The sequence below is a fragment of the Marmota monax genome, unplaced genomic scaffold, assembly GCF_021218885.2.
Source record: "Marmota monax isolate L192 unplaced genomic scaffold, Marmota_monax_Labrador192_F-V1.1 WCK01_AAM20220418_F8-fsc00106, whole genome shotgun sequence".
NCBI classification, from domain to species: Eukaryota; Metazoa; Chordata; class Mammalia; order Rodentia; family Sciuridae; genus Marmota; species Marmota monax.
In genome coordinates, this window is record NW_026695218.1 from 5,514,658 (window position 1) to 5,658,836 (window position 144,179).

At 43.1% G+C, this 144,179-nt stretch overlaps 1 protein-coding gene across 2 annotated transcripts; it reads right to left on the reverse strand.

Annotated features, from left to right (window-relative positions):
- Positions 1 to 17,201: 17,201 nt before the first annotated feature.
- Positions 17,202 to 77,632, reverse strand: Hk2 (hexokinase 2). 2 transcript variants are annotated; one of them, XM_046432327.2, is made up of 18 exons: positions 77,132 to 77,632; positions 57,633 to 57,795; positions 42,853 to 43,001; positions 38,391 to 38,510; positions 37,448 to 37,543; positions 36,631 to 36,730; positions 36,151 to 36,334; positions 33,784 to 33,939; positions 31,413 to 31,646; positions 29,898 to 30,202; positions 28,459 to 28,607; positions 28,097 to 28,216; positions 25,478 to 25,573; positions 24,897 to 24,996; positions 24,614 to 24,797; positions 23,881 to 24,036; positions 22,468 to 22,701; positions 17,202 to 19,767 (listed from the first exon to the last, which is right to left on the reverse strand). In XM_046432327.2, exons 1-18 carry the CDS (start codon positions 77,192 to 77,194, stop codon positions 19,623 to 19,625), a joined length of 2,754 nt encoding a protein of 917 aa, XP_046288283.1. In that variant the 5' UTR covers positions 77,195 to 77,632; the 3' UTR covers positions 17,202 to 19,622. The 2 variants fall into 2 exon arrangements, with proteins under 2 accessions (XP_046288283.1, XP_046288284.1); XM_046432328.2 differs by lacking the exon at positions 77,132 to 77,632 and adding an exon at positions 73,709 to 74,470.
- Positions 77,633 to 144,179: the final 66,547 nt, after the last annotated feature.

Below are 144,179 nucleotides of genomic sequence, written 5' to 3' on the forward strand. Positions count from 1 at the left end.
TCATGCTTGTATAATCATGTCCAATGATGCCCAATATTATGTATAACTATAATGCACTAGTAGTGGCAGGAGGAAGCCAGGTTGGCTGCCTGGGAAGACAGAGAAAAGGCTGGCACCTCCTTTTCTGGCTCCTTCCCAGGCACTTGCCACTCTGCCCATCATTCCCACTGGCCACATCACTCTCCCAACATTTTGGTCTCCCCTATCAGTCTGAATGTTCCAGGAGGGGACACTTGTTTACCTGCTGATACTCAATGCAAAGCAAGCCACTTGGAACATAGTAGGCCTTTAAAATTGTTTTCTGGCTATCTGGGTCCTAGCTGGCAAGACAGCTCAGTGGTCCCTCGGCAGGTGGCTGTGGATAGCTGGGAGCCTGCTGAACACTCAGGTACAAACTGCCGGGGTTCTAACTTTGCCTCTGCTATTGCTAAGCGAGGGACATCTTGTGAGGAATTCAATCCCACTGCATCTAATTTTTCTAACAAGATGGGAATTTATACTTTTTTATCTTATTATGCGCCTTTCAGTTGATGTATAAAGAACATAGGATAGTGCTAGACATGCCTCGCACTTGCTGTTATCATCTGATGACAGATAAAGAACATTTTGTATGTGCGCATATTGTAGCTGTCACAGCCAGCAGCAGAGGCTTAGCATCTCCCAAGGAGCACCGGAAGATGGCAGCCTCCCACAACCCACCCTCAATTAACGTTCCTTAAACGTTGGCACCGAGGCCCAGAAGAACAGAAAGGAGATGCATCCCTGACGCAAGTTGCGCGTCCGTGGGGGAAGCGGCGCATCAATCGTGCCGTCCCCATCTCTTTGCTCAGGGCTGTAACTAACCCATTCGCCTGCCAGGAAGGGGCGCCTGCCGTTCCCAGCACCTCCGAGAGGAGGGCGCCTCCTGGAGGCCACCGCTAGATCTGCAGGGATGCCCACCTGCATTTGGGGTGGTGGCGGGGTGAGGGAGACTGTAGCGCGGGAGGAGGGTCCATTCATTCTATTTTATGCATAAACATTTATAGACACTGCTGTGTGTTAGGATCTTTATTTCTGGGAGAAAAATAAAACGAACGTCTCGTCTCCCCGTGCATTCATGGCATGATGGAGAAGATAGATTATCAACAGATAATTCAATGTGCATCACAAAGAGCTGGGAAAGAGGTGGATATCAAGGAGGAAATAACTAACCCCTTCATTCCTCCGAGCTTTGATTTGTCCTGGTACTAGTTCAAGGCACCAAAAAATAAAGACAGGAACTAAACAGTCATCCTGCTCCCGAGGAGCATATAGTCAGTCCCATGGGAGTACAGACAGGCAAACTTAGAAATAAGGGGCAAGGCAAAAGGGACCAGCCAGGCATGGGAAGAAAGGTCAGGGGAAATATTGCAGTATTTTGCAATGAAGCCTAGAGAATGTGCAGGATTTCTCCAGGTTGAGATGTGAGAAGCAGTATCTTCGGCAAATTTGTAAAAGCAACTGGAACTATATGGGTTGGTGAATGGTGGGTTTGTTCTGAATCTGAAATACAAGGAAGGGCAAGGACGCCAAGCAGGAGAGTTGGGGCCCACAGGATGCATCAGAGATTCTAGAGCAGAAATTCGCACTATGCGAGTTCAACCTGAAATGCAGAGTGAGGGCAGATAAAAATATAGACCGCTCAAACTTGATGCCCACCAAGTGCGGAGCACTGGGCACCGTTATTTATTTTAATCTTTTTAATGGGCTGAGGGGGTAAGTACCGTTATTATCCCGAGTTTACCCGAGTTTAGGAGGGAAACAGATTACATCACTTGCTCACAAGCTCTCCAAACAGGCATCAAGTACCTGCTAGATCAGGTCTGCCAGATGCTGAGCAGGAGCCCTTCCATGCTACTGAGCTAAGGGAAGCCAGGGGCACTACAGACAAGACCCCTGGGGCAAGTGGAATCACATCACCTGATGACTTATCTGGATCTGGAAGATGAAGAATAGGGAAGAGTCAAAGATACAATTATAATGACATTTGTTTTTGAGATAGTACATTTTCAGACCTGAGAAAAATCTTCTGGGCCTTTGAGAACAACACGCCTAGTTTTAAAACCACACTTTCAGCCAGGTTCAGTGGCACACTCCTGTAAGCCCAGTGGCTGAGGCAGGAAGATCAGGAGCTCAAAGTCAGCCTCAGCAACTTAGTGAGGCCCTAAGCAACTCAGAGAGACCCAGCCTCTAAATAAAATATTAAAAAGGGCTCGAGATGTGGCTCAGTGGTTAAGGGCTTTGGAGTTCAATTCCTGATACAAAAAAAAAAAAAACTTCAAGGATCACTGTAACCGTGTGCAACTGTATCATACCCCTGTTCCTCCTAGTAGGAAGGATGAGTGGGGTGTGCTCCTAGATGTAGCCCCCATCACACATCCTGGATCCTGTCCTGTACCTACTCAACCACATCACTTCATCAATTTGTCTCTGTCTCTCCTTCAGGAACAATTTTTTGTCTTTTCACTGAATCATCCCCCATAATAATCATATATGTGTACTAAAATCTCCCCCATAAAAAAATAAAAACCTTCTTGACCCCAAACCTCAAGCCTCCTCTCATCACCATATTATATCCATCCTCTTCAAAGCACTTATTCATACTCAGACTCCACTTCTTTTCCTCTCATTCTTTCTCAAACCCACTTCAATCAGCTTCATTCTCACGACTCTGCCACAACTGCTTCTATGGAGTTCATTAAATGACTCCACATTGCAAATCCCAGGGGCCATTGAGAGTCCTCCCCTGAGGTGACCTGCCAGCAGTATTTCACAAATGTGAGTCTCCTCACTCAAGTGCCTTGCAGCTGCCTACCCTCTTCTCTACCTGCCTTCCCCTCCTCCCTGTGCTCACTACTTGGCCGTGATCTAACAATTCCCCACTGCCTGTTTCCAGCCTGATCTTCCCTCTGAACTTCAGGCCCATCTGTCCAACTGTCCACTCCACATCTCGCCTAGACGCTCAAACCAGTGTGTGGTCTGTGTGGAATGACCTCACCTCTCCACTCTGTTCTCAGTGTGGACAGCTATGGAGGAGCATAGCAAGAGCATGGCCTGAGCCATGAGGACACTGCTAGGACAGTGGGCACACACTCCTGTTGGCACCGAAGTCATCAATTGCTTCTCGGTGCCACCAGTGAGTGGAGGTGAGGAATTTGCTAAGAACTTGTGCAAGGGACCCAAGAAAGTGTCTTCAGATGACCCCAGCCTGGGCTGGCATGGGCTTTAACAGTGCCCTGTGCTGATCTGTGAGCCCTGCACCCATGGGGCCTCAACCCCATTGCCTCACTGTGGATGCAGCTTCCAGAATGACCACGAGGCTATCCAACCTACATCTCCCTAGGGAGACCACAGGGGCAATATTCAGGCTTCTGACAGTGAAATATGTGGGTCATGACACCAAATGCAATGGAGTTGACTGCATTGTGACCTGCTTCAGGACGTTCTGGATGAACAGGGAAATCCACTCAGTAGTTGCCCTCTCTCCCACATCGTTTCTCTCTGCCCCACACTCCACCATTCCCATAAGAATAATTTCTCCCACTTAAAATAAAACGACTCCATTGACCTCACATGGCTCTCACACGCTGCTTCTGTCTCATTTCTGCTCTGTATTGAAAAATCTCCCCTAAACACTCAACTGCCTCTCATCTCCTCTGTCTTCTAGAATCCATGCCACTTGGGTTTCTCTTCCCACACACACACACCACAAACTTTTTTAACCCAGGTGGATGAAGGCTGCCAAAGGTAACAGCCCCTCTTCATCCAGCGTGCACTTGACCCTGTGCAGCACTTGGCACTTGAGCATGCCCATCCTTCATAGCATGCTCTCCCACTTGGTTGGTCTCCAGGGTGACCCTCCCACTTCTCTCTCTCCCTTCTTGGTCACATCTGCATAGCTCCTTTTATGACCTCTCAATTTTGGTGGTGCATGCCTGTAATCCCAGAGACTCGGAAGACTGAGACAAGAGGCTTACCAGTTCAAAGCCAGCCTCAGCAAACTAGTAAGGGCCTAAGCAAGATAGTGAGATCCTGTCTCAAAATAAAATCAATAAAATTGAAGTGGCTGAGGATTAGAGAGAACCACACAGGGTCTTGCTAGGTTGCCAGGGTCTTGCTAAGTTGGCTGGCCCTGAACTAGTGATCTTCCTGCCTCAGCCTCCTGAATCACTGAATTTACAGACATGGGCCACCCCTGGCTCTTCATTTATAAATTTATAAAAATTTAAGATTCCTTAATTTTTGTCTCTAGCCTTAACACTCCTGAACTTCCTTCCCACAGACTCAACTACCTATGCAACACCTCCACCTGGATAGCAAACTCACCTCACTGTAAGGTGCCCAAAACAAAATTCCCCTTCCTTCCCTTTCTGCCTCCCTCCCTTTCTCCTTGCTTCCTTTTCTTCTTTCCTTCCTTCCTCCTTTTCTTTCCTATCTTTTATCTTTGACTTACTCCTTATAATAAGGGATTTCAAACATCCACAAAAGTCCATAGACAGACTGGTGTACCAACTCCCCCACCCATCCCACAGGCTCGGTGACTATTCACTCAGGGCCAATCTCCACCCCGTATTATCTTTCCCAGACATTCATGTTGCATTATTCCATATATATCTTTTTTTTTTCAGTTTGCATCTCTAAAAGACAAGTCCTCATTTTTAAACATCATCATGCCCTCATTGTCCTCATAGAAAAAAAAAAGGATGATTTCTTAACATCATCTAATAGCCAGTCAATGTTCCATTATCCATCTGCCTCATAATTTTTTGGGAGCTTGAATCAGAATTCAAAAAAGGTCTGCACAGTGTGATTCATATATCTGTAAGTCTTTTAATCTCTAGATTCTCCCTCCCATTCCCTTTTCTTGGCAATTTATTTGTTGAAAACAGGTCACTTGTCTTATGGTGTTATCCTCTCTTTGGATCTTGCTGAATGCACCCCCACAGTATTGTTTGGCATGTCACATCCTCCTCTGAATTATCGGCAAATTGGTATTTGGATTCTAGAGGTGGTGGCAGATCCTTCTATCGGGAAGCAAATAATGTTCCCCTGTCTCTCTTTTTATCATTTTCAGAGCAGTTTATGCTCATTGCCTGGACCCATTACCTCATTAAGATGGCCAAATGGTGTCATATTCAAATTCTATCGTTCTTCTTCATTCATTAGCTGGAAGATTATTAAAGAAAAATGCCCCCTCAAGTGCTATTTGATTATCCTAGGTATAGTTTGCACAGAAAACGCAGAATAAATGCTTATTCCTTCCCTTTACTATCAATCATTTTTCTCAATAATGAGTTGGTTCGACATAATTCTCCAACAGGCACCAATTAAAAGATCAATTTTAGCCTCATCATAAACTCATGGATTTAAACACATTTGATGACATTGCAATTCACTGCAGTTTTATCCTTATTAATGCTCACATACTCTTCTTTCTTTCTTCTCTCTTTCTTTCTTTTCCTTTTTTACTGGACCCAGGGCCTTCTACATGCTAAGCAAGTGCTCCACCACTGAGCTCCATTCCCAGATCATTATCCCATCCTTAGCAAGTGAGGGCCCCTTCTAACTGGCATTAGTCCTTGGGACCAGACCCTAATCGTCTTTGAGAGCTTCCTTGTTAGCTAGTATTTCCAAATACCCCAGGATCCTACGGTCCATTTCCTGCCCCATACTTCTGGTCAGCAAACGTGGGAAAGAGTACTGCAAGATCACGGTATGAATGCTGGCATGACTGTTGTGGCATTCGTTTGAAATAGATCTCTTGATTCTCTCCTCAAAGCCTGCTCCTCCCTCATCTTCCCCATGCCCATGGGTGGCAACTCCCTTCGTCTAGTTACTCAGGCCAGACACCTTGGAGTCAGCATTGAGTCTCTTTCCTTCACACCCATGTCTGCTCTATCAGCAAATCTGCTGACTTTGGCTTCATATAATGTACCCGGCTCTGCCACGGCCACCTCCCTGCACTGTGGTCTCACCTGCTGCAATGTAGGAGCCTCATAACTGGTTTTTCTGTCTGTTCTCTACATGGTAGCTAATAGGCTCTTTTGAATAACATGACCGAGACCTTGGTACTCCTTTGCTCAATATCATTTGCTTCTCCTTGTGCTTGGAGAAGAATCCAGACACGTTACGACAGGCTGTAAGGCCTGCATGATCTGGCCTCGAACCCCTCCCTCGACCTCCCTGTGCTCACTGCCTAGCTGCTTCTGTTCTCTTCCTCAACAGTTCTTGCCTTTCCCTTTGCCTGGAGAGCTCTTTCACACACACACACACACATACACACACACACACACACAAATACACACACACACACAGCTCTTCCTCATCTCCTCATTTCTGCTGTCTTCACTTTATCAGAAAGGCCTTTCTTCACTCCTGTATAAAATAGGCCCCACACGGCCCCACACCAACATCTTCTGTCCTTTTACCCTGCTCTTTTTTGTCTTGAGAGCACTAAGCACAGGGGACAGGTGGTAGGTGTTCATTCTCTCACTACTAGGATACAAGGCAGGAATTTGTCCATTTTGTTCACTGCTGTACCCCGAGAACTAAAACAGCAGTCCTGGAAATTGTTCAACTGATGTTGACCGACTCAATGAATGAGTGAATTAAGGCAAAGGAGAGAGGGAACATGTGGAGAAGAGACAGACGTGTTAGCCAAGTTTCCATCCCTATGACAAAATACCTGAGAGACTCAAAGAATTTGGGCTCAGGGTTTCAGAGGTTTGGGTCCATGGTTGCTTAGCCCTGTTGCTTTGGAACCAGGGCAAGGTAGTCCATCGTGGCTGAAATTTGGGGCAGAGCAAAGCTGTTTGCCTCATTGGTAAGGAGGCAAAAAGACAGAGGAAGGGGCATGGGTCCCAATATCTCCTTCAAGGACAGACTCCCAATGACCTTTTGCAAGGCTCTGCCTCATAAAGCTTTCGCCCCCTCCCAACAGCATCACAGGCTGGTGGCCAAGCCTTTGACACATGGGGGGACAGTAGGAGACTTGGAGACCTCTCATTTAGCCTTTGGGGCAGTGGTGGTATTGACCCTTGACCTCACTCTCCCTGATGAGATGTTGCCAGTGGGAAAGACGATAGAGCTCTCTCCTGTTCCGGACTTACCTTCCTGGTCTTCAACAGAGAGGCCTCATCCGGATTCAGCACTGAACCATAAATGAAACCATTTATTACACAGAGTTGCGGGAACATGATATAAAGATGAACAAACAATGTAGAGGAGAGAAATGAGCCCTCTTGAGTTTCTGTAAATATCAGAGAACAAGAGAACCCAGAAGTCTCTCTATTCAGCTAGTCAAACAAAGTTTAGCAAGGCCTTTGGAAGCACCCCAGCAGAAGGCAGGGTGTCCAGGTACATATTTCAGGGAGCACGTCACAGTCAGCCCATCTCTGCTTTCATGAGTATTCAGGTGAGGAGTTTAAATCACTGGTTTACAATAAACCTAAACAAAAGTGTCATTTTCTTTTAGACCGGCCACTTGTCTGTGGAAATCTGGTCATTTATTTAAGACCATCAGCTCTCTCTAGTGGTAGACTGGATCTTTTGAAGGCAATCTATGCAGGATGGGGATGCAGAGGCACTAGAGGGGACAGGGGAGTTTGGTGGATGTGGACAGTGCCCTGAACATGCTGGCCAAAGCTCTCTGCCTGTTCTTCCTTCCCCTCACTCCTGGTTCCCCCGCCCTTTCTTTAGAGGAGACAAACCTTCTTAGCAACTTCTTTCTTTTCCCTCTCTCCCTCCTCCCTTTATCCCCATTCCCCTCCTCCTTTCATTCTTTCTCTCTACCTCTCCATCTCTACTCACCTCCTCCCTTGAAATATTTACGGCTAAAAAAAACAATGGAAATTCATAATTTTAAATTAATCTGCTTGTTTGGGAAATCTAAATGAAAAAGATACATAGCAATGTCCTGTCTTCCAGGTGCATCAGAGGCCATATTGAAGTTTAGGATCAGGTTTAAAAACAGAGACGGCTCCGGCTGAGGAAGCAGTTCCGAAATACAGCCACACGAGGGCGCCTCTGAGGCGGAGCCGCCGATAAGGAATAGGCCTTAGTCAATTGCAGTGCCCAATTCCGCCTCCAGGGGCACCATCTCTCTGCATCTCTGGGCAAGTGTAAACTACATTACTACCCGTGCTTCTGGCGCGCCGCCACCACCCACCTCCTGGCCCCGGGAGATCTCCAACAGGTCATCAGGATTCAAAAAGCAGTGATAGCTCAATGGGCTGAAGATGGGAGGCCTTCTCTCAAGTGGCTCTGAAGTGTGTCATCTCTCAGGGACTCCCACTCCATCCTGGGAAATACCTAAAATTGGACAGCTCATCTCCCTAGTGAGGGAGAGCTTAGAACTAGATTTAATTTAATTTCAGTACAGTGACATTTCTTCCATCCCAGTACTTGTGCAGCAACTCCATAGTCACCTTATGCATAATGTATTTGAACTGAATAATACACGTGCACAAACATCTTTTCCCCTATATTTTCATTCTGTGGAGCATGGGTAAATGGCCTTAGGGCGATACCTGAGGCTTAGAAATACAAAGAATGTGGCCAAGGAAGGGGTGTCCAGTCCTGCAAGGCAGAGCCTGTCTCCTGAGGCAACTCCAGTACCCCAAGGCGAGGACTTTCCTAGCCCTCCTGAGCAATGGGAAAATGGCAATGCTCAGAAGCCCTGTGCTGCACCCTCTTCAGTCCCCAGGATCAGCAGCAGCTGCAGATGGTTCTGGCATTTCCCACTGCTTATTAAGATGGAAAACATTCAATAAAACAGAGCACACGTTTGTCCCCCGGAGGACCTGAGGACCTAAAGCTGCCAAGGATACTAATTCCTGTTTATTTCTACACTCTTTTTGGCATGTTTCTTGTCTGCTTTCCCTGGAAATGGGCTTGAAGCCTGGAAAGCAGACAGCATGATTCACGAAAGAACTGTTTTTCTTGCTAAATAAAAGCAGGGAAAAGGCCACATCATCTTCTGAGCACGAAGTGAGAAAGGCCTTGTTCCCCATAGCCCACTATAGTGGGTGGGATGGTGTACCTTCAGGGCCAGGTTTGTGAGGTTTCCTGTGCTGGCATCTGAGAGTCTGGATCACAATTATAGTCCCGAGTTTTCAGGTAACACCAGCTGCAAGGAGGAGCTTACAAAAGCAGAATATAAAAGTTCAAGCTAAATGGGAGCTTACAACCCCTCGTTTCATAGGGTTGGGACGGAAGGTCCGGAAGTGTAGGTGCTATGATTGAATACGGTTTGTCCCCCTAAAGGTTCATGTGCTGGAAGTTTGGTCCCTGATGTAATGGTATTGAGAGGTGGTGGATCTTCCTTAGTGGAAGGTGATTAGGTTTGGAGGAATCACCCTTGGAAGAGATTAATGCCTTCTGGAGGAAGTGGACTAGTTCCCAGGTGAATGGATTGTTGTAAGAAGTAACCGTGGTTATATCTTGCTTCCTCTCTCTTCACTCCATCTTTTGCACATATTCCACTATGTGATGCCATCTGCCACACTGTGACACAGTAGAGGCCCTTACCAGATGCACTCAGCCAACCTAGCTGCCAGAACTGTGAGCTAAATAAACCTCTTGCCTTTAAAAAGTTCACCTCCACATGAACTAGGTGATTAACCCAGATGGTCTGCAATGGCAAACATTACTCCCTCGACTGTTTGGCTCGCCCAAGGAAGTGAGTGGCATGTGAAATCTCTGACATTGTTTTCAAGACTGTCTGAAATCATAGACAAGTGAAGACTACCACTACCTAAGAAGAAGAAACTAAAAATCTCCTGTAATTTCACCATCAAGGAACTCAGAAAAAAAAATCTGGAATATATCCACAGTCACTTTGCCTCTACTTACTTTCTCTCTCTCTCCCTCCCTCCCTCCCTCTCTCTCCCTCCCTCTCTCTCCTTCTCCTTCTCCCTCTCCCTCTAATTCTTTACTCAACACCACAGAAAAACTGTTGTTAAGCACAGATATAGGGTTATGACATTGACCATGTGCCAGGCCACAAAGGATTACTTGATAAATACCATAGAATCAAAAATAACAAACATATCATTTTCTCAGACCCTAATGCCAAAAAATTAGAAATGCATAACAAAAGGATAGTTTGCAAAATATATTGCTGGGAAATAAATAAGATTAAATTTTCAAATGTGAAAAAAGAAAATATATAGCAAATTAGTATGCACTCAGAATGTCAATGAAATGGTAATCAATTAAAATTCCTGGGACTTAAAACAGCAGATGGAGGGAAATTCATAACTTCAAACAGAAACTGGAATAAAAGTAAAAGGGCAAATTTATTAAACAAGAAAGAAAAATTAGGACAAAAAATCAATGAAGTAGAGGAAGAAAAGACAAAAGCAAAAGCAAATTCTTTGAAAACTTCAATAAAGTAAAATTCTGCCAAGACCAATCAAGAAAAGAGGAGATGAAAGCCAAGCACAGTGGTGCACACCTGCAATCCCAGCAACTCGGGAGGCTGAGGCAGGAAAATTGCAAGTTCAAGGGCAGCCTCAGCACTTTAGCAAGGCCTTAAGCCATTTCACAGATCCTGTCTCAAAATTCAAAAATTTTTAAGGGCTGGGGATGTGGATCAGTGGTAAAGCACTCCTGGGTTCAATAAAAAAAAAAAAGGAAAGAAATTGCAAATAGATAAGATTAATTGAAAGGGGAGAAACAATTATAGATATGACAAAGACGAAAGAATGACGTAATAACAATAGTCCCTTTGAAGTAGCTTTGTTAGACTATCAAACCTAAATCTGATTGAGGGTCAACATTTAAGAATCAATTTGCAGAAATACAGAGGACAGGAGAACATGTCAAACTGGAGATGCAATCATGGACAATTCTAGGCCGTGACCCAATTTCTTCAAAGGAAGGAAAATAGCTGGAAGGGACCGGAGATATTAGAAGACACATCAGCTAAGTGCAATGGATAGACTTCCTCAGATTCAGATTCAAACAGACAAGCTTTAAAAAAAAAAAAAAAAAAAAAGACATTTGTGAGATAATTGGAAGCTCAAACACTAATTGGGGTTTCTTTTTTTTTAAATTTTTTATTGTTGGTTGTTCAAAACATTACATAGTTCTTGATATATCATATTTCACACTTTGATTCAAGTGGGTTATGAACTCCCATTTTTACCCCATATACAGATTGCAGAATCACATCAGTTACACATCCATTGATTTACATATTGCCATACTAGTGTCTGTTGTGTTCTGCTGCCTTTCCTATCCTCTACTATCCCCCCTCCCCTCCCCTCCCCTCCCCTCCCCTCCCCTCTTCTCTCTCTGCCCCCTCTACTGACATTCATTTGTCCCCCTTGTATTATTTTTCCCTTTCCCCTCACTTCCTCTTGTATGTACTTTTGTATAACTCTGAGGGTCTCCTTCCATTTCCATGCAATTTCCCTTCTCTCTCCCTTTCCCTCCCACCTCTCATCCCTGTTTAATGTTAATCTTCTTCTCATGCTCTTCGACCCTACTCTGTTCTTAGTTACTCTCCTTATATCAAAGAAGACATTTGGCATTTGTTTTTTAGGGATTGGCTAGCTTCACTTAGCATAATCTGCTCTAATGCCATCCATTTCCCTGTAAATTCTATGATTTTGACATTTTTTAATGCAGAGTAATACTCCATTGTGTATAAATGCCACATTTTTTTTATCCATTCATCTATTGAAGGGCATCTAGGTTGGTTCCACAGTCTTGCTATTGTGAATTGTGCTGCTATGAACATCGATGTAGCAGTGTCCCTGTAGCATGCTCTTTTTAGGTCTTTGGGGAATAGACCGAGAAGGGGAATAGCTGGGTCAAATGGTGGCTCCATTCCCAGCTTTCCAAGAAATCTCCATACTGCTTTCCAAATCGGGTGGACCAATGGTACAGAATAGAGGACACAGAAACCAATCCACAAAACTACAATTATCTTATATTTGATAAAGGGGCTAAAAGCATGCAATGGAGGAAGGATAGCATCTTCAACAAATGGTGCTGGGAAAACTGGAAATTCATATGCAACAAAATGAAACTGAATCCCTTTCTCTCGCCATGCACAAAAGTTAATTCAAAATGGATCAAGGAGCTTGATATCAAATCAGAGACACGCCGTCTGATAGAAGAAAAAGTTGGCTACGATCTACATACTGTGGGGTCGGGCTCCAAATTCCTCAATAGGACACCCATAGCACAAAAGTTAATAACTAGAATCAACAAATGGGACTTACTCAAACTAAAAAGTTTTTTCTCAGCAAAAGATACAATAAGAGAGGTAAATAGAGAGCCTACATCCTGGGAACAAATCTTTACTCCTCACACTTCAGATAGAGCCCTAATATCCAGAGTATACAAAGAACTCAAAAAATTAGACAATAAGAGAACAAACAACCCAATCAACAAATGGGCCAAGGACCTGAACAGACACTTCTCAGAGGAGGACATACAATCAATCAACAAGTACATGAAAAAATGCTCACCATCTCTAGCAGTCAGAGAAATGCAAATCAAAACCACCCTAAGATACCATCTCACTCCAGTTAGATTGGCAGCCATTATGAAGTCAAACAACAACAAGTGCTGGCGAGGATGTGGTGAAAAGGGTACACTTGTACATATAAATCACTAGTAACATGGGAAAAGAAAAACTAGATCCCTATTTAATATTATATAGAAAAACAAACTTCTTAGGGGATTCATTTATCCTTTAAGGCAAAAATTACCAATAAATAAAATTAACAGAAGACCATTTTAGTGACTTAAGGGTGAGAAAATTCAGAAGAACCAACTATACAAACCGTAAGCAGGAGTGGTGGCACATACCTGTAATCCCAGCAACTCGGGAGGCCAAGTTAGGAGTGTCAAAAGTTCAAGACAAGCCTCAGCAACTTAGCAAGGTCCTAAACAACTTAGTGAGACCTTGTCTCAAACTAAAAAATGAAAAGAGCTGGGAACATGGATCAGTGGTTAAGAGGCCTTGGGTTCAGTTGCCAGTACCAAAAGAAACCCCCAAAACTGTAAACTGTAAACAAAAATGATAGGTGGATTTGATTACTCCAAATGAAAGGCTTTCTAGTCCACAAAGCACACCATAGACACAATGAACAGGTTAGAAGATACCTGCAATATCTAAAGCCCCCAAAGAATTGATACCTGCATTAAATAAGGAGTTCTAGTACATCAGAAAGGAAAAAGAACACTGGTTGAATACGAATATTAAAAGGGAGTCAACTAAGGGAAATCCAAAAGCAAACACATATAAATAAATGCTGAAACCCACAGTAACCAGAGAAATGTAGATTCAAGCAACCATAAGATTCAACTTTACACTCATAAGATTAATAATGAATAGATGTCTAGACAATGCCAAATGTTAGTGGAGCTTTGTGCAGGTGATTGACGGCAGGGACAGCTTTTCAGGAGGGTAAGCTGGTAGTGTGGGGGTCAAAGGTGCATTCGCCAAATGCACATCCTATGATCCAGCTGTCCTGCTCTAGGGTAGATGCCCAGAGATGATCACAAGGACATGTGCAAAGAAACTCATTGCAGTGACACTCATTGCCATGTTTGTGTAGCCAGAGTTGAGTCAATGCACATGACCACTTCTAAGAAGATGGATGGGAACACGGGGTGAGTCCATGCACACAATGGGATATTTGTGGCAATGGGAAATAATGCATTAGCTGAGCACATGACACCCATGGGCCTTTGAAAACATGGTGCTTTGTGAGGTAGGGGAAAGAGACTTTTAGCCAATAGAATTAGTAATTTTTTTAAAAAAATACACACAGAGGCTGGGGATGTATTTCAGTGATAGAGCATTTGCATAGCATTTGCAAGGCCCTGGGTGCCATCCCCAGCATCATAAACAAACACACACAAAATTAAAAAGCATCAAAGTAATATATGCTTCATCAAAATAAGTTTCACATGGAGCACAATGGTTGGCATTTGGAAGTGGAGAATATGAATGAAAAAAGAGAGTGAGGACAAAAGGAAATAAGAAAATAAAAAAGCAAGAAAAGTTTGTGCAGTGATGAGAAATTACCCTGAAAGGATAAAGCAGTGGTCTTCTGCTCCTGGGGCCCAAGCTATAAAGAAAACAAAGCAACCAAGAAAGAAAAAGTTGGATGGTCTTGACTGAACCTAGAAAAGATATTTCTAAGCTGTGAGTAGGTGGTGTATGGGACCTTCTACTTGTTTGAAAGGAACAATTTCCCCATGGTGAGGGATGGAGCATGAGCATGGAGAATCCAGGGCTCTGAGACCCTCCCATGCAGGAATTCATCTTAAGAAACTTAGAAAATTATATGCTGAACATCTTGTCTAGTACTAGGACCTGGGGAGAATTAAGGGTTTATGCCACCCCAAACCTCCACCCCACAAGGGAAATGACAGAGAAGCTCTTCTGAGTCTTCAAGGGAACCCACAGAGACCCAAGGACAGGTACCAACATTGCACTGAGTAGCCAGGCTAGGAATGGCAGATAAGGCCAAGCCTCCCAGATGCCCAGAGGGGTGGGAAACCTGTGGGGAGCTGTTGAGGAGGGGGCTGCCTGCCTTTACCACAACAGATCATTGAGGCAGAGGGGACATTCAGGGAAGTCCACTACACCTGCTGTCATATAGCATTGTTTTGTTTTTTTTTTTTAACAATAGGATCATAATACAGACATATCCCTTGGAATCATGGAGGATTGATTTCAGGACTCACCAAGGATACTAAAATTCACGAATGCTTAAATCCATTATATAAAATGGTATAGTATTTGCATATAACCTCCACATATCTTCCCATACAGGAGAACGTAGATGTCTAGACAAGTTGTAATACCTAATGTAAATAGTTGTTATACTGTATTGTTCCAGGAATGATAAGAAAAGAGCTTACATGTGCAAACATCAAGGCCTAACTACATTTTCAATTCTCAATCCGTTGGATCCCAGGATGCAGCTCCCTCAGAGGGCAACTGTTCAGGTTCTAACACACTGGGGGCATGAAGCAGCATCCTCTGAACATTGTCCTTGTTATTAAATATTCTTCTATAATGCCTATAATATTCTTTGATAACACCATATAATGATCTTATCAAAGACCATAATGTAGGGCACATGCCAGTTACTTTGCTAATTGCTGAGGTCCAAATCATCCCCCCTCCCTGCTCTTTATTCTATTTCCCAGGCTCCCTTTACCAACTAGGTTCAGCCATCAGGAAACACTGCAGAACACTAAAAGGTGGGAGGGAGAGAAACCCTGGTACCTCTACATCCCCCACCCAGTTTTGTGGTTCCAGTTACTGCCTCTTCACTCCCCCGCCCCCAGCTTTTGCACTCTGATCTAGGCAGCAGTCTAGAAGCACCTTTTCCCCTTTTTTTTGGTATCAGGGATTACATCCAGGGGTGCTTAACCACTGAACCACATCTGCAGTCCTTTTTGTATTTTATTTAGAGACAGGGTCTCACTGAGTTATTCAGGGACTTGCTAAATTGTTGAGGCTGGCTTTGAACTCGCAGTCCTGCAGAGGCAGCTTTTTTGTTTGTTTGTTTTTAAAGTTGTCAATGGACCTTTATTTTTTATTTATTTCTATGCAGTGCTGAGAATCAAACCCTGTGCCTCACACATGCTAGCTAAGCAAGCGCTTTACCACTGAGCTACAACTCCAGCCCCAGAAGAAGCTTTTCTTGATGTCATAATTTCTGGGTTGCGTCTCTGTACTATTTGGCTTCTCCACTTTCCATCACCTGTATAATCACATCACTAAATTAGAATGTTTGGAAAAACTGGAGACAATTGTTTTTACTATCTGGACCCTGAAACAGGGTAAGCCAAACAGTTTCTTTTTAGCTATTATAAACCATATAATAGTCAAAAACTTAGTTCCCAATGTGTATTTCCTTAGCACAAATTTCTGGAAAATTATGCAAAACATATATATATATATTATATATATATATATATATATATATATAATATATATATATATATATATATATAATATATATATATATATATAATATATATATATATCTCCTATTTCCCCTACTGAACAGGTTTTACCAATTTATACTTTGACCAATTTACCAACTTATACTCCCATGATCTCACCACTTTGTTGAAAACAATAGGAACTAATTTTAGTTTTTCCTTCACCATTGGCTCTATTATGCTCTTAGCCTTGATCATTTTCCTTTCTCAGTTATTGTCAAGCAATGTTGTCAGTGTCAATGGGCATCACTAGGGAATCTGTTCCCCAGATTTGTGTTTTACTTCTTGGGGGCCTGGTAGGGAAAGACAGGCAAGTGCTTATTGGTTCACATCAGCACTATCATGCTCAAAGTAAACCATATCTGCCTATTGAGGACAGCTAGGACCCCTGGTAGTGAGGCTACATCCCAGCCCAATTGTCTGAGCAGGAAAAGCTGGACTAGCCAGGGTTCTCTGTGAAATTTGGCATCCAGGGGTCAGGGGTAACCCAGGAAAAGTTGCCTTTCAGTTCCATTAGGACTGGGTTTTGGAGAAGGGAAATCTATGGGATAACTCTTGACCCCATGCCTGTCAAGTTCAGTCACTCTCCATAGTTGGAGAGTCCACATCCAAGGATTCAACCAACCAACCTTGGATCAAAAATATTCAGGAAAGCTGGGCATGGTAGCATACACCTGTAACCCTAATGATTTGGAGGCTGAGGTAGGAGATTGCAAGTTTGAGGTCAGCCTCAGCAACTTAGCAAGTCCTTGTCTCAAAAAATAAAAAGGACCAGAAATGTAGCTCAGTCCAATTCCCATCTTTAAAAAAAGAAGAAGGATGGGGGAGCATTTGCATCTATATTAAACATGTACATTATTCCCTAAACAATACAGCATGACAACTATTTACATAGCATTTACATTATATTAGGTATAAGTAATCTAGAGATGATTTAAAGTATGTGGAGGATATATCATAAAATCTATGCAAATACTACACTACTTTTTCTTTCTATAAGGGACTTGGGCCTCCAGATTTTGGTATCTTGAGGGGATCCTGGAACCTGTCCCCCATGGGTACTGAAAAATGAGCACACTCTCAAAATCAAGATACCATCAATGATTCATAGACTGGCCAGGAGGTAGTACAGTGCCGAGAGATGACTGCCTTCTTAAAAATGCATTTGGAAGATTTTGCTCAGATCACACTTTGAATAATTTGAAAAATGTTAAAATTTATTAATAATAGTTAACATCACATAGTTAATTCAACTACTTCTCTACTGTACATAGTGACAACAGTCAACATCTTCACAAGACTGCATGCTCAAGGATTTGAGATGATCCATATTCAGTGCATCCCAGTCGAAGATTGAGATCCACTGTATTTACGCCAAGCAAAGCAACATCATTGAGGGGGCTGCCAGCCCAATGCCAGGAACACAGACAGTCCATGTGTATGGTCCATTGCTCTCGTTTGGAAACCAAAAACACATCTTTAATAGCCATACACACATCTCTACCTTAGGGGGAAAAAAGTGTAATTTCATAGACAGTGCCTAAGTTTTAAAATTTACAAAGTCACAATTCAAAAATAAAATTCAGTTGTATTTCACAGGCATCCCCCTTTAGGGACCCACAAATCTAAAGCTGGCCTTCAGTTTTCATTGCAGTTGGAGGCACCCATATTTTGGATCAATAACTGCAGATGGAGGCAGCAGAGGAGTAACCTCAGACAGGCACAGTAAGAATGGAACAATCAAGGACCTGTCCCCTTTCCTCTGTGCTTCCCAGAAGGAGCTGGGCAGTTTTTACTAATTTCTACTCCATCTTATTCAAAAATGATAACCGGGCACTGTTATCAGCACAAGTTTGAAAAATGCGCAAAAACTGGGTGTGATCGAGCCGTGGATTTCCTCTCCATCTTTCTATTTTTGTCCTTGTGTCCTACTTAATAGTGGTACAAGGCCATTTCCTCTCTGTTATGTTGTATCCAGGTTTAACATCTGTGCTGATTCATATTTTAGGGCAGAGTGGGCTTTCAGGTTCAGAATTAACTGCACTCTTGGAAAGAGTATGGCAGCTACGATACCACGGTCCATCCCTGCCAACAGTTTGAAATAAATACTGTGTATAAAAAACAAACAAGGGTCAGCAGACCAATGCCAGCTCAGCCCAAGGAAGCACATAGACAACATTTCTTATAAAACATTTACAAAACAAACCCAAGGTGAAATTTGCCAAGAAGGCACAAAATACACCAAAAATGTTGTCCCTGAGGTTTTGTTTGTTTGGTTGTTTAATATCTTGGTTTTGGTTTGATGTTGACGATTAGATACAATTTAAAAAAAAAAATTTTGGTGGCTTCCTTTATCTTGCCAGACAGCTTCAAAATAGTACTGACTTTCCTAAGAATAAAAATTTCTAAACAGTGAGTCTATTTGAAATGCTTCCTTTGGTTTCCTTTGGTTAGCATCCCATGGAATATTGCCCCAGGAAAGTCTCTTGACAGATTAGCCAGTTGCTGTGGTTTCTCCAATCCATGGGCTCAGCCTTGGTCTCCATCCCTGCCTTCCAGGCATTTCCAAATCTGTAGGGTCAGGAGGAGCCAGAAAGCGGATGCTTTTCCATTCACTCACCCCGGAGAGGCTTTCCTTCTCTTCCCACAGGCGAATGAGGTATTTCTAGTAGCTAGTCAATGTCTTCACTTTCTGTCCTTAACTGTACTGATCTACCAATGAGTCTAAGGAGACCTTGCATATCTATATACAGAACAAATTAACATATAAATACATTACATACAATCCACCGTTACATGATGAAGGAGCAGACCTACTTCATGAACTAAATAAATTTCAAACATAAATTAAAATGAAAATACAGTGTCTCCACTTTTGCAGGTAAATCTTTAAAAACAAACCAGAAGGCTCCCCCCACTCCCCCAAAGGTCCACTGCTCATGAGTGATCCAAGCACCCACAAGGAGATGCAGCGATAAATCCATATTGCAGGATGCATCTGGCTTTGGTGTCATCGCCCAGATGCGGGATTCCTCAACTCCAGTTTCAGTAAATGCTGGAATCCACGGGGCAATGGCAGGTTGAGAAAGGGCTGCCACACGGATTTCCATGGGATCTCCCTCCACTGCCGTGCTTCCTCCCTCCCCACATCTGCCTGCATGAGGATCAGGCTGAGTGACTAGCAGAGACCTCCTGGATCTTTGATGGGAGAAACAGTATTGACATCCTTGCAGGGGGATGCTCTCCAACTAGAAGTACCCCGTCAGCCCCAAGGGGAGGCTGTCCCCATCCTTTAGGATTGTACAGAGACGTGGAATTCCGGGAGGGGGGGCGAGGCGCTAAGGATTATTATTATTTTTTTTTTTCTTAAGTTGTATGAGAACCAATGGGAATGGTTGTGACCAGTTATGAACAGTCCTGGCTTCTGTATCTCAGGAAGGCCAAGACTTGGGCACAAAACTCTACGGTGAATGTAAAAATAAAATCTCAATCCGACGGGGTCCTCTCTGCCAAGGAAAAGCTGAGGGGACTGTGTCTCTGACACAAGAGGATGACTCCTTATAATTTAAAACAGGGAAGAGGGGGAAGCAGAAAAGTCCCTTCCGAATTCCGGAGTCCTATCGCTGTCCGGCCTCACGGATGCGACAGGCCACGGCAGTGATGAGCGCGGCCCCCTTCCCGCTGCCGTCCTCTGACTCCAGGAAGGACACCTCACATTTGGGGGCCAGGTCCTTCACCGTCTCATGCATGACTTTGGCAAAACTGGAAAAAAGGGGGAGAAAGACAAAAGAACAAAGCACCTTAGTCATGACAAATTTGTGTGCTCAGAGGTGAGATGCTAAGAAGTAATGCTGGCAATCCACGGGTAATTAATTAAGAGGAGGAGCACGACAGCTACACTGTGGGTTCTATGTATTTGTACCAGAAAATTAAGCCTGGGAGATGCTAATAATCTGTCCAAGTCCAACATCACAGTGTACCCACTTAGCTCTTAGCTCAAGAGAGCTAAGATTTCACTCTAGGACAAATGCCTTGGGATTCTGTTGAACTGTGCTCTTAAAACTAATCAGTAAAACAAGTTCAACAGTCCTGTGAGCCACCTATGAGTCTTGCAGAAGTGTGTAACCTCCTCTGCAGGGGAGAACCAAATTCTGTGCATGTGGTTTTTATATTTTCCAAGGGTTATCACTTCACATCAGACCTACACCGACTCCAAAATGCCATTGAAGGCAAGTGGGGCAGATGTATAGGGTTTCTGTTTGGACATTACAGAGATCACAGATCATCTTCATATGGGACTGGAAAAAGAGACAGTCACCATCCAACCCAACCCAACCCAAGAGGGTCAGGATGCCCTCCCATCTGTGAAGCTGAGGATGCCCAGTCCCAGGGTTGGGGGCTAGGTTTCCATACCTGCTATAGTTTGGATCTAATGTCCCCCAAAGTCCCTCATGTAAGAGGTGGGAGGTTTTTAGGTCACTGGGGCTATGCCCTTGGAGGGAATTGTGGGACTCTGGTCTTTCTTTTCCACTTTCCAGTCACAAGGTGAGCAGTTTGGCTCCACACACACTCCTGCCATCATGTGCTACCTCACCATGGGCCCCAAAGCAGCAGGGCCAACCAGTCTTGGACTGAAACTTCCAAAACTGTGAGCCGAAATAACCCTTTCCTCTTTATAAGTTGATTATCTCATGTATTTTTCGACAGGAAGAGAAAGTTGAATAAAAGTCCCTTTTCCAACCTCATCTGGAGCCAAGACCCCTATTTTTACAATGAGACTTATCACTGAGGAAAGGGACTTGGATTTTTGGAGGTTCCACTCTTTTCACTAATAGTGCAGACTCAAAGAGCCTCTTAGGTCATTAAAATAAATGTGGTGACAGCTCAACTCATAATAAATAAACTATGGAACCAACCTAGGTGCCCTTCAATTGATGAATGAATAAAAAATGTGACTGATATAAAATTATATATATGACTATTACTCAGTCTTAAAGATGAATGATGGTATTTGCTGGTAAATGGATGGTGCTGGAGAACATGCTAAGCAAAATAAGTCAATCCCAAAAAACCAAAGGCTGATGTTTTCTCTGATATGTGGATGCTAATTTAAAATAAGGGGGGGTGGGTTATGCGGGTAGGAAGGATAGTAGAATGAATCAGACATTATTACTACCTTATATACATATATAACTATAAAACCAATGGGATTCTACATCATGTACATCCAGAAGGATGAGAAATTACATGTGATGTATCAAATTGCATTCTACTGTCGTGTATAAATTAAAACAAATAAAAACAAAAAAATTATCAAGTAGCTGCTATATAGCTAGTGTATAATACTGCCCAAATATATTGAAACTATGTTTATAAATTAAAATGTTGATTATAAACATTTTGATTTAGGAAAAATAAAATAACAAATGTGGGAAGAGGTGGTCACAGTTCAATCCAGGATTCTCCACCCTCCCTCCACCCCGCGGGTGCTGTGCAGGCCGGGCACTGCTCTACTCCTTTAGCTTTTAGCTGAAAGGCTTCCAGAAGAGAGTATGTGGGCTACTTCCTGACTTCAAAATAAATTATTCAATAGACAAGTGAGAGAAGACAGAGGCAAAATGGTAATAAGAAGGGAGAAAGGAGAAGAAGAGGGAAACAAGGAACACAGTCGAAAGAAAGGGGAACTTGGTATTTCCCTATTGAGGGCACGGCAAAGGGCCAGGCAGCAAACCCTTTCAGTGTCACAGGCCATACTCCTCCTGGGTAGCACAAAAGCGGCCGTCAACAGCACATAAACACATGAGTGCCACTCTCTTCCAATAAAACTTGATTTACAGGAGCAATGATGGCTATTAATTGCCAATCCCCTGCCCTGGACCATAGGGGGAGAATCTTGCTCGAGTTCCAGCATGTTTGCTAGAACATTCACAGCAGCACTGTTTGTAAGAGTCAAAATCTAGAAATAATCCACATAGCACATACTTGGGAGGCTGAGGCAGGAGGATTGCTCCTGTTGTCCAGCAGTTTGAGACCCTGGACAACATAGCAAAACCCCATCTCCATAATAAATAACCAAACCATAAGTGCTGTATGAGAAAAGCCGGTCACAGAAGAAGCCATGTGATTCTATTCATGGCAAGTTCAAAAATCATGCTCAATTTCTAGTGTATGTTTACTAAACAATATAGATGTGTAACATAGAGACCCGGGGAAAAGAAAAGCAAGAGACTGAGTTGGGGCAGCCCTTGTTCTTGGCAGGGGAGGGAGAGGGTGCAATTGCGGGGGGGGGGGGGGGCCACACACTTTCAATACTGAAACACAGGCCTGATTCTGGTTCTGATTACTGATCTTCAAACTATAAACATTAAAAACACTATTTAGAATGACCAATAATTTTCTATAAACTTAAAATGGGGATGGGGACAAAGACAAAGCGATAAAGGTCTGGGATCAGGCACTCACTGAGGATGTAGCTTGTAGAGGGTCCCATCCACACCCACTGTCACTTTGAGGGTGTCCAGCCCACGGTTTTCCCGTATCTTGTCCACAACGGCAGCCATGCCTGCGCCACAGAGCTGGGCTGCCCGCCGTGCCACTACCGTGCACACCTCCTTGACAATGATGCTGTCGTCACAGGTGCTCTCGAGGCCCAAGTGGTGCAGGATGGCACGGACCTGCAGCAGGGCCAGGCAATCGCTGGGGTGGAAGGGAGACGGTGAGTGGTCAGTCAAGAGCAGAGAGAGCTGGAGACCCCCCTCTTCCAGGCTGGCTCTTTTATCCTGAGAGGCTCTCTGGGGGTCCGGCCCTTGGGGACCAGGCCCTACAAGGTGGGCCCTGATCATGAACTCAGAGTAGTGCTCATCCCGCTGGACCACACTCACTCTTCCTGAGAGTGACAGGAAATTTTAAAAGAAGGTCCTCTTTCTACTTTGTGCAGGGAAGGAAGAACCTGTCACTACAAAACATATCCAAACCCAAAGGAACTTCACTGTCTACTCATTTGGAAATAATAAAGACAGTGGCCATGCCAGCATATGGCATTTCTAGCTGCAGAGCACGTTCATGTCCCTTCTCTCATTGCTGTCCCTGGGTCTTCAGGACAAGCTTTAACTCACAAGCATTACTCTCCTGCTTGATTTCCATTCCCCACACTGGGCAGTCTGCATTCTGCTTGTGCCCTTTTTATGAAATAGATGCACAAAAATTGTAGTGAGAAAATAAACCCTATTTTATAAAGAAAACTATTTTAGAGACCTGGAATCATTTCCTTATCCATCAGCTGAGCAGACTCTATTCACTGGTGCAGGTGCCCTTGGGGCCCACTCAGGTCAGTAACCCAGTTCCTGGTCTATGCCTTAAGAGTAACAGAGCATTAATTTTTTAAGGGCTCTGAAATTCACCATTCTAATTTGGAGCAGAGTTTTCTGCCATTAGACCAGAGGACAGAGGCTTCACTCTAACAAGCCACAACATAGCATGCCTCTGCCCTGCCTGAGGTTTACTTAGTCCTTGATAGAGTGAAGACTGTCCTCTTTAATCAATCCTCATTGCCTGATTGTTGCAACCAGAAGTGAAGAAGGATTCCCCAAGCCAAGCATGGATGCTTCATCACGTTATTTTCCTCTGCACATTTTAATTTATATCCTATAATCAGGTTATCTTTCTTGTTCTGCTATTTGATCTAAAATACAACAATATCCCTGTTCATGGTCCCACGCCATGCTCAGCACCATCTTTCATGTGTGAGCCACTAGATTGACTTGTGTGAGCCCTGCTCTGATCTCACTTGAGCTGTGAAATCCTTCAGCTTGTCTGTCCATGAGAAATACACAGGACATGGCCCCATCCTCCCCCAATCCCTAAATAAACTCTCACCTCTCAATCTGAGACAAGAACTTTGTTTCAAAGATTCCCCTTGTCTTGAGCCGCTCTGAGATGCGGCCGCGGAAGAGCAGCCCTCGCTTGGTGAAATCGATAAGGATGTTACGGACAATCTCGCCCAAGTACATGCCACTGATCATCTTCTCAAACCTGCAATTTACGGAGGTTAAATAGGAAGGTAGTAGGATGTGTTGAGACAGAACGAAAAGCGGAGGGCAGCATGGCGGGAAAGGAATGCCACTTAATTCACTTGGGCGGGATTCCTATGTCCTCTCACACTGATCCTCCTCCACCTTCAGCAAAATTGAGCATGGTGCTCTCTGCTCACACCCTCTCCTTATCCGACCACCACCACCACCCATGGGGCTTTGTGATGCTGGTCCTTGACCAGTTCCAACAAGAGAGGGTGCTAGACACTGGATGGCTGGGGGAGGAAGAAAGGATTTGCTCCTGTGTGGGCCGTCCCAGCAAATTTGTCCCCCACAGACCCAGCCCTAGGTTTTGATCCCACCCCCACCCCCGTTCTCCCAGGCCTCGTGGTGGAAGCAGCTTCCTCACGTTTACTAACTCAGAACTTTCCAAGAAACCATTGTCATCTCAAGATAATACGCATCCTTGCTTATTATCTTTATTATTATTATTATTATTATATAGTCTGGTGGAGACTCCCATCACTCATTGCTATCCAGTTCTGGGATATAAGGCCCACACCTAGTTGGGTGCCTACCTCTGTTTGCCTGGGTTGAGCGAAAGATCATCGACAGCCTTGTCAAATTCCGTGCGGAAGTCATCCAGGCATCCATTGTCCCCGAAGGCCCCCCACTCCATGTTGACGCACATCCGCCCCTCTTCTCCATCCACCAGCTCCACGTTGCGCATCTCCTCCATGTAGCAGGCGTTGCTACCCGTGCCTGCCAATCACAGGGGCACCAGGTCTCACTCAGCTCCAGCCTCCCACCCACCCAAGGCTGTGCCCCCGTCCCTGTGGGGAGGATGGTTGATATCCTTACCAACAATGAGGCCAACCTCACAGTGAGGGTCTTCATAGCCACACGTCATCATAGTTCCAACTGTGTCATTAACCACAGCCACCACGTCCAGGTCAAACTCCTAAGAGGGCAGAAGCAGATGCCTAGTCCACAACTGAACCCCAACATTCTCCCTTCAAACATCTGCAAGGACACTTACATGTATATAAAATACATCTCAAATGCTGTGACTCGCTCCCTCATTTCATGCGAGGCTCGCTCAAGGCTTGCATGAAGACTTCCCTAGTTGTGCTGCTATTAAGATTGCCACTTCCTTGCTCACTCTATCTGCTCTCCTTGTCCAACTTCATTTTTCTTAGCCCTTAATAACAGTTGCCATTGGGTTATGGGTTCATGTTTGAGAACAAGTGTTTTCTTGGTTTTTTTGCAGTCATTCCTGAATCCCCACACCCAGAACAGAGCTTTATGCACAGTGGACACTCAACCATTGCTGAGCGGAGTGATTACATCAATTTTCCTGCCAGCCAAAGCAACTGCATTCAATGTTGCCCCTCACAGATCACTTCAGGTATCAAGGAATCAACTCATGGGGTCTCCTTTACCTCTCGCCGGTGGATCGCTTCCTTCAGCAGGGTGACCACGTCCTCACCCTCACATCCAGATGCCTTGAAGCCTTTGGTCCACTTAAGGAGAATACTCTAAAAAAAGCACAGAGAAGACCTCAGAGAAGGGCTCCTGGGTCATTTCTGGGCTCTCAACCTCATAAACTAGACAGATTCCCTGGAATAACCAGCCATCTCACCTACCAGTGATCCTCAACCTAAGGTTGTTCCTAAGGTTGTTGCTTGGATTTACTGAGTACTTCCTGTGCACCAATGCTGGTGCATGACATGTGCTACACCATTTAATCCCCACAGCCATCTTTGGAGAACATTTATCATGATCACACCCACCTTTTACAGGTAACCCAGGCACCCAGGTTGACTTGCCTAGGCCTAGTTTGAAGCTAGGAGCAGGACTCACCTCCAGACCTGCTGACTCCAATCAATGGCTCACAAGCACTGTGCCAATGTCCCAACACATGTTTCTTTCACTGGGCAAAGCAGTTTTGCCCTGTCCCTGTCCTTCACTTAAATCAGAAGGGCCAGCACGTCTCTTAATTTTTCATACTTCTGTATCCAGTGAACGAGGTACCTGGCCACAGCTGGGGAAGTGTTTAGGCCTCACACTCCTCCACATTTCTCAGTGAGGAAGCTCTCTAAGGCTTCTCAGAGTCCTCTGTGGGCCCATCTTTAATGTGGCCCATGTCACAGGGCCATCTGGAAGTAGATGCCCAGTGGCTTTGCACGTGGGAGAAATCTTTGTTCACTGGAGCCCTCTGTGTTGCAGAACATCAGGAACCATTGTCAGCACTCCCAGATCCATTTCCCAAGAGGCTGGACCCACCAGTGGACTGTGTGCTCACTACCGCCCACTTGCATGGTGTCCCCAGGCCTTGCTTGGTGGTTCATGCCCATCACCTTGGCATCTCATCCACCTGGATGTGTCACACCATGATCAGATCCCCAAGAGACTCAGAAGAACAAAGCGCATCCCTGTGGAGCCTTTGTTTACACACCCACATCCAGACAAGGGTGTGCTCACCTCCACCCATCTCTCTCATCTGCACATTAGCTTCATATCTCTGGCAAAAGTTCGGCGCTTTAAAATTTATAGAATGTTCAAGTAACATCACTTCAGGTAATCCTTATAAAAAGACACGAACAGGCCCCAACAGCTGGGGAGACTTGCCCAAGGCCAGTGGCGAGTAAGCACAGCCAGAGGCCCTCGGGCCTCCTCCTGAGCACCTGCTTATACCTCATCATCAGGATGACCTCATTGGCTAACAGAATTGTCTTTCCCTTTGTTTGCTGTTCATTTTTATGATCCTAGACATAACATGTGCTCCTTACAGAAAATTGGAACCTACAGATTAAGATCCAGCAGGATGACTGTTCTATTCAGATAGACTACTTCTATTCAGATAGAAACAGTTATCATACCCAATAAAATATATAAATCATACATGTTGGTATGAAAAGATAGTGTCTGTTCAAAATAAAATAAAATAAAAATTTGTAGGAAAAGTCTGGAAGGACTTTGGTGGAATGTTATTTTTACTTTTCTATTAATCATTTTTTCTTCTTTTCTATATAATATAGATATTATAATTCTCAAAAAATTATAAATAAATAATAAATAAAACCTCTCCCCATCAAGTCATTCTTCTAATTTGCTCCAAGTACTCCTCACCTCCTCCAGGACTGCACTCAGATCATCACCTCACTGCGTGTCTTCAGGGCTATAGTATCCCATTGCCATGGTCCAAACAGCAGCTCTTACTTTTCTGAGCTTGCTTCAACAGCCCAGTTTGGAAGCATCTAGGCAGGAACCATGCCTTTTGCACCTGGCAACTGCATCCACAGCACCATAACCCTGCAGCATGCATGCAGGTTTCTACATGACTGGCTAAGTCAGAGAGGAACCACCGTTCAAATAAAAATTCTCTAATATCGAAGCCATCAGCCCAGATCCCAGAACTGCCTACTCAGCTGTCCTCCATCTCTTTATGTACTCCTGTCCAGTACATCTGGGAACACCAGATCTTCAACCCCTCTTTCATTCATCCAAGGTAAGTTGAACAGGAATGAGAGGCAAAGGTGAGACTAGAAAGACCAGAGCATCCACATTTACAGGAGACAAAATAAAAATGCCTGAGTCTGTAAGAGCCTCAGGAGCAAAAGAGAGAGAATTTGAGCTCATGGGCTCAAGACATCAGAAAAACGGAATACAAATAGTGGCTTGGCTACTCCCAAGCTAGATGACCTGGAGCAAGGCACCAAGTACCTTTGTAGACCTTATCTTCTTTACTGAAAAATGGGCCTATGAACACTTAGATAGTTGCTGTGAGGATTGAATGAGATAATGCACATAGGAAGCTAAATGTATTATGTGGCATACAATAAGTGCTTAAAATATGTGAGTTAATGTTTTGTTTTAGCATCACCATCATCATTCTTCCAAAGAAAGTTGGATCCTAACTAACCCACTTAACCTCCACCAGCCTCAACCAACTCATTCTTATCAATGGGCCCTTCCTCCCCAAGGGTCACTAGTGCCCTTCTTTCACTCATTAGGGTCAATAAAGCCCATAGGAGAGCCCTGTGGGAAGGCACTGTTACCTCATCCAAGCTGTTCTGCTGGCAGGGGAAGGAGAAGGTGAAACCCAGAGGCAGAGACACACCCTTCATGCCCATGTACTCCAGGAAGTCAGCGATGCACTGGACGATGTGGTCAAAGAGCTGTGGGGAGAAGTTGGAGCACTAAGAAAGAGGCCCTGGCCTAGATGGGCTGCCCCCAACAAGGCCTCAGCAGGAGCTCAAGGTTTCCATCCAGAAGATATGAAAGCTCAGGCACAAACCCAGAGAGCAGCCTGGGCCTGGGGCCTACCAAACCTTCCCTAGGTCCACAGGTGAACAAGGAAGGAGCTGTCATTGAAAGCAAGAAGCTTCCTGGGCCCTTCTGGAGGCTCCATGCTGCTCACCTCCTCGCCTGTGCCATGCATGACCTCCTGTGGGATGCAGTAGATCTTGTTGTGCATCTCTACTCCTCGCCGCTTCCCATTTCGCACACGCACCAGCAGGACCCGGAAATTGGTTCCTCCAAGGTCCAAGGCCAAGAAGTCCCCTTTCTCTGGAAAACAAATCCAAGGAGGTAATGAGCTGGGATGACAAAGGGTGACAGTTTATGTACCTTCCCCTGACAAGGGCCACCCTACAGCTTCAGCAGCCTCAGGGGGTGATGGAGTGTGAGCTCTATTTCATGATGAAGAAAAAAGATGACCCAGGACGAGATCTCTGCTGGCTCCTTAGTGATTCTCACATGAGTCCACACAGAGTGAACACTGCAAAGCTCTGGGGATGCTGATAGAGTACATTTAAAACTATCTAAATACACTATTTGTGCCAAATCAAATACCACCTTAGGTTAGATTCCAGACTAGAGAAGGAAAAAGAGAGTGTAATTCTTTAAAAGAATTAGAAGGGAAATCTTTTAAAATGAGAAAAACTTCCACCATTGGGCAATGGTGTGTGTGCCACAAGCCTCACACACAGTCCCCATCCAACACTTAGGCCATCCTAAGGGATATAGTTTATTCTTTCTTATGGATGATCAAAATCTGGCTGAGCTGGACAACATTGCTTATGTAGAATCACATCAGTAGAAAAAGGGAGCAGGGATCAAACCCTAGTCTCTGGAACCTATACTAACTGCTACATTGGCCTGCTCAGCAATCATTTTCTCTGAATTGGGAAAAGACCTCCATTTATTAGGTTGCAAGACCTACAAGAGGGTTTATAGTGATCTTTTTCTGTAAAGTGACAGACAGGAAACATTTTAAGCTTCGTGGACCATATAGTCTCTGCTGCAAACACTCAACTCTGCCAGGGTAGTGCAAATCAGTCATGAATGCTGTACAGACCAATGGGCATAGCTGTGTACTGATAAAACTTTATTCACAAAAACAGGCATAGGCCAAACTTGGCCCAGGTAGTACAGTATGCTGACCCTTGACCCGGACCAAGTGATGGCTGTGAGCAGTGGCTCTGGTACCTGAATTCCTGGATTTGAATCCCAGCTCTGACATTTGCTAGTAGTGTGAACTTGGGCCAAGTTTCTTAACTTCTCAGGCCTCAGTTTTTTGCCACACACAGCAGTTTGTTAATACACAAAAGTAACTTCTAATCTTTAATAGCTAACAAATATTAAAGGAATTAATAGGCATTAAGTGTGTTGATACATAGGAGGCAGAAGTAAGTACTGTTTAATTTTAGCTGAGGTATGTCTGGTTGACTCTAGTATTATAGTAATATAGCTTCAAAAACATGTGGCGGTTCAAATGTTCAAGGCTAATGCTAATGGAGCTCCCCAAGCATTAATGCTAGGACAAAGGCCTGCCAGGTGAGCATCTCTGCTGCATACCTGTGCCATCGGGGGTAGCACACACGTAAGTGGGCAGCATCTTCACAGGGGCGATGGAGTGCGTCTCCTTGCTCAGACCTCGCTCCATTTCAAGCTTCATCCTCCTCTTGACCTCCAGCAGCTGCTCATGGCTCAGTTTTAGAGGCTCCAGGGTATTCTGGCGGGCTCTTTGTTGATCAGCCAGTCGGTAAGCCACCGCGGTCACCATGGCTGCCCCTTTGCCGCTGCCATCCTCAGAGCGGAGGAAGCGAATGTCGCAGTCAGGCACCAGCCGACGTACAGCCTTGTGAAGACGCTTGGCAAAACTGTAGCCGCCCACGTGAGATAAGAGACAGGTGTCCACAGTTAAGGTCAGCTGCATAAATGGTTACACAGTGGCTCACTGCCTCAGCCCAAAAGTTGGGCCTGCAGGAGCAGAGGCTGCCCTCAGCCTTCTCCCTCCATTCTTTCCCATGTTAGGAATCACTGTATAAAAACTCAGATGACCGCCCTGGCGGGGTTTATCCCCCACTGAAAGGAAAGGGCACTTCTAGCAAGCCACTGTTCCCTACGTAGTCACAAGAAATCTCCTCTGCCCAGGAGATTGCAATCAGCCTCTGCAGTCTAATAGAATCAGGTGTCTCTAAAATTACCCATTTTTCATGTTCCATAACTCATTTTATTTGAAGATGTCACTTCTTCTGCACTCTCGCCTCTCTTTTGCCAATTTCTGCCAACCATCTCAAGGTATCTGAACAGCTAAAGATAACATGTTATGTTCGGCAAGAAACTCTCCAGGTGATGACTGCTTTGAGCTATGGCTCTGCTACTCCAAGTGTGGTCCATGGGCCAACTGCCTCACTGGAGGCTGTGAGATGCAGGATCTCAGGCTCACCTCAGACCTTCTGAACCAGAATCTGCCTCTTAAGATCCCCATGTGATTCATGTGCACATTAACTAAAGTTTGGGAGGCACTGAGCTAGGAGATTAGGGAACCTCAAGGCTGAGACCTTCCACAGTGACCAGCTCAGTTAATGATGCCATATTGACCTGGCACTCATGTTTGGAGAAACTAAGTGAGTGCAACAAGAGGCATCTTCCAGGTCCCAACTGAAACTTGAATGTCTGGATATATATAACCCAAGGGATCAAAACATGCAGCGTGGCATCAATTCAATACCCAAATCAGAGGCTGGTAACCCCCAGTGCTGAGATGGTCCCTGGCAGAATACATAGCACATATAAGAACCACCAAGAATCATAAGAGTAAAGAATGAAACTCTGTCTTATAAAGAAGAGGGTGGCCAAGAAGAGTACCCAGCAGCCAGGGGAGCTCTGAGTCATAAGCAGCCTTCAGAAATCACCTCCGCCCACACCAGGAATGACATCCCCCAGTACCCACTTGCTCCATTGGGAACTATAATTCTACAAAGATCCCCAACACCTTCGGATGCAAAACAGAGCTGCCCTATGGAGTCACCAGGTCCCAGGTACTCTGGGACCTCCTTCACTCCTGGGCCCAACCTGCTGACTCACTGAGGGTGTTTCTTGTAGACGGAGCCATCAACCCCAATGGTGGAGCGCAGCCGATCCTCGCCCTTGTTCTCCTTGATACGCCGCAGCACAGCAGCCAGGGTGGCTGCACACAGGTTGGCTGAGCGTGTGGACACAATCTGGCAGATCCGGTGAGTGGCCACACAGTCCTCCTGCAATGGATTCAGACCCAGCCGCACCAGCACCTGGTAGGCCTTCCGGATGCCATCCTTATCACTGGGAAAGAGAAAGATAGTATGTGGGCACCTGTCTGACCCACTGTGGCCAACAAGAGGAGGGTATGGGCTGGCAAGGAAGCCCAGCAGCTCCAGCAAACCCCATCTATCAGTGAGGGCAGAATCTCTCTTATGGCCTTGCTACCTGTTTATGAGCAGGGCTGGAGGGGGGGGGGGCGGCAACAAGGAGGGACTACAATGCAACATAGCCACCCTGAGGTTCCTTTCCCAGATATCACTCACACTCACACACTCACACACACACACACACACACACTCACACACATACACACACTCACATACAGTGCTACCCTGGCTCATTTTTCCCCTAGTAAGAAAAACCAGTATTTCTTTTCTGTGCGCTAATATGAAGATAAGACCTGGTTCTTGAACCTTCTGTATTAAGCTAGTGGTTTGCATTTACCGTTTGCTTGCCTTAGGGTAGACAGACAGAATCTCTGCCTCTAAACAGTCACCTCTAAACATGTGAATCCAGCTGTGGTGCCATCTTTTCTCTCTAAAGTAGCCAGAGTTTGTCTGTGCCTGAAGATGGTGGGAAAGGGTAGGTGATTTGACACCATAAGTGCCCTTCTCAGGGGAACCAAATGCCTCACTGGATTGAGTACCGCCATCCCCTTGGGGCATAGCAACTTTAGCCACTGTTCCTTTAAGGGTTCCACTCAGAACAAAGTCCTTCGAATGCTTTCACTGCTCCTTTTGGCCCTAAAATCACCTCCTCTCCCTACCTGGTTCGTCAACTAATAGGACCTCCTCCATTCACACAAAGAAATAGCAAGAATGGAAAACTAGCCCCAGCTATCAGGATACTGTGGGCCATCCTCACTCCCCTCCTGGCTGGGCTATGAGTGGGTGAGTATATCAGTGGGCATCCAAGCACCTATTTTTTTTTTTTTTTTTTTTTTTTTTTTTTATTATTTTATTTTATTTATTTTTTTTTTCTTCAAGCTCCTTACATTTAATATTTAAAAAACAATAATGAAAGCAAAGCCCTTTTATTGACAAGTTGTTACATTTCAATTAAAGTCCTATTATTACCATGAACTCCTCTCTCTCCTCTCTTCTCCTCCCCTCCCCTGCTCTCTTCTTTCCTTTCCTTCCTCTCCCTTCTCTTCTATTCTATCCAGTTCATTTTATTCCATCAATTCTATTTTTTAAAAAGGTAGTAGTTACAACTCAATACATTTATTTAATGAACTATTAGTCATTTTTAATCTGCAGTTTGAAGAAATAATGCTTCCTATCTGCTAATTCATATTATTTATGAATCTTAAAGTAAGAGTTGTTTAATTACTTCTAGTAGAGACCTTGTTTTGGTATTAAAATGATAACACTGAAAATACCTTTGTTATATAGGTATCAAAAATAACTCCAGTTTTATAAAATAAATTCTATATAGCTGTAATATGTGGTTGTCTTGTTTTGTAACACTATCTTTGATCCACATTTTTTTCTTCAAAAATTAAAAGAAGGACCAGGTGTGGCCAAGCACCTATTTTTATGTTTTGAAGTAGGGTTCTTTTTGAGAACTGCTGATAAGAAAAGAGATGTCAGAAATTCAGGAGAAGAACAAGGAGACAGATGCAAACATGTATTAAGGTGCCCCCTTTAATGCCTCCAGGATTTAACCCAGTGCAACAGCCCAAGTCCATGCATGCACAGGCCAACTGTTCCCAGTACCCTGAGTCACTTTGGTAGCATCACCCTCAAAATCCACAGGAGCACAGACAAGTAAGTAGAGTGAATTCACAGGCCCACCATGGGCCACCTTCAAGACCCTCTTGTGGCCAGGTGACACGGCACATGCCTATAATCCCAGCAGCTTGAGAGCCTGAGGCAGGAGGATCATGAGTTCAAAGCCAGCCTGAGCAACTTAGTGAGGCTCTAAGCAACTCGGCGAGACCTTATCTCTAAACAAAATATTTTAAAAAGGGCTAGGGATGTGGCTCAGTAGTTAAGCACCCCCGAGTTCAATCCCCAGTACCCCCCCCCCAAAAAGACAATCATGTGGACCTCCTGCTCAAAGAGTCAAAAGCCAATGCCCCATCCATGTTCCCCAAATGCCTCTCCCCATAACCAGACACTCGGTGAACAGAGTGGCATTGGGACCAGAAACTTACTCTTCAATATCTGAGACATCTTTGGTTTCGAAGCTGCCTGTGGTAAGCAGTTCTGGGCTGAGCTTCCCCTGGAACAGCAGCTCTTCCTTGGCCATCTTCACCAGGATGAGCCTTACCAGCTCCCCCATGTACATCCCACTGATCATCTTCTCAAACCTGCAGGGAAATACAGACCAAAACAATAACATCCCCACCGTCCATGAATGCAAAACTTTCCTAGGGAGGCAAGACACAAATATGTGAGATTCAGCATGCTTTAGAGGTCAGCATGATTAAGGATTAACTTATTCAGGTGTGTGTCGACGTGACAGCTGGGGTGCTGCAGGAACTGTGGGGTTGGGACTGACCCTCAGGCTGGTGGGTCTTGAACAATGGGAAAGAACAGGACTTAAACAGCCAGATGAAACAACCAGGGAGTATAGAACATTCTGGAACAGATTGAATTTTAGGTAATTTAAGTTTTGTGAAGGAGAATGTTTTTTAAAATTTCTTCTCTCAAAAAAAAAAAAAAATCTTCTTTGAAATAAAATCTCTTGTAGAGCCCCAATATTTTTTTTCAAGAGGAAAAAAAAAATTTCAACCTGATTAAATATAGGGCACAAGCCTCTTACAGGCCATTTGTGGATTCCTGAGAAAATGGTGGGGTGGGGGGACAAGTTGGGGCAGGAAGATAGTGAGGCAAGATTACAAGACTAGGTTGGAACAGATCTCAAAGAGTCTGGGGGTAAACACAATGGAAGTTTCTGAACAGGCTGGTGATAGAAGAAACACGTTTTAGAAAGGCAGAGATCAGCCCCCAACCTGAGGCAGTTTGGTAATTTAATTTTCCAGCACTAGGTGACACTGTTTTCTTGAGAAGTCTTTCCGGCTACGACTATGTGGCAGAGGAAATTCAATCTCTTTTGGGCAAAGAAGACCCATTGGTCTCTCAGAAAGCCTCTGGGTCTTAGAGAGAGGAGGCTCCTAGGGCTACTGGTACTGTCTAGGACTGGCTTCAGTGACAAGGAGGCCCAGAGCAGGGGTGTGGAGGGGATTTGGACATGACCTACAGAGAGACAACTCAGGCCAAGTCAGGAAGCATTGGAGCTAAGGGACAGGTGGCAGCATTTGTTCCGAGCACAAGGCACATTGAAAATGTCAAAGCACCAACATGGGCACCCGCCTTGGGAGTAACCTGGCTTCAACAGTGAGGATTCCACATCTTCACATGTGAAGCTAGCTGTATGGGAGCTGAGGGAAACACCCCCAGGGCAATCAGGTCTCTACAGTGTGATGTCATCGCTCATGATTTTGGGGCTACCTCAGCTGACAATTTGAAAGATGACTTCCTAATTTATTTTTTTTATGGATAAACCAGGAATATGCTGTCAAGACCTGGCTGGCAATTTTGTCTTTTGATACTTCAAAGGGTACAGGGCTCTTTGGAATGACACGGGTGTGTCTCATTAATGGGGGCAGGCATTGAGTGAGTGACTTCTCCGCTCATAAACCTCTGGTCACCCATGGCAGACACAACCGGTATGTTCCTAAGTTCAGGTAAATGGACTCACATTCCAACACGTAAAAAAAGCTTATGACTTAATGAAACCATGCTTTCCCCAGTAAAGCAAAAGGCTGCCCACCACTGACCTGGTTTATAGGGCTAGTTTTTCTTTTCTAAGTAGAGATCTGTGCTTTTAGCCTTCCCAAAACAGTCCGAGCACCAAGAAGACCAGAGAGATGCTGCATTGCTCAAAATGTTTTGTAACTATGTTTAGGTGCTTGCAGCAATCCTGTCTCAACATCTTCAGAGACATTTGGCAAATGTGAGAATGAAATAAGGTTGTGTAAGAGTCGAAAGTAACATAAAACCAAGTCTGGCCTGGCTGGAGTGTAGAGCATTCGGGTCACAAAATGCTGGGGCCTTTTATCCGATCCACTTGAAGATCATGGTTGGGCCACAGACCCAGGGTGGAGCCCAAAAAGGCTTCTGAGAAGCCAAGCTTTTCCATAGGCTTTAGTCAGTCTACAGCTGAGGCAGGAGGCTCTGAGACTCTGTGGGTTGGCAGTGAGCAGCCATCTGACATAACCTGGTCCTTGAGGGGGGAGTAGTGGGTGGGAGCTACTAAGGGGCTTTCAAAAACTAGAATATGACCTTCCAAAGTGAATGTGCTGAAGGATGACTGGGTTTATCACCCGCACTGGTTTTAGAGCCCTCTCAGCAATTTATATTCCCAAATGTTCCCATAATCGGTGGGTGCCTTGGCAAACTTTGGGGGACAAAGTAAGACTATAGAGATGACCTGAAAACAAATCCCCTGTCCCTGAGCAGCCCCAACCTCAGTTCCCAACACACCCCCCAACCCCGCCACCCAAAGGCCCACTCACAGTTGCTTCCCAGGATTCAGCGAGCCCATGTCGATCTCTCGGTCAAATTCCGTGCGGATGTCATTGAGCGCGCCATCGTCCCCAAAGGCCCCCCACTCCATGTTGATACACATCCGCCCCTCGTCGCCCTCCACCATGTCGATGTGACGCATTTCCTCCATGTAGCAGGCATTGCTGCCAGTGCCTGACCAAAGCAAGGGACTGCTCAAGCACCTCCCTACACGTCCCTCCCCTGACCCCATCTTCCTCTCACGCTACTGTCCAAGGCTGCTCAGTATTAGGATCCCTCCCTGCAGACTCCTGGGCTCACCCAATATGTGGCCCAGAACTCTATTACCCCCAGCTCCACAAGCCTTGGCTTGGCCCTCCAAAGCAACTACATCATTATCTTCAAATATAACCCAGTCTACAGATGGCTCCCTTCTTTTCAGCCCACACCCCCAATTGCACATCTGGCTCGCACACCCAGAGCTCACTCACCCACAATGAGACCAATCTCACAGTTCTGGTCATCATAACCACAAGTCATCATGGTCCCAACCGTGTCATTCACCACAGCCACAATGTCAATATCAAAGTCCTGTAGGGATGAAATGGAGGTTTCTGACCTTCACCATCACAGACGGGATGGATACAGGATGTGAAGATGGAAAAAGAGCAGCAAGACGCACAGCTCAAGTGCAACGGGCTTACTAACCCAACTCAGAGCCAAGGAAGGTTCAAGCTGGAAAGCTAGATCCACACCCAAGTGAACATCAGGCAACTCACTCCCACCCTGCTTGTTCTCATTGTGGAGAACCATTTTCCTGACATCAGCCCTGTGGTCTAGTTTGTAGCCATTACTGCACTAAGGAAAGTCAATCTTGTGTGCTTCTTCTGCTTCTCTTTCTTCTCCCTCTCACCTCCCCTCTTCTTCCTTCTCTCTCCCTCCCTCCCTCCCTCTTTCTTTCTCTCTCTCTCTCTCCCTCCCACTCCTATGACAGAACTTTATCTTGTCCACTCTCTGTCCCATTCTACCATCATGTCACCATCATGCCAACTTCCTTACTTGAAATGATATGAAGGCTTCTTCAGGACCAAAGGGTTTTTCTTGCACCAAGGCTAAGATTACTTTCCACTATGCTAATCTCAAAACCCCAAAGGCATCTGATCATATATAAAATTACTGGGTAATAGCAGAGAAGAAGAAAACCTCCTCTTAAGCTCTACAAAAGCTTCTCAGGCTGAGTTTGAGGACAGACTTCAGAGTGAATCCCAAAGGGCCTGCACACCCGAGGTCCCACCACTCCACACTCACCCCTCTCCGCTGGATGGCCTTCCGGATCAGAGCCACCACGTCTCTGCCTTCCACACCACTGGACTTGAAGCCCTTGGTCCATGAGACCAGGAAACTCTACAAAACAACCAAGGAATGAATATTGATTTTCTACAATTAAAACACACGCCACAGCAGAATACAACAGACACTAGTATGGCAATATGTAAATCAATGGATGTGTAACTGATGTGATTCTGCAATCTGTATACGGGGTAAAAATGGGAGTTCATAACCCACTTGAATCAAAGTGTGAAATATGATATATCAAGAACTATGTAATGTTTTGAACAACGAACAATAAAAATTAAAAAAAATTAAAAATAAAAAAAAAATAAAACACACGCCACACTTTGCCAAGCATCATTAGTAGAACTCTCTGATGCCAGGCTAAAGTCATGATTGAATTTGTAGACTGTCTCCTGACTAGCGGAGGAAAAAGAAACTCAGGCTCCTCCCAGGTTCAGGAAAGGAGATCAAATGAGTGATTCCTTCATGATTTACCGCCTCTAAGAAATAGAAGGAGCAAGCTACAGACTTGCCAAAATAAGACACCTATATCCTTGAATCATTAACTCCCCAGGCATCCTTCTTCCAAGACCCTTCATCAAAACACTCAGGATCAAAAGAGTTCCTAGCTTCTCATTCCTGTCACCCTGGGTGGGATTGGGACACTGTGCAATATGTGTGAAAGGGAGAGTAACAAAGAGCACCCACCTCCCTGATACTTTTTCACCCCCTAACACCTCCACACACGCACAGTCACCCAGAGGCCAGAACTCTCAATACTGAATCCTTAGCTATAAAATCCTGCAGTGCTACTGCAGGATACCACAGCAGCAGATGGCCACCAGGGAGTTCTTCCCAGTCCTCCCAGCCCCAGGAGCAAAGTAATGCAGCAAGTCTTCTGAAGAACCCATCTTACCTCATCTAGCTTAGTCTGGTGGCAGGGGAATGAGAAGGTAAAGCCCAATGGGAGCTTCTTGTCTTTGATTTGGAGCTTATCCATGAAGTTGGCCAGGCATTCAGCAATGTGGTCAAACAGCTAAGGACACATGATACAAGAAGATGAGCAGGCAGAATGGCACAGAAATTAAGACTTTAGGCTCACAAAGGAATTCCTTTTCCTACCCTCTGAGCCTACATTTGCTTTTCATTGAAGAAATGGGAATGGTAACTGGACTGCCCACAAACAGTTCCCCAAATGATTAAATGAGTCAATTCATATAAGGGCTTAATACTAGTTAGTACTCATTAAAAGCTGTCCTCCACTTAGACCATTTATCTAAACATCTGTCAAAATAACCCTGAGAGGAAGGGGGAAATCCTGGCCAAAGTTATCAGAAAGTCCACGCATGCCCTACAAATAGGACATCCTTTGGTGGCCCTGGCAGACCCCGGACACAGATGCCTAGCCAATTATCTTACCAGAAAGGAAAGTTTACCTCACCACCACGTAGTACTTCAGCATCCCTGTTTCTTGTGACTGGGGGAGTGGTGGAACATTCTGTGTTGGCATTCTATGAACCAACTTAGCAAAAATGAGTAACTTTTTTCTATTTTTTCCTCTATTCTAGAAAACTAATCGCCTGGGGGCAATCCAAAGAAGTTATCTTTCTTTTCTACTTTCAAAAACGGAAGACTCAGTTCTCTCTGAAGAGCAACAAAGAATAGGGTTTTATGGATGGGCACTCTCACAACTGTGATCATGCTGAGCAGAACCCACAGCTCCTCAGCCCTGGAGAAAGCTGCATTCACAATGAGCCAGGTTTTCAATCAGCCCCAAGGAAGCCCCCTGACTTCCTTCTTGGCCACTCAGCACCCTCAAAGAGAAGTTGGTGACCCTCTAGATGCTGAGAGGATGAGGCCAGAGGTTTGGGGAAAAAAATATAAGGAGCTGCCAAAGAGGCTAACACATTCCAAGTGCAAGATTAACCAGGTGGCAAAAATGAAAAGCTAAGTGGGGGAGGAGGGAGTGGAAAAGAACAGCTATCTTTTCCTTTCCAGAAAGAAGTAAAGATTCTACTAAAAATTTTCAAAGAATAGTCCTGGGCCAGCAGCAGCAGCACCACTACCACCATCACCTGGAAACCTGTTAAAAATGCAAAATCCAGTCGCCCTCCTCCCAAGACATACCATAGCAGAAACTCTGAGAGGCCCAGCAATCTACTAACAAGCCCTCATCCTGATGCTGTGGTTTAAACCACAGAAAATTATTTGCATTTACTTAGAAACTGAAAGGTTGAGGGAAGATTCACAGTCCTGACTGGCTCCCCATGCTTGGGGTATGGTCAGCAGAAGGCAGCTAGAAGGCAGAGCCAGCCCAACCTGGGAGGGGCCAGTTCTAACTGGGCTCCCTAGGTGGATTCTGTCCCTTAGTCTGATCCCCATGAAGTCAACCACAGCTGATACTGAACCTGTCTACCTCTAAACCAAAACATTCTCAAGGACAAGTGCTAAGCTAGGACTGGGGTCTTTCACCAAAGGGGAGCACCAGTGCACAAGTGCCAACTTCCTCTAACAGAGGTCAAGTGTTTTAATATGCAAATAGGGTTTTTAGAGATATCTATCTCCAGGCAGTTCTGCTCTTCTATTGGGGAAGCTGATAAGAAAGAAAATATGGGATGTATTAAACAAATTCCCAGCACCTTCTTCCTGACACACTAGTCAATGATCTTTAGTACAAACACTTTTATTCCCCCAAAAAGGAAGTTGCAGCAGCTGTTCAAAGAGACAAAGCAATCTTTAGAGATGAAGAGTCTTTAAAAGGAGAAGTAGAAAGTCACCTTCCCCTCACCAGCCCTGACCACGGCTCCCTCCCTAGCTGGGAAGGCAGAGGAGAAAGGCAGTGAAGATGCTTTAACTACTGCCCTGCCCAGAAAGTAACCACTGGCCATCTGGGGCTATTTCAATTCATTAGAAAATAATAAAAATAAAAATTCAGCTCTCCAATCACAGTAGCCCCACTTCCCAAGTGCTCAATGCCTCAAGAGGCTGACAGCTACAGAATCATACAGGCCAAATAGAGAGCAGTTCTACCCCTGCAAAAAGTTCCCTTGGCCAGTGCTGGGTTCAAAGAAGTTTTTTTGTTTGTTTGTTTTTGTTTTTTTGGTACTGGGGACTGAACTCAGGGGCACTGGACCACTGAGCCACATCCCCAGCTCAATTTTGTATTTTATTTAGAGACAGGGTCCTACTGAGTTGCTGAGGCTGACTTTGAGCTCACAATCCTCCTGACTCAGCCTCCCACCCTCTTTTAAAGTGGGGAAGAGGAGACCATCTGCTTCCTTGAACTGGAAGCCTAACCTTTTTTCCGTTAGTTGAGGAATCTACAGATAAGATGCTGAGAGAAAGAGCTAACACCTTCCTGCTATAAAAAGGCTCAAAGGGCATCACTGTGTGGAGTTTGAAAGTTTTCCTTTTCTTTATTGGTCTAAGGATCCACTCACTCCCCTTCCCATAAGATATACCTTAAATATTGTAAGTGGCTGCTATTCAGGTTTATGACCTACTGCTTTAAAATGGAAGTGATGTGGCAGAAAACACAACTTCCTTTTGCGGGGGATAAAACTGTTTGCACTAAAGATCATTTTGACTAGTGTATCTGGAAGAAGGTACTGGGAATTTGTTTAAAACATCCCATATTTTCTTTCTTATCAGCTTCCCCAATAGAAGAGCAGAATTGCCTCTAGAATCTTACACAGGGACCCACTCTGCCCAGGTTCAGAGTTCCTCAAGAAACCTCTGCAAGTTTGGAGTTTGGTAAATTGGTCTTAGTTTTAACTAAATTTGCATTTTAAAAATCCATTTATTTTCCTTTACTTAAAATACTCATACATAATACCCAAAAAGGGGTGTAGGAAAAAAAAAACAGCACCATTAATTTATAACAATAAAATAACCCCTTAGATTTCCTTTCAGTCTTTTTTCCAAATACTTTCTGTCATTTTAGATATATAATATTAATTCTCTTGCTTAGGGTAAAATCAACACCCATATTTTCTCCTAGTTTTATTTCTGTTCCATTTTTATATAGTTTTTTGTTTTTTCATTGATTCCAAACCTTCCTAACAACCCAACAGTTCTTCATTTCCATGTAGGTCTCATACTCTTTGGTTTTTGTTTATTAATTTGGACTAAAACATTTTGCCTATGTATATACATGAAGAACACAAACTAGATGGTTTAAGAGATTTCCAGGTAAGCTTGTCAAGGAAAATTTCACTTAGATCATAAATGTTTGAAATGAATTCTCTTTCTGGATTGGCAGAGATACTCCACTTTGTCTGCTGGAGTCCCACACCCTTGCCAGGCCCTGGGAGGGACTCTACAAGGACTATGAGTTCCTTATGCCCCTCATGTGTTGAAGGGTTAGCAATAGGCTACCAAGATGTGTCAGATGACATAAAAATCCACCTAACACATCTTCAGCGAACTGCAAGCACAGCCAAACTTCAGGTGCTATTTTTGGTTTTGTCTTATTTATTTGATTCTCAAATATCTGTAATCTGAGGGACGAAGCTCAGAATGGGTGAGGGAGGCAATGGGAAGAAAAGATGATCACATCCCCCATGATGGCCACAGCAGAGTACAAAGAAGCAATTGGAAGTACAGAAAAATAGTTAAGAGTGCCAGTTTATGGGCCAGGTTGTGTGAAATACTTAAAATGCATCTTCCTCTCCTCTAACCCCACCACAGTTTCTATACTCTCATCCCTCTCTTCAGATGAATTCACTGATGCTCTGTCAGGTGCCATCATCACTTGCCCCAAATCCCTCAGCCAGATTGCCTGAACACAGGGGCCCAACCTCCTCAACCCAACAGCATGGCACAGGTACAGGGGGAGCCAGCAGAAGAGACTCACCCCTCTGTGTCTCCCTGACTTTTTGCTGGAGCCATGTGACACCCTCCACAGAGATAAAATGCCCACAATCCCAGGGACCCGGGCTCCTTCTCTAACCTCAGCATTCAAGCAAGGAAAATAGGTTTACCCTCAAAGCCACTCCCAAAGTCAAAAAAAGGATCTAAAAAATACCTTCCTCACTTGCCCTGCTCATAATCAGGAATTCCTTTCCCAGGAGTGGCCTGGTTTGGTATAAGAACAGGGAATAAAATTCTGAGGGCTGTCACCTCTCCCAAGCCTTAGGCCAAACATGTGACAATGCTGAAGAGCATTCTACTCCATTTCTCTTCCATGCATTCCTTTTATTATTGAGCACCCGCTGCATATAAAATGTGGCAGGAAGAGCCAGGCTCTGGCCGACAGGGATCCCTACAGCTGTGCTAGTACCCATTCATGATAGTGTCTCCAATCTGAGAGCAGTGGGAGAAGGTGCAGAAAGGACATCTCAAGGAAGGCATTTTAGACCCTGAGAGAGAGGCCATACCTGAGTGCCACTGCCTCGCATGATGTCCTCAGGGATGGCGTAGATCTGGTTCTCCATCTCAACCTTCTGGAGCCCATTGTCCGTTACTCTCACACGGAGTACACGGAAGTTGGTCCCTCCAAGATCCAGAGCCAGGAACTCTCCGTGTTCTAAACACAAAGAAGGGGACACTGTCAGTTTGGGGAAGACAAAGTGAAACTGCCTCACAGATACCAATCAAAACTTCAAACCCCGAGTCCCTTCATGGACACTGGCCATCTATAGGTGACTGCATGGCCAAGGGATTTTACTTCTTTTCTACACACAGTTAGATTTGATCTTCTTAATGTTAAGCACTTTTATAATTTCCTTTTACAATTCACATTAACAATGAGGCATTTTCACATCCAACAATAGGGTGCTCAACCCCTCAAGACTGACTCTCCTAAGGGATTTCTGCAAGTCCTCATGGAGCATATGGACCCCAGCAAACCCTGTGCCAGGCATCCAGGCCTCAGTTTTGCTTCTATATCCTCAGAATATCCAGCAGGTCTGAACCCTGGACCTGGGCCAAATTGTGACCACGGTACAAAACTGCCTAAAAATGTTTGCACGCCACGATGGCGATCTCTTACAACAGAATGAAAGAGTCACATGATGGAGGAGAATGGAACAACTGTCTATGAACTCAGTGGCCTAGCAAATAAGCCAACCAGGTGCCCCTAGAGGATGCTGACCCTAGAGTGTGTAAGACATGAGTTAGGCCACCCAGCTGTTCCACTCAACCCCCAGAACTGTGAAGGACTCAGAAAGGAGACAGTAGGTCTCTAAAACTTCCCACAGACACAAATCGGTCAAATCTTCACGTGCACCAGAAAGGCAGAGTTCCTTCCCGCCAGGAAACAAGCAGTGCAGACAGGAAACATCCAGATTCTGGATAATAATACAGCCAGCCACAGGGAAGTGGCCCATTGTATGGCACAGAATGAAAATGCTGAAGAGGCGCAGAGCCCAGAGCCAGGGCTGGGAGAGGAGGAGGGCTCACATGCACCTGGCCTCCTCAACCCATAATGGCTCCCAGAGTCTTCTGCTGCCCTACCACACAGCATGGCTTCTGGAAGGATACAGGGTAATTTCCTGGGAAATTCACTAATTGACATATTTGTCAACACGTAGCCTCTTTCCCCAGTGGAAGCCAGCCACTGAAATAAGGTGCAATGGAGGAGGGTTGGGTAGTATTCTTGCTAGATGAAATGAAGGGCTCATTCTGTGCCCAGATCCCCTGAGCACCTTCAGCTCTTTGGCCCTGAGAAAGGCTAAATCTTGCCAACTCCCTGACAACAACACCACAGTCCCTGAGTGCAAAAGGGACATTGGGAGCAGACAAGATGCCCTAGAAGATTCCTCAGGATTCACCTGCACACAACCAGCTGTCAGGAGGTATGACACTGGTAGACAGGCTCTTCTGCCCATGTTACCTACATGAGAATCCTGGTGCAATCGCTTTTCATCCAAGACTGGTTTCTGAGCCTCAGCTGCCTCATCTCTAAAATGGGAACAGCATACTTAATGGGATTGTTGTGAAGGGAAAAAATAGATGTTATGCCCCCAGCACTGTGCCAAGAACTTGAGGAATGCTCACTAGGTCCCAGATATGTCCTACCCAGGCTCTCAGAAAACACTGCCCCACACGTACGCTAGAGAGTCTCCGAGGCCCACGATGGCAGGGGAGACTGTAGACATCTGTCCAAGTCACTGGAAGCAGCTCCAGTGACTTCAGCATTCCTCCTGAGGACTAATTTTCCATTCCCTGCTGGCAACTGGAGGCAGCCTCATCACACACTACAGCTGCCAACTCACTAAAGCAACCACCCGTCTGGGGTGGCTCTGCCCCCTTCATGGCCATGGGCGACTTTTCCAGACACTCCGGTTCTGAGCTTCCCCTGGTAGTGGGACCTCAGCCAGATTCTAGGAAACGCTATGTGGTGGTTGTCATGAGGGATGAAAAGGAAAATCAAAGATGAACTGCCTCATCAGCACTCTGAGGCCCAGGGCACACAGGATCCGCTGAATCAGTGACCACGGGGGTCGAGGCAGCCAGGGCTGGCCCTGGTTGGTTATCATCCAAGGCCAGCCCAGCTGGATTCACTGCAGGGGCACAGCTCCATCAGGAATGTGGTTTTGCCGTATTTTCTGGTGGCTAAAGGGAAACCACAAATAATAAAGTACTGTCAAAAATTCTGTTCTAAGAAGGAAATGTCATCCCTTGCTTTCCTCACAACAGGCTCATCTAGAGCAGACATCTTTCCTCATCCTTCCACATTTCTACTCCTCGTGACCCCTCAACAAACACCATGATCCAAACTATCACAGCCAAGGACTACTTCTGAGTCCGGAATCTGAGCCAGCACAATGACTCCATAAATTCTAAGGTGGTCTCTTCAGGACAGTAGACAGACCCTTCTTCTAGTGCCCATATCCCCACCATGCATGACAGTCCCCCATGGTTCAGTGCTGGACCATAGAGACAGCAGACAGACCTTGTGAATTCTAGCTCAGCTGGCGTGTTGCCCTTGTGGCATGGGCACACAGTGTCCCATGTTATGTAGCAATTAATCTTTGCCAATCTGCTAAGTCAAAGTGATATCTGATTTCTTTAAACTTGGTTTCTTTTATTGGTATAAAGTTAACATTTTGAAAGGTTGAATGGAGTTTCTTTTTCTGTGAATTATCTATTCATGACTTGTTTTTGTTTTTTTAAGATAGTCATGATTATATTTAGACTCTTAAAAAAACTCTTTGTATAGTAAAGAAAACAGCTTTGATGATTATATATTTGCAATTATTTTTCCTAGTTGGATGTTTATCTTTTAATTTGATGCATGCTACTTTCACCCATGCAGAAAGATTTGATTTTTTATATTGTCAAAATATTCATAGTTTGAAGATTTTTAGTGTCCTATCTCTAAAAATTCTGAAGAATAAAAATTGTATTCAGTTACCTCCCTTTCTAGATCTCTCCAATTCCTCTTAAACATGGTCACAACTGTTCTAATGTAAGGAGGCAAGGGATCATCAAAGGTTTGTTTAACAGAGCACTGAGCCACACACCCGCCAGCCTTTTTTTTTTTTTTTTTTTTTTTAAAAAAAAGGGTCTCTCTAAGTTGCTTAGGACCTTGCTAAGTAGCTGAAACTGGCCATGAACTTGCAAGCCTCCTGCCTCAGTTTCCCAAGAGACTGGGATTACGGACATGTGCCACAGCGCCCAGCTAAAATTCTTCTATTATGATCTTTTTGAAAAATAAAATCCAGGACCTTATCTTCATTTCTCTTATCCCTAGCACAGAGTTCAGACTTATTCCCATTTGGATGGTTATGCTAAAAAGAAAAAGAAAAGACAGAGGCAGGTGATAGGGAGATTTAGTAGACTGATGGCCCAACGGTGGATGTCTTTAACAGGAGAGAAACTGAAGTAAGCAATGTGCTCTTTCTTTATAAACATCTCACTGATCTTCAACAACCCAGTTAGGCACCCTAATACCAAGTTGCAAAGGAGAAAACCAGGCTCAGGTCAAGCCATTCCAACCAAGATTCAAATCCAGGACTAGCAAAGGTTTCTGCTGCAATGAGCAAGGAGGCTGCTCATAGGAAAGCTGTAAATCTTCAAATAGGGAATTTTTCACTAACTACAGCAATTTATAAGACCTTGAGGTGACAGCAGGCTCCAAGCTGGCCTGGGTGACAAAGGAAATGATGTTGTGTCTCAGAAGCTGAATTACTTGGTTAAGGTCATTTGGGGGTAAACCAAGTCCATCTGACTCTAAAGTCTGTGCTTTTCCCTTGCTACCACACCCTCATCTTTCATGGTTTCTGGAAGCCATAAAGTAGCAAGGAAGAAAGCAGACACTCTAAGCTTTTATCAGTAACCACAGCCCATATCCCTGGGTTTATTAGATGGCTATATCCTCCCAGACTGGACCTTCCATATTGAGTGGAGGATGGGGCAAGTGAGGTGGCAGGTACATAGCCATTAGCAAGGGGTGACACACCCTTCTCTACAGTGGAACTCAGAACCTACTGATGCAGGCTTTTTTTTTTTTTTTCTTTTTGGTAGCCACAAATTGATGCTGTCTCCCATACAATTATATCAAACCATTGTTCCCACCCTGTAGGTCACTTTCCAAGTTCTCTCTGCTGAAGGACTCCCGACTCTGGCAAGAGAAGGGGCACCAAAAGAGGGGTGGGAAGGAAGACACCCAAAGAAATGACACTGGTCTCTAGCTAAGAGGAACTGGAGATAGGAGTGTTTGATGGTGCCACCCTCCATCAAATTGCCCAACGGTGAGAGTTGAAGAGGTGCCCTCTGGCAGGGTTTGTTTGATGACTCATTTCTCATCCTGGACTACAGGCAGCCCACTTTCAGTTCCACTCTTATCAGACACATAAGGTCAGCAAGATAAAGGGGTTTTAATTTCTCCTGGGAACTCACCTGTCTCAGGGGAACCTTGAGGACTGAAATGACATTTGATTAACCACCTGACCATGATGGTCAATGTAACCTTAGTTGATGTGACATAACTAATTCATTTGGTGCCACCACTCCAGCATTGTTAATATTGTGTACTAACAGGTATCTGGTCCCGGCAATGACTGAGTTATATTTTTGCCAACAGGGTCTATTTTCAATCGTTAGGTACTTGCCACTCATTAAAATAGATCACCACCTGTTCCTTTCAGGCACTCAGAGCAGAGTGCCAGTCAGTGCTCTAAGCTCTTGCAAACAGTTTTGGTTTTGTTTTGTATTTTTAAGCAGCAGTGCCCTTTCATCTGAGGCAACTATGTTAACAAATGGTAGTGCCCTGGTTGATTGAGGCTGGAGCAGAGTCCAGCCCCTCACTCCCCAGCCTCAGGTAATTAAAGATACTTCAGACTGCAGGAGTCTCTTTCTTTCCTTTTATTCTTTTTCCTCATTTTATATATTTATTCTAATTTATTATACATGACAGCAGAATACATTTCAATTCATAGTAAACATATGGAGCACAATTTTTCATTTCTCTGGTTTTTCACAAAGTAGAACCACACCATTTGTGTCTTCATACATGTACCCAATGATGATCAACTCATTCCACCATCTTTCCTACCCCTACGCCCCTCTCCCTCCCCCTCTCTCCCCTTAGCCCTATCCAAAGTTCCTCCATTTCTCCCATGCTCCCTCCACGCCCATTATGGATCAACATCAAGAAAAAAATATGATCAAGAGAAAACATTCAGCCTTTGTTTTTTGGGATTGGCTTACTTCACTTAGCATGATATTCTCCAATTCCATCATTTATCTGCAAATGCCATGATTTGATTCCCAGGAGTCCCTTTCACCTAGTGTTCCCAGAGTGCTAGGCATCCATAAAGATGGCATGGTCTGCCCTTAGTGAAGGTTAAGGGAGGTTAATTAAGATACAGCTCACAGCCAGGTACAGTGGCACACGCATATAATTCCAACGACTGGAGAGGCTAAATAGGAGGATCCCAAGTTTGAGGCCAGCCTCAGCAACATAGTGAGGCCCTAAGCAACCCAGTGAGATGCTGTCTCGAAACAAAAATAAAAAATAAAAAAAGGCTAGGGATGTGGCTCAGTGGTAAATTGTTTCTAGGTTAAATTCCCAGTACCCGCCCTCCCTAAAAAGATACAGCTCACAACAACAACAAAAAAATTTAACTAACAAATAAATATAAAAAAGATACAGCTAACCTCCTATACCCTCACTTCCAATTTTTATTTCTTCTCAGTGCTTCTATCTTTTACGTAGGGCTCTATCCTGTAAGATTTCATTTTGTTAAGTTTGAGACTGGGGTCCACAATCGAAAAATTGGGAAAAAAAATTTCATTTCAAAAAATGTTTGAAAAAAATCACTATTTTAATTGACAAAAAGTGAATTTGTAATTGAACCATATCACAAAGTACTTTCCATTCTTGCCATTAGTTGTTTCGTCAATGATCATGGGAGACAGTTACTAAAGACTTCTTAGCTGTCTGGTACTACATTAACCCCAGGCCCAGACTCAACAGGGAGAGAGGGAACAAGTATCGAAGGAAGGATTATTTCTGCTGTGACAAGGAAGGTTTCTTGGGAGGCAACACAAGATGGCCAGGATTTAGTGAATATAAAGTTGCTAGACAGAGAAAAGGGGACATGTAGATGCAGTGGCTATGTGTGGAAGTCCATGGCATGCCCACATATCCAGAAGGCAGGACAGTGGATTGGTTTAACTATACAAAATGGCTCTGATTTGTGGCTTCCAGAAAATGGTATTTCCAAAGTGTGTCCTTATGACACAAGGTTTATATAACATGGCTACAAGCATGCAGCTAATGCCATTGCCAATAACTTGGTTCTTCAGCAGGTCAGATTTGCATTTTCACTGGAGTTGGGGATGGTAAGGTAAGGGAGGCTGGCTAGGAGGCTGCCATGACAGTCCAGCTAAGTAGCAACAAACGCCTGGGTCCCAGGCCATGCAGATGGTCATCTGTCCCATTTGCCAGGATGGAAGGATTTCCTATGACATGGACTTTCAGTGGTGAAACTGGGGGAGTCCCAAGCACACCAGAATGGTTGTACTGCACCAGATCCAACCATACTCTTCCAGCTCTTCCTCTTCACCCAATGCCTAAGCATGCAGCCTTCAACTTTGAGGCAGATCAAAGACACACATCCAGTTCTCTAGTTCCCAAAGTAGCCCCATATTAATTCAATGCCTCCAAAGGAACCTGCCCCTTCCTGCCCTGCATTAGCATTTTCAGTGGTCCTAGGTGAATGCACTGAACATCCTGGATCACCTTCCATGGGATGGCTTTGGTTTGAGGAGACCTTGTTCTTCCCCTGCTCACACACAGCGTGGATTGCTCTAAGAATGTAAGGGCATGGGTTCCAACTGCATGGAGAACTAATAAGGTAAATCTCCAAGTCCTGGGGAGGCAATCCAGCAAGACACAGGTTTTGAGGTGCAATTTCCCATGTACTTGGAACCACCACAGTCACTACAAAATCTGGCAGCCTTTTCTTAAGCTCCAGGATCCTGTTACTCTGTTACAATGCAAAGCCCACCTCTGCTCAACAGCTCAGCAATAAAGTGACCCCATTATCATTAAAGTTATTGTATCCTTGTGCTTAACAGTCAGTAAATGCTGGTGTCTGGTACAATCAATTAAGATGGAAACAGGATCTTCTACGCCTTTGGGTTTAGAAACCATTTTAAGCAACAAGATACTTTTTTTTCCCAAATAAAATCAGCATTCTTAAAAAAAAAAAAAAAAAAAAAAAACAGAGCTGCTCCAAATGAAGTCCAACTGAAGGGAGGGAGTTGAAGCATACAAAAAGCACATGGTTAGTAGGTTCAGAAAGCAGAGTCTGTTGCTTTTTCACACTGGAATGTTTCTTACTTTCAAAATATGGGCCAGCCACAGAGAGGTGTTCCATTAGCCCCACAGAGATGAAATCATCCTTCAAAGGATTAAAACATGATTATGTTTCAATATTGTGCATGCTTTGAGCATGTTAACTTTTTTAGGTAGGAAGATCTAGGTTTGAATCCTGTTTTAACATGTACAGTATTAGCCACATGACTTCAGGTAATTTATTAGAAATCTGATACTCAGATTGCATCAGCTGTTAAAACAAAGGTGGGCAGGATAATATAACCTCCTCTTTAACCAACACCCCAGGACACAGGGACACGGATATCATATATGCACACTCATACGAACACCATCAAAATTCAACACAGTCAAGGCACAATGTGTGACGCAAGTAAATGCCATCTACTATAGGGAGGCTATCGGGGCAATCTTTGATTTATATTATCGGTACTACATAAATCCATTTATTAACTTGCTTGTGTGCTAGCTGTTGATTTAGGCCTTTACTGCATGGCTGTTGATATAATGTGCAGCAACCAAGATAAGGGCTTCTTTCAGGGTTTCACTGGCTTCCATGCAACCGATCACCAGCCCAGTCTCCCTTTATCATATCATGTGCTTTGCATTATATGGCCTGGTATCACTCTCTAATTGTCTCATCTGGGTAAGCTTTATCTCCCCGAAGACAGTTTCCACTCTTCAAAGGCAGGGCACAAGGCAACTTGGCACACCACTGCCTCACAGAAGGCCAAGTCTCACAGAGGTCTTTCTTAATCAAACTGATCAGCTAGACCTGACTTTCCAAAAGAAGAATGAATGCATTGTGCTAGCCACATGGGCAACACATACACATAAAATGTGCCACTAGAGTTGTGCTTAAGGACCCAGGCACTGGCATCCAGCTGGCTGAACTAAAATCCCAACCCTGCCACCTGCTTGTTTTATGACTTTGGGCAAGTTGGCTGCTCTTTCTAAATCTAGTTTCTTTTTCTACAGAATGAAGTTCAGAGGACCTACCAAGAATTCACGTGCTGCCAGGCACAGTGGCACACACCTGTAAATCCCAGCGGCTAGGGAAGCTAAGGCAGGAGGATCCAGGGTTCAAAGTAAAAGGAAGGTGATACTCAGTGAGACCTTATCTAGTAAAATACCAAAAGGGGCTGGGGATGTGGCTCAGTGGTCGAGTATCCCCGAGTTCAATCCGTGGTACCAAAAAAAAGAAAATAGAATTCATGCATGCTTAGCACAATTTCTGGCATTTTAATACATCTACAATTTTTATCATCATTACCACCACCAATACCACCATTACCTACTCTCTAGGGAGTTAAGCCTGTGTAAGGTGGAGATACAATCACCTGTGAACGTAAATCACAGTTCAGGGGAGGGCAGAAATGTTGATGGATCAATTTGAAACTGACTTGCCCTCGATCTACCTGATAAGGCAGTTATATCTTAACACACTAGCCAAGACAAAGAGGCAAGAAACACAGAACAAAGATACTGTATTTCAAAATTAGAATGTGACTGGAAAGTTTATAGCTTTTCAATGGATTGTACTTAATTTTTGTTTTTATTTGTTTTGTTTGGGGATTGAACCCAGGGGCATTTTACTACTAAGCTATATTCCCAGTCTTTTTTTTTTTTTTTTTTTTTTTTTGAGACAGGGTCTCATCAAGTTGCTGAGGCTGGCCTCAAATATACAATTCTTCTGCCTCAGCCTCCCAAGTTGCTGCACTTACAGGTGTGTGTCTGTACTTTAAGATTACAAAGTCAATCCATTGATGATTTATTTTAAAAGATAATCTGATTTGTCCCAGAACCTGAACCTGAACTTTTGTTCAGCAACATGAGCCAACAGAAACTACAAATCTTCTGGCCAGGGGGTACCTACCTCACTCCAAATTCTAACCCTGTCACTAACTGGTCACAGGTGACCGTGGCAATCATCAATCCTCTTTTAGACTCACTTGCCTTATTTTTAAAGTGGGAATTTCTCTTTTGTAAGGTTTTTATGAAAAGTAAAATAAATTTATGCAGACAGTTTAGTATAGACATTACGTATGCTCATTAAATAGTGCCAATTATTCCTGCATTTCCTCTTAATATGGAATTCTTCTCTGAAAAACCGACCCTTTTAATGTGTGTGTGGCAGGACCCTGACAGTACTGTGAGTAGGACTGGTGTTGCAATCCTCTGCTCAGGGATGGCATAGATTAGGGCTGCCTGCAGAGAGTTCAGGATGGTGTCATCCCTGACAGACACAAACAATGCTTCCTTTACCTAATTCTTCACTGCAAAAGTCAAGGGACACAGACAAAAAAATATTGGTGAGGATATGAGGCATGCAGAACTCTTTCCACTTTGTAAGTGGAAGTATAATACTGTTCAACAATTTAGGGGAAAGGTCTGGCAGTTTTAAAAATTGAAGCATATACCACACCAAACTATGACCCAGTAATTCCATTCCCAGTTATTTTACCCAAGAAAAATGAAACTTGTGCCCACGAAAGAGCTTGTGCAAGAATGTTCATGTTAGCTTTACTCTTAATACCCCAAAACTGGAAACTTCCTAAGCATCCACCGATATTCATGTCATATATGACTCCAATCAGATCATGGAATCAACAACCAAAAGGAACAAACTACTGACAGAAACAACATGAATAAATTTCAGATTATGATGCATAAAAGACTTGAATAAAAAACAAATACTGTATGAATCTACTTATGTGAAGTTCTGAAACAGGCAAAGCTAATATGCGTGGAAAATATTAAAATATGTTGGCCTCTGGGTTGTCAAGGACAGGAACTGACTGGAAAGTGGCATGAGGGAACTTTCTGTGGTGTATTGATAAGGATTGTATTAAACAGGTGTACGTATTTTTGTCAGTTCATCAAATGATACATTCAAGATTTGTCATTTCATTGCATGTAGATCTTACCCCAAAAGAATATTGAACTCTATAGACATGCTCAATTTTTAGAGTTGAACTGAACAGATTTTGGCAATTTATTTTGCAATGCTTAAATAAGATGGACTGACAGATGGAAGGATAAAGAGGTATAATAAGGCAAATCTAGTAAATATTATGCTCACTATGGAATACTTTGAACTTTTTAAAACTGAGGGGAAAACAAGAACTTTTTTAAATTATTTTATTTTTTTAATTATGAATTTAAGTGTAGAAACTCATGGGGTACCATGTTATAATTTGATACAATGTGTAATGACCAAATCAGGGTAGTTAAGATTTCTATCTCCTTAACATTTTTAATGTTTAATTAACACATAATAATTGCATATAACCTGGCTGACATTGAATTCAATCACCTGAGTAAGATATTCTTGAACTTGTTTATATCCATCATAATATAGTTATCTGTGTTAACTATACATCTTAACACACATAGTCCACTCAGTTGATGAAGCAAAGGTACTTGATAATAGTCTTTGAACATCTCCACCACAGCAGGGTTTGGGGTCTGCTGACATGCCCTGCCTTCTCACAGAGAACCCATAAAACATGACTTGGAGGTTCATTTTCCTTCAGTGTAATGGAGGTACCCATCAAAAGTGGATGCCCTGAAACTTCCTACGGTCTCTCCTAGATTTTCTACCTGGACTTACTGTCAGTCTAGAACAAGACTGGGCCAGGGATCATTTAAGGCAGACGCTTTTGAACTTCTAATTGAAAAACACCTAGTAGATTCTGGCTAGCAACTTAAAAAAAAAAAAAAAAAGTAAAGTAATAGATCTAACTGCATCACACTTGAGAGTAAACATTGGTCCCTGAATCTTGTGTTATTTTGGATAAACATTTATGCATTTGTGTTTCCTGCTGTGAGGATATGGTCCAGAAAAGTCAGAAAGCTAGTGATTTAAGGATTAGGTCATTCTAGATGAGAGGTTTAGATTCAAGGTTTAATTCCATGGATTAGAAAAGTAATGCTGGAAACCAATGGGCTGAGAACCAAAGGCTCTGATAAAGGTGGTATTGAATAGACACCACTGGAGCAAAGGTCTCGAGCCTTCTATGGGAGAAACACCTTATCACCAGTCACCAACAACAGGAGGCCAGACCTTGGCCAGGAAGCAGGTGCAGAAGTGCAGCCCCCACGGCTGCGCATGACCACACTGTCTGCCCACAAGTGTGCCCTTGGTCTTTCCTCTCAGCATTTTATTGTGATACCAAAAAAGAGAGAGAGAGAGAGAGAGAGAGAGAGAGAGAGAGAGAAATCTTTATTTTTAGTAGTCTCTGTCAATTTAGGAATCCTCAACCTTCACTGCCACATTCCATCACTCACTCCCCAAATGACAAAACATAAACTTGAAAGCCTTGATGTTGACCACTCTAAATTATTTCATTCCTTCACCTCCCCCTCCCCAGTTCCATTTTCTTCTCCAGAAAAAAACCCAGTTGGTTACATGGTGCACATGTTCCAGTTTATATCCTATTAACTTCAGGATGTGTATAGGTATGGATCCACAAGCCATGTATAGCATTGCTTTGAGGGATTCTTTTTAAATTTACATTCAACATTAACTTTGCACATAGGAGATACATATATTTCCACAATTTTTCACTCACTCATTACTTTTAAAATTTTTTGTAAGGTACTACAACCCAGGGGCTTTCTACCATGGAGCTACATCCCCAGTCCTTTTATTTTTTGTTTTGAGACAGGGTCTTGCTAAGTTGCCCTGCCTGGCCTCAAACTTGCCACCTTCCTGCTTCAGTCTCCAGTGTTGCTGGAATTACAGGTGTTTGCTCTTTTATTATTTTTCAATGTCTCCATATTTACACGTGCTCATTCCTATGCTGAACAGTATCCTATCACATGAATATACCACAAACTGTTTCCAATATGCTGTCCTTATAAGCAACACTGCTATGAACATTATTGGACATGTCTCCTTGGATTCATACAGGAATGAATCATATGAGAGTTTATTCAGAGTATATGGTTGGAAATGGAATTGCTGAGATGTGAGATATCATATACATGGCTTGCCCCATAATCTGTTCTTCCTAACAAATGGCTAAACCACCAGCCCCAACCTCATTTCAAAAAATTTTAGTTTGGCACTAGCTACGTGCTGCAGTTCCAAGTGCACAGGCCAGGCCCATGTGCACAAAAACACAATACATCAAATGTTGTCTTGGTACCTCAACTTTAGCACATTTGGGTTTGATTCCTGGCTGAGCCTCTCATTAGCTGTGTGATCTTTGGCAAGTTATTTGACCATCCAATCTCAATTCTTCATCTAAGATAGGCCGATAAAATTTGCACCTTTTAAGGTTTTGTGAAATGCAAATGAGTTCACACATGTAGGCACTTAGGAAATTCCTAATCCCATAATATATATCTGGACAATATTTAGGGTACTTATTTGATACTACTGCTGGTAAATAAAACCGTCCTTCAAGAGCCAGTAAATTTATCAGAATGTCAAATAGGAATAATAGAAATGGGTGTGGTTTCCAGTCCAAGAGAGATAGGTTCATTAAATGTGCCAATCTAGAGGGCACTGGAGGGAGAACTCCTGAGGTCTGCCACCTCCAGGGACTCTTTGAAGGGCTGAGACACACAAACTCAGAACAACCCTGAACAAGGTCACACATCAGCGCTGGGTCCAGACTGGATCCCGAGGCTTCAGCAAACATAGACTTATTTTAGGAACTGTAAAGTCTTGTTAGACAAACAAGGTCCCTAAAGACTCTCAGGATGGTGAGCCTTAAGGACACAAATATGATGCAAACAGGCATGTGGTACATGAATAAGCTGTAACCCATGCCTCCCTGCAGCCCGTAGCCCCCAGCTCTGTGACTCCCCTGCAGTACCTCACCAGAGACCAGCTGACATCTTGGAGTCCTCTCCTCCCTTCCAGTTCTTGGACTTGGGCTTCCTGGTTTTCCCACTGCCCTGGCAACTGCTCCTTGGGCTCTTTCCCCTGTCCTCTAGATGTGAGGAGCTTCCCCTGGCCCCCCACACTCATGGGCCTCACAGATGCTTCGTTTCTGACATGGGATGCTATCATGAGGACTGAATAAAACAAGTAGTATGGAAGCTCTTACAGCTCATTATAACCTCTTCTCTAAGGATGCTGCCATCCAGGCAGCTGTGCTCAACCTCCTGACATTCCCTTTGAATCTTCTCTGCCCAACACAACATGCCAATGCCATTTCTGTATCTCCCATCTGGACCCCTCCACTCCTGCTCTGTTCCACAATTACTGTTGATGATATAACATCACCAAGACAGTTCTGCTCACAGTCCTTCTATTGACTCCCCAGTGCCTACGAGGAAAGACTGGACGTTTGAGGCTTGCATGCAAGGCCTTCTGAGATCTAGTCCTTATCCACCTTTCTAGTTTCAACCTCCACCCATATGATAAAATCTCTTGCTGGGTGGCACACCATGAAACAGGGATTCTGTATCCAATTAGGGAATTAAAGAAAGCGTAACAGGTTCTTATTGCAATAGAACTTCAGAACCTTTGATACCTCATGCACACTGTGGTTCTTCACATTTTCCCCAAGTTTATTCAGACTTCTAGTATTTTTTTTCATAAAGCTCAAAAAATAATCTAGGATGAGCCAGACATGGTGGCACAAGCCTATAATTCCAGTGACTTGGGAGGCTGGGGCAGGAGGATCAAGAGTTCAAGGTCACCATCAGCAACTTAGAAAGACCCTGTTTAAAAACTAAAAAAGTAAAAAGGCTGGGGATGTAGCTCAGTGCCCATGAGTTCAATCCTCAGGACAAAGAAAAGAAAAAAAAAACAGGCAAGGTGTCATGTGCCCACAGTTCCAGCTACTTGGGAGACAAAGGCAGGAGGATCACTAGATCCTAGGAATTTGAACCAGCAACACTGTGACACCCCAAACTAAAAAAAAAAAAAAAAAGAAAGAAAAGAAAAGAAAATGAAAGAATCTAGGACGATCTGAACTACACTGTCTCTCTAGCATGCCTAAAGAATGTGCTGGCTATGTGCACACAGGTGGGCCAGAGTGCAGCTGCCAGAGCCCATGGCTGTGACCATCACAGTATGCTTGTTGTGGCTCATCACCACCACTGTGAGCAATCTGTGTGGGACTGTAAAATCCCAAACAGCCAAGAAGACTTTCTCAGCACATGATGGAAAACAAACGGCTGTCAGAGAGTCCAGGTAGCGTTGACAAAGAGGTGTTTCAACCTCGCCTGCCCAGACTGCCAGCTTTCCCAGCTTTCCTGCCTAGCCCATTCCCCAGCCTTCCATTTCATTGCCCGGCCGCTTACATTAGCCTGGATTGGCTTCTGAAGCTTAAAACCAAAGAACCTTTGGGTCCCTAAGTAATGACAACCAAACTGCTCAGGGCTACCACCCCCCAGCTGCAGTACCTGTCCCATCTGGGGTGGACCTCACAAAAGTTGGCAGCATTTTCACTGAAGCAGTGGGGTGGGTGGTGGCTCCAAGCCCTTTTTCCATCTCCTTGCGGAACCGCTTAGAAATCTCCAAAAGGGTTTCATCGGAGAGACGCATGTGGTAGAGATACTGCTCAACCTGAAAGAGAAAACAGGAATAAAGACCTAGGGATTAAATACATACATAAATATATTAAATATATATAGTTACATATATAAATATAATATTAGGTTCATCTAATAGAATATAACACATCCCTTCAAAAGAATAAAATCGGTCATTCATAAAACGTGATTATTAAAGACTACTAATGGGAATCAAATTATCAAGATTATCTTTTTTAAACTGAAAAATTAAAATAATGAAAATAGATTTAATTTTATTTCTAGAGAATATTTAAGACCTGGGGAAAGGACAATTGGGGAAGAGAGAAGTTAGTTCTTTTCAGACAGGTTGAATTAAAACACCTGACAACTAAAATTCATTACTGACCCTCCTCTATTCCCCACATACCTCACACGGCCAGTCATGTCAATCCCATTGTCCTTCACCTTAGGCCAAGCGCCTCTTACCTGGGCTCACCCAGTCTCATATATCTTCCATCTGTTTTTCAACCCCCAAACCAGACTCTGCTGTTCTCTTGCTTAAAAATCTATCCACGGCTTCCCATTGGAACCAGACCAGAAAACCTTCCAAGTTTCTAGGTGGCCTGGCCTCTGCCCAGCTCCTGATCTTATGGTATGTCTCCGTACCCTTGAGCAGCCTCTATCCCTAGTTTAGTTCCCAGCCTGCCCTTTCCCTGCCCTGGGGTCCATGCACACAGACCCTGCCATCTCCCATCAACCCTTCAGGCCTCTCTCCACAGACTCCTCTTCTTCTCTTCCTGAATATAATAGTTGGGACTCCCTGAAACTTTAAAGACTCTAGCTTTCCCCAACACCATCCACAATTTGGAAATGATTGTCTACAGCTGCTCCTGGACTTAGGGTGAGGTTACATCCTGAGAAACGCATCCTATACTGAAAAATGTCTTAAGTTGAAAATGTATTTAAGCCCTAATCTACTGAACATTATAGCTTAGCCGCTCTACATTGTAGAATATCAGTCATTCACCCTTGCAAGCACATGGCTAACTGGGAGCCATGGCTAACTGGCACTGCCCAGCATGAAGAAAGACTATCATACTACTACCATTATCCTGGGCCAAGATCAAGATTCAAAATTCAAAGTGAACATGTATCACTTTCCCATTATCATAAAGTCCAAAAATTATTGGTGGAACCATAGTGAGCCGGGGGGCATCTATATTAGCGGCTAGACCATAAGGCTAAAAGACTGATGTTTCTTTGTTCAGGCTCATATCTCTGGAGTAGTAGAGTGCCTGACACATAATAGGGGCTCTGTATAAATCATACCTCTCTTATGCTCGGAGGTGGAAACAACCCTCCCTAATTATTTCACTGATCTTGTTTTCCACAATAAATGTATACAAACTTTTCCAGACTGAACACCAGAAGGAGAGGCCTCCTCTCAGACAGTTTGAGAGTATCCCTCTCAGACAGTTTCCTTCTTGGAAGTTCTCTGCCTTGGCCATGGATATTCCCAGTTTTGTAGGAAGAGGACTGACAGAGACCCATCCAAGGAGGTGCATGAGTTTCCATATAGCCAGGACCCAGCTGTGACCTGAAGGTATGAGTACATGGTCCTCCTGTTCTCATCAGCCAACTGAGGGACTAGAAGGGATACCACATCCTTCACCAGCTCTGAAACTCACAGATTTCCAAGGGAAAAGGTTGGCTGATGTCCACTACCAATGTTACCCGCCATGAGAAACATGTAAATGATTATCTGTCCTTTGCCCTGGCCCAACTTTAATGAAGGAGTAAAATTAACTTTCTCAGCCAAATATGGTCATTAATATTATTATAGCTTTTTATATTCTCCATCATTTTTTGTTGGCCCTGCTTGATATTTTTTTTTTTAACTGAACTTGCAACCTAGGATTTCCAGAGGAACAGTACAAGGTATTTAATCCTTTCATGGAAAACCCAGTGTCCTTCTTTGTGACAAAAGAGAAAGAGAGAGAGTCCCCTTACATCTTCTCCCTTCCAAGCCCTATTCTAACTTCCTACAGGGGTTGGACTGTCCCTTCTCTTTGGGACTGTTTCTGACCCTGTAGAATGAGATGGGCCGTCAGATCACTTCAAAGATCCTGACCAGTAATGACTTCTTATCAATCTTCCAAGATTCTAAAAGTGGAAAGACCAGAGTCTGGGGTAAAATGTTGAAAGCAGCCGTGAGCAGGATAAAGGAGAGCCCGTGATGCATCACCCACCCTCACCCCCTTCCACAGTGCCAGTGTTCCAAACCCAAGGAATGGACACACACAATCCTCAAATGGGCTGGAGAAGGACGAAATAGGAGCAGACAATGGTGACAAGGCAATTTCTTCCCACTAAGCCGGCCCTCAGCCGCTTCTCCACTCCTTCCCCCAGCCTACAAAAAGATCAGTTTTATCAGTTGGGTTTAGAATTGCACAATGAGAATTTCCCAGAATTCCCCCGTTGCCATATAGATTAAAAAAACTGTCTCAGACTATTTAATAAGTCCATTGGTTAAATCAGAGAAAACCCAACTGTCCATTCTGTTCCATTTCAGGGTCCTAGCTCCTCGCTTGCCTCATGTCCACTGCTTCAGCCTCCCAGATTGGCACCCCACCTCCCAGGCCCAGGCCAGGTCACTGACCTCCTGCTTCCTAACCACTAGGGTGCACAAATGCACAAAGTTTAGGGCAACCCAGACCAGAGGCCAGTACCAGGCCATATCCAGGGACAGTGTTGAGCTGCCCTCATGGACAACAGTAATAACAGCAAGCCCTCCCCCATAGTGCCAGCGAGTGAGTTCTTGTTGTCAAAGCTTGGCACCCATTAACTCATTAACCCTCACAAGAACCCTTGGAGGTGGGTACTGTTATTACCTCCATTCCACAGAGAGGTGAAAGCAATGTGCCCTAAGTCACATAGATAAAAGGGGCCAGGATGGAGCAGGGACTATATGGAGCAGTCTAGCTGGCCTATGCTCTTATCTACTCTGCTAGATGACTGCCCTTCTCCTGCTAGACTACAGCAGGTCTACACAGGCCTAACTAATAGCACTGTAGTGAACTCAGGCTGGCCACACCCATTAAAAGGCAATCTTTTGGCTGGATGCAGTGGCACATGCCTGTAATCCCAGCAGCTCTCAAGGCTGAGGCAGGAGGATCGTAAGTTCAAAGTCAGTCTCAGCAACTTAGCAAGGCCCTAAGCAACCAACTTAGTGAAACCCAGTCTCAAAAAAAAAAAAAAAATTAAAGGGCTAGATATGTGGCTCAGTGATTGATTAAGCACCTAAGCACCCCTGGGTTAAATTCCTGGTACTAAAACCACTTTCTATTCTAGTGATTCCCAAAAAACAGAGATCAAGAGCAAATAGCACAGTGTATGGCCTACAGGGCTAATCTGGCAGGTCAGGGACAGCAGATATGTCTAGGGACATTTTCATAAGAATGACACATGACAAAGCTAGAGATTCCATCTTACTATTTTCCCAAGGAGAGGAAAGCCCAGAAGTTTCACTGAGGCCCCTTACCCACCTCCTCCACAGATGGCTCTGTGCTGTCCAGAGGGGGTAGGAGAATCCATGGGGAAGAGCTGATCCTGTACTGCCTTAAGAGGTCCTAATACCACTTCCTAAAGTGCAAGGTCATGTCCAAAAAACGGCAAATTCACAGCAGCCGTTCTTAGTTTACCTTTGATGTTGAAACTGCTACAAGACTTTTGGGAAATCCAGTCAGATACTTCTCATCCTTAACACCCAAAGATCAAGTTAAGCAGTTACCCCTTACTCAAGACATATCATCCTTTGCCCAATAGATTAGAATCATCTTTCCGTGTCCAAAGACAGATGAAAATCATGATGACAAGGATGTTTGTTAGCAGTAGCTAAACATTTATCAAACATTTCTTACTTGTCAGCAGCCAACCTAACACTCTACTGACTTGATTGATTTCCATTGTCTTTTTGTAGAACTTCTATAATCCTGTTTTTAAGGGCATTTGGATGGTGAGAGGAAGAGCTGGGATTCAGGTCTGCATATCCACCTCCAAGCCCCAGGACCACCATGTTTGCCTGTCCTACCCACTGCCCTTTGATTTCTTGGATGACTCCAGGACCTTGGTTTCTTCTCCATCATATGAGAAGATTAAGAGAAAGGATGTGGAACAGATATAAGATGAAAGTCCTACATCTTGACTCAAACGTCCTCTCTTTCACTTTGGAGCTCTTGGAACTCAGGAGTAGATGGCACCTGAGCATGATGATGTGTCCACCCAGTTTATTAGGGCCACAAGGAAGAGATGATTAGTTACCTAATGTCACAGCTTCCAAAACACAGCAGTGGAGCCCACACAGGGGGCACTGCTGTGTGGGGTGAACAGTGGCCAAAGAAGCAGAAGTCAGAAACAAGACACAGCCTCCACACAAGGAATGGTTTTCCTGGGTTGGGAGAGAAGTGAATGCAGTTTTCAGAATCCTGCCATCTTTCTCCCAGAGTGAGCCAGAGAAGGCCCAAAGCCAGGGGAGAAAGCCACGTAGGAGTTGCCATATGTACACCGGCACCGGGTCAACAGCTAAACAGTATCCACTCTTAGAAAGGAAGGCCCTTGAGGTAAATAGTTCAAAATCCTAGTGAACACAGCATCTGAGTTTGTGGACTTCCTGTCTCACCCCAATAGACATCTATCTGGCCCATGTTTGAATGCTTCCAAGCATAGAGGCTCACACTTCTTTAAGTTCCATTGTTGGTCAGAATCAGAAAGCTTTTCCTCAATCAGAGATAAATCTGCTTTCTGATAACTTTTTTCTCCATTCTGCCACTTGTGATGAGTTCCCAAACTTGACTGCTCATCAGAAATCAAACAAGGAACTTATTAAAAGCATTAAAAGTTCCAAACATCCATTCCAGACTAACTAAATGGATACTTCTAGGGTTGGTGGCTCAAACATCCTCCCATGTCCTGGGCAGGTTTCTACCATGCCAATGATGTGATAATGACTGGCCAACACTGTTTCATCAACACTATTTATAAAAATCATTTTTACCACTTTTCTGCCTGGGGTCTCTAAAAGCCAGTAGTTAAGACACTGACTGGGCCAAGTGTGTGCCTCTGAAATAATCCTGTGTTGATCCAGGGTGCTGGGAGTTGGAAAGACAAACCCTGCACTTGCTGGGAAAAGATTAAGTTGTTGGAAACTATCAAATCATTCTGGCCAAGCCTCATTTTGTAGCTGGTGGTGGTAAAGCAAGGACTTTGGCAACAGAAAAACCAGTGTGCAAATCCTAGCTGTAACACCAGTACAGGTGTGAGACACTGGAAAAGCCACACTTCCCCTGAGCCCCTGTTTCCTTGCTATAAAATAGAATGAGGAGCCCTAACACAATGGTGACTGTAATGGCAATGCCAAACATGAAGTTCTATGTTGCCCTGCTTTCTTTCCACCTCTTCTCTTTGTTCTAGATTTCTCTTCAAGTGGCATCCTTGGAAGGCCAAGGATGTTTCTCAACCCAACAAGGCAGAGCCTATTTCCCAAAATGCTTCCTTCTATGCCTGTGGTGGGCGTGTGGCCTATCAGGACTGCTTCTCTTTATCTGGAAAAAAGGAAGAAGCCTTCCAGGCTAGGGAACCAAAGGCAGGCCAGGGCAAAGCCAGGATAGGGTCTGGGAAAGTTGCCTGCTTGCCCAAGAGGCAAGGGTGTGTATTCGAGAGAAAGAGTTAGCAGTTTTAGTTGATACCTATTCGGCAATGTTGAGGAGATTAGAACTTCCTCATTGGGCAATTTTGGTCAGTTTTGTTTTTCCCATAACACACCAGCTCTTCCTCTACAGAGCTGGGGGTAGGGGCAGGGGTAGCCTTAATAAGAAATCAACCCCATACTCTTTATAAAACAAGAACCCAAATTAGGATGCCATTAACACCCATCCCTTTAAACGTACAAATTTACCCCTGGACCAGCACTAAAAGGAAGGCAACATGTGTCGTGGAAACAATATAAAGAATGGAGAAAACAAAAGGTCAGTCTAACAGAGATTCCACCTCAAAATGTACAGTGGACAGGCTGAGTCAGGCACAGCCCTGACCAGAAATGGCAGCGACCCAAGGGCAATGGAGGTGAGAATTAGAGGCCTGGAGGCAAGAATTAGAAAGGGCTTCTCGGAGGCCCATCAGGAGCAGCCTTCAGCAAATCCGGAGTTAAGACTAGAAACTGGACCACCCAGATGAATGACAACCTGGCTGGTCCAGAAGGGTCCATCTCATTTCATAGGCCAAATCCAACTGAACGGCTGGTGACCAATGCCTGGATCCTGGAGTCACCCTATCTGGTCTCAGTGAGAAACGGGCCCGATCAAATAATGCCTAGAAAAGAGCAATAGTCCAACTTTGACAGTTTATCTAACAGGCTAGGAATTCAATCTTGGGTACCTTAAGAGGTTTAAAAGGAAAGAAGAAACCATGAATCTCAACGTCCAAATCTGAGGAATTTATTATCATTCAGACCTGAATTCCTAACCACTGATGCCACCTCAGCCTCCTATGTTATAACAGCTATTGAACACCAATTATGTATAAAATACTCTGGGGAATAGAACCATAATTTTAAGAGAAATTACTTTTGGATATGGATAGTGGTGATGGCTGTGCAACAGTGTAAATGTCCTTAATGCCCTTGAATTAATTGTACACCTAGAAATGGTTAAAATGGTGAACTTTGTTCTATATATATTATCACAATAAAAATTTTTAAGAAATCAAGGTCCTGATCTATAGGATTTTATAAGATAATGAAGAACCTGGTTTAAAATATAGACCAATAAAGGCCTCTAGAATGCACAGAGGGATGCATCCTGGTAGATTAGAAAGGCAAACATGTTGCAGGACATCCCCTGGAGTGTCACAGGTGTGACAACAGTATTCAGAAGAGAGATCTCTTTTTTTTTTAAAGAGAGAGAGAGAGAGAGAGAGAGAATTTTTTTAATATTTATTTTTTTTTAGTTTTCGGCGGACACAACATCTTTGTTTGTATGTGGTGCTGAGGATCGAACCTAGAGCCACGCGCATGCCAGGTGAGCACGCTACCGCTTGAGCCACATCCCCACCAGAAGAGAGATCTCTTGAGCTAAGTCATCTCAGGGAATAAATGTTGACCTGGAGACCACAATGTGAAAAGTCTCAGAAGGGGTGAGCAAGCCCAAGATCTAAAATGATTACAAATTCTAGTCAGGCTTGGTGGTGGTGCATGCCTAAAATCCCAGTAACTCAGGAGGCTGAGGAAAGAGGATTGCAAGTTCTAGGCCAGCCTCAGCAACTCAATGAGACCCTGTCTCAAAATAAAAAAATAAAAAGGACTAGGGATGTGGCTCAGTGGTAAAGCACCCCTCAGTAATATATATATATATATAATATATATAATATAATATATATATAATATAATATATATATAATATATATATATATATAAAACACACACACACACACATATAAATGTGTGTATAGACATAAATATATTTTTTCTCATATATATGTATATATGATTTCCAGGTGCCAGGAAGCTATTCGAATCACTACATTTCATAGTTCCTCACTAATTGCTTTATGATTTAACTCTATCATTTTTCAGAGCTCTTTATAATTTGCAACTGGTTATTCATAATCAACTAGTACAATGTAGAATCTGAGATATTTCAAATGGGACAACAGATAAAAAAAATACTAAATTGTTTAGATGCTTCTAGGATCTAAAAATAACCATACAGACTTTTTCTACCTAGTTAACAAGAGTCCCTGAGAAGCAAGAAGCTGGCCAAATGTGATCTCATTATTTCTAATCACAGGAAGGAAGGACTATGAAGACCACCCTACACTAAAGACTTCATCCTATTCACTAACTCTTCCTGGGCTGGTCATTTCCCTGTAGGGTTGAGTGTCAGGAGAAAGTTTGTCTGCCCAGATACACTGTGCTTCCTGCTATCCCAATGAGATGAAAATACCGATTTAAGGACAATGATCCATTTTGTCTTGACTGTCAGGAAGCTCAGAGCTCTGTCCTTAGCTCCAATTAAGTTTTTTGGAAATCATCCCTGCCTGTTTGATGACTCTTGTTCTAGAAATCCTTTTACTGAAAGCTGACCCAAATCGCCAAATCCTTTTAGTAAGCAGGCAGAAAATAAATACTACACTAACGAGCAAATGCTCATCAGTCATTTCTATAGGACACACCCTCCTGGCAGAAGGGTAAATTCAAGTGATCAAATAGGATAAGAAAGTGGCTCTACAAGCTTAGAAGCATCAGGGCAAAGGATTCAGGGACACCTGAGGCACAGTCTGGTTCCTTTCTTCAGTTTTTGGATGTTTCTGTTAATATTTAGAACACTCTTTCCAGGTGGCAGTGGAACAATCTTTTAGCTTCCAGACCCCAGCCTTCTTAACACTGTTCTTGCCCGAAGATACAACCAAATCATCTATATTATTAGGCCAATGCTCCAACCTGGCCTCCTCAAAAGAAATTTAAGAAGGACTGTGTTCTCTGGAAGTATGACTTAGTCTTGTCTGCTTTAAATCAAACACAGTCAGACCAGGGTGGGACAGGAAATACCACTTATTAAGAATATATACCTACAGCCACCCACAACAATGTAGATGAAGCTCACAATGTAATGCTGGGTGAAAGAAGCAGACGTGAAAGTGAGTCCACTCATTAAGTATGAAACAGATCTATGCTGTCAGAAATCATGATATGATCACACTGAGTGGTGGGGAGGGTGGGGGAGATGATAGAGTAAGTGCCTGAAAGTGGGACTGACACGAAGGATCTCTTATCGTGTCTGGGTGGCATTTGCCCCATGTGTTCGGTATCATATTTTTACTTTTTTTTTTTAATGTAGTTAAGAAAAAAAGGCAGATGGCACTGACTTGACCCTAGTCTACCTACTACACATGGTCAAAGCACCAAAAGAAATCCAAGAGGTCACAAGAGGACAATCCAGAGGGGAGATTCATAGTTTAAATCCAGCCACACACAGCCTTCCAGTGACTCTGTGCTGACACAGCTGGCAACTTAGGTTTGAAAGAATTTCATATTTTTTGCATTATTCCTTTGCCAATGTTTTACCACAAATCTTTGACAAGGAAACCAAAGCTTGGAGAAGCTTCCCCAAACCGCAAGCTAGTTCCTGGCAAGACCCACAACATCCGGTGGCCAGTCGAGTGCCCCAACCTGGGGCACAGGTGTGCCCATCCCAGGAAAGCCGGGCAAATGCTATCAATGACCTCATTAATAATAATGCCCTCACAGACTCCTCCTGGGAGGGCCAAGGCTGTGCAAAGAGCAGCAAGTTTATCTTGTAAAATTGCCAAGGCAAAACCAGATGTTTCTGATAAAAAGGAAAATGATGAGTTGGGGAGGAAGACATGAAGCAGAAGAACACCGGTTCGTTAAGCCCCTGTCCTCTGAAAACCAGTTGAACAAAAAGTAACAGATCTGCTACAATGCTTTCTTCAGATGGGATCAGGAGGCCCCTCAGCAGGGCCACCATGCCACCTTAGGGAGATTCCAGCTCTGACACACCATGTACTCACAAGCCTCAGGCAGCAGGGTAAGTGTGGAGTTGACCAGGGAGGCATATGGGCCACTCCTCCAGGATCCTGTTGCACAGTGGTGAGTCACAGGGTTTCCTGTTCTTCCAGTTCTCACTCTCAGCTGCATCAAGTTACAGACAGACAGACCTCAGGCAGCAGCACCTGTCCCTGGGTCCAGGAGATGGACATTTGGGAGGCCTAGCCCAGGGCCCTTCTGTCCTCAGACATTGTGTTCTGGCTGTGGAGCAGCAGTGCAAAGGAATAATATATCCCAGATGTACACGACCTGGCTAAGTTCATTTACCCAATGGATATTGATTGAGCACCAAATTGAGTGTGCCAAGATTGGGCACTAAGGATACCAGGGTAAAGCAGACACTAGCCTCTTCCAGAAAGAGACTCAGTCCATGGATGGCAGGAAGCAAATAAGACAACAAATGTTTGACAAGGAAACTGAGGCTTGGAGAAAATTCCCAAGAATAAGTTCCAATCATAAAACTGAAGGTGAGGACAGACAACAGGTGGTTTCTTTCATTGTAATAAAATGCGGACTTATAATCACTTAAGTCACACACATCAAATCAATTTTAAGGATCCATTGTCTTGAAAAAGGTTAGAAATACATGAATGTGTAGACTCCCATGCCTAGAATGTTCTCCTCTGACCTAACAAACTCCCCACTCGCCCTTCAGCACAAATGGTCTTTCTCCAGCCCATGTCAATGTACTTTTGACACCTTTTTCTTTCATTCTCACCAGAGGACTAAAGGTACCAGCTAAATCTACGTCATATTTGTGATGCCCGCGGCTCTCTCAACACTCAAGATAAACTAGGTGCTCAAGAAATCTTTGTTATGGTTACCTACAAGAGGTAGGAATGCCAAGAGAAGAGTTGGAAGAGCAACTTGGTGAAGGGGAAGAGTGGGCTACACCACATTGACAGGTGCTGTGTATCTGACCTTGCTCTTCAGGCTTGCACTCTCACTGTATAAGATCCTGACATCATTTCCTCCCAATCCACCCCGCCGCCTGCCCTGCCTAGGATGTTAGATTCCCTAGAGATAACACTCTGCCCACCCCTGGACAGTGCCATGCCAGTGACCAGAGTCTGCCTTCTGAGCCTCTCACCTCACAGTGACATCTGCATTCCCCACTTCTGCTGCTGCCATCTCACTACCTGCTGAACCAAATCCCTCTGGTTCTATCCCTCTGCTCCACATGTCTAGCACCAGACCTCCCAGTCTGTTTGTTTTGATACCCACCCCAAGATCACACCCACCATAGGAGAGGCACCCATATGTCCCAGCTTGCCCAAGACAATCTCAGTTGGCACCTGTGGTGGTAGCATGGCTGTGAATAGTACTCTCAAAAGTGGCAATAAATTATAGGGTCCCCACAGGGACAGCCCACAAAGCAAATTCTTACTTTGTTTTTGAGGAACCTTAAAGATGTGCATGCTACACAGATAGTATTTAAAGGAAACAGGACAGGGATTGGGGGATTGGGTTCCAGATCCTATAAAAGCTTGGGCTGATTCATTTAGTTTGTAGCAGCTGGCTTCTTTGACTGTAAAAAGTAGTTTGGATTACGTGATCCCAAAGATCCCTTCCCGGCTGACACCTGACTCATAACCCCATGAAACTGAAACATTATCAACCACCATGAGCAGCCCCATGCTGAGGGGAAAGTGCATGGGCTCTGGAGTCAGGCTGCCAGGTTTTGAATTCTAGCTTGTCCTTGGTTCTGAGCTTGTTACCTTCATTTAAATGATAAATAATAAGAAAAGTTCCTACCCCGAAGGCAGTTTAAGGGTAGCTCAGCTACCACACAAAGAGCATGTGGTCAGAAGCCAGCTCTTAGTAAGCACTGTACTTGCTTGTGAGGGGAAGGAACTAATGGGACATCATTGGAAGGCTTCAGGGAAGGTTTTGTTTGTTTGTTTGGTTTGATTTTGGTTTTGATACTGGGGATTGAACACAGGGTCACTTTACCACTGAGCTACATCCCCAGTCCTTTTTATTTTTACTTTGAGACAGGGTCTTGCTACATTGCCCAGGCTGGTCTCAAACTTGCAATCCTTCTGCCTCAGCCTCCTGAGTAGATGGGATTACAGGTGTGCACCACTGCAGCCAGCTCACAGAGGGTACTGAAATAGGAATATTTGGGAGAGCGCATAACCAAGAGGAAGCCCCTCAAATGGGAAAGAAGAAACTGGCAACAGTAGCACAGGCCTGTAAACCCAGCTACTTTTGAGGTTGAGGTATGAGGATACCAAGTTCAAAGCCAGCCTAGGCAACTTAATGAGACACTATCTCAAAATAATATAAAAAGGGCTGGGGATGTGGCTCAGTGGCAGAGCACTTGCCTAGCACGCAAGAAGCCTTGGGTTCAATCCCTAGTACAGCAATAATTAATTAATTAATTTGAAAATGGGTATGGAGAAGGCAACCTAAAAAGCTCTCATTAACTCTAATTAAAGTAGTCAGGTAGTTTGTCTGGCTTCATTCCTTCCTTCATTCAATGATACAGAGAAAAGAAAAAGGTTGAGAATAGGTCTTTTGAAAATACAGACCACCTCCAGCCTCCAGGGGCCAACCCAGGAGCCGTGGTGAAGGAGGTAAGAAGGTTGGGTAGGTGCGGGGGTGGGCACCAGAGCTTGGTTTTCAGAGCCTGACTCAATCTGCTGGTGACCTGTGAGATAAGGCTTAATATCAAGGTCCCTCCAGGAAAGGAATGTCAAGGAAATGCTTAGAGATCCAGAGACAACAGCACAAAAAGTTTGTGACCCACCTGTAAAAGAGGGTGGCACTCCAGGGAAATGTGTGATTCTATTCACAGGAACAAGGTCAAGACTCCAGACCTCCAAACTGGGTTGTTTTAAGATTTTTTTTGGTTCTGGTGCTGGGGGATTGAGCCCAGGGCCTTGCACAGGCTGGGCAAGCACTAACTCTGAGCTACACCCCTAGCACCATCACTCCACCCACCCACCCACCCCCCTTTTTTTTTTTTGAGACAGGGTGTCTCATTAAGTTCCTGAGGCTGGTCTTGAACTTGGACTCCTCCTGCCTGTCTGCCTACAGGCATACACCATACCCGGTTTCCAGAGTGTGGGTTCCACACAAAGGATCCTTTGAGGTTTGTCAAGAAGTAGGGGCACCCTACCCTCAGCAGGAGGGAAGACACTCTATGGCCAGGGGTCTGAACATGAGGAGCAAAGAGCTCCCTGCTGAGACCCTTCAGGGAATCTCCAGGAGTCAAGGGGAGCCAAGCCTCTCAAGGCCTGTCTTATGATTCTTCAGCCCAGGACACCTCAAAGGCTTTCCTCAGTGGGCAGACATGAGCAAGGGTGAGCAAGGATCCAAAAGGTAAACTCTACAACAGAAGAAAACTTCCATAGGGAGAAGCCTGAGCAACTGCCCTTGGGGTGTCTACCCTTGTACTTTCTGGGAATTTACTGGGGAACAGTAGGGAGGGCATTCACCAGTGAACAGGAGTGAGTAAACTAACACCATGATCGTTTAATGCAATTGTGTTTCTCATGGCATCACAAGAAAGATGCTTCAACCTGGGGTGCATCAATGGGCAAGGCATCCCAGAGATCACCAAATGGGGTTGTGCCTCAGAGAACCAGAAAGAAATCATGTTAGAGGAGGGGGTCAAGGCTGGCTCTCCTAAGTTCAGGTAAAAGATTTTAGAAGCTGAAAGGGACAGCAAAGATGTTTCCTTTTTTCCCAGCTCCAGGACTCTCCCCAACCGCAGCCCTTAGTCCTCTGATCAAATCTATCATAAGGAAGCACAGGCAAGCTAGTACCCACATACTCTAAAAGAAGCTCATGGGAATTATTTTTAGGTCCAAGCAGGGCCTTTTTCTGTTCCTGTCCACCTGGATAAGGCAAGGAGGGTAGGTAACAGTGTCTTTCTTTTTTCCTTCTGTGTACTATTATTTCATTACATAATAACTATGTGTCCATAATAGTTCTAAGAGCTTGACATATTAACACTTTCTCTGTTTAATCCTTAAAACGATCCTCTTTAGGATGGTATTCAACAATCTCTCCCTTTTATAAAAGAAAGACACTGAGGCCTAGAGAAGCTTCAAAACTAGCCCATGCTCACCCTGTCAGGATTCAACCCCAGGGAGCCCGACTCCACATCTCACTATACAGCCTCCCCCCCAAGAACTGCTGGACTGTCCCTGTACCTCAGTGGGTATCACTGGCCCCTCTCCTCTGCTCCCCAGCTACAGCAGCTCCTGAGCTCAGGTTTCACCAGGTCACACGCCTGCCTTGTCCTTAAGCCTGGCAGATACTCAGCCTCCCTAGAAACTCCAACACAGTCACAGCGAGAGTTTCCCAAGGACAAGAGCAGACTTCTTTCCCACTGGTTTCCTGGAAAATGGGCACCGCCTCCATTTTTCTGGTTGAGAACAGAGAAACCTCAACTGGCTCCTGCCTCAGGAAACCCACCCTTCAGGGAGAGATCATGGGCATCTGTCGACAGCTGGAGACTGGTAACCTCACCTTAAATTCCTTATTTGTAAAAGCCTATCTCCCACCATGACTTCCCATGATGTGACACACTATTGAAAGCTGAGGGCTTTGGTCTCAACCAGGGCTGCCAACTAGCTATACAACCATGAATGATGTACTTGAAAATTGAAAGGAAAAAAGGGAAATGGGCTATGTTCTTCTAAAGCAGTTTCTCAACCTCCACTCTACAGGCATTTTGAACCAGATAATTACTTACAGAGAATGGGGCCGGGGTGCGGGGGACGGGACGGGACACAGGATGGGTATTTATCATCCATCCCTCAGCTTTTACTTATTAGATGCCAATAAAACATACTCACCCACCAACTGTGACAACCCAAAATGGTGACAGACATTGCTAAAGTTGCCCGAAGCACAAAATTCACTCCTAGTTTAAAAATACTGCTCTAAAGGAATAGTGGGGAAAAAAAAAAAAAAAAAAAAAAAACAGAACTCCATAAAGCTGGATAGGGTCTACAAATCTTGACTCTGTTGCTGGGATAGGCCCTCACGAAAAAATTTTCTGGCCCAAACTGTCAAAAACACCAAGGTTGAAAAAACAGTTTTAGAAATAATCAGGAACAACCCCTCCAGTGCAAGAAAGAGGGACAATGTCAAGAGGCATCCAGTGAACGTGGGGTTTTGATTTGCCACACCCCACCCCTACTGCTTTGAAATGGCAACAACAGACAACATACAGTGTTAGAAAACAAACCGAACTTGCTGACTTCAAAACTCCGCAATGATAATGAGGAACCTCTTATCAAGAGTTGGTCTTTGAAACAGGAAGTATCTAAACAAAGGAGGCACACTTTCTGGGGCACCCAAGATTTTTTGGTACATCAGATCTCCTTACTCCAGCTGCCACATTTAACTCTGTGGTTTGTGTTGCTCTGATTCTCCCTAGAAAAGGGCTCTCAACTGTCCCCAAACTCCTCGGGGTACTAGAAAAGTTCAACTTTGAAAAATGAGAAGAAAAAAAAAAAGTAAAATGCTGACTTTGGCTGAGCAGCCTGAGGGAATTTTAATCCCTTCAAGAATAAAGAAAAAAAAAAGTGCTTCTTAGTGAATAGGATCTTGGCAAATGGATGATTCACAAAAGCTACAAAGTATTCTTACTACCACCAACAGCTGCCTTCTGAGCAACAGAAGGGGTTGTATTAAGACAGTAAAATGTTACAAACTGAAAAAAATGACACATTGTACCTGACAGTTAACCCAGCAGGAATTAATAGTCAAAAATAATTTTATTAAGGTTTTAGCAAGTAGTTTACCCCCACTATTTTAACCCCTTATCTAGAGATTAATTGGCACTCACTCCCCACCAACCCATGGCAATGTATCCTCTTTAGGTTTAATAGCCATAAGTTATCTTTCCCTGGAGACTTAGCTCTCCAGATAAATGCAAAGTGTTTCTGCTTCCTACATGGTACCCAGAAAGCCTTGCACCCTTAGGTGAAAGAAAAGAAAGAAGGAAGAAAAAAAAAAGAAATTAAAATTCTTATCTGTCTTGACTCTGGTTGCTGCTGAATCATTCTGCTTCCAAGATGCTCCCCTCAAGTCCACAGTTGAAGGTCACCACTTGCTTATACAGCAAGAAGCCGTAAGTGAGCTCTGTATATTCCAGAATTGGCATAAAATGTTTTTCAATCTACGTGTATCAAAACAATTTGATCAATGGATAAAGGAAGAGGTAAATGCTTAATTTCAGATCTACAGTTAACTCTGCTCTGATTCTTATTCCTACGAAACAAAAATCTTGTAGTTTGTATATTAATTTACCCCAATAAAATGAATCTTCTATTTCTCCAGATAGGACACAAAGCCTTGATTGCTAAAACAGGAAACGTACCCCCTTCTGTCTTTCTGCCACTCAGGATCAGTCTTAGGCCATAATCCCAAGGAAAGAGTAGCCCTGAGAACTGCATTTCCTTCTGCCCATCTGCCCATTTTCATCTGCCCATTCTTTATTCCGCTTCTTTCTCCAAGAAGGCCTCCTCTTTCATTCTCACTGAGTGCCCACCTCAACGGCGGACAGAAATCGTGGTGATAAAATTGAAATAGTCAGGATTTGGCCTGTCCTGAGGAAGGAACTGAAACTGAAAACCACCAACTCTCATGTTTGGTAGAAATGCAACCAACACCATGCAAGATTCAAGTGCAGCAATGTGGGCACACAGGAGGGGTAATAAAAAGCAGGAAGAGGAAGTAGCATTGGAGCTGGAAGGGGTCATGTTGAGAAAAGCTAGGTTGCATGTTCAAGGCCACAAGGGCAAAGGTGGAATGACCCAATGTGAACGGCATACACTTAAAGGTATGGCAATTCAAGTCTTTGGGGAATGAAAAGAGGGAGAGGAGGAAGAGGCTGAAGATGAAGGATGGGGTCCAGGACATGCAGTAACCAATACAAAGTTGTCAGAGGCTTTTGAAATAATTCAGTCTAGCTCCAAAAAGAGAACAGAAATGGGGAAACTTTAGGAGGCCTCTGAAGTAACCCATAGACCAGCTGACAAAGGTGGAGCAGTCAGAAAGGAAAATGATTTCAGAGCTCCCAATAGGAGAGCTAGTTCTATTTCTGGACATTATTGAGTACAGTTGCTACCAGTAGGCATAAATCAGTAATCCACTATGTTCCTCAGAGGTAGGCAAGTAGTGGTCATGAGCATGGTGCTCTTACAAAAAGAAAAATAAGCAAAAAAAAAAAAAAAAAAACCACATTGCTCTTGCAAAAAAGCTAGTGACCTTGGGCAAGTTACTCTGTGCTGCAGTTCCTTACCAGCAAAATAGGGATGCTCTTAATAATGGCACTTATCTCACAGGGTTGTTTAAGTGTTTTTGAGGTAATCTATGTCTAGAGCTTAGGACAGTGCCAGGTACAGAGTAGATATTTTCTGTTTGCTCTTGAGTTCCAAAGTTTCAATAAGCAAAAGTGAGCAAATAACCCTTAGTATTACCCTAAAGACCAAAACATTAGGATTGTCCATAGGAGACAAGTGATTCCTAATGGGGCTAGTTCTGGACAGGTGACATAAACCTGTCCATGCTCTCAAACTAGAATAGGTAAGATGATGTCATCACAGAGGAATTTCAGAACAGTTCAAATAAAGACCTTCCCAAATGACTATAAAATTAAATTCAAACTTCATCCCTCTCTCCTAATTCTTCCATCCAGAAATTCATTCTGATTCTTTTCTTACTTTCCATGTAACTACAGCTAGAATCAAACAGCTTTGCTCACCCAAACTAAGAACTTAAATCCGGGATCTGACACCTGGTGAGTTAAAGGTCTGATTCAACTCTGTCCCCATTGGTAACTTACAGGAAATACATCCAAATGTTCTCAGGGACACTTCACAGATTGAAAGGTGGCTCCTAGAGAAGAGAAGCCTACAGGAGAGATATTTTCACTTTGGTGTGTCTCATCATACTTCTCTAAAATGGACAAGGCTGCTCCCTTATGCATCTTACAAAAATAAATAGTAAGTCAAAGCGGTTCAAGGTCCTGTGGTGAATAAGTCACAAGACATTAAAACTCATTTCCAGATTCTCTGGCTAATTTTCTTTCCACTCTGGAATCCGGGGAGATGACCCCCATTCCAGACCCCAAGAATAGTACAACTTCACAGTTCCACAGTCTTATTTCCTCTGAAGGAGGGAAAAGCAAACTTGTTCAAGAATTCAAATGTCCTGGAGCGGTATTCACTCAACTGAGACCTCCCTGGGATTAATGATCCTCCACTTTGTATTTTAGAGCTTGCCAAGAGATGACAGTCTTCCCCCCACACACAGTTAACTCCTATCTTGGGCAGAGAAGCCTACAGAAATTGCCAAGATCCTGCCAGCCCAAAGACATGCTTTTAAATAAACTGAATTAAAGTGCAGGGCCACATCCCAAGAAGGGGTCAGAAAGTAAAGACATTTACAGAGTAAACCAGCGCCTCTGGATCCCCCTCAGGTCTGAGGTTCATCTGCCATGGCTCTGGAAACATCAAGATTATAACCTACCATTCTTTCCTATGCCCTCAGGACCGCCAAAATGGGAATATAAACAGTTCGCCCCACAGAACGATGTCAAGACATTTTCCCTAAATAAGTGTTCCCATTGGACCCTGAAATCTCAAATATGTAATTGAGCAATGCTGTCATTGCCTCACAGCTATAAAAGAAAACTCCCACCCACCCCAAGCCCAGACCATCCCCTCCCTCAAATCATAGTCAAGGACTCAGGCCAGGAGCCAATACCCTTAATCCAAGGTATTTCAGAAACTCAATTCTCCCCGAGAGTGAAAGCGTCAGGAGCCTTGCCCTAACTAACCCACCCCCACCTTCATACCCCGAGGCAGGGAGAGAGAGGCTCGCAGCAGGGCCCGAGGCTCTTTCTTATGTAAATGAACCGGCAGGCCGCCGAGGGAGCTCGGGTCTGGGGGCAGCGGAAAGCGCAAGGGGCACCGACAAGTCGGGGCCTGGGCGCAGGAAAAGGCTGGTTTTCAGAACCACAAAATCTCAAGGAATCTGGGGAGGGGGAGGGGTCCTCTCCGAGCAACTTCTAAGGGAAAACCAAAAAGTAACAAAAAGGGCGACCCCCACTGGGAGGCGGGACCCGGGGACGCGAGGCGGAGCCGTCCAGAGGCAGATCTGCTAAGGGGATGTACGCCCCTCGTGGAGCCTCAGTTCCGGGCACCTCAGTTCCGGGGAGGGGGCGCGGCGGCAGAGCTAGTCTGCGCGCTTTCCCGCTCCTTCCTGGGTCGCCTTTTCCTCTGGCCCTCCTCCGCAAGGCGAGGAGGGACGACTAGGGGGAACAGCACGCCTCCTAAACGAGTCCTTAAGCGCTGGAGGCCCCCAGCAGCCCCACGCGGCCGCGGCGCCTCCTCCCCCAGCTACATTTCTCCCCACGTGCTCTCGCCGGAACTCGCTACCGGAGGGGGGTTCCTCCCACGTGGGCCCAACAGTCCTAGACTACGTGCCGAGCTACCCGCCCCTCCAAAAGAAGCTGGGGAAAAGGGGTAGGGGGAGAGCGCGAGCGCGCACGGGACAGCAGGGAGGAAGAGAGGCAGGCGGTACTCGAGCGCTGGCGCCTCGCACGCGCGCACAAGTCTGCCAGCGCCTAGCGGACGTGGCTCCTCGCGCCCAGGAGTTTCCCAGCTACTCAAGACTTTTCCTGCGTCCCACTCCCTGAATGAGGAGGAAGCGGGTCCCGGCAAGATCCAAGAGTTTCCCGGAGAACACGCAACTTTATCGGAAGCGAGCCAACCCGCCCCAGCCCTCCACTACTTACTTTCTGCACTTGGTTATGGTTGAGCTCCGTGAAGAGGCAGGCGATCATATGCGAGGCAATCATCCTGTTGCGGCCAGGCGGCGCGGACTTGGGAAACTGAGGCGCGAGTGTTTGCAGGGGAAGCGGGTAGCGAAGTCTGACCGCTTTGTATGCGGGCCCGGTTGCCCGGCAGGAGCGGGGATTCCTGGCGGTACACAGAGAAGGTTAACGCGGGCTGGGGGATCTCGAGTCTCTAAAAACAGGTTTGGGGAGTCAAAATTGCTAGAACGCGCCTAAGTATCGCTTCTGGCGACGAGTCTGGATGCCCAACGTCAAGGCGCTAACTTCTCCCACAGGGTCACTAAGGCTCAACTTAGCAAGAATCACAGCCCGACTCCACTAGGGCGATCGGACCTATCGGGCTCACTCGCGCTATGCTCCCTCCCGCGTATCTTAGCTGAGTGACACAGCGTTGCCAGCGGTGGCCAGGGACTCCAGCGCTGGGGTTCGTGCAACAATGTGGCTTATTGAGGGGCTGCCGGCTCATGGGCGGGCGGGTCAGTGACGCGCGCAACCTCATTGGGCGCGCAAGGAGGGTGTGTGCGCCCGCGGGCCGCCCGCCGGCACGGGACAACCAATCAGCGTGCACAGCCCGCGGGCGCGGCAGCTCCGACACCCGAGCGGGCAAGCTACAGAGACTCGCCTGGGGCAGGGGGCGGGGCCGGGCGCCGGGGATGGGACGTGTGTTCCGTGGCAAGAGGCTGGAACGCAAAGGCGCATGAGCCACCGCCGCGTCAGGCTCTGCTACGGGTGGGGGGCGCGTGATCTCTGGCCCAGGAGGCGTGGAATGACTGGAAAGACAAGTCACTGGACCCGCACACGCCCTGGCCCAGTCGCGGAGAGGACACCGTCTGGTATTTGGAGATCATGTGAGGGGTCCCCATCACCCAGTCACACTTCTGAAGCATCCTGGTTCTCACCCTAATTTAGGGCTCAACCGGTCCGCCTAACGCTGATGCAAAGGGAGCCGCCTTGACTGCTTGCTTACTCTCACAGCCATTAGAACAGTCGGCCCATCTAACCCTCACCCCACTGATAAGCTATGGGTTTTACTAATCCTGTACTACATATGAGGAAACTGAGGCATCCGAGGCCTCATGGCTAATCAGTGGTGGATGGTAAAAGGAGCCCATATCCGTTTTGACTTTAAGATCTTATTCTCTTCCCCATTATTGTATCCTTCCTTTCTAGGAGCAGGAATGAAGAAGGCAGGAAAGGAGCGTTGTCTGCAGCTTTGGGTCTAAATTGTGGGCAAAAATAGGTGATAGTAAGTGTAAAACTGGATGATCTTGGACCTTGGTGGGGTGGAGTGGCTTAGAGATACTGAGAGAAGCAAGGTCCCCAGATTTACATATATTAAGCTGGGGACATGGCTCAATGGTTAAGTGCTTGTCTAGCATGTCAAGGCCCTGGGTTCAAGTCCTAGTATCAAGAAGAAGAAAACAAGAAATGAATGTTCATTGTTAGGGAACACACACACACACACACACACACACACGACCCCACCTTGCAGCAAAACTTATAAGCTGTGTACCCTTGCCAAATGCACATCCTCAGCCTTCTTCCCCTTTACTCCAGTCAGGATTGAAACCAAACTGCTTTGATCATAGTGACCATAATGGCCTACGTGTTTAAAATCTTGTGTTCTCTTCTGTCCCCTGCCCTTTTTCTTCCTCCATCTCTCAAAGATTCTAGGGACAGTTGTTCACATGCTGCATCTGGGCTTACCTTCTGACACCCAGTCAGAACCAGATGCTTCACTCTAATGGCTTTCCACTAACTTCACTCCCCAGGCTCCTCAACTCCTGTTTTCTATACTGGTGACTGCTGGAGTATTCCAGGGCTACCTTCCACCCTATTCTCTGATCTTGTTACATTCTCTTCCTGGGTAACCCCTCCAGCCCCACGACTGTTATGTCATCTGCACAGGGTGACTCACAAAGATAATTCTACAGCAAGGACCTCTCCCAGAGCTCCAGACTTATTCCAACTGCCATTTGTCATCTCCATGAAGTGAGAGCATTGCATACTTAATATATACAACACTGGATTCAACTTTTTTTCCCCCCAATTTTTTCCTTGTCCAGATGTGTCAGTAAATGGTATCCTATTCACTTTAATCATCCTTGATTCCTTCTTGCTACTCATCCTCACATTAATTAATCCATCAACAAGCAGTCAGTCTGACCTATCAAATTGACCCTGAGTATTGATGACATTTCTCTCTCCATGTCTTTGGACACATCCTAGCCAAGCCACCAATAACTTGGCCAGAGCCAGTACTACTGTTTCCATTCTTTTCTACCCCCATGCATGTTGACCCCTATGATGTCTTTTTTGGTACTGGGGATTGAACCCAGGGGCACTTAACCACTGAGCCATATCCCTATCCCTTTTTTAATATTTTATTTAGAGACAGGGTTTCATTGAGTTACTTAGGGCCTCGGTAAGTTGCTGACACTGGCTTTGAACTTGCAATCCTTCTGCCTCAGCTCCCAAGTTGCTGGGATTACAGGCCTGTGCCTCCATTTCCAGCTTATAATGTCTTTTTCAACCAGGAACCAAAGTCATGTGTTTAAAATACAAACCAGACTGTCTTTTCCTGGCTCAAAGCCATTTGCCAGTTTCTAGTCTTCGAATAAAATTTGTACTAACAATGAACACCAGATTTTAAGATCCCTGCTTCCTTCTCTATCCCGTAAGACTTTCCTCAGTACACTGCTGAGCACTCACTCTGGCATGCTTTCCTCGAAAAATGCCAAGCTCTTTCCCACCCAAGAGCCTTTGCTCTTTCTTTTTCTTCGATCTGGAATATTCTCCAGACCTGTTTCTTGCTGCCTTTTCTCCCTCAATGAGGTTCATCTCAGATATTGCCTCCTCAGAGGGCTTTCCTCTGACCATTTTTTCTCAAGTTCCCAAGTCACTATTATTTGGCTCTGTTGATTTCCTATTCTTTCTCTTCTCACTAGACCAAACTACAAAAGGGGATAGTCTGTGTCTATGTTGTTCCCTCATATTTACAGTGCCTAGAATGGTGCCCTTCAAATAGTAGGCATGTAATTAGGTATTTATTGCATAGAAATCCTAAAGATGTCCATGGTTCACATTTTGTATAGCAGTACAGAGAGTTTAGCTTTATATGCTTTATATATCATTTCTCAAATGTTTCCCACCTCTCTATCTACCGCAGTTCACACACAGTATCTCTCGCCTAATTACATCAGCCTCATATCTGGGCTTCTGTCTTTAGATATCCAGCAGACTTAGATATCCAACAGAGATGTTTAAAGCAGGAAGTGATATGATTACACTTGCTTTTGTAGGACAATAACAGCCCTCCACTGGATAAGGGAAGAGGGTCAGAGACCAGAGACAAGAAAAGAGAGAAACTATAAGATAAGGGCCTGAGCCAGTGAGCTGGCTATGGGTTTAGGTGTTATGAAGTCTGAGGCTGAATCAATGGTTTGGGCTAGAGGCAGGGGGTAAGAAGAAATTGCCTGCTACCTAGAAACACTTGAAAAGCCAATATCCCTGCACTATAAAAACCCATTGTCCCCAGGCAGGTGAGACCAAAGCCAGTGAGACCAGGGCAACCGTGATACCTTTTCCACAGACTAATTGTAATGGCCCCTCCACTACCCTCTCTGGTCCCATTTCATGTGGACCAGATAATGATCACAAAGTGCTTTAAGTATAGGTTATCTCTTACAAAGCTCCCAATAATCCTGGGAGATGGTTGGAATATTCTTTCTGGGTTTCTTTCTTTTCTTTTCTTTTCTTTTTTTTAACCATACCATAGATTGAATCCAGGAGCAGTTTACCACTGAGCCACATCCCTAATCCTCTTTTTTTTTTTTTTTTTTTTTTTTTTTTGAGTTTCAAAACTAAGTGTCTCACTAAGTTTCCAAGGGTGGCTTGAAACTTGCAATCCTCCTGCTTCAGTCTCCCTACTGGCTGGAATTACAGACATGCACCACTGCACCCAACTTTGGAGTAGTTATTGTATGTGCCACAATTCAGACATGACAAACTAAGGGGAAAGTACCCACACAACACTGAGACTTGTATCTTTGATTTCTTTGGATTCCAAACTCCACACCTAGAGTTTGTTATTCATTGATTCTCGCACACACAGGCACATGTGGACATTGAAAAGTGATGGACAGTCATACAATTTACACTCCATAGCTCCCTGACAAAAATCAATCAACAAATATTTATTAAACCCTTACAATGATTCAAGGAAACAAACTATGATTCCTGGGGCTGGGGTTTTAATTCATGGTGGAGCACTTACCTAGCAAGTGTGAGGCACTGGGTTTGATCCGCAGCACTACCTAAAAATAAAAGGGTTTAAAAATATTCTTGCTGTTAAGGGATCAACTGTTTAGTCAGAGACTTAAAAGCAACACATGTGACAAATATTATGGAATATAAGAAATCTATCATTAACAAATCAATGTGTCTGTGTCCTTGTCTGTTTTTTGGTTTGGGGTTTTATGTATTAGGGATTGAACCCAGGGATGCTTTTCCTCTGGGTCCACCCCCAGACCTTTCTCACTTTATATTTTGAGACAAAGTCTTCCTTAGTTTCCCAGGCTGTACTCAGACTTTTCATCCTCCTTCCTCAGGCTCCAGAGTTGCTAGGATTACAAGCATGAGTCACCATGCCCAGTATGTCTATGTCTTCACCTGCTGTAGAGTTTTGGAAGAGGGAGGTAGAAGACACAGGCCAATATCAACCAAGGGTGGTCTGACTAGATGTGGATGCCAGCTTTCCAATTTCATGCCAGGCTAGTGCTGGCACTGTCCCCACATTACACTGGCCTGAGCCTGGCCACTAGACCTCATGAACTATCCTAGAAAGACATTACTTTGCCAAAAGACCTCCCTCTGCCAAATATTATTTTTGTCGTTGCTGTTGTCGTTGTTGTTGTTGTTAGGATTTATCAAGTTGCAGCATGGGATCATGTAGAGAATTTTAAGAATAAGGGTGGTGGACCTGGCCTGTATATAAATTTCATGTTATTTTTAATATTGGGCACTGACAGTCTGTATAACCTCTTTATTTCATGGTTCAATTATAATGAATAAATTTCAGAGATTGGGAAATTTAAAATTTAAAAATGGAAGCTATAAGGTTTCACAATCTCATTTCATTTGTAAGAGGTGCAAACAGGACCCATTCAAGCTAACTTAAAGACAAAAGGAGTTTATTGAAGAATATTAAACCCCTTACTGGACCTTCTGGAGGATCAGAGAATTAGGCTTGGAAGCTAACCACCTGAGAGTGATGCCTAGGCTCCACCCTAAAACTCTGCCAGGGGAAATTCTATTGCTATGGTCACTGGGCTAGCATCTCTGCTCATACTCCTGATGCCAGACATGGGATGCTATAGCCAGGATGTGCCACATCTGCCCTTAACAGCTGGATGTCTGTCTCTTTGCACCCTTGATGGAAGGAATTCTATCTAGCATTTCCTTCTTAAGGGTATTGACTTTTAAATTGACATTTTACAGCTGGAATAGCAGAGATTTAGTCCCACACCCATGGCCTAGCTGCAAGGGAAGCTACAAAAGCAGGCCAGGGAGTCAGGAGTCATAAAGTGGAAAAATCTCAAAATATAAGAAAGATGTTCAGGGCTGGAAATGTGGCTCAGTGGTAGAGCACTTGCCTGGCATGCATGAAGCCCTGGATTCCATCTCTAGCATCACAAAAAGAAACAAAGTTTTTCAAAGGAGTCTGGGAAGTCCCTAAGCTTGGCAAATATCCATCACACCCAACAGTCACTGACTGTGCTACACTGAAAAGTTTAAAATGCACTTAGACAAATTGACCTTCTAAAATCCAAAATGCATCAAAGGACTGAAAAATAGGATATCTGTACTCCATGAGTTAAATTGGGGGGGAAGTAGTCAGTAGGCAAATTGACACCAGAAAAACTGACACAAATGAATTGACAATGAGCCAGATGATTTGCCATGCCGACCCCACACACAAGGTGTGACCCAGAACCTATCCACGCATGCATGCAGTGTCAGAGCACATATAAAAAAGCCACTAGAAATACTGCCAGGGGGACTGCTCCAAGACCATCCCAAATGTGAGGGATTCATGTCTAAATTTCTTATCCTGATGGGCATAGAGCCATGAGAAGGGTCTTGTGGCATGGGAGGCTGGCATGGGAGTGCCAGTTGGTCTCGGGTCTTTCCAAGCCCTAGTTTTGTCATCTGCAAAGTTCAAGAGATCAAAAGATGGAAAGTGTGAAGCCTTTCATATAGTGAATCCTGAATACCAGTTTCCTAAATGCATTGTTCATAATGACAACTCCTCTGTGTAATAAGAACTCAGGGCTTTAAAAAAAGTCCAGGTAGCAGGAACATCAAATGTAAAGTCCCGGGGATGTGGGAAAGATTGATTTGTTCCCAAGATCAGTGTGGAATGAGACCAGAGTCATGTAAACGATGATGAAGGTCTCTGTTAGACACATGGCAGAAGGAAGTGGTGAAAGAAGTGAGAAAAATGTGAGAGGCAGCCTGGACAGGACATGATAAGTAATTAAATGTGAAGGGCGGGGAGAGGTGGAAGACTCCGGGACAATGGTTCTAAGCCTTGACTGCTCTTTGGGACAGGATTGTTTTGATGATGTTGTTGTTGTTTTGTTTTGGGTTTTAGTCAGTACTGCATATTGAACCCAGGGGCATTTTACCACAGAGCTACATCCTAGTTCTTTTTATTTTTTATGTTGAAACAGGGTCTCTAGGAGTTGCCAAGGCTAGCCTTGAACTTGCAATTCTTTTGCCTTAGCCCCAGGGTCACTGGGATTACAGTGCACTATTGAGAGCAGTTCACCTTAGAGAATTTATGAGCCACAATAAAACCCTTAGTCAGTTTGGCTTTTATTGTCGTTGCTGGCAATTCTAAACAACATCAATGACAAAGTACTGCTTTCTAGATGAGAGCAACCCTCCCTTCCTACCCCTTATATACCTATTATGTGAGGATCACCTGGAGAGCTTTTAATAATCCTGATGCCAAATTAACAACAGATGTTAATGGCATCTTTTCTTCTATTATAACAGTGAACAAAAAGACAAAATTCCTAGGAACTTAATCCCTGCAAGGAATTCAGGAGACTTGAATACATCGGGAGGCCTAACAGTACCTCATGAATTTCACATCCCCTTAGGTTAATCTGTAAATTTACAATGAAATACACCTAAAAGTAATGGATTAAAAAAATCAACAGACTGATTCTAACATTCATATGGAAAAGTAAACAGGACTACTCCCCAAATTTCTGCAAATCCTTGGGAAAATCTTGTTCATTTGCTTTTTAAATCAATATTGTTGAATTGCAGCCATTGTCTGAGAAAAACTAAAAACCTAAATGCCATATAAGTAAAGACCATAAAAGAGTGCCTATTAAGTCATCAAAAATATGTCAAATACAAAAGGTTTGTTTTCCTATGATATAGAGACCTTCTTCAATTTACTAAGAAAAATGCATCCAACCTGTGGGTGAAGGACTCATAGTTCACAGGAAAATAACAAATAACTATTTGACATATGAAAATATGACTAACATCACCCACAAATAATAAAAATACAAGTTTACACTCTACTGACACTTTTTGCCCATCAGCTGGGCAAAAATCAAATAATGATAACACACCTTACCAACAAAGTGAACAGATCTCCCAAGGAGGAAATGAAATTCGTGAAACACTGTTCAGCCTCTCTTCTCGTTCTAGTCGTCTGAGTTACATATATATTGAAGTTCCTGGGTATTTTATCTTTTTTTTTTTTTCAGTATTATGGAATAGACAATCACATTGTTGGTAGTAGCACAGAGCCTCCATGAGATCTATTGGACACTCTCCAACAATATAGGTACACTTGCTCTATGGGCCAGTGATTCCATTTTTTTTTTACAGGTACACCCACACATGCTGTGCAAGAGTCTTCACATCTTGTGCCATAGAGAGACTAGAACCAACCTCAATTCTGTCTACTTGGGGAGATAGACTGGTTAGATAGACTACAGCACATCCACACAATAGAATTATTGGTCTCTACTGGGAGTGGTGGCACACACCTGTAATCCCAGCAATTTGGGAGGCTGAGGCAGGAGGATTGCAAGCTTAAGGCCAGCCTCAGTAACTTATTATGCTAATGGTAGAGCACTTGCAGAGCATGCAGGAGGCCCTGTGTTCAATCCCTAGTTAAAAAACAAACAAACAATTTGACCACTGAATTTAAAAACCAAGCTAAGTATGAATACAGAATGATCTACAATTTGCAGTTAAGTCAGCAGAAGCAGGATGTAGAACAGTCTGCATAGAAAGTTACTGTTGGTACATAAAAAGGAATTAACAGTAAAATAAATATATACTTGTTGTTTTAGTCACTTTTTGTTGCTGTGATAAAAATACCTGAGAAAATCAACATAGAGGACAAAGTTTTATTTTGGTTCATAGTTTCAGAATTTCAGTCCAGAGTCACTTGGCCCCATGGTTGTGGGTTTGTGGCAAGGCAGAACATCATGACAAAAGCATATGGCAGCACAGAGCAGCTCACTTCACAGTGGTCAGGAAGCAGAAAGAGTGAGAGGAAAGGTTCCAGGAACAGGATATAATCCCCAAGGACCTGACTCCAAGGACCTGCTCCCTTCGATTTCTTTCACCTCCCAGTAGTGCATGCAGCTATGAATTCACCAAGGGACTTACCCATTGATGAGATTAGAGCCTCATGATTCAATCACTTCCAAAGAGCCCCAACTCTGAATACTGCTGTATTGGGGGACCAAGCCTTCAACACATGAGCCTCTGGGGAACATTTCAGATTCAAACCATAACACCTGCATATACTCATAAAGTACCCTCGGAGAGAGAAACCAGGTGTCAGAGACAGTCTATCCTTTTTTTTTAATTATTATTTATTTATTTTTGGTACTGGGGATAAACACAGAGGCACTTTTCCACTGAGCTACACCCCCCAATTCTTTTTATGTTTTATTTTAAGACAGGCTCTCACTAAGTTACTGAGGTTCTGGCTAAATTGCTGAGACTGTCCTCCAATGTGTGATACTCTCACCCTAACCCCAGAGTCTCTGGGTTTACAGAAATACACCACCACACCTGGTATGTACCAGGTACAAGTATATCTTATTTGCCAAAAAAATAAAATTAAGAAAAGAGTCCTCTGATGTGAAGGTAGCACAGTAAAATAAAAAGGGCAAGGGCTGGAAATAGAGAAACCTGAATCCATCATAATTTTAAATTAAAAATAAATAAATAAATGATACCTGGACTACACTCTGTCCAATTACATCAAAATCTTTGGGGTTGGAACCCAGGCATCAGAATTTTTTAAAGCCACCCCCCCTCCCCCCAGTAGTTCCAAGTGCAGCCAATGGTGAAAAGCAGGGCTGTCGAATAACTCTGGGTGTTTTGGTTTTAGTGCTTGGGAGATCAGCTGAGTCTGGGTCAGCCTTGACACCTAGATCTGACTCGTCTAGCCCCTCAGCACCAGTTTGACCCCTTGCCTATCTCCAATCTTTGTATCTCTTCCTGGCCCAGCAGCATCTTGTTCTAATCTTTGTAGCTGCCTCATCCCTGCCCCTAGATAGCAGAAGCTCAGTTTTCTACTTATGAACTTGCCAAAAACCGAAGTGAACTTCTTAATCTCCTGTCAGTTCAGTGATGGGAAATGTAGTGGTTCTAATTAAGAAGATGCTGGTCCCAGCAGACAGGAGCTCAGACCCTGTTGGTGGCAGCTTCAGCAGACTGAAGCAGCCCTCTGTCTGTGCCACTGTCTCCCAATGACTTCATTTAGTTTGGTTTCAGATGCAAGTAACAGAACACTCTGCCTCCTACAATAAGGATATTTGTTGTTTCAAATAAAAAGCTGCCCAGTGGTGGGCCAGGTGCCAGTCCCATGCGTCAGGGTCTGGCCCTACTTCTCTGAGAATCTCTTGGCTCTGCTTTGCTCCCTGACTTGGTTTCATCTTCAAATGGGTGGCAAGATATCTGCATCCAGGTTTTGTCCACAATGAGATAAAGAGAAAGAGAAAGGAAATCTCGTTACCATGGGTCCTTTTGTTAAAAAAAAAATGGAAGAGGAAAAGGAAAGGGAAAAAAAAAAAAAAGCATTTCCTGAAAGCCTTCAGCAACTTTCTTTCCCCTTAATTTCATTAGCCAAATGATCACATACCCATTTTTCAACCAGTTACCTAGAAAGAGGAATAGGTTTATAATGGTTAGCCTATATCAGGGGCTCACAACTGGGTGACAGGCCCAGAAGACATTTGACAATATCTAGAGACACTTTTTTTCTTTTGATACTGGGGATTGAATCTAGGGGTGCTTTACCACTGAACTATACCCCCAGCCCTTTTTATTTTTATTTTTTTATTTTGAGACAGGGTCTCACTAATTTGACAAAGCTAATCTTGAATTGAGATCCTCCGGCCTCAATCTCCCAAATTGCTGGAATTACAGGCATGTATCACCACACCCAGCTCTGGAGATATTTTTGATTGTTACAACTGGAGTGGGGGAAATGAGACTGGCAATGACACTGCTAAACATTGTTGAATACATACAACAGGCCCCCCTCCACCCCAAAATTATCCAGCCCCAAATCTCAACATGCCAAGGCTGAAATATCCTGGCTTTCGACTAATCAGGGCTCACCTCTAGAGCTGAAGAGAGAGTCATCTCCCCACCCCACACCTTTTTTAAAAATATTTTTCTTTAGTTGTAGATGGCACAATGACTTTATTTTATCTGTTTATTTGTATGTGGTGCCGAAGATCGAACCCAGTTCCTCCCACATGCTAGGTGAGCGCTCTACCACTGAGCCACAACCCCAGCCCATCATCTCCCCTTTTGTTATTGGTCGGATCCGAAACAATATCAAGGGCTTTGGGAAGAAACAAGCAGCAATGCCTGCTATGTTACTGCTTTACAGGGTCACAGATCCAGCGCCTGCTTCCTGCAAGGTAACTCAGGTAACCCAGATGGGCAATTTAGAAACAGGTGGTCTCATTACTACAGATCTATAGTTCTGGAACTCAGTGAAGCGAACAGTTTTGTTTTATATCTATATTTCTGCAGAAGTAGAAAGCTGTCACTCAAAAAAGGCCACAGAACACTTACTCATTGGTCAATCTGAGAATATTACAAAATTGCTTCCCTAAATCTTATCAGAAAAGTACGGCACCACTATTAGTAGGATTTGAGCCATCAGGGGAAATTGTGGGGTTGGCTTCTCCCATTTGCAACATTAGTTGGTATTTCAAGGAGACATAGGAGTTCAGGAGTCAAGGTAAAAGTATCAGCTTAAACATCCAGAAGAACAATATATCCCTATTCTTGTTTTTTTGCTTTGATAGTTACTTGTCCAATATCTCTTTGGAATGAAAATAAAAACATTAATTACAGAGACCAAATTTTTAGGGCAAAGATAAGAGTTGACAATCCATTCTTGGAATGGTGTATGGTAGTATGTGTTTCTGATTGTTAAGCCTTTGGGAAAGTTTTGAGGATTTACTCATGCCTGCAGCACAGGCAGGGACTGCTGGTGTCATCAGTATGCAGCCACCTCCCAGTGGACCTCAGCTGACTTGTGCGCCAACATGACTCTATCCCAGAGTTCTGTTCAGAAATCTAAAGTTGGGTTAGTTCACCCTACAGCTCACACCCCTATAGGTTGTAGTAACTACCTGTGGTAATTATTAGTTCTATTCACCAAATATGTGTACCTCTCCCTCTAAGTTCATGGAAGAATTACTTTACTGTGTCCCTCTAAGGTTAAATACAGTAATGTGAATTTCTTTGGACAGTGAACAATTCAGCAAGTGCCCCTCAACAATTGAGCTTTGGCTATCATAGAAGCACTGAGACAGAGGCTGTATTAGTCTAGATTCCCGATGGAGGAGGATATAGAGTGGAGTCCCATCAAACCTGAATTGACAAGTAATGTAAGTCTTAGTTTTAAGCCAAATGCAGAGTGATTTGTTACTGTGGTATAAACTATTTCATCCTCACAGATATGGTACTTGAAATGTTGGCTCTCCTACAAACATCTGCTCCTCCTAACACCTCCCTGCATCGCACCAGGTTTGCAGTCCTCCATCTGATTTCCTACTTCTCACATCACACCCCAACATCTGGAGTATTGCATTTTGACTTTTTTTTCTTTTTTTCATCCATTCCCCAGCCCTTTACACATTTTATTTTGAGAGAGGGTCTCACTAAGTTGCTCAGGGCCTCACTAAGTTGCTGAGGCTAGCTTTGAACTTACAATCCTCCAGCCCAGGCGTATGCCACCGCACCTGGCTTGACTTTTGATTTTTAAAGCACCTCATGTATAAGTGGTTCACTATTCACACTCTCAACCTACAATCCCTCTATTTCCGGTTTATTTCTTTTCACTTTTTTCTTTTTACATTTTGATCTTCATACCCTTTCTCCTTCCCAACATTTGTCATAGGGCACTTCTAATATGTTTGATATAGGTCCTTAAATATACAAGCGTTCAAGCTGAGACAATCAGTTTTCTATGTTTATATTTTTAAATTACATAAGTGATGTGCAATTTTTAAAAATGAGACCTTCCTGTGAGGTCTTGCTGTGTGGCTTATCCTGATGAAGTGACTAAGATTCACATCTCTCATTTACAAATATACAAACAATACCCCTTGTTTTTTAATCAGCCTCAGTGAATCTCTATTTCTTGCAACCAAAATAACCCACAGAACACATAGCCTTATAGGGTAGTCCTGGAGGTTTCAATGAAAGCAGGATGTGGTGTCTAGACAACCTCAGCTCAGTGTTCCTTAAAAGTGTCAGAACTTGTTTTGGAGTAGTTGGCACTGGGATAAATGAAAACTTATTTAGACCAGTGTTAAGAATTCAGTCTCCATAAGGTCTAGTTAGCTTTGCCAGATACCAACATGACCCCTAATACAAGTCAAAAACACTGTTGGGACCCCTCTGAAATAATAGAAGAAGTCAAAAGAGTTTAAAACATGAAGACAGACATTACACAGATAAAACAGTGGATAGAGCAAAAAACTCTGAAGCAGATTCAGAGACACCTAGGGGTTTAGGATATGATAAAGTTTTGATTTTTCAAGTCAGCAGGGAAAAGATAGATTAACCATTGAGGGGTGTTGGAACATCAAGGTGACCATCTGGAAATAAAATTAACATGAATCCTTATCTTACGGCTTATAATTCCAGATAGAGCAGATTTATCTATCTAAAAAAATTAAATTATTAGAAAAAGATCATGAGAGAACTTTTATAACAACTCCATTTATAGCTTTCCTAAGTGTGGCACAAAACCAAACATATTTCTTGAAAGAAAGGTGAATTTAGATACATTAAAACATTTTTTTAATTCCTTAAGACAAACCTACCATAAACAACCTTCCTTAAAATGTAAATAACTTTTACACATCAATCAGGAAAAAACTATTGTCCCATTTGAAAAAGTGGGTGAAAACATGAAGAGTTCATAGAGAAGGAAACATAAATTCTCTAAACATAAAATACATGCTTAAGATTAAGTGAAATGCAAATTAAAATTACAATGTCAATGCATTTTTCAGTTCCCAGACGAGAAAAAAAAATGTATAATCTGTATTGAGAAAGTCAGCATTTTTAAAAAAAATCAGAGGGAAATTTGAAACTCTTTATCAAATTAAAAATGAACAGAAGGGTGTGGTGGCATACTCCTACAATCCCAGCCTCATGGAAGACTAAGGAGGGAGGTTGGCAAGTTTAAAGCCTGCTTCAGCAATTTAGCAATTTCCTAAGCAACTTTGTGAGACCCTGTTTCAAAATTAAAAAAAAAAAAATTAAAGGGCTGTGGATGTGGCTCAGCAGTTAAGAACTCTTGGGTTCAATCCCTGGTACAAAACAAAACAAAAACCCTTTGATTTCTAAAAATTTATTCACGATTATAATTGAATTATCATGAAGTTGTAGTTTACATCTCTTCAAAATTATGATTGTCCAAATAATAGGATATTATATCGCTATGAAAAGTTAGAAAGCTTTTGGATTATTGATACAGATCACACTGTTTAGGGACAGAGCAAGGAGCAAAACAATGTAAAAGTGAGGAGAGAACGAGAGCAAAGCTGAGAGCACCATGGCCCACACCTGTAATTTACCCTGCAACTTGGAAGGCTGAGGCAGGAGGATAACAAATTCAAGGCCAGCCTGGGCAATTTTAGCAAGACTGTCTCAAAATTTAACAAGGGTGGAGGCACTATGGATGGAGCTCAGGAGTAGAGCACTCGTGGGTTCCATCCCCAGTACCGAGAGAGAGAGAGAGAGAGAGAGAGAGAGAAGAGAGAGAGAGAGAGAGAGGAGAGAGAGAGAGAGAGAGAGAGAGAGAGAGAGAAGAGAGAGAGAGAGAGAGAGAGAGAGAGAGAGAGAGAGAGAGAGAGAGAGAAGAGTGACGCTATCTGTGTATTTGAAATGCATAGAAAGTCTCTCCGGAAGGTTATGCAAGAAACTTACTTACAAAGGGGAAGTGTGGGCATAGGAGGTAGACCTAATATTTAATGTCTACTTTTCATATGCATTGAATTTTACAGTATGTACATCACTATAAAATATAATAAAAATTTGAATAATAATAATTAATAAATACACACAAAATTCTACCAAGTAGTTTCTTCAGCAGTAACTTTGATGTCCATTCAGTTATGATCTTAATTTCTGTTGACTGCATATACAAACAAACAAACAAAAAAGGAAGTTAAAAAAGGAAATAAAGAGACTGCAGAGAAAGGGATATGTCTTTATTCGGGGGAATGGTTTTCTAAGGACTTAGTGATGAAATAATGCCTCCTCCTCAAACCACAGGGGCATGAGAAATGGCTCTCTCACTCTTGAGAGAGAGCTGCACATAGACTGAGAGAGTGGGTGTTAAGTCACAAAGGTGACATCCTGAGCCATCAGCCCACATGGTCAGAGAGACCTGAGCATGGAGGCTGGTTAAGCCAGACAAGGGCAAGAATGCCTGAGAGCCTTCTGGAACACAAAGACCAAAAAAGAAAAGGTAGCCTTCAGCTGGGCACAGTGGAGCATGCCTGTAATCCCAGCGACCCTGGAGGCTGAGATAGGAGGATCACAAGTTCAAAGCCAGCCTCAGCAACTTCAGGAGGCTCTAAGCAACTTAGCAAGATCCCGTCTCAAAATAAAAGACTAAGACTTGAGGATGTAGCTCAGTGGTTAAGCACCCCTGGGTTCAATATCTGGGGTGAGAGGTAGAGGGCCACCAGGGGCAGCCTTCTGGGTGTAGAGAAAGTAGATTCAAAATAAATAAATAAATAGTGAAGATGGAACCAGAAGCTTAAAAGAGCAAAGAATATCAGGGCATGGAGTAGGAGTGTGTCCAGGAGAAGAAAGGCAGAAAATCCTGTACTGATCTGTCTTCCTTGAGTGTATCTGGTGATCATAACAAGAGATAAGCACTGTGCAGATTGAGTTCACATTCAGGGCAATTATGGTGTGTTAATGTTTACCCCCACTTAAAGAACGTTCAGCCCACAGTTCTAAGGGCTTTGACAGATGGGACTCTCAGAGAAGCACCAGCATGTCATACCCTCAAGCTCAGAGTTCCTATGAATGGGTTGCAAGCTGCTGCTGCTCAATTCAGCCCTGCTCAGCACTGTAAGACCCTATTCCGCTTGCCCCATGGGCATTCATTCATTCATTCAGCAAGAATATATTGAGAACATATTCTGCCAAGCACAGTATCAAGCCCAGAGTTACAGAGATTAACACGTCAAGCATGATCCTTAGCTTCCTGGACCTTATAAATCTGAGACAGACATTAAAGGCCCAAATTAACATACCCTACAAATTATGATATGTACTCTGAGAGTGAGAAGTTGGCAGGCAGTCTTAGATTGCATGGTCAGGAAAGAGGACTGCCTCAATGCACACCTCCAGGGGACATCGCTCATGGAAAACACTACGTGCATGGCACTGCCAGATGCCAGCCAGGCAAAGTGGGGGCCTAAAAGCCTTCCGGGAGGGGAACAGCATACTCAAGTCACCAGAACAGGAAACATCTTGACAAAGAAAAGCCACTGAGAGAAGCACAGAGTGAAAATTGTCTAGAAGAAGGGATCATCAAGTGAGGCTCAGATTCATGGAGAACCCGGAAGGCCATGAGGTGAAGGTGAGGTCTTTATTCTCACTTCAATGGGAACACTTGAAAGAACACTAAGCAGGTGAGTCACAAGTCAACGTGTGTGTGTGTGTGTGTGTGTGGTGTGTCTAATCACTTTTTAAACTTATCTTAATTAGGTATATGTGACAGCAGAATGCATTTTGATTCATTGTACACAATTGCAGCACATCACTCTTGGCTGCTGTGAATTGGAAGAGAGCAGGACAGATAAGTCAGTCGATTCAGTTAGGAGGCCATTGAGTCAACCAGGCAAAAGATGGCAGAGACTTGGCAAAGAATGATGGCTGTAGAGAGGGACAAAAGTGGATGGAGTCAAGACATGTTTTGGAGATAGAACTGACACGACTTGCTGGTCGACTGGATGTGAGAGGTGAAGAATGACTCCAGATTTCTGGCTCCAGTAGATGGGTAGTACCATTTATTGCAGTGGCGGGGGGCAGGGTGGATACAGGAGAACAATGGATTTAGTGGGTTGATCCAGAGTTTCATTTAGCACTTGTTAAATTGAAATGCTGTGATAATGTGAGTGCAGATGACAAGAAGACAGCTGGTTATATGAATTAGGGAGTTGTCAGCCGGAAGTTGTATTTAGAGGTATGGGAAAGAATGAGTTCCCCTACCAGGGACCATGGACAAAGAAGCTATTGTTTCGAATGGGCTTGAAATCTTGCAGTCTCTCATACATTGTAGTCCACACCATATATGATTTTCTGAAGCAGCTGGGAGAAAGTCTTTATCTCTGTCTTTGGCAGAGGAGATGGTGAAGCTAATTTTCTCTTCTTAAAGGCAAATGTTTGACCAACATATAGAGTCTTGAACTGCAGCCTCTTCTCCAGGGTCTCAGCTCTCCTGTATGTGGATTTATTCTCCACCTCTTTACTTCTAATTCCAGATGTGTTTACATGTTGATTAAAATACTTATACAATACTTCCACCATGCATATAAGCACGTTCATAATACTAACATAGTACATAATACAGTATCTTACAACCTCACATCCAATGCTTATCAACACGACCGTGGCCAGTCCAATAACCCCTGCTTAAAGTACATAGCACATTGTTATCACTGGTGGTACATACCACATCAAGTCATAAATCTTTCTCGCTCCAAATGACTATCCCCTACCAATTTTGGTCTCATAATCTACCATCCTCCGTGAAACCATCTACTCGCCCACTCCGTGTCCCTCTTCTTGCTCTGATCCCATTTAACTTGGGGGTAGCTAAACATGTACTTTATCTGGCATCTGGTTCCTACCTCAGGGCCATAAACTGCATAATCGCCCACTCGTTCCCCTTAAATAAGACATCACGATGGATTAGTTCCATTCTAGCCCGTGACCCAACATAACTGCACTGTCATGCCTTTAGTGGTTTTATTTTTTGGGGGATGCAGGGACTCACCATTGGCGGTCAGAGGCCTCGTTCCATTCAATTCAATTGTAGCTGGACTTATTAGTCAATATTCTCGCTTTACATAACTACTATCTGCCATAGTCGGGCTTAATGCTCGATAGACAAAAAAAAAAGTTAAAACAGAAATTCCATAGTAGATCCAAATGCAAAATAAACGTTTAACCAATTATCTTTTTCTCCGAACCTAAATTAAATCTTCTTATCTGCTTTAAATTTTATTAACTTCTTTCTCAGTAGATTAAACTTATAAATAAATTTTGATTAAATCTCCTATATAACTATACTAATAATACTTACATATAACTCTGTTTACCAAATCTTATATAAGCATATCTCCCCAAAATTCATATGTTAATGTAGCTTAATTTTATAAAGCAAAGCACTGAAAATGCTTAGATGAGTATTTATACCCCATAAACACATAGGTTTGGTCCTGGCCTTTTCATTAGCTTCTAGCTAACTTATACATGCAAGCATCCCCGTCCCAGTGAGAATACCCTCTATATCTACTAATTGATCAAAAGGTGCAGGCATCAAGTTCACTATTCCTGGTAGCTCATAACGCCTTGCTCCACCACACCCCCACGGGAGACAGCAGTAATTAAAATTAAGCCTATAAACGAAAGTTTGACTAAGTTAAGCTAAATAAAGAGTTGGTAAATTTCGTGCCAGCCACCGCGGTCATACGATTAACTCTAGTTAATGAAACACGGCGTAAAGCGTGATTAAGAGACTAATCAGATAAGATTAAAATAATATTAAACTGTAAAAAGTCTTGATAATTATGAAAATCAAATACAAAAGTAATCTTAAATTTTCTGAATTCACGATAGCTAAGATCAGGGCACACATCTGTAATCACAGCAGCTTGGGAGGTTGAGGTAGGAGAATGGAAGGTTCAAAGCCAGCCTCAGCAACTTGGTGAAGCACTGAGCAATTTAGTGAGAACTTGTCTCAAAATAAAAAATAAAAGGGCTGGGGATATGGCTCAGTAGGTAAGTGCCCTGGGGTTCAATCCCTGGATAAAAAAAAAAAAAAAGGCTTTGCGCTGAGCACACATACTCCCAGCTACTGTAGAAGCTAAGGCAGGAGAATCACAATTTCAAGGCCAGCCTGAGCAACTTAGTGAGACACTGTCTCAAAGAAAAATAAGAAGGGCTAGGGATATAATGCAGTGGTAGATACTCCTGGGTTCAATTTCTAGTCTGGTGCAGGTGGGGGGCTTTTTAAAATTTGTTTAGGACATAATAATGTTACTCTCTATAAGATTTCAAGGGTGAGTTAAGACAGAGATGAGGATAAAAGGAAGTGTGAGGGCATACAGGATCTGTTTGTTTATTTTTTTGTGGTATAGGGATTGAATCCAGGGTCTCACACATGCTAAGCAAGCGCTCTACCACTGAGACGCATCCCCAGCCCTTTAGATTTTATTTTATTTTTTATTGTGAGACAGGGTCTCAGTAAGTTGCTGAATCTGGCTTCAAATTTGTGAAACTTCCTGTCTCAGTTTCCCAAGTAGATGGGATTACAGGTGTGCACCACCACAATCAGTTTGTTTATTCTTTTGTGTGTGTGTCTGTGCGCTTGCGGGTCGTAGAGCAGGGCAAGGGTACGTGCCAGAGACTGAAGCCAGGGACACTTAATCACTGAGCTACACCTTCAGCCCTTTTCCTGTTTTGAGACAGTGTCTCTCTAAGTTGCTTAGGGCCTCACTAAATTGTTGAGGCTGACTTTGCAATTTTGATCCTCCTGCCTCATCTTCCCCAGCCACTGGGATTACAGGTGTGCACCACGGCACCTGGCTTGTTTATTCTTCTTAACTTTTAGTGTCTCCTGGATTTGGATGACCAACAGATTTCAAGGAGAAGTGGGACACCAATAGCTTTGTTTACTAGGGGTATGACAACATCTCTTTGTGGATCTGACATTTACATTTATGCTTCTCCATGGAGAGGATTTGGTTGTGCTCATCTGTTCCATCCAATATAATTCTCCTGTACTAAACTGTTTTTCTCCAAGCCACCCAATAACACAATGGTGGAGCTCCATGATATAAAATCTATACCCAGTTGCCTTTGGTGTGGGTATTGATCCCTGGTTCAAACACTCATTATAATGGAAACAAAATCAGTTTCACTCAGTGTATACAGCCGGGCTACTACAACAACATACAACCTCTCCTTGAGCTCTCTAGCCTTGTTAGGGACTAAGAGTTGACCTTCCTTTAGGGTTTTGGCTTGAAGGAACTCTAGTTCCTGGTTGTAACTGCAGGGCTGTTGTAACAACTTATACTCATCTATAGGTGCCAGAGTGTCGTACTTATAAGATTATAAAGCAATGAGACTGGCATCTTAGAAGAACCCTCAAGATGTGGAAGTTTACTATCGTCAATTGCCTTGTAAAAATCTTTCATCAAGGTGTGTTGGTTACTCTGTTTTACAACTCCTTTCTGCAAAGCTATAGATGCATTTTCTTTCTAATGAACTTGAGAAAATCCCTTAGGAAAGTTTCCAAGCATTACTCATATATCTCTTAATTATGAACTCAGTCAGAATTTGTGTCCCATGGAATTGATCCAGTTTTACAAAACTAAAACCTAGTAAGAAATATGAGAGCTTCAAGGTAAGAAGAATCAAAGTATTGTGAAGACCTGATCAATGAAGGTTTATAGAACTAGCCATGTACAGACAAGTAGAACTTCCCTTTTGTATAGAATTTCAGATCCTAGTAGTCTTTGAGACACTTCAAGGAATGTTAATGTGGGCTAAGACAGAAGGATCCAAAGTTCAAGGGCAATTTAGCAAGACCATCTCTCAAAATAAATAAATAAATAAAAAAGACTAGGGATGTAGCTCAGTGGTAAAGTGTCCTCAGGTTCAATCCCAGTACAGGGGAAAAATAAAAATTAAAAAAAAAAATGAATGAGATAGAAGAATTAATCTTTTAGATAACTGAAAAAGTCATAAGTATTTTGAGTCCCTCCATTAAAAAAAAAAAGGTAGGGAATGAAATAATTTTGTCATCCCATCAAAATCTTGTCATGTTAGGAAATGATTCTTCACAGATCTCTGGCATTTTTGCATATCTTGGGGTCAGAGCACTAGCTGTCTTTATTATAGACTATCTTTCCTTTTTTTTTAAGAGAGAGAGAGAGAATTTTAATATTTATTTTTTAGTATTTGGCGGACACAACATCTTTGTTTGTATGTGGTGCTGAGGATCGAACCCAGGCCGCACGCATGCCAGGCAAGCGCGCTACAGCTTGAGCCACATCCCCAGCCCTACAGACTATCTTTCCAATGATGTCTCTGTAGCAAACAGCCTCGGAAGACAGAGGTAGTGTCTTCTTCCAAAAAAAGGCAGGTTTGTTTACATTCCAGTATAATAGATAATATCTCTCTTCAGGGCAAAGTTTAGGTAAGTTTATTGTCTAGTATAAACCTTTTGGCTCCCTAAACTTGGGGCTCTGCATATGCAAGCATTATTGGCTCTTTCATCACCCTGTGGAAATTGGAATTTGAGGAATTAATACAAAAATGAGGATTCTCTGGCTCTGTTATTACTTATGAGTAATAAATTGTCCTTTCTCTCTAACCCAGGAGACATGCTTTCTCTCAGCATCTATGTGGCTGGCTCATTAGCTTGCAAGTTGGATAAAATTTGAAACCTTTCATAATTCTTAACAGAGACCTGTGTTTTAGCACAGGGTTCCAGAGCAGTGTTAGCAGTTTCAAGAACTATGTTGGAACTTTTAAACAAAACTTTGCTGGTAGCGCAGAAGAAAGAGTTCTTTTACTTCTTTAGGTTGTTAGAGTGCTTGATCAAGTGCATACTATTGCACTTTTCATAAGACTATATTCAAATCTTCTTCCAGAAGTCTTTTCAAAGAAGTCCAGGAGTGAACAAAGTTTAGAGAACAAACTTTGTAAGGACCACCTCTCACAGTGGCTGGGTCAGATGTTCTCAAGTTCTCCTCCCTGATAGGAACCAAGGATTCACCCCCAAACCACCACCAAGGATCCTCCTTCATCTCTCTTGTGGGTTTGCACTCTTCCTTTTTTTTCCTGCTACTTCTCTTTCCTAAATCCTTCAAACCTACCATGTTCTTTTCACGTCTGCCATTCACATCCTCATCATCTCTCTCGCCTCCTTCTCTCCTTTCAATGAGATCATACAATGGCCATCATACATTAGCCTCCCCAAATCCCCATCACTTTCAGCAAAGGCTTTCAAAACAGGCAAACTGATAGCTGTATGTATCTGTTTGGTATACTGGACTTCTGCTAAGATTATTTTTGAGAAACAAAATAAAAGTTTCACTGCTTTAAAACTCTTTTGAAAAGCACTAGTCTGAAAGATCAATTTCAAACTCGTTAGCTTATCTTTAGCACTATTCCTACAACCATAGCACCATCCTACACACAAAAAACTTTACCACACTAGTGCTTTGATCAAACCTCACCACCCACAAGATCAAGTTTCCCAAGTTGGCATTCATTACCTTCCCTGTTTTGTCTTATTCTGGCCTCCTTCCTGACATAAATTCTCTCCTCCAGCAAGTTTGGTCTCTTCCCAGTGTGGTGGAAACTGGGCTGCTCTGAGTTACCTTTGAGCCTTTGTTGAAAGGTGATTGCCCCTTTCTCTCTTGTCCATCCCCTCCACCCTCATCGTCCCCTGCCTTTCATACTTAATGTGCATGCTTACTACCTGGCAATGGCAGACTCCTCGCAAATATAGTTTTCTTCATGGATCTCAAGAATCTTTCCTGCTGTCTTCTCTATCTTACCACTTGAGAAAAACAAATTCCTGATGCACCCTGTGATCTCCAGTTCTCTAATTATGCTGTGTGTTGCCCCCATCACCCTAATCTTCAACCTGGAATGCCCTACCCCTTCTCCCTCGATTTCCTATCTAATTCCAATTTATACTTTAAGATGCAGTGTAGCTGCTAGGTGTAAGGCACTGGCATCTTTGGGAGACAGCTCATGTGCAGCACCTTGTCATAGAGCCTGGTCACATCAGAATGTAAAACAAGCTCCAGCACCTGCACAATAGCTGACAGGTGGACCAGGTCATCCTCTGGGAGGAGGACCTTATTGTGGTCAATTGGTTTGGACATGACTGGAACCTCACCTGCATAAAGATGGATGTTGTTCCATAAAGTCTCATTGAAAAAATTTGAAGTTTTGGTTATGTATCCTGTGGACATCACAGAAGTACCTGACTTCAAGAAAATATATGAGTTATACAATCCATATATCGTTATGCTTTTCTTCAGGAATAAGCACACCAGGATTGACTTGGGCACTTGCAAATGCTGGGACTGGTGATGTTTCCTAAGGACTACTCCCCTGAGCACTAGATACCTAGGCATATCACCATGGTCTATGCAGATAACTGCTGTGGAACCATTTTCACAGCCTTTGGAAAAGTAAGTAATGCTCAGGAGCTGAAGGGTCCTAAGGTTAGGGTTGCACAGATTTAACTAGCTGAAATAAACACACGTGAAGGAGCAAAACAAATTTTTTTAAAGATGTGGTTTAGTTGTCAGATTTGGTTCAATCTGAGTTCTGAGACTCCTGGACAACTTCAAAAATGAGGCTGATCCATTCTATGTCTTAGGATGGGTAAGTCCTAGAATTCGGGACTGGACTGGTTACATAATTTGTGGATCCCAGTGCAAAATGAAAATGTAAAACTACTTGTTCAAAGAGTTAAGTGCCATTAAAGATACTAAAATATAAGGCTTTTTATTTTATTTTTTTCTCTCTCTCTTTTTAAAAATTGGTACTAGGGATTGAACTTAGGGGTGTTCTACCACTGTGCCAAAACCCTAGTCCTTTTAAATTTTTATTATTTTTATTTTGAAATAGGTCCTCACTAAGTTAATTAGGGCCTGGCTAAGTTGCTGATACTGACCTTGAATTTGCAATCCTCCTGCCTCAGCCTCAGGAGCCACGGTGATTACAGGTGTGTACCATTGCACCTGGCTTATTTCTTCTCTCAATTTATGTTGTTATTGATTTGCTATGTATGTCATCTTAACTACAAAACAGTTAAGATTTTAAATTATTATAATGAATTTTACTGTTTATCTTCATATTATGCAATGCAAACAAAAACATATTTGACTCATATTTGGAATCACCAAAATTATACAATTTGTACTTCATAGCTTTGTACACCATGTGTATTTCATTCATACAAGTGAAAATGCTTTGCAAAGCAAATTTAAATGCTTTTCTATCACTTCTGATTATGTTCATTGTTAAGGTTTTTATTGGGTGTCCCCCAAAAGCTCCTCTGTTAATGCAGGACTGGTCAGAGCTGAAATGATTAGATTGTGAGAGCTGTAAACTAATCAGTCTATCCTCGTTTGAATGAACTGACTGGGTGGTAACTATAGGCAGATGGGGTGTGTGCATGTTCGGTGTCACACGCTTATATTCTCAACAACTCAGTGGAGGCAGAGGCAAGAGGATCCCAAGTTTAAGGCCAGCCTCAGCAATTTAGCTAGATTTCAGCAACTTAGTGAGTCCCTCTCACAAAATAAAAAATAAAAAGGATAGCAGATATAATTCGGTGGTCAAGGGCCACTGGGTTAAATCCTCAGCACACACAAAGAAAGGCAGATGGGGCGTGGCTAAAGGAGGTGGGTCACTGGGGGTGTGCCTTGGAAGGGCTGTTCTTCCCTGTGGGCTCTTTGTGTTCTTCTCTCTCTCTCTCTCTCTCTCTCTCTCTCTCTCTCTCTCTCTCTCTCTCTCTCTCTCTCCTTCCTGGCTGCAAGAATGAAGAGTCCCTATGCCTTGCCCTTCTGCCATGATGTTTGCCTCATCTGGGACCCTGAGCAATGGACTCAGCTGACCTTGGACTGAACCCCTGGAACATAGACTGAACCTCTGGAACCATGAGCCAAAGTAAACTATTCTTCCTCTAAGTTGTTCTTGTCAGGTATTTTGGTCACAGCAACAAAAAGCTGATGAAATGAAAATATAAAACTACTTGTTCAAAGAGTAAGTGCCATTAAAGATACTAAAATATAAGGCTATTTATTTATTTATTTTCTCTCTTTTAAAAAATTGGTACTAGGGATTAAATGAAAACCTGAACTATACCCATGCTTTCTATTTTTGGCTCCCTGCTGAGTAAGGGAGGACCAAAAGTGAAGGGAACTGAGGGTTGTGCAAGCTCTCTCTTTCTTCCATGTCATCTTCTTTAGCATAAGTGCTTGGCTGACACAGCATGAAAGGATCTGATAGGGTTCCTTGGTTGTTCTTTGCTTTTCAAAATGCCTTCCATCTGCATTCGAACAAATTTCTAGTTGGAATGGAAAGTGATCTCTGGCTGTTCAAGTCTCCTCTTATTCAGTTTTAGACATAACATGCCTACCTTGTACTCCCACACATCAGGAGTCCACCAAATTCTGGGTTCATGGGGCATCGTGAGTGGTATCAGCAAATGGGGCAGCCAGGAATGGTAGACAATATGTTTCATTTCTCTGTTCGTGGGCATGCTGCATTATCCCATTAGACGACACTAACCAAACCTGAGTTCAAAGTTAAAATTAAGATTGCAAAATGGCAATCAGGGCATTAAACCAAGCACAGACTCCTTCTGAGTGTAGCTCTGTGGTAGTCATCGGGCCATGAAGCTGGCCCTTTCTGGAAAGCCATAGATGTCACTGATGAGATAAGGTGATAGGATAGATGACTCATGCGTGTCCCACCTCCCTCTGCATCCCTCAAATGAATCAGGAATCACTTCACATCAGCTGTCACCCTCTGCCTGGGTGACAACCCTGTCACTGCTTCATCGACTTCCAACCCCAGCCAGAGTCCAGGTGCCTGAGTAGGAAGGGGCACCAGAGTTGGGCATGCTCCCTGAAGAATGGCAGCCAGGCCTGATCTGGGCTGCAAGTGTCCTGGTGATGGTATATTTGACAAGTGACTCAGTGGGGGCCTCTCATCCACTCCAGGTTCCAAGCATGTCCCCGACAGAGGTTGCCATCTCTTGGGGGTTGCCTGTCAGCCATGGTTTGGAGGAATGGACCTGTAGGAAGGAGAGATTGATTTCCCAGGATCACCACCCCCACCACCCCCACCTCCAGCCAGGCCTCACCTTTTCACTTTACACTGGGCTCCACCAATTATATAACCAATCTTTTTTTTTTTTTTTTAAGAGAGAGAGAGAGAGAGAATTTTTTTAATATTTATTTTTTAGTTTCCGGCGGACACAACATCTTTGTTTGTATGTGGTGCTGAGGATCAAACCCAGGCCGCACGCATGCCAGGCGAGCGCGCTACCGCCTGAGCCACATCCCCAGCCCTATGTAACCAATCTTGATGTTCCCTCTCCCTAGGATGTTTTTCCTTTCTTCTCCCTTTGTTGAATACAAAATAGTAACAACAACAATAGTAATTATCATTTATTGGGCTCTTGGCTATATGCTAAGCACTTTCGACTATGAGGAAGATAAGATGTACAGTACTGGTTGTTCCAGATAGAGTACAGAGGCAGAAAAAGTTAAGGTGAAGCAGAGATGGTGCGCAGGTGAGGGGTGTGAAGGTCAAAGGTGATGCATCTGGCCCTGAGGGGTTCACAGCAATTCAATGCACTGAAGGCATCTTTGTTCTGTGGGGTCAGCAGGGTGAGAAACTGTCCTTGAATAATGGGAACAAGCAAGGAAGAGCAGTAGAGTCTGGAGAAACAGCATAGAACACATTGTAACACCCTAGCACTTGATGACCAGTGCCTTCTGAGCACTTCTTTGGATTACTTCCAGATGGTTTAACCCAGAAAGAAGCAGCTGGATTTGAAAAGTGCCATGAAGTCTGTCCCACCCTGAGCTTCATTACCTGTGAATAACTATTCTTTTCGAGGCAAGTCCTCACCGGACAGTCATTATGGCTGAGAAAGAGACTTTTCTAGGGCTTGGACAAACAACTCAGGGGACCCCACCCAAGAGGATGGAGGTGGCTGGCTTTTTTCTAGCACATTGGGGGCATGGGGCATTGTCCAACTTGATAAAATTTAAAATATTCAGTGATTTTCAGGCTTCAGTGTGCACCACAATTATCCAACGGGCTTATTAAAACACAAAGCTAGTCACTATCTGGAGTTTTGATGCAAAATGTCTGGAGTGAGACTGAGTGTCCGCTTTTCCTATTTTGTTTTGGTTTTGATTTTTTAAAATTTTTAATTCATTTTTAATGGTAGTGGGAATTGAAATCAGGGGCACTTTACTGCTGAGCTACATTCCCAGCCCTTTTAATTTTATTCTAAAATAGGGTCTTGCTAAATTGACCAGGATGACCTCAAACATGCAATCCTCTTGCCTCAGACTCCCCAGTTGCTGGGATTACAGGTGTGTGCTATCATGACCAGAAGAGTCTGCACTTCCAAATTCCCAGGTGAGCTGATGCTACTGGTCTAGATAACACACTCTGAGATTCACTGCTTTGAACCTGAAACAGTGTGGCTTTAAGGGCCTTTGCAAAATGGATTCCCCAAAAAACATGTCCTTCATGGCTATCTTCAAGCTCTCGCTCCATCTCCCACCACTTGCCCATACACCCCACCTTCCAGCCACACCTGATTTCTAGTGGTTCCCCAATCCCTTCCACTATATTGCATTTCCATGCCTTTGTTTTTTTTAAATGAAGAACCAGGCCTGGGAATGCAGTTCAGTGGTAGAGCACTTGCCTAGCATGGGTTCTGTCTGCAGCACTGCAAACAAGTAAATATATTATTTATATTTAATATAATATAAATATACAAACCATATGCAAAATAACATAAGAATTATCCCTAATTCTGGTACCAAGCAATAATAACCACTGACCTTTGAGTGTTCCTGGTAAGAAAGAACTGAGTGAAAGAAGCTACTTGGTAAGTTGCCAGCAAGTCACTCTAGAGCAAAGCTTACAAATAAATCTTTCAAGTGGCTCCTCTTAAATGCTTCAGTGTATAACAGGCATCATGGCCTCAGAAAAAGTGGTACAAGACATTCTGTTCTGTCACAAGGATCGCCCTTTTAATGAAGTTATATCAAGTTTTACAATAACACCTTGTGTTTACAGCATTGTATAACATTTTTGCATTTGCTATCTTATATGGATTGTTTGCTGAGAGTGTTCTGACTTGTTTAAGGTCTAATAACCCGAAATTAGGGTTGAACTTGGGTCTTTTGGTTCCCGACAGCTCTTCTTACATGTTACATGGTGAGATTTCTCATCAATGGCTCATAGCTTGTGACTACAGTGAGGTCAAGGCTTTCTGAGAGAGTCTTTGACAATATTAATAACACTCTCTACCATTCTAGCAGTTTCTTCTCCTGTAGAGATGCACCTTTCCCTGCTCTGTCCCCACTGCCAAATACCCTGGTGCAAACACCAGGGAGTTCAAAATCCTCACCTCGAAGCCACTCTCCTGGTGGCTTATGTGCCCTGGCACCAGCCACTGCTCCCCCCACCCCCACCTTTTAACTCTCAAAGGTCTTCACAAAGGAAATAGTCAGAAGCAGATTGCTGGATGGGGAAAGATAGTGGAAACTTATGGAGACCATCAGACCCAGGGGTCTCTGTAGTTAGAGGCTTGGAAGCCCCTCCAGATGATATGGATGCTGCCAATCCCAAGACCACACTTTAAATAGCATGTGTCTAGATCTGGAAGCTGGATGATCTAGACAGCAGGAGCTCTAACTCTCACTGCCCAGTCGCAACTTGCATTCAGTCTGTTCTCATATTGATCTTTTTGTCTATCTCTGTCCACAATTGATTTCACCTGCCCCTGCCATGGATACCAACTTGAGCTTTCCTAACATGCCCTGGAAGAACTGAGAGGATTAAACAGAAAAGGTTGGAGGGATATGTAAACATGAACAGTGAAAGGGGATGTTGTTGAAGCTGGGTCCTGGATTCGAAGACAGTTCGTTATTGATTCTTGTCACGACTTATGTATGTTTTTAGATTTCCAGAATAAAACATTCCAAAATAAAAAACTCAGAATAGAATAAGTCCTGCAGATAAGCAAGAACTCTTGGATTCTCCATCCATCCTTGTTTTAGAAAGTTAAAAGGACGTTCTTTAAGTGCCCCACTCATATATAAAGTTTCCTTTTATCAAATTCTCTAGCCCACCTCAGTGGTTCCCTCCCTCCCTCCCTCCCTCCCTCCCTCCCTCCCTTCCTTCCTTCCTTCCTTCCTATCTTTTGATTGGGTGGGTGGTAAAATAAAGATTATATATGCCCCTTTGTTTTTTCTTGTAGTAAAATACACATAGGAGCTGAGGTATAGCCCAGTGGTAGTGTGCTTACCTAGCATGCTTAAGGGCCTGGGTTCCATCCCCAGCAACACACACACACACACACACACACACACACATGCACATGCACACGCACAGCAAAACAAACATAAAAATGTACCTTTCAGCCATTTTTAAGCGTTCAGTAGCATATATGATATTTACAATGTTGTGCCACTATCATTAGGGATTTTTAAGATTGTTAGTGTGCCAAAGAATTCCTAAACAGGATAAGATATGCATATCCTAAACATTAGACCTCATTGGCAAATTTGGGGTCTTTGAAGGAAATTTTGACAACAGGAAATTTTGACAATAGTAAAGTGTTGACACCACCATCACCACCCCTTACGGGACTCCACCCCTCCTCCAAGCAGCCAGTTCTGAGGGCAGGCCCTGATTTCCTCCTTCATCCCTCAAGTTTAAAGGGGAGTCCTGAAGTAGAAGCCTCTTTATTCACTTTGCCTACTGGACTATGACTTCCTGGGGCTTGTTTTTCTGCCCCTCACCCTCAGCAAGTCCAGGCTTCAGCCCACATTGCTACTGCACAGCAGTATTCAACAATTTTGTTCAAAAGCTTCTATCATTTCACTTACTAAGAAGTTCTCAACCTGGGACATTTATTTGGCAATTATCTAGAGACACTTTTGGGTGTCGAACTAGGAGAACAGGGGATGCTACTGACATCTATGTGTTGGGGCAGGGGAAGCTACGAACATCCTCTAAGGTACAGGACAGCCCATGAGTCTCCAGCCTTGGGACTGCATTTCAAGATGACTATACTTTGGAAGGTTCAACAAGAGGTCATATTGCTTAATATTATAAGTTCTCCAGGTTCTTGGTCAATGGTTATTAATAGCCACGTTGGGCAACTGGTCACAACTCTTTGAAGCTTTTCCAGACAAAATATGCTACAGTCACTCTTTGAGCAAAGAACAATGAAGCTTCCACGGAACTCCTACATGTTGAAGCTTGTATCATCAGGGCACATCCAATACAAGAGAGGTTTCCAGAAAGAAGTCTTGGTCCTCCGTGTATCTCAGGTATGTGACTTGGTTAGTATCTCTATTTTTTACTGCTTTTTTGTTCAGTGCTGAGGATTGAACCCAGGGGCTCGTGCATACTAGGCAAGTGCTGTACTAATGAGCTATTTCCTTAGTGCAGAAGTATCTTTAATTTTCATAGTCCTTCCTCCACTCTGATTGGTTCACAGAACCACCCTCTAATCAACAGCATTATCTACATTCATGTTCTCTATATAGAATATCACCATGGCAGGAACAGCTAGTAACCCAATACAGATTTGAGTTTTCCATCGCTGTGTGACAAAATACTGAGATGATCAATCTAAAGGAGGAAGGCTTATTTGGGGTCATGGTTCCAGAGATTTCAGTCCAAGGTTACTTGGACCAGTGGCTTTTGGGTCTAGGGTGAAGCCGTCCAAATCGTGAAAGCACATAGAAAAAGAAAGTGGTGACCTCTCAGCAAAAAGAGAGCAGCCTGGGACAAAATATACCCCTTCAAGAGCACACCCCCAATGACCTAAGTTCCTGCAATTGGGTCCCACCTGAAGTTTCCACCGCCTCCCAAATTCTGAATTTTAAAAAGCCAGGCATAGTGGCACACACCTGTAATCCCAGCTACTTGGAAGGCTTAGGCAGGAGGTTCACAAGTTCGAGGTCAGCCTAGGTAATAGCAAGACCCTGTCTCAGAATAAAAAGGACTGCAGATGGGCTGGGGTTGTGGCTCAGCAGTAGAGCACTTGCCTAGCACATGTGAGGCCCTGGGTTCAATCCTCAACTCCACATAAAAATAAATAAATAACGGTATTATATCCAACTACAACTAAAAAATAAATATTTAAAAAAAGGGATTGCAGATGTGGTTCAGTGGTAGAATGCCACTGAATTCAATTCCTCATACATTAAAAAAAATTATGACTTCAAAAGGAATTAATCCATTCATGAGGTCAGAGCCCTCATAATCAAATTACCTCCTGAAGGCCCTGTCTCTGAACCCTTTTGTATTGGTACCAAGCCTTCAACACATGAGCTTTGTGGGGCTATTTTAGATCCAAACTATGACAAGCTCTCTTCCACAGGGAAGCATCAGTAAATAGTATGTGACTAGCCAGGCAATATCTTTCTAAGCATGTCTCTCACTCTCCGTCTCACATCTAAAAATTGCCATGTTGCGTGTGATCAATTCTGAGCTGATATACCTGAGAAGCAAGTCCACCATCATCTTGTCTTTCCCCATCTACAAGACTATGTGTTTTGAGTCACAAGATAGATGAAGCCCAGGTCAGCCTTCAAAGGAGAGCCATCCACACCAGACAAGAAATCCCCAGTGCCTGAATCTCAGCTACTTGGAAGGCTGAAGCAGGAGGATCATGAGTTTGAGGCCAGCCTAGGCAACTTAGTGAGACCCCCAAATAAAAATAAATAAAAGTGTGTGTGTGTGTGTGTGTGTGTGTGTGTGTCTCCATTTGGACTTTACTTAGGGAGAGATGCACTCATGTAGTAGTAGCTCACAGACATTTTGAGTTTTGTCCACTATGGTGGCTAGTATTACTCAAACTACCCTCAAACCCTCTGCTATGTTCTGAATTTTTGTGCCCCTTTCTTTCCCCAAATTCGTATGTTGGAATCCTAACCCCCAAGGAGGTGGTATTAGGAAGTGGGTCCTTTGGGAGGTGATTGGGTCATGATGGCTCTAATCATTTAGTTACTCAGTAGTTCTCCCCCAGCAATTTTGTCCCCTGGGGACATTTGGCATCATGTGGAGACAATTTTAGTCATGATGGTTCTGCCTTCATGAATGGAAACAGTGACCTCATAAAAGAGGCCTAAGGGAGCTGGTTTGTTTGCTCCTTCTGCTACACGAGAATGTAAGAAGAAGGTGCCATACAGGAACCCAAGGGCAAACCCTCTCTAGATGTCACTTGTGCCTTGATCTTGGACTCCTCAGTCTGAAGAACTGCGAACAATGCATTTCTGTTGTTTTCAAAGTACCCAGTTTGTGCCAGTTTGTGGTCTTTTGTTAAAGTAACCCAATTGGACGAATTTTTAGTCAACTTTCTTAGTCAATTATAAGCTACTCTCTTCACAGAGGACCATCTGAAACAGGGGTCAGCAAATCATGGCATGTGGACCAAATCCAGCCTGCCACGTGTTTTTGCACAGCAGAAATAAATTGTTGTTGTTTTTTTTAAAAAAAGATATTGTCCACAGCTAAAAATGGATTTTACATTTTTCAGTTGTTGAAAAATATTCAAAAGAAGAATTCATACATGGACATTATAAGAATTTCAGATTTTAGTGTCCCTTAATGAAGTTTGATTGGAACCCAAGCACATTCATTTGTTTATGGATTCTCTGTGGCTGCTTTTACAGTACATCAACAGTTTTCAGTAGTTATATAACAGAGACCCAATGGCCTGCAAAGTCTAAAACTTTAATATCTTGCCCTTTACAGGACAGGTTTGCCAACCCTTATTGTTTTAGTCATATTTTTTGCTGCTGTCACTAAAAGATATGGCCAGAACAATTGTAGAAGAGGAAAAGTTTATTTAAGGGCTCACAGTTTCAGACGATAGATAGTAAGCTTCATTTCTTGGGGCTTGAGTTGAGGCAGAACCTCGTGGTATAAGAGTGTGGTGGAGGAAGCAGCTCACAGGATGATCAGAAAGCACAGAGAGAGAGACTCCAATCACCAGACATAAAATATATACTCCAAATCCATGCCCCCAGTGACTCACCTCCTCCAGCCACATACTACCTACCTTCCATTTCCACTCAGTTAATCCCATCATTGGCTTAGTTGACTGATTATATTAAGGTTCTCATAACCCAATCATTTCTCCTCTAAACCTTTTTGCATTGTCTCACACATGAGCTTTTGGGGGACACCTCAAATTCAAACTAAGACACCTCGCTTGAAGGATATATAGACTATCCATTCCCATAGAGATAAAGTTTGGAAATTTTCTCCTGCCCCTCAGCCAGGAAAGCCCAGAGCACATGCCAGGCCTACTTTGTATCAAATCCTTAAATCAGTTTCACTGAATGCTTCCAAGGCTCTTTATCAAGGGGCTACTTTCTTAAGGGTCCCTATGAAATATTTCTCTTAGTTCTCAAGACCAGAAAAATCTGTGCACTCCCTTTGGGACAAAAAATATTTGTTTTGGCTCTGAGGATGCTCTGAGTCAAATCCACAGCCCCCTCTGCAATGGAACAGACTCTCAGATGAATTTCTTGAACATTAATGTTCCTTTGGAATTGTTTCACGAAACCCTCTATCACTTTCTTTTAAAATTCCACTCAAGCTGAGCATGATGGCACCTGCCTTAGTCCCAGCTACTTGGTAGGCTGAGGTAGAACTGCTTGAACCCACAAGTTCAAAACCAGACTGAAAAACATAGTGAGATCCCACCTAAAAGAAAAAAAAAATTAAATAAGACAAAATTCAACTCAATTGCTATTATAGTTTGACTCTTAAATGTCCCCCAAATGTCCATGCAACAAGGTCTTGGTCCCCAGGACAGTACCATTTGGGAGTTGGTAGACCCTTTAAATGATGGGGCCTAGTGGGAGGTCATTAGGTCATTGGAGGCTTACCCTCAAAAGGGATTGTGGGACCCCAGGCCTTTCCTCTTCTTTCACTTCCTGGCCATGAGGTAAGCAATTTTGTTCCACCATACACTCCTGCCATGAAGTGCTGCCTCAATACAGGCCTAAAACCAATATGGCCAACCAGTCATGGACTGGAACCTCTAAACTTTGAGCCAAAATAAAATTTTTCTCTTCATAAGTTGATTATCTCAGTTCTTTGTTATAGTAGCTGAAAACTGACTAATAAAATTGTAAGTTTTTCTCCAAAACACTTCTGAAATTATGTTTTGAAGGCCAAATTCAGTTGACACACAGATCACTTCTACTCAAGAGGCTGAGGAAGGAGGATTTCAAGATACTTAGCAAGACTTTATCTCAAATAAAAATAAAAAGGACTGGGGATATAACTCATTAGTAGAGCAATCTCTGGGTTTAATCCACAATACTGAAAAAGAAAAGAAAAGAAAAGAAAGGAAGAAATAAAAGGGAAAAAAGAAGTTATTTTATATATGAGGCAAGGTACAAATTCATAAACATGTAAATAAACTAAAGCAACCATCAACGTATATCATTATAATAATGTGGTAGCATCAACTTGGCAATGTTGGAAATTCTGTCTCACAAAATCCCCTTGCCTTGAAGTCTCAAAGTTGAAGTTGAGATGAGGGGACTAAAGCAGCAGTCATCAAGTCTGAAGTTCATCATACATTAGAAGAGATGAGAGACAGCAGTAGAGAACTACAGGTGGGCTCCCCTTCCGCAGTCTGGCTGGGCACAATTCAGGAGCCACTTGTCAAAAGAAACGAACTTTATTTTTAGAACCACACAGCCAAACAAAACAGCTCCTCAGGAAAAACCCTCAGAGCCCAACTGCCACCACCAGCTTCCCACAAGCCTCTCTCACAACCACAAGCCTCTCCACCTCCCCCAATCCTCCTGCTCTTGAGGCCGATTGGCTGGGTCACGTGGGCGGAGCCAAAAAAGTCCCCCAATGAGCAGCTCCATAGTCTGAAAGGGCAGGGAAACAGCCCAATGAGCATCACTGCAGAGGAGCCAATCAGCTAGATGTTGCTGGGGCCGCTGTGAGCCAATCATCAGCTGGCAGTCTGAAAGGGCGGGGAAACAGCTCAATGAGCATCTCCAATGAGCATCACCACAGAGGAGCCAATCAGCTAGATGTTGCTCGGCGGCTGTGAGCCAATCATCAGCCGGCAGCTGGACGTTTGCTGGCAGCTGGAAGTTTGCTGGGGCCCCTTCGCCTGTGGCTCTCAACACTCCCCTCTTGGTGACCAGCTCTCCTTCTTGCTCTCTTTCCTAATTGCCAACCCTGCTGACCAGTAGTGAGCCCAAAACCCACCAACTGACACTTGCTTCAAATCCACAGGGTCCATCACGAACACCAACCCGCTTTGTGGTGTCACTCCAGCTGCTTCCAGATTTCTCTGCAAGTTTCAGCCCATTTACCAGCATTAGGATCACTAGTGACTCTTCTCTGATCCTTCAACTTCCCCCTTCAGACCTGTGCTTTCCCAGGCTCTCCTGCGGTAGTGTAAGGTCTAATTCCTCTAATACACTCTTGATTTTACAATACTCATAGGATTTCAACTTCTGTGATTGAACCCAGACTGATACAATAGTGCAACCTATTTTTATTATAAGCAGGATTAATGGTGAAGAGCACTTCTCTATTCTACTTCCTAACTTCTGATATTGGTCATGTCTGATCTATTCACTTAATGAAAATGTGCTCATTTCTAGATTTCAATCAGCAGCAGAAGTATTCCTGACTATGCGAGAGTTTGGTTATGAAAATTTCTCAGGTCTTGAGCCAACAGAAAGGTACAGGCTGCGTTAGAGGGAGGTAGAACCAGTATCACTTTGAGCCACCTCCTCCCTTCCACTATGAACAAGACACTTGGGGTGGTGATCCCCTAGCAGCTCCTTGCTAAGAAACAGAAATGAGGAATTTTTTTAATGATTTTTAAAATTTGTTCTTTTTAGATATACATGACAGTGGAGTGTATTTTGACATATCATGCGTACATGGAGGGTAACTTCCCATTCTTGTGATTGTACGTGATATGGAGTGAACTGGTCATGTATTCATATATTAATATAAGAAAGTTATGCCCAATTCATTCTATTATCTTTCCTATTCCCATCCCCACACCATTCCCTTCATTCTCCTTTGTCTAATCCAGTGAATTTCTATTCCCCCACCCCCTTATTTTGTGTTAGCATCCACATATCAGAGAGAATATTCGGCTTTTGGTTTTTTGGGAATGGCTTATTTCACTTAGCATGATAGTCTCCAGTTCCATCTTCTTGCCAGCAAATGCCATAAAGAAATTAGGAATTTTGCTACCTGGGACCCAGAACTACTCTGCTCATCAAATTTCCCTAAATCTTCTCTTGGTGAACTGAGATTAGCATTGACATTGCCTTTTTGGTAAATTTTAAAGGATCCTGGAATTTACTCATTAATAATTCATCCTTTGAGCTAAACTCAGTCATCTCATTCATAGTCTCTCTTTTTTTATTTTTTAATTTGTTTTAATTAGTTACATATGACAGTACAATGATCTTGACATATCATACATTTGAATCAGATGTCATAGTCTCTTTTAAAATGCAAATATTTGCCCTAAGTGGTGGCCCAGGCCAGTAATCCCAGCTGCTCCAGAAGCAGAGGCATGAGAATCACAAGTTTGATGCCAGCCTGGGCAACTTTATCTTCTGTATCAACTCATTTAAACATCACCACAATCTTTGGAGGGAGTTACTTTTATTATCATCCTCCCCCTTTTTTAGATGAAGAAACTGAGGTATAGATAGTTAAGTAGCTTTCCCAAAGTCTTCCAGCTAGTCAATACCAGGCTATGAACCAAAAGTCTAATTAGAGTCCAAGTTTTGTTGTTTTTTGCAGTATTGGGGATGAAATCCAGGGGCACTCTTCCTCTGAGCTACATTCCCACCCCTTTAATTTTTTATCTTGAGACAAATTGTACCAGACTGGCCTTGAATTTTCGATTCTCCTGCCTCAGCTTCCAGAGTAGCTTCGATTACAGGCATGCACCACTGTACCTGGCTCAAGAGTGTTTTTAAAACACGTTATACTATATCGCCAAAGAGATAAACAGTTTGGGCTTGATTTTATTTTTTTATTTATTTAGTCAAATATTTATTGAACACCTACTATGTACCAGGTATTTTGCTAGGACCAGGGATATGATAGTAAATATAATCCCATTGTCCCTGCCATTTGGTCCCTGTTCTCTGAGAGCTCATTTCCATTCTCAAATGCACTAGCATTTGCATTGGCCTGGGATTTCCAGTGTATGGAATGCTTTCAAAATTAACAGTGTGAAAATAATCATAACTACAGTTTATTCAATGCCTACCATGTGCCACACATTATGCTTTTTCCTGTATGGATCTGTCTAGTTCCTACACAGGATCACTGACCAACCCCATCCCATCATGCCACAGTCAGCCCCCCATAGCCCATCAGAGGAGTCCTTTAACCACCTTCCTACCCACAATTAGCTCAGTTTACTTGACTTGAAGAGAGGAGAGGCATTGGGGTAGGACCCCTGTTGGCCCGGCAAGAGGGAAACTAACTGTCATTACCCTAGAAATGGGTTGGGTGTTCCTTTCCTTTATCTAAAAAAAGGCCTGGAAATTTTCTTTCTTTCTTTCTTTCTTTTTATTTTTGGTTACTGGGGATTGAACTCAGGGCACTTAACCAGTGAGACACATCCCCAGACCTTCTTTATATTTTATTTAGAGACAGGGTCTACTGAGTTGCTTAGCGCCTCACTTTTGCTAAGGCTGGCTTTGAACTTGCGATCCCCATGCCCCAGCCTCCGAAGCTGCTGGGATTACAGGCATGTTCCACTGTGCCCAGCTGGAATTTTTTAAAGAAGGATTTTAAAAAGTATTTACTGAGTACTTTTTTTGAAGAGATTTTTTAAAAGAAGCAGGGTAGGAGTATGATTCAGTGATAGAGCTTGCTTAATGCAAGCTCAGTGCAAGGCACTGGATTCGATCTCCAATACAGAAAGAAAGAAAGAAAGAAAGAAAGAAAGAAAGAAAGAAAGAAAGAAAGAAAGAAAGAAAGAAAGAAAGGAAGGAAGGAAGGAAGGAAGGAAGGAATATTTTTACTGTTATTACTAGTTACTTACACAACATCAAAAAATATTTACAAAATCCCAACTAGTTTGCCAAACTAGCCTCTCACTCCCACCACTCTCAACTTTGCCATCAATTCAAGCTCCTGTTGACCAGCACTGGTGTGCAATTGAGGAGCCCTGGATTTGAATCCTGACTCCTTCACTCTCTAAGTCAAATGATCTCAAGGAGGCATCTCACCTCTCAGACCTTCAGCTTATCATCTGAAAATAGTAACGAGTGTTGTAAGGATCGATCAACATGATAAAAGCAAAAAGCTTTCCTCAGTGCCTGGTACATGGTACAGCAGGCCCTCTGTATCCACGAGTTCCACATCATCAAATTCAACCAACCACAGATCAAAAATGTATTTCAACCCAGACATTGTGGTGCACACCTATAACCTCAGTTATTTGGGAGGCTGAGGCAGGTGGATTAAAAGTTTGAGATCAGCCTGGGCAATTTAGCCAGACCCTGTCTCAAAAATAAAAAACTAAAATAGGCTGGGGATGTATCTCAGTGGTAGAGTATCCCTAGGTCCAAAAAAAAAAATGTATTTCATGATACTTATGATAGTTTTGTCTTTACTGACCACATGAACACTTTTTCTTATCATTATTCCTTAAATAATATAATGTGATAACTATTTACATGGCATATACACATTATACTTGGTATTGTAAGTAATCTAGAGATGATTTAAAGCATACAAGAGGATGTAAATAGGTTATATGTAAATATAACACTATTCTATAGAAGAGACTTGAGTATCTATGGGTTTTGTTACCTGCAGGGATGAATGGTATCCTGGAACAGATCCACTATGGATACTAAGAAACTACTATAAATGTTGAGTAAATTGATAAAACGTGCTGGACACAGTGGTTCACACCTGTAATCCCAGTGACTCGGGAGGTTGAGTCAGGAGGATCAAAAGTTTGAGACCGGTCTGAACAATTTAGCAAGACCCTGTCTCAAATTTTTTTAAAAAAGGGCTGGGCTGAGGATATAGCTCAGTTGGTAGAGTACTTTCCTCGTGTGCACATGGCCCTGCACAAGGCCCTGGGTTCAATCTCTAGCACCATAAAAAAGAAATAAATAAAAACAAAAAGGGCCGGGGATGTGGCTCAGTGGTAAAGTACCCCTGGGTTCAAACTCCCTGTACAAAAACAAAAACAAAACAACTCCTCCCCGCACCCCACCCCCCCACAAAAAAAGCATCAATATAGTACCCCTGGGTTCAATCCCTGATACCAAATAAATAAATAGGTAAGTATCAGTTCCTTCCACTGCAAGTTTCTTTCTAGAGCTCTAAGGCCTGACTGTATTTTGTCAAAAGTCTCATTTCCTTTAACCTCCCTCATTTGGAGGAGTACCTTAAGACACTGATAGAGAAGCATAGGTTCCAGCAAAGGAAGATAACGTCTGTGTGTGTGTGTGTGTGTGTGTGTGTTACAAATGCAAAAACCAAGTTCCAGAGACAAGAAGCTGGAATTAGAACCCTGGCATCCCAGCTCTCTGGTAGGAGCTTTTTCTTTCTTTCTTTCTTTCTTTCTTTCTTTTTTCTTTCTTTCTTTCTTAAGAGAGAGAGAGAGAGAGAAAGAGAGAGAATTTTAATATTTATTTTTTTTAGTTTTCGGCGGACACAACATCTTTGTTTGTATGTGGTGCTGAGGATCGAACCCGGGCTGCACACATGCCAGGTGAGTGCGCTACCGCTTAAGCCACATCCCAGCCCAAGGAGCTTTTTCAGTTCTGAAAATTTTGCTTACAGTGGTTCTCCACTTAGAAGGGTAGAACTCATTCTTCAGTCCACAGGAAGGACTGGAACAGCATTTAGTGGCCTGCATTTAGTGGCCTGCTGCCCAAGGGCCATGCTGAGTTAGTCTTCACTCTCTCCTCACCCTTGGGCTCTCTTCTGAGCTCCAGACTTGTGGAGTTCCCTGACTACTGGATGGCACCTGGGTGTCTCACGGACCCCTCAAACCAAACAGTTCAGAACAGAGGTATGATCTTCCTTCCCAAAAATATGACTCCTCCTATATTCTTCATCTGCTTAGTAACATCTCCATTCATCTGGACTGGACCCCAGGAAACATCCCCACCTCCTCCACACCTTTGCCCACCTTCTCCTCTCCACATACAGTTAAGCCAGCTCTTAGCCTGTCTGTTTGGGAGGGGCAACCTGATCAGCACCCAGAGCCTGCCTTGTCCAACTCCAGATAAGCCCATGGGAGACCAATGGAAGCTGAGACCCTAAGAAGGAAAATGGTACTTAAGGAATAGTCTTCCTTCTGCCTTGTCTCCAGCTAGTCTGGATCCTGAGAGAAGCTTGTTCAAAATGCTTTCAAGAAGACAAGTGTACAATTAGGTATTATCTATCATCTTAGCTAAATGTTTGCAAAGCAGGAAAGGTTGGGAAGCTCATTAAAATTCTGAGGTGGGAAGCATTTATCTTCCAATCAGCAGAGGCTGGGATGCTCACCTGGTGGGCTCACCTCAGAGCACAGTCTTCCTCTGAGTGGCTAATCTGAAACTGCCCTATAAAAGCTACTTGGCAAGAGCTCCAACTGCCAGTCTCTGGGAAGACTGGTGGGGTACTTGGGAGCCAAGTTGGAGCAGAAAGCATCAATTTATTGGGCTAAGGAGTCAGAGGTCAGAGTAAGCAGTTGGACAATGAGTAAGAAGGGAGTCACAGAGGAGGAACTACAAAATTTGTGTGCAAACTCCCCTCACGTTCTTGGCTGACTCAAAACTGTATATTTAAGGAAAGAATCCAAGAAAATCAAAAGAAGGCAACAACTGGGAGGCTGAAAGGGTACAGAGATTTCAATAGCTTTCTGGTACCAGGGACACTGAGTTTGAAGTTCAACCCCTGATTTAGAGGGCTTTAGTTTTCTAGTCAAATTCCAGAAGGGCTAACTTAGCAGTAAGAGCCATGTCCTAAGACTAGGGGCTAACCAGAAGGAGCCAGAGAAAAAGAGCCCTGCTGTAACAGAACCTAAAAAAAAACATTTCTAAGAACAAGGTGATCTTCCTGTGATTGAACTTCCAGCTAGAACAAAACTCAACACTCTTTGGGGTAAGATGACTAAACTCAGTCTCTACAATATAATATCCACAATATTGAGTATGCAAAAAAAATTATAAGACTGGTGAAGGAGCAGGAAAATGTGACCCATAATCAAGAGAAAGCATTCAGTAAAAGAAAATACACTGGAAACTCATATGCCTAATTTAGCAAACAGGACTGTAAAATAACTATGATAAACATATTAAGGCATGTGTGGATGAATATGATGGATGAAAGCATGAGTTTTAGGAGAGATGTGAAAAACTCTGAAGAATAACCAAATTGGGCTCATAAAACTGAAAATTCTAATATCTGAATTTAAAAAAAAATTATTTGGATAAGATTAAGAGTAGATTAAACAACGCAGAAGAAAGGATTAGTGACCTTAATAATAGGTCAATAAAAATTATCCCAAACTGAATCATTGTGGTCCTATTCATTTCTTTTAATACCAAAATAAACAAAAAAAGAGGAAAATAGGACCTCCCCTGGTGCAGTGGCACATGCCTGGAATCCAAGCAGCTCAGGAGGCTGAGACAGGAGGATCTCAAATTCAAAGCCAGCCTCAGCAATGGTGAGGCACTAAAGAATTCAGTGACTCCCTGTCTATAATAAAATAAAAATTGAGCTGGGGATGTGGCTCAGTGGTGGAGTGCTCCTGAGTTCAATCCCTGGGTACCCACTCCAACCCCCACCCCCCAAAAAAATAGGACCTCAAGATTGTAAGAAGTCTAACACATAGGCAATTGAGATCCCAGAAATAGAAAAAATTAAAGAGAAAGAATGTTTGAAGAAACATCAACCAAAACATTTCCAAATTGTATGAAAAACAACAACTTAAAGATCCAAGAACTTCATCAAAACTTTAGTTAAGATTAAAAAAACAAAGAAAATCATATTTTCAGTTACATTTTTGGAAAACAAAGAGAATGAGAAAAAAATTTAAAATACAATGGGCAGTGGGGACATTATATACAGAGAATTAAAGAAAAAAAATGAGAACTAATTGCTTGTTCACTAAGAGTAGTAGAGACTAGAAGAAAACAGAACTGTATCTGTGAAGTCTTGAAAGTATAGCTCTGTCAAACTTCAGTTATTCAGTGGAAATTCCTTCAGCATTGAAGGTTAAAAATATTTCAGGCTGGGTGTTATGGTCTGGATACAAGGTGTCCCCCAACAAACTCTTGTGTTAACACAGGAATTTTCAGAGGTGCAAAGAGTCAGTCCATCCTAGTTTGAATGGCCTGTGTTAACTGTAGGTAGGTGAGGCATGGCTGTAGGAGGGTGGTCACTGAGGCATGTCCATGAAGGGATCATCTGTCCTATGGCCCCTTCCCCCCTCTTTCTGCTTCTGATTGCCAACACCGAGTAGCGCTCCCCCACCATGCTCTTCCGCTATGATGTTCTGTGCAGAGCAATGGGGTTGGTCCACCACGGACTAAACCTTGGAAACCACCAGCCAAAATGAACTTTTCTTCCTCTAAGTTGTTCTTTTCAGGTATTTTGGTCACTGCCACAAAAAATTAACACATTGGGTAGCTGATAATCCCATCTACTGCAGAAGCTGAGGCAAGAGGATCAAAAAAGTTCAAGGCCAGCCTGGGTAACTTAGGGAGACCCTGTCTCAAAATAAAAAAGGGTCAGGGATATAGTTCTGAGGTAGAAATCTCCTGGGCTCAATCCCTTGTATTGCAAAAAGAAAAAAAGGAAAGAAAAAGAAAGAGAAAGAAAAAAAAGTATTTCAGATAAATAAAAACTGACTTTGTCATCAGCAAATCCATATATCAGAAATGTTTTGTTGTTGTTTGGGGGTTTGTTTGTTTGTTTGTTGGTACCAGGGGTTGAAACCAGGGGTGTTTAACCATCAAGCCCCACCCCAACCCCCCTCTTTTTATTTTCTATTTTGAGATAGGGTCTCATTAAGGTGTTTAGGGCCTCACTAAGTTGCTGAGATTGGCCTTGAACTTGTGATCCTCCTATGTCGGTGTTCCAAGTCACTGGGATTATAGGTGTGCGGCCACCACACCTAGTTTACATATGAGAAATGTTAAAGGAAGTTCTTCAGTCTGAAGGGAAATTATACCATATGAAAATCCAAATCTACAGGGAAAAATAAAGAGCATCAAATGTGGTAAATAGTTAGGCGTGGTGGTACACACCTGTAATACCAGAAACACTTGAGAAATAATACTGAAATCTGAGAAATAACACTGAGAAAACAGAGGCAGGAGGACCATAAGTTTGTGGCTAGCCTGGAAAACTTAGGGAGATCCTAAGTTAGTCTACAAGAAAAAAAAAATACTAAGTAGCTGGGGATCCCGGCATGGTGACCCACACCTGTATGTAATTCCAGCAACTTGGGAGAATGAGGCAGGAGAATTGCAAATTTGAGACCAGCCTCTACAACTTAGCCCTATCTCAAAGTAAAAACATTAAAAGGGCTAAAGATGTAGCTTAGTGGTAGAGCACTTCTGGGGTTCAATCCCCAGATAACCAAAAAATAAAAATAAAAAAATAAAAAAGTAGGTGAAGAAATGCTTTTTGTCTTTTTTAGACTTTAAAAGGCAACTGACACTGGGCACAGTGGTGCACACCTGTAATCCCAGAGGCTCGAGAGGCTGAGACAGGAAGATGGTGAGTTTAAAGCCAGCCGCAGCAATGGTGAGGCATTAAGCAACTCAGTGAGACCCTGTCTTTAAATAAAATAAAAAATAGGGCTGTGGATATGGCTCAGTGGCCAAGTGCCCCTGAGTTCAATACTTGGTTACCCACCCCCCAAAAAAGACAACTGACTGATTAAAGCAAAACTAACAAGATTCATTATACTGATATTGTATTTTAGGAATTTGTGGAAGTAAAGTATATAACTACATCCAAAGACTTCTTATTTTCTCTCCCACTGCCTAGATCCCTAAAGGATAAAGAAGGCATTTAAAATTGGCTATCTTCAGATGAACTGCAAAGATCATTAATTTTCTCTTAGGAAGGAGCTTCCTTCCCAGATTCCATTTTCTTTGAAGGCTTCTTGATGTCTTCCAGGGCCTGGCCAATCTTTCCTGTTATGTTAGTTTTCCCACTTCTTGTTCATTCTCAAAAAAAAAAAAAAAAAAAAGGAAGCTCACTGATTGTTTTCAGATAGCAGGCACTGCTATCTCCTCTCCAGGTCTTCCAGGTTTGGTGTCCTGTTCTTGGAATAATCTCCTCCTCTATTTGTGTAGTGCATTCTTACTCATCCTTCAGGTTTTAGCTCAAACATCATTTCCCAGGGAATCTCTCACACTCCTCCTACCATGCTCCATGTTTGTGTCCATGCCTGGAGGCCCTGCTCAAATTCTCCCAGTTTCCTGGACAAGACACCACCCTGGTCCTGCCTCAGAACCCTGAGGCTGAGTCCATGTGACCATTGACCAGATGACCATGGGATATCTACTGCTGTGGTTTGGGTGTATCCTCCCAAGGGCTCAGGTATTTCAATTTAATCCCTATTGTAAGGTATTCAGAGGGAAACTTAATGTGAATATGGTATTTAGAGGTGGCACTTTTGAATGTGTTTAGAATTAGATAAGACCTTCAGGATAGAGCTCCCATTATTAAATATTTGTGACAATATAAAAAGTCTCTCTCTTTCTCTCTCTCCTTTTCTCTCACCATGGGATACTGTGTGTCACATTGGGACTCTCATCAGATGAGACCCTTAGCATCGGACTTCCAGAACCATGAGCCAAAATGAATCTCTTTTTCTCATAAAGTTAACCAGCCTCAGGTATTTCATATTGGTAATACAAAACCGAGTAATACACCTATCTATGTAGTTTTCACCTGCCTACCAGGAGAGTCATCTCTCCCCAACTGCTTGGACCTTCATGAAATTGATTGATCTCCATTTTAAATTTCCCATTACTAACTGTGGAATTTTTCCTGCCAGGGCCACCTTCAATCCAGCCTGTTCATCAGAACTACCCTTGTTCTGTTCCATCATCCTGCCAGTAAATACCATTTTATACCTGCACAAAAAATGAGTTTGGGGGAATTCTCATCCTTAAAAGACAAAAGAAGGACAAACATATGTGGGGCCAGCCTGGGTTGACAGTCTCTCCTAGGTACTCCCATGGCACCTTCAGAGCACACATGACTCTGGTTGCAATTGGCTACAACTCTCCCCTCCATTGTATCCCCAGCACCCAGCCTAGAGGCTGACTGCATATATACATTCAATCAATATTTTTAAAATACTTTTTAAATTGTCAATGGATATTTATTTATTTATTTATTTATTTTATACGTGGTGCTGAGAATTGAACCCAGTGCCTCACATATTCAAGGCAAGAACTCTACCACTGAGCTATGACCTCAGCCCTCAAAAATTTTTAAATGAATACCTGAAGAGTCAAGAAATGTGCAAAGGGAAGGGGTTTGTTTACTAAAGCAAAGGGCAGTTTGAAGAAAGTATTAAATGTTCTGTTCTTGGCCCCATGTGGTAGTTGGTAGGTGGTGGTCACCTGAAAGTCAGGGTCCATCCATTTCTGATACTAAAGGACACTTTACGGTCATGCCTGTCTAAGAGGGTTTCATCGATGGTTCTTTTTTGCAACAAAACACACTACATAATGAGATAAGTGGCATCACTGCCATAAAGGCCTGGGAGTAATAAGATAACGTGCTCTTAGTAGAGTCTGTTCAATTATCCAAGTGCACTTGACATTCCCCTGTAATTCAGCGATTTGTAGTTCTGGTGTGACTGATCTCAAGGTGCCTCTAATTATGTCAAGTATGGCAAGTATGTCAACAGACTCTCAAATGAAATGAATTTACATTCTTCTTAATACAGACTTCTAGGCCCCACCCAGACATATTTAACAGGAATCCCTGAAGTTAGGCCTAGAAATCTTCCCTGTGTAATAAAGATTCTCAGATAATTCTCATAGAGTGCTTTGAAATCATTGTTCTGTTCCAATTCTCTCACTTTCCAGATGAGTAAATGGAACCACGATGTCAATGACTTGCCTACAGTCACATGGTGCCAGGATTAAGGCCAAAATCCAGGCCCCCTAATTCCAATTCCAGTGCTCCTTCAACTGCACCTCACTGCCTTGGAATCCCCAGACCCTCACACCTGGCTCTTAGGAAACTGAGCCAGTTTCTTAATGAGAGCACCTCCTGCTCTGCCTGACCTTGCCCTACTCTTCATGCAGTCTGTGGGTTCCCGGAGAGCAGAGGGCAGCAGGTGTAGATCGTGATCCATGAGGGCCTTCTCTCAGCAAAGTGGCTGGATTGCAAGTGAGGGCATGAGACACCATCCCCCCGGTCTGCTGGAAGCCCAGCACCCAACAGTCGTTTTCCCACCCAGGCTTCACTCCACTTCTCCCACCCCATTTGCCAACAAATCCTCCTCAGCTCTTCCCAAGGATGAGATAAAAAGGAGCGAGAGCTGTGCATGTGTCTCCTCAAAACAGATGATACGAACAAACGAGAACCTAGAGGTTGTGAGTGGAAAGGCTGCCTGGGCCGTTTCCATGGCAATACCTCCATCCATGCCCTAGCAGCTACGTGCTGCCTGACATGTACACTCTGCCAGGTCCCTGGAGGGCACTGCTGGCTCTCACTTGCTCAGGGTTCAGGAGTGAGATGTTAATCCGAGGATTCAGACAATAATATCTAAAGGCAATCATGGGACCTTGAACCAGCTGGAGCTGAAGCCTCCTGCCTGTGAGCCCTCAAGGGAGGGACAGCTGCATTCCTCCCCCCACGTCAGGGCCTGGCATGCTGCAAGTGCTCTAGCAGCTTGGATACTGTTGCAAGAATGGCTGAATGAAGGAGGGTCTCCCCCAAACTACAGTAAGCTCCTCTGCTGCTGGAGGTGAGAGGAGAGCAGATTCCGGAGGAGAAAAAAGGCAGGCCCTTCCCAATTATCAAGGGCACACATTTATCTTCAGGCTTCAAAGCAGTCCCCTCTGTATTCCTTCCACACCTCGCATCCCCTGTCCTGCTGGCCCCCCTGAGCTGCAAACCATTGCAAAACATTGGTACTAAGGTGTTGTTGACAAAGTGTTATCTATCTCCCAGGGTCCCATGCTCCCTCCCTCTGCAGAAGTTTCTTTTCACACCCTCCAAGCCACACCACCACATTTTGGGAGAGAGATATGCAGCATCAGATTCCTGAGAGAGAGATGTCAAGCACGCCTGAAGAAAGTCATATGCAAAGAGGCTACGTGGAGTCCAGCAGGTTGTTTGTCACATAGCCTGAAGCATGGTTGAAAGCATACATCCTCAACCTCTTCTTTCTTTGAGGGCAGTTGTTATATTTGGAAATGGCAAACAAGGCTGAGATTGAGGTAGGTCAATAAGCTGGATAATGCCATGTGGGATAAAAATCTTCTGACAACCAACTTAACCAATAAAGTGGTTAAGACAGGGATTTTACTTGTTTGTTTTGGGTTTTTAATGGTTTGCTGTTTTTGTGTTGCAGAATCAATGGAATGATTTCTTCTTCTTCTTCTTCTTCTTTTTTTTTTTTTCCTATTTTTTGCTTTTTGCTTTTTTTGAGTGCTAGGGGTGGAACCCAGAGCCTCCTGCATGATACAAGGCAAGCACTTTACCACTGAACAACATCCCCAGTCCCGCTGAGTAATTTGAGAACTATTCTTGAAGTGCATCCCACAATCAGGTACCCACTCAGGCATGGGATCCCTGCCCTGGAGGTGCGAGAGGGTCTCAGTCCACTGGGGAGACAAACAGGCAACCCATGAGACACAATTGTTTACCATCTCCCCAAAAAGCTTGAGACCTTGTCTACACTCTGACCCCCCCACCCAACCCACCAGTCCCTTCCCTTTGTCACTTTCTTCTGGCCTCTGCTCAGCTGCTGAACACTGCTGGAGAAGACTTCTCAGCCAGGTACAATGCCAGGGCTACAGCTCAGGAGACCCCCCAACAAACCCCGGTTCCTTGCCAGCTCTTATCTTCTGAGCTTGCTGGCTTTCCCACAACTGTGGCTTTACATTTTAACACTGTCCTCTTGCCCCCTGGGCCATCATCTCATCTCTCACTAGCAGCAGATAATTTATCCAATATTTTCCTGAGAATATAGAAGCCAGGGCTGGACGTGGTAGCACATATCTGTAATCCCAAGACTGAAACAGAAGGATTGCAAGTTCAAATCCAGTCTCAGCAATTTAGCAATGTCCTAAGCAACTCAGCAAGACCCTGTCTCTAAATAAAATACAAAATGGGCTGAAAATGTGGCTCAATGGCTAAGCTCCCCTGGGTTCAATCCCCAGTACCAAAAGGAAAGAAAATAGAGGCCGTGAGGCAGGAAGCCTGGAAACCTACCCAGGCTCCCAGTTTCATCTCTCTGAGGATTAATCCTTTCTGTGTCCCATTTCAGGGAAGGAGGCCAGTCTTCTCCTGCTCAGAGCCAAGGCCTCCCTCCTAAACTTCACTCCTGCCCTCCTCCCCAGAGAACTGGCTCCATCAACTTTGTCCTTCCTGCTGATTTTATCTCTACATCACATAAACATACTCATGTGATCCCCTGATGTTTACATACAAGTCTAGGGCCACAGCGACAATAAACCTTGACCCCCTGTCCCCTCTAGGTGTCTTTTCATATCACTCTTTCCCTCCCTAGTAAAGTTGTATTTAAAGAAAAAAAAAATCTTTAGAGAGGTTAAACATTCATGGAATCTAAAAAATAATCATATCATTGCCAAAAGCTCCATCCTTGTCCCGGATGCCAATCTAATAACAAGACGTGATTTTTGAGAAAGAGAGCCAATCATTCATAAAAGTATATATACAGATGCTGGGTTTTTTTAGCATCCACAGACTAACTAACCCCCAAGGTTCACACAATGGACATATCAATATTTCACAAGTCTTTGATTGGTAGATGTTTGTATCTACCTTTTGCTATTTCAAATAATTGCAGTTAATAACCCTGTACATTGTCATTTTGTATATGAATACTACTATAGGATAAATTACTATATATGAACTTGTGGAATCAAACTGTGTGTGCATTTGAATTTATTTTCTCCTTTGGTACTAAGGATTGAACCCAGAGGTGCTTAGCCACTAAGCCACATCTCCAGCCCTTTTTATTTTTAATTTTGAGACAGGGTCTCATTAAGTTGCTTAGGGCCTCACTAACTTGCTGAGGCTGGCTTTGAAAATGCAATTCTCCTGCCTCAGCCTCCTGAGCCACAAGGATTATAGGCATGCACCACTGTGATCAGTGCATTTGAGATTTTGACTGATACTTCCAAATAGTCTCATGATAGAAAATATACCAATTTATACTCCCACCAGCAGAGAATGAATGGCGCTTCTCTAAGGCCCTCACCAACAACTAAGTTACCCAACTTTTTCTATTTCTCCCCAGTCAACCTAAGTAAAAAATGATATTTTAGTGCAGCTTCATTTTTTCTCTGAAAGTTAGTGAGAATGGGCTTTGGGCTTTTTCCTATGTTTAAAAAACATTCCTATTTTCTTTTCTGTAAACAGTTCATATCTTTTAGCCATCTTTACTTTGGGTTGTCTTTTTACTTACTGGTTTGTGTGAGCTCTTTATATATGAATGAATTTTTATGAGGAGTGGCCTTTTTTTTTTTTTCCAATCTGCTGTTTCTATTTGGATAGTGCCTATGATGGCTTTTATAATATGATTTTTTTTAATTGTGGTAAAATATACATAACATGAAATTTATTCCCACCTTTTGTTGTTGTTGTTGCTGTTCTGTTTTTTAGAGTTGCTGGAGAGTCAACCCAGGACCTCACTAGGCTGAGCCACATCCTCACCCTACAATATACCATTTTTACCACTCTCAGTGTACAATCCAGTAGCTTGAAATACATTCACACTGTTGTGCAACCATCCGCACCATCCATCTCCTGAACTTTTCATCTTTCTAAACGGAAACTATGTTGAAACTATTAAGCAATAATTCCCTACTACTAAATTTATCAGCAGTTTCTATAGAACTTTTAAGTTTCATAAAGTACAAAGAAAACTATCCTTTTACAGATTTTGTTTTAATTTGTCCATTTTTCTTTTCATCAGCAACTTTCCATACTGGTTTCATTTTAATCATCAATCAAGGATACTTTTTTTTTTTTTTTTTGGTAGCAGGGATTGAACCCAGGGGTGCTTAACCACTGAGCCACATCCCCAGCACCCTCCCCTTTCTTTATTAGAGTTGCAGAAAACTTTTTTTTGTTAGCTACTCTTTTTTTTAATTCTAATTTGTAATACATAACAGCAGAATGCATTACAGTTCACATTACACATATAGAGCACAATTTTTCATATCTCTGATTGTATACAAAGTGTATTCACACCATTCGTGTCTTCATAGATGTACTTAGGATAATGATGTCCATTTTATTTCACCATCTTTCCTACTCCCTTGCCCCCTCTCTTTCTCTTCCACCCCTCTGCCCTATCTAGAGTTCGTCTATTCCTCCCTGCTCCCCCTCCCTACCTCACTATGAATCAGCCTCCTTACATCAGAGAAAACATTTGGATAACTTCACTTAGCATTATCTGCTCCAACTCCATCCATTTACCTGCAAATGCCATAATTTTATTCTCTTTTATTGCTGAGTAATATTCTATTGTGTATATATACCACATTTTCTGAGCCTCACTAAAATGCCCCATTGACATTTGCTTTTATTATTTGTTTCAGTCACTACATGAATGTGTGCAAGCCAACACAAATATCATGGACTGTTAAGCATTACAAATTAAGCTTTAAAGAGTTTTGTTCAAGTAAAAAGAGACTACAAAATTAACTCATCTACATGAAATATGTATGCATTAAACACAGACTATAAAGGAATATACTACAATATGAGCAGTGGTTGCATTCTGGTGAGGGGAGATCATGAATTCTTTTCTGCTTTAATCTTTCCTCTATTTTTCAAACTGCCTACAATGGATATATATTGCTTATATTCAAGGTGAAGGAGGGGGAGTTTTAAAAATTATTTAGTAGCATGTGTTGATCTGGATTTCACCCCTCAGCATATATCTGCCCAGCACAATTTCATGTGCAGGTGTTTTGTTGTTTGTTTGTTTTTTGGTTTTTGGGTTTTTTTGGGGGGCAAGTACTGGGCATTGAATTCAGGGGTGCTTTCCCACTAAGCTACATTCCAAGCCCTTTTTATTTTGATACAGAGTCTCATTAAGTTTCTGAGAGTCTCACTAAAATGAATGAGGCTGGCCTCAAACTTAGGCTCCTCCTGCCCCAGCCTCACAAGTGTACACCACCACACAAGCTCATGTACAGTTTGATAAGCCTGATCTCTGCATTTCATCCATGTCATAGAGAGCTTTCTGGGGGAGATGGCCCAGAACTAGGTCTCTGCCTCCCTGTGGGTTCAAATGGCACTCTCTGGGCAAGTCCAACCCAGTTTATTGCCCTTGCATTCAGCCTGCATTATACTATGGCTTTATCAACCTGGCTATGAATGTCCTTGTCAAAACCCTTGCAAAATCCCCCATTCCTTCAGTCAACAAGGGTTAATTAAGTCTCAATCATGCTCCGAGTCTGTGCCTATCTTATTTCCTTAACAAATGAGTCTAGAACAACATGAAGGAAAGAAAAAGGTCAAACTGACATGTTTTGCTTTCAAAATCTCAGGCTGAATTCTAGTGATTGTACCTATTCCAAAAGTCTGCTGTACTTTATTATTATTATTATTTTAAACAATCTAGTCTAGAATCTTGTCTGGGATTGAAGCCAAACTCCGTCAGTGGTATTTTGAGCAAGCTGTGTTCTTCTCCCTTTGGGCATCCAAAGGACTTTTATTTTACTCTCTTCTTTCAGGACTTCTGTCATTGTCCCGATATGTTTCAGAGAGCACCAGTGGGCTATTCCTCTATCTAACAAACCTTCCAACAACTGGCATATGGTTCTTTTGTACCTGGAGGCTGAAATTCAACTTGCTCAACACCATGCTGGAAACTCTTTCCTTGTCCTGGCACCAGTGTGACAGAAAGTCCAGAGGACTCCAGACACTGATCAAGACCTAGAGAAAACTCTTCCTTTAAACTCCAAATACCATCGAAGATACATAGTTTTAAAATAAAACTATTAAAAAACAAAAGCACATCTGTTCTTTCTCAATGAGCAAAGAACAGCTAGATAATAAATACTTCAAAGAACTTATTGGTGATAATAAATACTTCAAAGAACTGAATGGCAAATGAAGGAATGAGTACAGTATCACAAAGTAGGCCCATTAATTAGAGGTTCCAACTATAGCAAATTACTTTTTACTTTAGAATTTAGAAGGGAATTAGATGTATGACCCCAAGGTCTTTTTATTTCTTTCTTTATTTAATTAATTTACTTACTGTAAAACTGGGGATGGAACCAGGGGAGATGTACCACTGAGCCATATCCCCAACTCTTTTTACTTTTTTTTTTTTATTAGTTACTCAAGACAATACAATGATCTTGACATATCATACATTTGATTCAAATAGGGTATGAATTCTCATTTTTCTTTTTACTTTTTATTTTGAAAAATGGTCTCACTAAATTGCCAAGCTGGCCTGGAACTTACAATTCCCCTACCTCAGCCTCCCAAGTCACTGGAATTAGAGACCTTCATCTCTGCACTTAGCCCATTGTTATTTTTAAAAGTGAGCCAGAGCCGGGTGTAGTGGCACATGCCTATAGATTCCCAGCTGTTCCAGAGGCTGAAGCAGGAGGATTGCAAGTTTGAGGCCAGCCTAGGCAACTTAGCAAGACCCTGTCTCAAAATTTAAAAAAATAAAATGAAACAGGCTGAGGATGTAGCTCAGTGGTAGAGTGCCCTTGTTTCAATCCCCCGTACCAACACCACCACCACAACAAAAAACACAGCCCAGAGATGTTTTTAAAAATCATACTGTCTTTAATATGGTGTCTTAGTGCAGCAAGTAAAAAGTTTTTTCAGGGTTCATTCTTTTTTGGCAGAATCTATTTTAGATACAGGACTTGTGGGAGCTTATAGAGCAAGAGCTTCCTAAACTCTTATTCAGCTCGTGAGAGTAATTATGGAAGCTTTATTTCTAACAGTGGTTCTCAAAGTTGAGTGGGCCTCAAATTCCCAGGAGGTCTTAACTAAAATACGGAGAACTGGGTTTCACCTCAGACTTTCTAATTCAGCAGATCTGGAATGCAGCCAGTGAATTTGAACTTCTATCAAAGTCCCAAATGATGATGCTGGTCCAGAGATCACATTTTGAGACCCAGTGTGTGCCGTAAGACTTTGGAGGTTGCAATGAACAAGCTGATGGGCAACAAACAAAAACACAGGTTCTTGGTTTTTTGTTTTGGGGTGTTTTGTTGTTGTTGTTGTTGTTGTTGTTGTCTGTTTGTTTGTTTGGGGCACAAGGGATTAAACTCGGGGGCTCCTAACCACTGAGCCACATCCTTAGCTCATTTTTATTTTATTTATTTATTTATTTATTTATTTATTTATTTTTTGAGACAGGGTCTCACTAAATTGTTTAGGCTGTCTATGAACTTGTGATCCTCCTGCCTCAGTCCCTCCAGCTGCTAGGATCACAGGTGTGCACCATTATGCCTCACTAAAACACAGGTTCTTTCTTTGTTTCCTTCAGGTGTATTTGTCAGTCCACCTTGCATCACTTTACTAAGTGCCTGAGATAATCAACATAAAAATAGGAAAGGAGCTGGTGTGGTGGCACAGGCCTGTAATCCCAGTGACTTGGGAAGCCGAGGCAGGAGGAATGCAAGTTCAAGGTCAGTCTCGTTAACTGCCAAGATCCTGTTTCAAAGCAAAATTAAAAGGATTGGACATGTAACTCCAGTGGTAGAGTAATTGCCCAGAGAGTGCAAGGACCTGGATTCAATTCCCAGTACCAAAAAAGGGGAAGGCTTGTTTTGACTCATAGGTGTAGAGGTTTCAGTGTGCAGAGCGTTGGCTTATTGTTTTTGAGCCTGTGGCAAAGGAGTAACACCATGGTGGGGAACTTGTGGCTGAGGAAGCTGCTCACTTCGTGGCAGCCAGGAAGCAAAGAGAGACACAGGAACAGGCTGGAGAAAAATATCTGAAGTTAAGAAAAAGAAAGAAAAGTGTGAGGGACACTTATTAGAGAGCTTCACATTTCTATCACTAGTTACAGAGAGCAAGGGGGGAAAGAAAGTATGAAAATACCAGCTAACATTTGTAGCGAGCGATTCCATTGTTCTCTGTTCTCATGTGCATCAATTCATTTCACCTTCCACCAACCTGAGATGGGCATTGTCAGGTTGTCATAGTCATCATCATTGTCTTCATTTAATAGATGAGTAAACTGATGTACACAGCTAGTAACTGAAAAAGTCAAGATTTGGGGCTGGGTCTAGGGCTCAGTGGTAGAGCGCTTGCCTAGCATGCGTGAGGCGCTGGGTTTGAGCCTCAGCACCACATAAAAATAAACAAATAAAATAAAGCCATTTTGTCCATCTATAACTACAAAAAAAAATTTTTAAGTCAGGATTTGGACCCAAGAATTTTGACTTCCATGTTAGCATGCAAACCACATTGTGGAACTTCCTGAGGAATATCTGAATATTTGGCCCTCTTTCACTAGAAAAGATCCTGTATATGTCTTTCCCCATATTCTCTCAGACCAGCCCAGCTGATTGTGCTGTTCTGGGACATCACCAGAATGTGGACACCCCACCCCAACTCCCTGCAGAGGAGGTTAGGATCTATGCTGAGGCACCAGATCCTCATTAGACAAGTAGTTTATGGGGTTTTTTTCCTTCTTCTTTTTTTTTTTTTTTTTGTGTGTGTGTGTTTTGTAGGATTTTTTCTTTATTTTTTTAAAATTCTGGGCCTAAAAATAGGTCAAGTGGGTGGAAACAGGAGGAAATAGATTTAAAATAATCTGTGTGATGATAAGCAAAGCCAACTATTTATAAAATCTGGGTAGAGGAAACGATGTGAGGTTTCTTTTTCAACATTTCCCATAGACAATAATTTGAAGTAAAAGCCCTGGTACTAAAATATGGAAGCATTTTTACAAAAGCTGCATTACTAGTGTAATATACACATTTATTGTAAATATACACATTTAAACATAAAATGGTTTCTTTCTTAAAATTTATTCTGGCAATGACAAATACTACTCAAGTTGATATTGTCTTTTTTTAATGTTATTGTATTTTTTTATACCTTTATTTATTTTTATGTGGTGTTGTGGATCAAACTCAATGCCTCACACATGCTAGGCAAGCACTCTACCACCGAGCTACAACCTCAGACCATAAAATAATTTCTTTTTTTCATTTTGTTTTTTCAGTATATTTCTGGATTCTCATCCCTTCGCTGGGCCTTGTCTCTTTGGGGCAACCCCACCTGAGTACTTTGGGTGGCAATTCTATGACCCTATGACACCAGCCCCCCCCCCCCCCAACTTATTTGTCTTTCCCTGGCTCTTCAAAGCTTAGAGATCAGTCCAACTAACCTCAGCCTCCTTCAAAGCAGACTTTGCAAGTTCGTTTCCTAGAGATTTTCAAAGATTTTGCTATCTAATGGTAGGTGAATACAGACTGTTAGGAACTGGCATTTAAAACACGCTCAGGCCTTGAGGGTCCTCTCTCAGATGCTCAGCACCCTTGGCCACTCGGGGAGACACACTAACCATACTGGATATCAGGGTCACTTGCCACTCCCTTACTACCCCTCCCCTACATGCCCAGCCTCGTGGGTAAAATTGGGCTACCTGTTCCCACCCAGTCACACTAAAATTGCCTGGCCTCCCAGTATAGTGGAAAAGAATTTGATTTTTGCTGTCCAATAAACCAGAGTTCAAATCTGGACTTTGTCACTTACAGCTAAGGGACCCTGGGCACACCCTTTACCTTCTGGGCTCAATTTCCTCAATCTGTAGAATGAGGGTTAAAATAGCACCAATTTCATAGAGTTGTTATGAGAAACAATAGACCTAAAGTGAGCACTAAATGCATGAAAATTATTTTATTATTTTATTATTCCCTCCCCCCCCACATCTTTTTTTTTATTAGTACTGGGGATTGAACACAGGGGTGCTTTACCACTGAGCCACATCCCCAGCCCTTTTTATTTTGAGACAGGTTCTTGCTAAGTTGTTTAGGGCCTCCCTAAATTGTTGAAGCTGACCTCAAACTTGTGATCCTCCTGCCTCAGCCTCCCAGTTTTCTGTAATCTCTGGGATTAAAGCGTCTTTCCCCTTTATCTACCTCTGGCTCACTTCCTACCCCTCACAGGATGGGATTTAGAGGTGTTCCTGCTCCAACTGCCTTTCTTTTGAGCCTCCTCCCACCAGGCTTCCCAATTTGTACTGGGGCCCAGAACTCATATATGGGTGTGGTTTTAAATCAGAGCCTCTGGGAGTCCCCTTGGAATCTGCTTGGGGAGAAGTGGATGAAAGAGGTGTCCAAGGAGGAAATGAATTTGAGGAATTATTTCTTTTGAAGAAATTCATGATTGTCTTTATATTTTAGATTGAAATCGTGGCCTTGCCGCATTGTTGCATGAGGGAAAATGTGCCTTAAGGTCCAGACCACACACTTTGGGGACAGAACCTGTTCCTACTGCAATTTCTGGAATGACACAATCAATGAATTCCTATCAACTGCTTTGAGAGGTAGTCACTGGTCACTTAGCCCAGACATCAAAAGCATTCCAAGCTCAAGAGCAGCTGATATCATGGCTGGTTTTCTCTGCTTTCAACTAAACGTATCTATTCATGGGTTATCAATGATTTATCCAAACCCTGCTAAGAGCGAAAAGCACAGTTCTGCATTGAGGATACTGAGATGAATAAATTTCTGGGGCTCACCTTCTAGGAGCCATCATCCTTGGGGGAAAGATGGATGGGAAGTCAGTGAGCCTTCTTTAGTGGGGCTGATGTACAAAGAGACAGAGGAGGGGCTCTCCAGGGAATGGCCAAAGCTGAGCAGAGGTAATGCAGGATTGAGGCTCAAAAGATGAGTAGGGCCAAACAAACATGGTGGTGCACACCTGTAATTCCAGTGGTTCAAGAGACTGAGGCAGGAGGATCACAAATTTGAGGCCAGCCTCAGCAATTAGTGAGGCCCTAAGCAACTTAGCAAGACCCAGTCTCAAAATAAAAAAGGTTAGGGATATAGCTTAGTAGTAGAGCACACCTGGGTTCAAACCCCAGTACCAAAAAATAAACATAAATAAATTTTTTAAAAAATAAGTAGGTGTTGGAAGTGGGGATAATTCTAAATCATGGAGCACAGGGTAAGAGAGCAAAGGACATGCATGCCTTTTATCCTGTAGACTCAGGAGCATGAGACAGGAAGATTACAAGTTCAAGGCCAGCCTCAGCAACTTGGCAAGCACTCTAGCAAGACCCTGTCTCAAAATAAAAAATAAAAAGAGCTAGGGGATGTGGCTCAGTGACAAAGCACCCCTGGGTTCAATTCCCAGTAAGAAGGAAGGAAGGAGGAAAGGAAGGAAGGGAGGGAGGGAGAGAGAAAGGAATAAAATAAAATATCAAGGCACAGGTACTAGACAGTTCTACCTGCCAAACATCTACCACCCCAACTTCCCCTTAACAGTGAACGGGCCATGTCTGCAGCCCCTAAACAGGTGAACTGTGATAGAGCTATTAAATGAATGGGTGGGTGCCTAACCCAAAAGCTGAGGTGCCCTATGAGGTTTTCAGTACAACTGGTATTAACTAAATCAGTCAGTCACCTTGGGTTCCTCTGGAATTTACACAGGAAGTGTAGCTGGGATTGATCAGTTAGTGAATAGTCAAGTCCAGAAAAGTAAGGATGCCAGACTAGACTAGGCATAGACACTATAGTGGCCTCTGCCCCTGCTCAAATGTTGAGTCCTACCTTGAATCTTTTCCCCAAACCTGTGGCTCTTACAATAATAATCATCCTCTTTCACAGTTGCATTGTGTCAGGATTTGGGGAGGGCTCCACTAAACAGTCCTTACTTTGTTTTTGTTAAAATTTTTATTTGTTGGGCTGGGGCTGGGGCTCAGTGGTAGAGTGCTAGGGCTCAGTGGTAGAGCATGTGTGAGGCACTGGGGTCGATTCTCAGCACTACATATAAACAAATAAATAAATAAAGGTCCATCAATAATTAATAAAAATATTTTTTAAATTTTATTTGTTATTTTTAGTCATACATGACAGTAGAATTTATTTTGACATATGATACATATATAGAGTATAACTTCCCATTCCTTGCTTGTACATGATGTAGAGCTACACTGGTTGTGTATTCATATATGAACATAGGAAAGTTATGTCTGATTCATTCTACTGTCTTTCCTTTTCCCATCCTCACTCCTTTCCCTTCATTCACTTTTGTCTAATGTAGCCCCATCTATTCTCCCCATCCCTTTATTGTGTGTTAGCATCTACGTATCAGAGAGAACATTTAGCCTTTGTTTTGAGGGGATTGGCTTATTTCACTTAGCATGATAGTTTCAGTTGCATCCATTTACAAGCAAATGCCATAATTTTATTCTTCTTTTTGCTAAGTAATATTCCACTGGGTATACTACCACATTTTCTTTATTCATTCATCTGTTGAAGGGCACCAAGTTTGGTTCCATAGCTTAGCTATTGTGAATTGAGCTGCTACAAACATTGATGTGGCTGCATCACTATAGTATGCTGATTTTAAGACCTTTGGGTATATGCCAAGGAATGGGGTAGATGGGTCAAATGGTGGTTCCATTCCAAGTTTTCTGAGGAATCTCCATATTGCTTTCCAGAGTGGTTATACCAATTTGCAGTCCCACCAGCAATATGAGTCTACCTTTTCCCCCACATCCTCGCCAACACTTCTTATTGTCTGTATTCTTGATAACTGCCATTCTGACTGGAGCTAGATGAAATCTTAGAGTAGTTTTGATTTGCATTTCTCTCATTGCTAGAGATGTTGAACATTTTTCATATATTTGTTTACCGATCATATTTCTTCTGTGAAGTATCTGTTCAGTTCCTTGGCCCATTTATTGATTGGGTTATTTGTTTGTTTGTTTGTTTGGTGTTAAGTTTTTTTAGTTATTTATATGTCCTGGAGATTAATGCTGTATCTGAGGTGCAGGTGGCAAAGATTTTCTCCCATTCTGTAGGGTCTCTCTTTGTATTCTTGATTGTTTCCTTTGCTGTGAAGAAGCTTTTTAGTTTGATACCATCCCATTTATTGATTCTTGATTTTACTTCTTATGCTTTAGGAGTCTTCTTGAGGAAGTCAGTTCTTTGGACCTACTTTTTTGTCTCCCACTAGATAGTTCAGGTTCTTTTGGGCAGTTGCAGTCAGGTGTCCCTGCCACAGAAAAGCAGGGAGCTGAAGCAGTTGGTGGCTGGTGAAACAGCTCTTCCTCTCTTGATGTCCGATGGGAACTTCTCATGCATCATTCCCCAGGGCTACTTTGGGCTTCCTCACAGCATGGTGGCCTGGGGCAGTCAGATTACTTATAGGGCTGCTGAAATCTCTGGGGGAGAGTTCCAGCAAGCAAGGTGGAAGCTACAATGCCTTTATGATCTAGTCAAAAGTCAGAAAGCATCACTTCTATGCACCTTCTTGTTTGAATCCATTTTTAAACCCACTTTCTAGTGGAAGGAATGAAAAAAAGTATGGACATACTTTAAAATTTCTAGAGTTTCACACAGCTCAGCCTTACAATGAGATGCCATTTTCCTCAGAGCTTAGGTTAAGGTTGGGGTCACTTTTTTGTAACATGCACATTAGACAAGCCAGACTTCAGGGGCTGGAACCTAAAGTCTGATGGAGCACAGAAAAAGATGCATTTAGAGAAGTGGCCAAGGATTGTCCTTGTCAGTCTATGGAGTCTGGACTTTTTCCTACAGGTGTTTACTCTTCTTTCCTGCATAAATGAAGACAGGCACAGGTGACTTCATTACTAGGTAGTTTCTAGGACAGAGACTGAAGACTGGTGGCTCATAGCAGAAGGCATCCTATCCCAAATATTCTTTAGATTAGGAAATTTCTCCAGGCACAGTGGCACATGCCTGTAATCCCATGCCTAAACAACTCCATTTTAAACACTCCAGTTTAGTGAAACCCTAAGCAACTTAGCAAAACATTGTCTCAAAATAAAAACAAAAGAAAAAATTTATCATACAAAAAAAAATTAAGCCAGGCATTGGTAGCACATGCCTGTAATCCCAGCAACTCAGGAAGGAAGATCTCAAGTTCAGTGCCAGTCTTAACAACTTAGTGAGAACCTAAGCAACTTGGCAAGACTCTGTCTCAAAATAAAAAAATTTAAAAAGAGCTCAGCCCTGGGTTCAATCTCCAGTACAAAAAAGAAAATTAACATTTCTGGTACTTCTTTATTAAATAATATTTTGTAGGAGGTTATAGATTTAAGCTAAGCACCTGACTGGACCCAACAGATCAAACCAATATAGACTTTAGCCAAGTTCAGTGGCGCTCACCTATAATCCCAGCAATTTAGGAGGCTGAGGCAGGAGGATCAAAACTTCAACTCCAGCCTCAGCAATTCAGCATTTCATCTCAGTAACTGAGTTTTTGCTGGTTGTAGAAAACCCTGTAGCCAAATAACTAATGAGGCTGTAAACAATTAACTAGTCAACCTGTAACCAATTGACTGTTTGACTAATTTATAGTTTAATTTATTTCTCACCTATAATTAATAAATGCTTTCCAATCATATTGTTGGCTGGGGTTCTCAGAACAAGCTGTGTTTTGTACTCTGTAAAAATAATATCTGTCTGACATAATTTGTCTAAGAAATTTTCCTTTTTACAGTTTTCCCATAGTCAGCCAACAGAATCCAGAGGCCCCCAGGAGCAGTAGGTAAGTGAGTACCATCTGGGCCCATCTGCTTACTGTCTTCTTGCTGCATCTGGGATGATGGGTGAAGGGAAAGTGAGAGACGGGTACACAAGAAATGAAAGACCAGGCAGAGATGCACACAAGAGTTTATTGGTCAAAACTGACAAATAAAGGCCATCTCTCTATAGGAGGGAGAGGCAAAACAGGCTTGAATTCAAAACAGGATTTTTATGGGGGAGTGTGAGGATGGCCTTAGGCCTGAGTCTAAGCAACTCCATTTTAAAAACTCCAGTTTGAAGCCTGCATTCTCACCAGGCACACCCACAGAGCCCTCCATATGGCCTCAAACAAGTTACTTCCCCTCACCCTGATAAACAGAGGGAAGCCCCTGGCAGGCTATCCTTGCCTGATCAGAGGAAAAGGTGAGAAGATGAGGGTGGAGACCACCAGACCAGAAGTTTCTGACCCCAGGGTAAATGATGTCATGGAGAAATGCGGTGGTAGCTGAGAACCTGACATCCCATCGCTTGTCATCATATCCTGATCCTCTGTGTGACCCTCACCACTCTCAAACTCTACCGCCTCATCTGGACCTTGGTGAGAACTGCAACTTCTCCCTATGACCCTCTCCTCAACTGGTTGTCCACTCCAGTCGTCAACTCCACGTCAGGAAAAGCCTGCCTTGGTTATGGACCTGGTCACGCCGTCTGAGAGAGTGTGCATCTTCTGGACATAAAGCCTAAGGCTTAAGACATTTGAACTTAGCATGCAGAGGGAATGTCTGTCAATAGCCTGTCATGATTAAATGTGTTTTGCCGTGCTTAGAAGTAATCTAAAATTATTTGCTGGGAATTAATTAATCTAGAATTATTTGCTGGGAATCGATTATGTCTATTGCAGTGCCTAGCACTGAGGATTGTCATTTTTCTTGATGAAGAACCTACAGAGTGAAACTGTATTGAGTAATTTGAGCAAATAAAGCATTAAAAGGGACAGAAGCCCGTGGACATTCTGTATTTCTCCCCTCGACTGCATATGTCACAATTTTGCCCCCCTATAAAGCTAATTCAGTTTTAACTTTTAACTTTTTTTTGATCTAACAGAGACACTTGAGGTCTCTCTGCAGGACCCAGTCCTACTCCCAGTTCAGTTTCTGTCTGACCCAGTCAGAAACCTAAAATACCCTACAGAACTGGTCCTGTTTTTCCCACAACTTCCAAACTTAGTCCAGGTCAAAATTTTCCTCACACAAACACAGATAGCTCAAAATACAAACCTGTGGAGATTCCAAAGCTTACCTATTATAAGGTCCTTGCTTAGCACCTGAATGGCCATCTTAAGTGACAGCCACCATTTTAAGGAAAAAGTTTCTCTTTCCCACCCAAGGGCCTTTCTGAGAAAGGCTCACCACTCCCTCATAACAACCCAAGCCTTACCACTCTCTTTAGGCCCCACCTGGCTCTGATTCCTGAGTCTCCCTGTCTCAAGGGGGCAAAATTGCGACGTATGCAGTCAAGGGGAGAAATAAAGAATGCCCACGCGCTTCTGCCCCTTTCAATGCTTTATTCACTCAAATTACTCAATACAGTTTCACTCTATAGGTTCTTAATCAAGAAAACGACAATCCTCAATGCTAGGCACTGCAATAGACATAATCAATTCCCAGTGGGAAAGAGGGAAAGGTGAGAAGATCAGGGTGGAGACCACCAGACCAGAAGTTTCTGACCCCAGGGTAAGGGGGTCAGAAACAATTCTAGATTACTTCTAAGCACTGCAAAACACACTTAATCGTGACAGGCTAATGACAGACATTGCCTCTAACATGCTAAGTTCAAAGGTCTTAAGCCTTAGGCTTTATGTCCAGCAGAGGCACACTCACTTAGACCACGGTGACCAGGTCCAGAACCAAGGCAGGCTTTGGAGCGGGTGGTAGGAAGGAGCTGCAGTTCTCACAAAGGTCCAGACGAGGCAGTAGAGTTTAAGAATGGTGAGGGTCACACAGAGGATCAGGAAACAATGACAAGTGATGGGATTTCAGGTCTTCATCAGGCTCTCCAGCTGGCTGAATCCCTGTTCAGCAGCTCTATTATTTATACTAAATTTGGGGGATTTTGACCTCCCCTTGCAATCTTTATCAGCTTCCACTGGATTTCTCCATGACATCATTTACCCTGGGGTCAGAAACTTCTGGTCTGGTGGTTTCCACCCTCATCTTCTCACCTTTCCCTCTTATCAGGCAAGGATAGCCTGCCAGGGGCTTCCCTCTGTTTATCAGGGTGAGGGGAAGTAACTTGTTTGAGGCCATATGGAGGGCTCTGTGGGTGTGCCTGGTGAGAATGCAGGTTTCCAACTGGAGTCTTTAAAACGGAGTTGCTTAGACTCAGGCCTAAGGCTATCCTCACACTTCAGCAGGTGGGAAAAGTTACTTCTCACTCACGACCCACATAGACGGGAGGAACTGGGTTTAAAAGAGCTGGCTGCAACATTAAGCTAAGAAAGCAGCAAAAAATCATGGAACACAGAGAGTAGTTTTTAAACCAAGGGCAGGACGCTCTGCAACCTTAAGGGTCAGTTTCCATGCTGGAAAGAGAGCGCTGGATAGAGAGCATGAGCCTGCGGTTCCTTCACTTTATAGAGGGGACATCAGAGATGGATAAGGTTTCAAGGGTGGAGTCTTGCTTCATGATGTCTTCTGGTCAGCAGATTGATTGGCATCTTTTCGAGTCACCCCCATCTCAGGTGCTCTGTGGGATCTTAGGCAGAGCTAGAAGGGGAGGCGCACCTGCATCATGCGATCACTCTCTGACCAGGAGCTCCAGTGCCAGGCCTATCCCCTCATTTGGCTACTATGCACAATAGTTAACATACACAGCTTAAGGACAGCTTGTGACAGTCACTAGAAAACAGGAAATAGTGGGCACATCTGGATCCAGGGAGTCTAGAACTCCACTTTGTACTACTCCATCCAGGGCTAGTTTATCCTTTAAGGGAGGTCATGGTGGGTGGGGCGCCAAGGGTCAGTTTGTGCTACTAGAGGACATCGGAACTTCTGGGGACAGAGGGTGGCTGCCTGAGTCAGACAGAAGGTGGACTGGGTTCTGGGTCTAGCCCTGGAACAGGAGTTCCAACTTCATGGATAAGAATTCCTAGGACCTGTACTTTCTTAGAGAAATGGATGAATTTTAACAGAAATAAATTGGTATTATACAAAGGAAAACTTTTAATTCAAGTACCTTTGTTTATTTGTAGGGTACATTAGAAAGGGATCAAAAACCTTTTGGATACAAGAGGATACGTTTTAAAAATAGCACCCAGCTTTTAACAGACGGAATAAGTGTTATTTACAAAAGTTGAACCCTTGGATGGGTGGGGCTCTGCTTCTTTACACCTCAGTTAAAATTCTAAACTCAGGGGCTGGTGCTGGGGCTCAGAGGTAGTGCACTTGCCTGGCATGTGTGAGGCACTGGGTTCAATTCTCAGCACCACATATAAATAAATAAAATAAAGGCCTATCAACAACTAAAAAAAATATTTTTAAAAAAATCCTAAACTCAGAACAACATGTTAGACTGGTGTGGAAGATGCTTTGTCTGCCCTCTTTGTTGATGGTTTCTGTCTTGATTTCAGTAATTTAAAAAACACAGTTTGGGGCTGGGAAGCTGCCAATCTTTTTGTTATTTTAAGACCTATCTTTAGTGAAGGAAGGTTTACTGAATGAACCTGAAGAGAAATAACTTAAAATTACAACATTCTGTGGAGGAAAGTATCTGCTCTCTGCAGCTGCAGGACAAGGGCAATTAAATCCTGAAAGCTTTTCCAATGCAGAAAGCAAAGACTTAGGTCTGTGTAAAAAGTCTCACCTTTGCCCTTTTTGTTCTAAGTGAGATACCTATTTGTACCTGTCTTCCTCAGCAGATGATGGTATTTAGGCCCCAAATTTTATTACTCTAACCAACCTAGCTAAGAATGTTTGGGGCCATAATCAGGTCAATCCAGAAAAGCACTTGCAAGGGTCCCTGGACTCAGCCCCCTTGCTGATATGAGTAAATGGTCAGTGGGGAGGGAAATGTACTCAGAGTGAATGGTCTTTGAGAAAAAAAAAAAAAAGGTGGGGGACTCTTGGAAGAATAGAAGATGGTGGGAAACAAGATTTGCCTTGGTGTGGAAATCTCTTCTCCTGTGATAAGAGTTAATCTGCAGTGAGTTGATAACAGTTAAGTCTCTTTGAAGAATACCTTTTGTACGTGGAGAGGAACTCAGAAAGCTTTGCATTTTGCTGTCTTTCAAGTGCCTTTAATTTAGTATACCAAAGCAACATATTTTGAGGTGGTATTTCACAAACTCCTATGGCTAACTTTGTTTAATAAACAATCAAAGCATACTTATGAATTAATGGATTAGGTAATGTAAATGAGCTTATCACAGTTTGGAAAATCTTTTCAGTAACTTGAAGTCTTGGAGTTGTGTTCTATTGAATTAAGGGGTAGATAGTCATGTAATGTCTGAGTTGTTTTTAAGTCAGTTAAAAATACTAAAAATTGCCAGTTATGATGGTGCATGTCTATAATCCTTGTGGCTCAGGATGCTGAAACAGGAGGATCAAAAGTTCAAAACCAGCCTCAGAAATTTATTGAGACTCTACACAATTTACTGAGCCCCCGTCTCTAAATAAATTATAAAAAGGGCTGGGGATATGGCTCAGTGGTTAAGCACCCTTATATTCGATTCCCAGTACCAATACATGTGTGTGTGTTGTGTTTGTGTGTGTGTATATATACATGTATGTATGTATGTATGTGTATGTATATATATACTAAAACTTGTCATAGGATGAATGGGATTCTGATTAGTGGGAGATTGCACAACTACCTTCATTGATTAGTGTAAGCTATTAGAGATTGTTATAAAGAGGAAATGGCTGTTTGCTGCTTTCTCTGGGAACATGGAATGTCTTGGCCAACTAAAAAACCCTGGGTAACAAAATGACAGGTTGACAGAGACTGATAATCAATGAGTGGCACTTAACAAATATTTGACCATCTCCTACGTGTAACATATTCCACTGAGGCCAGAGATTTAACGACAAATAAGGTGGGTGTATCCTTCTTCAAGGAATGTCAGAGGAGAAACAGATGCGTACACACAGCATAAGTAAGAAAATACACAAAACTAGTAATTAAGTTCTAGGAAGAAAAAGAGGACTGTCCTTCACCATTACCTGTGTCAGTATCTGCAAAAAGAAGAATGGTTAAATTGAGCACCTCCCGTCAGCTATTTTTGTCGCTGTTTATTTAATACTAAATATAGTACTGCCTCACAGTTGAACATTTGATCATGAATGAATTCTGCTAGTTATATGGAACAACTTGTTATGTGGTGTACTGAGAAGGGAGGTGGATTTGGGTTAATAAACATGAAAAGTGTGTTATGAAAAAACTTGTTTCTAAAGATCATGAAGTCATGCTCATCTCCAAAATGCTGGTATAAAATGGTTCAAAATTGCTTATTTCCTAGGTTGCCACTAGAAATTAAGGTTACCATGAGATAAAATAATTTTTATAGATGGTAATTTTTAAAGTAGGAATAACTCATTCAAGAAACATGTTTTGGGTGGGCAAAACTGTAGGGTATGAAAAATGTCCCTCTTTTTTTTTTTTTTTGGAAAAGAGTAATTTGGGACCTAAAGTAAAATGAGAGGAGGGATGAACAGAACAACTATTTGAAGGGATTTAAGAAGGTTGTAGAAAGTTTGTGAGAAGAATCTTGTGAAAGGAAATTTATGTGATCAAGCTAACTAAAATAAAAGGGATTTATTCACAAGGTTCCCTAAGAGTTGAACACCAATATCAAAGGTATAACTATGCAAAATCAGGATTGTGATCCTTATATTAAAACAAGATTTTCTTGGAGAATTAATTTGCTCCTAATAAGAAATAGAAGTCAGTCATGGTGGCACAGACTTGCAAGTCCAGCTACTCCAGTGTCTGAGGCAGGAGGATCACAAGTTTGAGGACACCCTGGGTTACATACGAAGACCCTATCCCAAAATTTAAAGGAAAAAGTTGATGGTGGAGAGGATGAGTTTTATATAATACTGTCAGTCATCATTCAAGTTATTACTTAAGATGTTGTATACAGCAGAAACAACTGAATTTTCTTGTCAATTGCATCAGCATTGGGAGGAACTCTCATGAGATCTCTTGTCATTGTGACCCTTGTCACATCACAGATGGCTAAATGTTGATTGTGTCTTGAAGTATTTCACCTCCAAGGAGATTTTGGAAAGGACTCTGACGAGTACAGGATTTTTTTGTTTTGTTTCTTTTCTTTTTTTTTTTAAGAGAGAGTGAGAGAGGGAGAGACAGAGAATTTTAATATTTTATTTTTTTTTAGTTATCGGCGG

Bases quoted from the DNA above. Each gene is read 5' to 3' on its own strand.
- Hk2 (XM_046432327.2), bottom strand. From the start codon at position 77,194: ATGATTGCCTCGCATATGATCGCCTGCCTCTTCACGGAGCTCAACCAT. The intron at 57,796-77,131 runs GTAAGTAGTGGA...TTTCTCTTTCAG, and splicing joins ACCATAACCAAGTGCAGAAA to GTTGAGCAGTATCTCTACCA. The intron at 25,574-28,096 runs GTAACAGTGCCT...TGCTTTTTTTAG, and splicing joins AGCAGAACAGCTTGGATGAG to AGTATTCTCCTTAAGTGGAC.